Source organism: Haliotis cracherodii, unplaced genomic scaffold (genome assembly GCF_022045235.1).
Source record: "Haliotis cracherodii isolate W230 unplaced genomic scaffold, xgHalCrac1.p SCAF_10, whole genome shotgun sequence".
NCBI lineage: Eukaryota > Metazoa > Mollusca > Gastropoda > Lepetellida > Haliotidae > Haliotis > Haliotis cracherodii.
The window spans coordinates 40,317,791-40,445,365 of record NW_027266265.1 but is presented as its reverse complement, the minus strand read 5'-3'; the positions used below and the strand labels follow the sequence as shown (position 1 = coordinate 40,445,365).

Sequence of the window (127,575 nt, the reverse complement as noted above, 5' to 3'; positions counted from 1 at the left end):
GGAACAAACTACCTTTTGCTCTCCTGGATGACGCTCTATCTGCTACACCAAGGATGCGGTCTATTGGATCTAATAGGTTGTCTGTATCGATAATATGTCTTTTTCAGATACAAATCTGAATCAAATGTGATGTTATCTGCTTCTGTGGTAGATTTTTCTGCTTCTGTAGTAGATTTTTACGTAATTTAGTGGTACAGTGATGTTTAACAGATCGCCATGGCGTTCACACCTATCCACTCACCCATCGGGACGGGCACCATTCATGCGAGGATGTGTGTCACCGACCCTTTATCGCCACTGACAGCTATGCCCAACTCTCCCTCACAGTCAGGCAGATAACTGCACGTCGTGACGCCACTGTGACACACAGCATGGCGAGTTGTAACGCCATCAGCAGGCTTGGCCTACTCCCTCAAGCTCCCCACATGTTTGTTTGGTCTACTCGTGTCTGTACAACCGGCTGTAGCTCCTCCCCACCACTGGGGAAGTACTCCCACCCTGCCTGCTTCCCAGCTGCTCGGCCACAGTAGCGGATCTCAGCCTTCAGGGCAGGTTGGTGTGACCTGGAATACAGGGAAAGAGGGGGGGGTGGGGGGTGGGGGGTGAGGAATTAACCAGGCCACAGCGCTAGACTTGCTGTACGCACAGTCTCCCAGGTTCTTCTAGAAAAGAACATATTCCGACCGAAGTGTCGGACGAGTGGTCGGATTCTGTAACTGTAGTTACCGGCATCGCTAGCGTGACGAAATGGGAATGTGAGTTACTGCCCTCGGCTATCACTGCCCACGAGGCTCAAGATGATTAATATCCGGAGGATGTGGTGTCATTGCCCGCAGATATGTGTTTGTGTACATGCGTGCGTTAGTGCGTGCGTGTGTGTGTGTGTCACTGCCTAAAGTCATGGAATGGCCCGATTTGGTACAGGACTGGTGGCTGGCATTACCGGCTGTTCGTGTTTCTCAGCAGAAAGGTAACTCTGCAAGGAGACAGTTGTTTCCCGTGACAAGAGAGACAGCTGCTGCTGTGCATGTGTCCATTAGTTGCTGTTTCTGTTTATCGCACGACCACAGAACAAAGCAAATAAAACAGAGTGAGTGAGTGAGTTGGGTTTAACGCCGCTTTTAACAGTATTCCAGTTATATCACGGCGTGTCAGCTTAATGTGGGAGGAAAGCCCGAAGTGATGCAGGTGTCAGACGTTTACCACTTCGGTGAAACCCACGAGCACGGGTATGGTGCTGACAAATCTAGAAACATAATCTGGGCGAACCGGGATTCGAACCCACAATCATAGGTTTCTGGCGTGCCCAAGAGACGCAACTCTGCACAGCAAATCGCGGCGCCTTAGACGACTGGGCCACCCGTGCCCCCTTGTAAGAAGCAACCAACAACTGAAGTGTCAGTGATGTTGACTTCTTAGATATCCGAAAAATATCAACCTATCACACTTGGTTAGCAAAAAAACAATAATTCGGTCATTACATGTCTAGAGGGTACACTGCGGGAAGTACATTATTAACAGCAGTAAGGCAGGAACAGCGCCTCATCTGTAGTGTATGGGACATCTGGTTGTAAGGGAGTAACGCTCGACTGATCATGGTGGTGTGTAATGTCCCAGGCAAGGCGGTGACACAGGGAGTATATCCATATCTACAGCTGGTTGAGCGGTCCGGCTTTCCATGTATATGTGCGGGGGTTTTCCGTGAACGAGGAACGTTCAGAGGAGAAAGAATACAATAAACGACACGAGTGCATTTCCTGTTAGCCCAACCTGCAGTGAACGAATTCCTAGGTTGTGTTAACAAATTTAAAGAGACCTGCAAATCGTTAAGCTTTATAGGCTAGACACAGCAGTTACGGATATTGTGAGCGCCGATGCTGGCCTCTGGGTTAAGAAAACAAACTAAATCAACCTTCTGTAGTGGTGTAAGAAAATATCCAATCTTGTATGTGTGATCGTGCGTGCGTGCGTGCGTGCGTACGTGCGTGCGTGCGTGTGTGCGTGTGACTGCTTGCACTAGTACGGAGTAATCCACCAGTGCCATCCTTTAACATCTTATGGTATGACGCAGCCGGGGCTCGAACCATCCACCAAACTATCTATTAGAACTCGTGGGCGGTCTGTAGACAGACCTATTGGACCATGTGAGTTCTGTAGACAGACCTAGTGGACCATATGAGTTCTGTAGACAGACCTAGTGGACCATGTGAGTTCTGTAGACAGACCTAGTGGACCATATGAGTTCTGTAGACAGACCTAGTGGACCATGTGTGTTCTGTAGACAGGGCTAGTTGACCGTGCGTGTTCTGTAGACACTCCCAGTGGACCACGTGTATTCTTTAGGCAGGCCTAATGGACCATGTGTGTTCTGTAGACGCTCCTAGTGGACCATGTGTGTCCTGTTGACACTCCCAGTGGACCACGTGTATTCTTTAGACAGGCCTAGTGGACCATGTGCGTTCTGTAGACAGACCTAGTGGACCATGTGAGTTCTGTAGACAGGGCTAGTGGACCATGTGAGTTCTGTAAACACTCCCAGTGGACCACGTGTATTCTTTAGGCAGGCCTAATGGAGCATGTGTGTTCTGTAGACGCTCCTAGTGGACCACGTGTATTCTTTAGACAGGCCTAGTGGACCATGTGAGTTCTGTAGACAGACCTAGTGGACCATGTGAGTTCTGTAGACAGGCCTAGTGGACCATGTGAGTTCTGTAGACAGGGCTAGTGGACCATGTGTGTTCTGTAAACACTCCCAGTGGACCACGTGTATTCTTTAGGCAGGCCTAATGGACCATGTGTGTTCTGTAGACGCTCCTAGTGGACCATGTGAGTTTTGTAGACAGACCTAGTGGACCACGTGAGTTCTGTAGGCAGACATAGTGGACCATGTGATTTCTGAAGGCAGGGCTAGTGCCCCGTCTGAGTTCTGTAGACAGACCTAGTGGACCACGTGTGTTCTGTAGACAGACCTATTGGACCACGTAATTTCTGTAGATACTGCTATTGGACCGCCTAATGGACCATTTGTGTTCGGTAGACGCTCCTAGTGGACCATGTGAGCTCTGTAGACACTCCTAGTGGACCATGTCTGTTCTATAGATAAGCCAAGTGGACCGTGTGTGTTCTGTAAAACAATACTCACTCACTCATTCACTCACTCACTCGTGTATGTACGGCACTGGGATTCATGGTCAAGACATGGCTGTCACCTTTGATAGTTGCATTCCTCTGCTGTCAGGATTTGCTGATGGTGAGGATTCAAGTTCAGATTCAATTCAGATCTGCTGATTCTGGCTTCACCAAAGATTTGTGCCAGATACGCTGGCAAACCTTGAATCATAATCAGGGAGAATTTTCGATTCATACTGGCGATGTAACTCTGCACGTCGAATTGTGGCGCCTAAGACAACTTGCACACCTGGCCCGCAGTATCGAAGACCAGGGCTCTTGGTGGTTTGCACATCACATACATATTCAATCTGGGTCAAATCATTCTCTGAATATGTTATGAGTCATGAATAAAGAACGACAGAACCCGCTGAGTTTAACTTACGTGATTGTACAGAGGATGTCCCGTACTGTGCCCTACATGGGTTACTAAACTGTGTCATACATGGTGTACTAAACTATGACATACATGGTGTACTAATCTGTGTCATACATGGTGTACTAAACTGTGTCATACATGGGTTACTAAACTGTGTCATACATGGTGTACTAAACTGTGTCATACATGGTGTACTAAACTGTGTCATACATGGGTTACTAAACTGTGTCATACATGGTGTACTAAACTGTGTCATACATGGTGTACTAAACTGTGTCATACATGGGTTACTAAACTGTGTCATACATGGTGTACTAAACTGTGTCATACATGGTGTACTAAACTGTGTCATACATGGTGTACTAAACTGTGTCATACATGGTGTACTAAACTGTGTCATACATGGTGTACTAAACTATGTCATACATGGTGTACTAAACTATGTCATACATGGTGTACTAAACTGTGTCAACCATGGTGTACTAAACTATGACATACATGGTGTACCAAACTGTGTCATACATGGTGTACTAAACTATGTCATACATGGTGTACTAAACTGTGTCATGCATGGTGTACTAAACTGTGTCATGCATAGTGTACTAAACTGTGTCATACATGGTGTACTTAACTGTGTCATAAGTGGTAAACTAAACTGTGTCATACATGGGTTACTAAACTGTGTCATACATTTTGCACTAAACTGTGTCATACATGGTGTACTAAACTGTGTCATACATGGTGTACTAAACTGTGTTATACATGGTGTACTTAACTTTGTCATAAGTGGTGAACTAAACTGTGTCATACATGGTGTACTAAACTGTGTCATACATGGTGTACTAAACTGTGTCATACATGGTGTACCAAACTGTGTCATACATGGTGTACTTAACTGTGTCATAGGTGGGGAACTAAACTGTGTCATACATGGGTTACTAAACTGTGTCATACATGGTGTACTAAACTGTGTCATACATGGGTTACTAAACTGTGTCATACATGGTGTACTAAACTGTGTCATACATGGTGTACTAAACTGTGTCATACATGGGTTACTAAACTGTGTCATACATGGTGTACTAAACTGTGTCATACATGGTGTACTAAACTGTGTCATACATGGGTTACTAAACTGTGTCATACATGGTGTACTAAACTGTGTCATACATGGTGTACTAAACTGTGTCATACATGGTGTACTAAACTGTGTCATACATGGTGTACTAAACTGTGTCATACATGGTGTACTAAACTATGTCATACATGGTGTACTAAACTATGTCATACATGGTGTACTAAACTGTGTCAACCATGGTGTACTAAACTATGACATACATGGTGTACCAAACTGTGTCATACATGGTGTACTAAACTATGTCATACATGGTGTACTAAACTGTGTCATGCATGGTGTACTAAACTGTGTCATGCATAGTGTACTAAACTGTGTCATACATGGTGTACTTAACTGTGTCATAAGTGGTAAACTAAACTGTGTCATACATGGGTTACTAAACTGTGTCATACATTTTGCACTAAACTGTGTCATACATGGTGTACTAAACTGTGTCATACATGGTGTACTAAACTGTGTTATACATGGTGTACTTAACTTTGTCATAAGTGGTGAACTAAACTGTGTCATACATGGTGTACTAAACTGTGTCATACATGGTGTACTAAACTGTGTCATACATGGTGTACCAAACTGTGTCATACATGGTGTACTTAACTGTGTCATAGGTGGGGAACTAAACTGTGTCATACATGGGTTACTAAACTGTGTCATACATGGTGTACTAAACTGTGTCATACATGGTGTACTAAACTGTGTCATACATGGTGAACTAAACTGTGTCACAAATGATGTACTAAACTGTGTCATACATGGTGTACTAAACTGTGTCATACATGGTGTACTAAACTGTGTCATAAGTGGTGAACTAAACTGTGTCATACATGGGTTACTAAACTGTGTCATACATGGTGTACTAAACTGTGTCATACATGGTGTACTAAACTGTGTCATACATGGTGTACTAAACTATGTCATACATGGTGTACTAAACTGTGCCATACATGGTGAACTAAACTGTGTCATACATGGTGCACTAAACTGTGTCATACATGGTGTACTAAACTGTGCCATACAGTTGGTGTACTAACTGTACCATACAGTTGGTAAACTAAACTGTGCCATACATGGGTTACTTAACTGTGTCCTACATGGGTTACTAAACTGTGCCATACAGTTGGTGTACTAACTGTACCATACAGTTGGTAAACTAAACTGTGCCATACATGGGTTACTTAACTGTGTCCTACATGGGTTACTAAACTGTGTCATACAGTTGGTGAACTAAACTGTGTCATACATGGTGAACTAAACTGTGTCATACATGGGTTACTAAACTGTGCCATACATGGTGAACTAAACTGTGTCATACATCGTGTACTAAACTGTGTCATACATGGTGTACTAAACTGTACTAAAGGGCACATGGAGGAGTACATGGAAGGGTACATGTAGGGCTACATGGATGGGTATATGGAGGGGTACATGGAGGAGTACATGGAGGAGTACACAGGAGGGTTCATGGGAGGGAACATGGAGGAGTACATGGAAGGGTACATGGAGGAGTACATGGAAGGGTACATGGAGGGGTACATGGAGGAGTACATGGAAGGGTACATGGAGGAGTACATGGAAGGGTACATGGAGGAGTACATGGAGGGGTACATGGAGGGGTACATGGAGGAGAATACGGAAGGGCACATGGAGGAGTACATGGAGGAGTACATGGAGGAGTACATGGAGGAGTACATGGAGGAGTACATGGAAGGGTACATGGAGGAGTACATGGAAGGGTACATGGAGGGGTACATGGAAGGGTACATGGAGGGGTACATGGAAGGGTACATGGAGGGGTACATGGAGGGGTACATGGAAGGGTACATGGAGGGGTACATGGAAGGGCACATGGAGGGATACACGGAAGGGCACATGGAGGAGTACACGGAAGGGCACATGGAGGGATACACGGAAGGGTACATGGAGGGGTACATGGAGGGGTACATGGAAGGGTACATGGAGGGGTACATGGAAGGGTACATGGAGGGGTACATGGAAGGGTACATGGAAGGGTACACGGAAGGGCACATGGAGGGATACACGGAAGGGCACATGGAGGAGTACACGGAAGGGCACATGGAGGGATCCACGGAAGGGTACATGGAGAGGTACATGGAGGGGTACATGGAAGGGTACATGGAGGAGTACATGGAAGGGTACATGGAGGGGTACATGGAGGGGTACATGGAGGAGTACATGGAGGAGTACATGGAGGAGTACATGGAAGGGTACATGGAGGAGTACATGGAAGGGTACATGGAGGGGTACATGGAAGGGTACATGGAGGGGTACATGGAGGAGTACATGGAGGGGTACATGGAAGGGTACATGGAGGAGTGCATGGAGGGGTACATGGAGGAGTACATGGAAGGGTACATGGAGGGGTACATTGAAGGGTACATGGAGGAGTACACGGAAGGGCACATGGAGGGATACACGGAAGGGTACATGGAAGGGTACATTGAAGGGCACATGAAGTGTACATGAAGTGTACATGGAGGGGTACATGGAGGAGTACATGGAAGGGTACATGGAGGGGTACATGGAAGGGTACACGGAAGGGCACATGGAGGGATACACGGAAGGGTACATGGAGGAGTACATGGAAGGGTACATGGAAGACCACAATGATGTGTATTCAGTTGAGCACACTGTATATACCGGACATGAGCCTGGATTCTTTTCTCTCATGTGGTCAAATAACCTTAAATCTTCATGCTAGGGACCAATAAAACCCATAGACCTGTCTGACACACAGACTCATCTAACTTCAACATAGATAAGAGTCATCACATGATGCATAAGCACTGGGGATGAGCTGCATTTTCTCATGAAATGTTATTATAATAAGCACTGCCTTGATATTTCCAACAGTATTTTCATCAATGTTCGTTTGTTTGTTCACGACGCACTCATCAATATTTCCGCAATATGATGGCAGCGTGTAAATAATTGAGTCTGGACCAGACAATGCAGTGATCAATAACACGACCAACGGTCCACGCTGTTGGGGTACAAGGACTTTCTTTCACCCAAGTTACAGAGCCTGACCATGGGATCCACTCTATCCACTACACCATCCTGATAAATAACATGGACTGCAGTACATGCCATATCCCACTGCCACAATCAGTACGGGTATGTCTGCCAATAGATTTTGGATGTTAAACCTTCTCCTGAATTAGCATTCCAAAATCCATTTGCCAAATGAGCCAAATTTCAAAACCACTGAAGATTGAACAAGGCAAAACATCATATACTTCACTTGATGACAAAACTGTACATCTAAAAATACAACATACTCAATGTTATATAAACATGTCCCAGCTTGTATTCATAGTACATGCATTGATAATTGTATATTTATTTTGGTGACCAAGTATAAACGCATGGACAGATGTTGATCAAAATTATCGATATTTCAAACAACCTTTTTAATGTAGCCCTGTCCTCGGAGGATCCTGGGGTTCACACACTGGTGTTTCATCACTCTTGACCCGTGAAGGTGAATAGGTCTTCAGCAACCCATGCTTACTGTAAAAGGCGACTATGCTTCTCGTAAGAGACAACTAATGGGATCGGGTTGTTAGGCTGCTGACTTGGTTGATGCATGTCATCAGATCCCAATTGCGAGGATCGATGCTCATGATATCAATCACTGGATTGTCTGGTCCAGACTCGATTATTTACAGACTGCCATCATATAGCTGGAATATTACTGAGTGTGGCGTTAAACAACAAACAAACAAAACATCAACTCATGTTTGAAGGGAAGATAAGACTTGGGTTATTTAACAGCTAAAACATTTCATTCAGCTCACTTAAAAACCATACTCTGTGTCTGCAATTTCAAATTGTATGATGTATATTAATTTCGTCTTTGAAAGGCATTTAGAAGCGATTCACATTAGGAAGAGAAGCTATGGATGTCAGCTTCTTTATTGTGTTCCTCATAATGAAGAAGTTGACATCCATACATTCTCTTCCTTATATATCAATTTAATGTTAATAATTACCCGACTTACACCGGAGACGACGTCTCAGTTTCCATACATTCTCTTCCTTATATATCAATTTAATGTTAATAATTACCCGACTTACACCGGATACGATGTCTCAGTTTCCATACATTGTATGCAGCCATTAGCATTCAGTGACAGCCGGGGTGAAACTGATCACCTGCAGCCACACCTGTCATGAATGATTAATACAACTATTTACTTGCAACATGATCATAGGGGCTATGTGAAGTTACCCGGGGATCCAGAAATGTTCCTACATTTCATGATTGTCAACTTAAACGATCCCATTTACAAGGAATCTCTGATAAATAAAATGGATTTGAATGTAATCAATGAGAGGTTTCTTATCACAATAATCACCTCCGATTGAAACAGCTGATTTGTCTGAACCATCTTCCCGAGGCAAGGGAGTTAACTGACTGTAAAAGTCCAGTTTCCACTCTTGCTGAACTGGGCTGTTGATTTGTGGCTCAATCATAGTGCCACCAGTGGCTGTTATGAGTAATGTCCCTTCTATGTCCCTCCTACTGACCAATCAGATTCCACCTCTTATATCACTTCCATTTGCTTAACATAAAATGGCGTCATACAGTAAAGATGATCTCATCGATAATCAAGATCTATATTGTAATAAAACGGATCTTACTTCGCGAAGTGCTACAAATCACGTGAGCCCCTTGATTAAAAACATGAAAGGATTTGGAAAATATCTGTTGTCGATACACATGCTTTGCAAATTCTGCAATTGACTGAAATTATGTCAATTTTATTAGGCAGTTTTAATTGGACGATGCATAGACTCGTGAGTCCAGCCAAAATATAACTCCATAATTCCAGTCTAGTTTGTCAAGGGTGGAAACTGGACTTTATAGTTCATGATTGGTTTATAGAACGTCCCTGACAATATTGTTTGTGTTTCAAACCGAATATGAACAGAACCTTATGTGACCTGAATGTATAAACCAGTATATACTGATGTCATATGTGTTATATATAGGAAAATACTGATGTCATATGTGTTATATACAGGACAATACTGATGTCATATGTGTTATATATACAGGAGAGTACTGGTGCTGTCTGTGTTATACATAGAGGATAGTACTGATGTATTATGTGTTATATATACAGGACAGTACCGATGTTGTATGTGTTATATACAGGAAAGTACTGATGTTGTCTGTGTTATATATACAGGACAATACTGATGTCATATGTGTTATATATACAGGAGAGTACTGGTGCTGTCTGTGTTATACATAGAGGACAGTACTGATGTATTATGTGTTATATATACAGGACAGTACTGATGTCGCATGTGTTATATATACAGGACAATACTGATGTCGTGTGTTATATATATGTACAGGACAGTACCGATGTCATATGTGTTATGTATACAGGATAATACTGATGTTGAATGTGTTATATATACAGGGCAGTACTCATGTCATATGTGTTATATATACAGGACAGAACTGATGCTATCTGTGTTATATATACAGGACAGAATTGATGTTATCTGTGTTATATATACAGGACAGTACTGATACTGTCTATTTTATATATACAGGACAGAACTGAAGCTATCTGTGTTATATATACAGGACAGTACTGATGCTGTCCATTTTATATATACAGGACAGAACTGATGCTATCTGTGTTATATATACAGGACAATACTGATGTCGTATGTATTATATATACAGGACAGTACTGATGTCATGTGTGTTATATATACAGGACAATACTGATGTCATATGTGTTATATATACAGGACAGTACTGATGTCGTATGTGTTATATACAGGTCAATACTGATGTATGTGTTATATACAAGACAGTACTAATGTTGTATGTGTTATATACAGGACAATACTGACGCATGTGTTACATATACAGGAAAGTACTGATGTCGTATGTGTTATATATACAAGACAGTACTGATGTCGTATGTGTTATATATACAAGACAGTACTGATGTCGTATGTGTTATATACAAGACAGTACTGATGTCGTATGTGTTATATACAAGACAGTACTGATGTCGTATGTGTTATATATACAGGAGAGTACTGATGCCGTATGTGTTTCAAACATCAACAGCAGGGAACAAACAGTATCAAATATCCACCACACAGATTCCATTGGGTGTAAAAGGAAAACTAGCAAGGGGGGGAATTATATGAAAGGATGACACCAGGTATTAGCGAAAAGGGCAGCATGGCCTGCCCTTCCGGTAGCTAATATTTCTAGAAAAGTACTTCTTTTTCAATCTATGTCGGTAGGCATTTTGAAATAATGACATGTAAAGGTACCCTGAAAAATCCAGAGTTGCGATTCATACAATATTCAAAGTATATGAGGCAATTCATTCTGGACAGGAAACCCAATAGAAACAGAGAGAACCTAGTCCAGTTTTAGACACAACAGAGAGCTTTAAATATACAGCTTTACCCAATCTGAGTGTTACGTCATATGTTTTGCATCACAGTGAGCTGAGTGACATTATAGTTATAGGGGGTGTAGAACTCAAAGGCTTGCATCCTTTGGTTCGAGTGTTCCCACTTCATGTTTGTAAAGGATATGATACACATCTACCTTGAAAACTAAAAGTACTATTTTAAAGGGTCATGGAGAAGAGTTTGGCAAGAAAGATATATGATCTACAAACCTAAAGCAAAATAGGCCAGAACCCTCAAGCAGACTACTGTTTTCTGATTGGCTGATAATAGAATTGACATGAAATTGGGTTTAACATCGTGGCCAAGATTTTTTTTGTGTGTGTGTGTGTGTGTGTGTGTGTGTGTGTGTGTGTGTGTGTGTGTGTGTGTGTGTGTGTGTGTGTGTGTGTGTGTGTGTGTGTGTGTGTGTGTGTGTGTGTGTGTGTGTGTGTGTGTGTGTAAGCTTGTACTAGTCCGGACTGATGCCGATTATTGTACTAGCACACTTGAGATACCATGCCGCAGTTTAACATGAATACCCCACTCGGACATGGTATACTGACTCTGAGCTCGACCAGTCCTTGTTTTAGCCCCTTAATGATGAGAACCAGACAGGGTAACAACAAGTATCATCTTTTAACATTTTTTGGTATGACATGGCTGAGGATGGAAGCCCAGACCTTCCACTCTCCGGGCAGACACTCTGCCACAAGACCATGAAGACGGTCAGGCTGATACTAGAATGGGTGGGGTTTGTGTTGAATTATTGCAATGAAAGATGTCATTGATATCAGATTGCTGTCTACAGTTTGTGTGTTAAAGATTAAATAAGCAGTGTGTGATGTTTGTTATAAGAATTGACTTCAACATGTTTTTGCGCTTTATGAGTTATAAACGTAAAAACTGGTAAACATAAATCAATTTAAAATGAAAAAAATATTGACATTAATCCTTTAACTTGTTAAAAAAAAGGTGGATGTTTATGATGTTTATACAAAATGGTTGAAATGGTTAAAATGCTCACTATGCCAACACATTATCAAAAGTTTATTTTAGGCAAACTGGTTAACAGTGGCCGAAGAAACATGCACAGTGACTGAGTGTCTCATTTCTCTTTCAATCAGACAGTAAATACCAAAAAGGTTTTTCGAAAAACTATCTTACAAAACTGTAATACTTTTCATTCAGACAAGCAGACATACTTCATGTGAGTTAAAAATAACAATGATGAAATATATTTATATTTGCCATACAGAACAGAATACAAACATACAACAGAAGGGAGCTTCCTGTGGCCGTCATTGATTAGTGAAGCTTAATTTGACTCTGAACATACAGCTGTGAAGTCAAACTGCAAAGTGTCACCTTGACCTATGTAATGCAACAATCTCATCAATGCCTTGACCTAGTTTTATATAACCCAGGCACTGTCCTGTGTTGGGAAGAATACTACTGCATGGCTGGTCTCTGTATGAGCTGTAAGTGTATTGTACATAGTAGGCTGGTGCTTCTCCGGGCTGCTCCCCTAGCTGTGAGAGGAAGCTTCATCTATGATCCACACATTATATTCACAGTGCTTCACATAAATAACATAATATTCTTTAAATATTTGAAATCTCACAAATTATGAAAGTGTGTTTCAATATTTATGTGATTTCATATTCACATTTCACAGTTTGAGTGAAGATATGATGTCCATTTTTATTTTGTTTTCAAAAACACATTACTTTGTACACCATTTAAGGAAACTTCGAGTCACACTTCCTATGCTTCAACAGACCATCAAGAGTTACCTCCCTTGATAATCCTTATGTTCATTGATCAAACCTTTAACATCAAGAAAGTTTGTATGGTTTGGTTTGTTTGTTGTTTAACGCCACACTCAGCAATATTCCAGCTATGTGAAGGCAGTCTGTAAATATTCAAGTCTGGACCAGTGTTTGACATAATGAGCATCAATCCACGCAATTTGGATACGATGATGTGCATCAACCAAATCAGGGAGCCTGACCCCTGACCACCCAATCCCATTAGTCACCTCTTACGACAGCATAGTGGTCTGTTATGGCAAGCATGGGTTGCTGAAGACCCATTCTACCCAAGATCTTCATGGGTCTGTAAGGTTTGATACAGAAACTCAATATTGATCCCGTCAATAAACCTAAAGAGGAAATATGGTCTTTGATCTAGTAGCCATTTGACCCCTCGTCTAGACACTGTTCACTTACAACTTAGTACTGTTATTAGTCCTATATATAAAACTTAAACATAGTCTCTGTGCAACACAGGTAAGAATCAACTACTAGAGTGTCTAATGGATGAGCATGCAAATTTGCATTCATGTAATTGTAACTTCAGTGGTGAAGAAATGAGAAATGTTGTCCCCATTTCAGGTGAGGTTTAATAGGGATTAACATCGCGTCCAAGATTATTGCACTTATATAGCGACGTGCATGCATGTGAGTGTGTGTGGCTGTTTGTACTAGTCCGTACTGATACCGATTTATAGTACTAGCCCACTGAGATACCATGCCTCGGCTTAACAATGAATACCCCACTCAGACACAGTAAACTGACTCGAGCCAACCAGGCCTTGGTTTAGCACCTTAATGTCTAGCATCAGGCAGGGTAACAACAAGTACCATCTTTTAACGTCTTTTGGTATGACACAGCCGGGGATCAAACCCAGGACCTTCCACTCTCCAGACAGAATTTAGTTGCCTCTCACCACAAGCAATACAGTGCTGGGGACCTATCCTGACCAAGGTTCCCAGGTGATGAGCAATAGAGAGCTGGGGACCTCCTCTAACCCAGGTCCCCACAGTGTGACAAGCAATAGAGTGCTGGGGACCTATTCTAACCTGGGTTCCACAGTGTGACAAGCCATAGTTAGCTGGGGACCTATTCTAACCTGGGTCCCACAGTGTGACGAGCAATAGAGAGCTGGGGACCTATTCTATCCTGGGTCCCACAGTGTGACAAGCCATAGTTAGCTGGGGACCTATTCTAACCTGGGTCCCACAGTGTGACAAGCAATAGAGAGCTAGGGACCTATTCTATCCTGGGTCCAACAGTGTGACGAGCAATAGAGAGCTAGGGACCTATTCTAACCTGGGTCCCACAGTGTGACAAGCAACAGTGAGCTGGGGACCTATTCTAACCTGGGCTCCACAGTGTGACAAGCAATAGACAGATAGAGAGCTGGGGACCTATTCTAACCTGGGTCCCACAGTGTGACAAGCCATAGAGAGCTGGCGACCTATTCTAACCTGGGTCCCACAGTGTGACAAGCAATAGAGAGCTGGGGACCTATTCTAACCTGGGTCCCACAGTGTGACGAGCAATAGAGAGCTGGGGACCTATTCTAACCTGGGTCCCACAGTGTGACAAGCCATAGAGAGCTGGGGACCTATTCTATCCTGGGTCCCACAGTGTGACAAGCAATAGAGAGCTAGGGACCTATTCTAACCTGGGTCCCACAGTGTGACAAGCAATAGTTAGCTGGCGACCTATTCTAACCTGGGTCCCACAGTGTGACAAGCAATAGAGAGCTAGGGACCTATTCTATCCTGGGCCCCACAGTGTGACAAACAATAGTAGCTGGAGACCTTCTCTAACCTGGGCTCCACAGTGTGACAAGCAATAGACAGATAGAGAGCTGGGGACCTATTCTAACCTGGGTCCCACAGTGTGACAAGCCATAGAGAGCTGGCGACCTATTCTAACCTGGGTCCCACAGTGTGACAAGCCATAGTTAGCTGGCGACCTATTCTAACCTGGGTCCCACAGTGTGACAAGCAATAGAGAGCTGGCGACCTATTCTAACCTTGGTCCCCACAGGGTGCACGATAATAACAAACAGTAGGATTATACAATCATTGACAGGTTTATTATGAATAAGTGAGTTGTATAATCTGGTAGTTACAGAAACCAGACCAATATTTTTTCTTGTGTTACAGAAGATTCTGCCCATCAATTTGCAAAATGCTGTCTCTGAAGAAAAACATTTTTCGTTTAACATGGTTAAACATCCTTTGTTTGCACTTTTGCTTTTACTTTAATTTCAAGGTTTCTTTTTGAAAATGAACTCAAATCAACCCAAACAACAACATTTCCAATCTCATTAAAATCAGATCCTAGTTCTCGCTATCGCTAAACAAAGATCTGAGGACATCCCATTATGGGTCACATCTGATCGACCTTTCATCCAACCAATCAGAACGTCGCTTACCAGATCATGAAAGTGACAGTCGGAATGTGTCATGCAACCACGAAATATTTAACAGAGGGTATTCCGAACGACAGTTACAGGTTTAATGATTATATCCATACAATCTAGGCCATCTGTAAACCATTCCAGAATTTCTTATCACTTTTAAATTTTTTAATTGAGAATCCGTCAAAATATGTTTCGAAGCATAGTTGCCAGTTTGAAACTAGTGTCGTAAAGCTCGAGAAAGCTGCCTTCTCATTGGCTAATGTCGATTTCTTGTCAGTAATTTCATTGGTTGGTCAAAATTCATGAAAGGTCGTAATGGGTGTCCCCAGATCTTTGTTTAGCAGTAGCGAAAACTAAGATCTGATTTTATAATAAGATTGCAACATTTCTTTCTTACAATGTTCAGACATTCTGTGAAGCAAGAATAGGATTTGGTCTAGCCTGAACATGCTATTACGATGGATGATAATGTGAATACTTCACAGGTTTGTATACACTACATTCCTCCGTCACCCGTGAATACATACAGACACTATGCAGTGTAGTAGTGGTGCAAGCTTTTTTTAGTTATCTAATGAAGTGAGTGTGTACAACTCATGGAAGTCCAACGAGCCCTACTCCGTATAAGTACTTTGTGCGAACACTACTGTTGCCTCCTTTTGAAGCAATGTGTAGAGTAGCTGGGCAAAAAGCTATGGCACATGTTGCACAAGAAATAATGGCTAAAAGTAGCTCCTACACTGCAAATCAGCTGTACTTATTCACAAGTGATGGAACAACATAGTGCATAAACCCATGAAGTATTGCAAATATGATACTGCAAGTATTGACAATATGTATGATACTGCAATTCTGACAATAAGTACAATGCTGTAAGTATTGACAATGCGTATGATATCACAAGTACTGACAACATCTATGATACTGCAAGTATTGCCATGTCACAGATGTCGGATGTCAGCATGGCGGGAATAGCACATGAATTTGTCAGCAAACATAATGCTGTAGCCTGTGGTTGTCTGACAAGAACACAAAATGATCAATGTCGTTGACTTGTAAATCAACCTGAATGGACTCGACTCAAGAAACAAGTACAGATTGACAGTGTGGCTACCGTATATCACTGTCTATAACACCACCAAGCCTATAATAGGATTATACGACTCCAGTAGAAACATTCAAAATCAATGCAAATTTATATCAGTCAATACTGTGATCCGAGTGAAGAACATCAGCAGGTCATACAAAGTTGCAAATGTTTCAACAACAAAAAAATATATACGTCAATGCCAGACTGTCTTTCAAGTTAGTTTCAACACCGGTTGACATTGCCAGTGGAAAGTGGAACAGCTACAAAAAAATACTGTGAGATCTTCTCCCTCATGCATAGTACAACAGGACAACCCTGTCATATACCCCCTCAGGCCAGGTACTAAAAGTCACATCATAGACGGGGTGGTTGGGTAGCCTACTGGTTAAAGCGTTCACTCGTCACGCCGAAGACCCGGGTTCGATTCCCGACATGGGTACAATGTGTGAAGCTTATTTCTGGTGTCCCCTGCCGTGATATTGCTTGAATATTGCTAAAAGAGGCGTAAAACCATACTCACTCACTCACTCACTCACTCACATCACAGACAATGATATACGGTAGTTCTGTATGGTTCAGTGCTAGTTTACAAATGTGTTAATGAAGAGATCACTAAAAACCTTTGGCTTCTGAATTGCTTGTAATAAAAAAAGCTGGAGCCAGAAAATGATCACACAACCACATCACTGACACACACACAAGGAAACACTAACACTAAACATCAAGTTGCCAGCAACCACGTACCTGAAGCCAAGAGCAATCATAATAGTTTGTCAAATGGTTGATGGAAAACAAGACTCACAATCAGATTCAGTTTTCCACATTTGAAACTGAAAACATCAATATATTAATTTATTTATGAAGTTGTTAATTCAACAACCATAGATGTATCTGAACTGTTTCTGTAATTTTCTCATGAAAATACTGTCAACATAATTAACAGGCAGGGTCCTTTTCACAAAGCAATTATGGTGATATAAATATTGTAAGTCCATGTTGAGGTATGGGAGTAACGACAATCGTGGCATTATGACTGCTTCATAAAACACGGCCCTGGTACATTAATCTTTAAAACAAATACAAACAAAACTAATCTTAATGAGAGAAAGTGCTAAACACAACATAAACAATTTTGCAGTTCATCATGACAACTTAAGATCTTACAGTGAGTCAACTGGGATTACCCTTGCTTTGAACAGTATTTCAGTGATATCTGCTTAATGTGAGAGGAAAACCCAAAGTGACGAATAGAGTAGACATTTACGATTTTGGATAAACCCATGAGCACTAGTATGGCGTTGATATGTCAAGGGCAAAAATCAGGGAGAATCTGGGTTTCAAACCAACCCCAAGCAGATCCTGACATGGCTAAGGTACATTACTCTGCAAAACGGTCATGTCACCTTCAACCACTGGGCCACCTGAGTCCCCATGAAGAGACAATATTCTATATACAAAATATAGTTTTTGCCTACCCTGAACATGTTGTACCTAACAGTTCTTGTATTTTCATTTCCAGCTTAGACTGAAAATATGAGAGTAAGAGCTCATTATTATCGCAAGTCATCCAGAAGCCTATAAGTGAACATCACTGTCTCTTCATCTCTTAAACTCTGCAGGCATTCACTATAGCTCATATCAAGATGTTTAATAGAATATCAAATGTAGCTGCCATGCATCCTAACTGAACATCAGGAGTTTATGGACACATTTGATTCAATTTAAGCCAATACACATCAAACCAAACATTAGCTCAGCTCAGAGAAACTACAAAAAATACAAATAAGTGAAAGATTTCAGAAAGGGGATAAATTTTCATCCAGGTGATTCAGGCCAGGTGAGTCATAACAATGAGCATCATATCACATCACAAACAGCCAGCCAGGCTGGCTTAGTCCACAACACATCATCTCAATACATCTGGATCACTACCGGTACATCAAATATGTCTACATCATCCTGTAACACTGAATATACAAGATTGATTATCTGTCCAATCACAGAGCAAACATAGACCATGATCAGCAATGTCAATATACAGAGATACAAATAATCGCTATTTGTTACAAATGATTTTTTAATATATTACACACACACTGTCTTGTACCAGGAGTTTCACTTTACAAATACTGCAAGCAACAAGAAAAAACATGGCTGACAACTTCACCAACAACCCAATACACGTACTTGCTCCATACATGCTTTATAAGTGTTGGTAGCAAAATGTGGCTAAAGTGCTCAAGTTCCATCACAGAGCTAGTATCTGCACAGATATTCGACTCAAGTGTTAATGAAGAAGTTGTCCGCCATGCACTTTCTTGCTATTGCCTCCATAAACTGCTACAATGACAATCGTAGGAAAGTACAGTAAGTTGTCATCACAAGCGAGGCCGGATGTGCAGAGACGTGTCTGAAACACACAGAAAAGAACTTTGAGAAAAGGATTCCCTGTTAACACTGGTCAAGTAAACAGTAATTATTAGGGCTGGGATGAAACACCAACTGTGAGATCCGACATGTATCATGATACCTTGCTCACGATCCGATACGTATCATGATACCTTACTCACGATCCGATACGTATCATGATACCTTACTCACGATCCGATATGTATCATGATACCTCACTCACGATCCGATATGTATCATGATACCTTGCTCACGATCCGATACGTATCATGATACCTTACTCACGATCCGATATGTATCATGATACCTTACTCACGATCCGATATGTATCATGATACCTTGCTCACGATCCGATATGTATCATGATACCTTACTCACGATCCGATAAAAATCGCGATCCACCAATACATCAGTGTATCGTCCCACCACTAGTGATTATGGAGGTAAAATAATTTACAACCTGTCATCAATAGATCCATCCATACATGAAAAGAAAGTGTTTAGATAATGAGTTTGTCTTCAATATAAACATATAGACAGGGATAAAAAAAGCTTTCAAAATTCAAGCTTCTAGTCCGAGACTACTAAATTGTGCTGAGGACAAATGAAAATCTTACACGGACTAGTAGCATCTGACAGCTATTATTCTGGACCAGCTCTCAATAATTCAATTTTGCTACAAATTGGGACTGAACAAAATTGACCATGCTGACAGAAAATGAAAACATCACAAACATTTTTGTCTTGTTCAAGCAGCACAAGCCACACATTCTGAGGACTCGTGAAATATAATTTCCACTTGCCATCTGACTAGTCTTTTAAAAAACGAAATTCAATGGTTGTAAAAATGCATATTTCTTCAATCGTCACAGAGCACTCCAAAAGATGTTTAGGTTTGTTGTTTTACACCACACTCAGCAATATTCCAGCTATATGACAGCGGTCTGTAAATAATCAAGTCTGGACCACACAATCCAGTGACTGTCATCACAAGCATTGATCTACGCAATGGAATACGACTTGCATCAACCATGTCACCGAGCCTGACCGCCCGATCCCGTTGGTCACCTCTTACAACAAGCAAGGGTTGCTGAACACAAATTCTAACCTGAATCTTCACGGGGTAAAGATGTACAGATGAAAACCCTTGAAATATAATTGTGACAAGAAGAAGAATGATTAGTAACCATCTTCGAACACAGTGAGTGTTGTACCCCCTTCCAGCATCTGTCCCGTGAAGATCCGGGGTAGAATAGGTCTTCAGCAACCCATGCTTGCTGTAAAAGGCGACTATGCTTGTCATAAGAGGCGACGAACGGGATTAGGTGGTCAGGCTCACTGACTTGGTTGATACATGTCATCGATCTCAAGTGTGTGGAGAGCCCCCTATTTCTAATTTTGAGAGCGCCCTGGGCGCTTATTATGTCGAATACAGCTGGATTATTGCTGAGTGCAGCGTTAAACAAGAAAACCAACCAACCAACACTTCCCGTATCTGCAAGATTCAAACTGTTGAGGCTGCATGTAGGCTTAAGGTCATGATCCAGGGTGATGTGACAACTCACCTGTGTTGGACTGCCCCTCATCAGACTTGCTCCCAAGGTTCTCCTCACTCACACTGATGTCTGCCAGGGATATGAACGAAGGTAACTTCTCTGGAGAAAGGGAGTCTGGATCATTTGTCTGAACACAACTGTCTGCTATGGTCTTACTGTCACCTGCTACTGCACTGGCAGCCTCACCACCATCACATGTTGCTGTTTCCTCTGTCGGTGCAGTCACAGTCTTCACTTCTGATCCAGCATGCTTGGAATCATTCACAGAATCACCTTCCAACTTTTCTGCAAGATCTGACATAGCTTCAAGCACCGGCATTGTACTGGGCCCAGATTCGGAATCCATGACAGTGCCTATGGCTGTGCTTGAGCTTAAATCTGGCAAATCATCACATACCATGGTCGAGGCATCAACAGATGTCTTTTGACTAGAGTATTCTTCTGTGTCTGTGGTTCCTTCTGCCTTTACTGTCTGTCTGGCAGCAGTATCAGCAGCTGTTGAAGCTGTAGCCTCGTCAGGTGCAGCTTCTGCTTCTGTTCCCGTCACACCCTCAGATTGCCTCTTCGCGGAACCATTAGGCCTAAATAAATAGCACATTAACCATAGAAACACTGTACCAGCAAATTGCAGATAACAGACATAGAAACATTGCCACAGGTTTCAATAGCTAAGAAAGATATTCATGCCATCGACACATTATCTTAAACATTATCAGATAAACCCAAAATAAAATAATAAACATCAAACAAAACTTTATGATGGACATGTTCTGTTTGTTGTTGAACACAGCACTCAGCAATATTCCAGCTACAATGTATATAAGTCTGTAAATAATCAAGTCTGGATCAGACAGTCCAGTGATTGACATCATGAGCATCATCTACGCAATTGGGATACGATGACATGCATCAATCAACTCAGCAATATTCTACCTATATGACAGAAGTCTGTAAATAATCAATTCTGGATAAGACAATTCAGTGATTGATATCATGAGCATCGATTTACATAATTGACATATGATGACATGCATCAACCAGTCTGACCACCCAATAGTCGCCTCTAAACACCAGCATGGGTTGTTGAAGACCAATACCAACACCAATATTCCAGCTCTATCAACGCCAGCCTGTAAATAACTGGCGATGGGCCAGGCAAACCACTGGTTGACAGCATGAGCAATAATCCATGCCATCAAGGGACAATGTCACTCAATCAGACAGGTACAACCTACCCAAGGACCTCGTTCAACAAAGTGATCTTTGCACTACGACTATCGTAAGCCTATGTTGAAGTATGGGAGTGACAATCATCTTAGCGCTAAGATCGCTTTGTGGAACGAGACCCCGATGGGCAAATAAAATTCTGGGGACACAAGGGGGCACGGGTGGCCCAGTCGTCTAAGGCGCCGCGATTCGCTGTGAAGAGTTGCGTCCCTTGGGCATGCCAGAAACCTATGATTGTGGGTTCGAATCCTGTTTCGCCCCGATTATGTTTCTAGGTTTGTCAGCACCATACCCGTGCTTGTGGGTTTCACCGAAGTGGTAAACGTCTGAGACCTGCATCACTTCGGGCTTTCCTCCAACATTAAGCTGACACGCCGTGATATAACTGGAAAACTGTTAAAAACAGCGTGAAACCAAACTCACTCACTCTGGGGACACAAAGCTTAACACATTGTAGCCATTGAGGAAATCCTCAGACCGTTAACGGCATGCTTAACCACTGTGCCAGCCCATACAAGACTGCTGGTGTGTTACCTGTTCCTCTGTAGTCTCTTGGCACTTCTCTTATGCAGCATGGGACACTTCTTGCCGCGTGGACACGACCCTGATTCGGCAAATGCTGGACATCTCAGGGTGTGCTTCTTTGAACACTACAACAGGCACAAAGTTGTCAAGCATTCAATTTTATTATCATTATCTGAAGTCAATACAAAGTTTTGTATCACTGTGAAAAAGTTGACCAATGATTATGTGTAGACAATTCTTAAACACAGAAATTGGAAGCCATTTAATATAATCTTGATAGTTTTCACTGGTTTCCATATGATTGTAAAGATTTCATCTTTTCTTCCACAGGGCAAGACAACTAATGAAACAGACATTAGTGTGGCGAGTGTGGCGGACATACGTTACATGACTTAATTAACCACACACAAAATTAACATACACATTCACCTGTTTAACCATAATGAATCAATGACAGCTCACATACATCCTGAAACTATACACTGACATCTCTAAGACAGAATCCAATCCTGGCAAATCTCACCTGCTCCCCGCGTGGACAGAAGCCACGAACAAAGTCCTGGCAAACCTCTGCATCCTTGCTGACTTTGACATGCAGGTAAGGGCAGTCGTCACGGTTACACAAGCCACGTAAAAAATAGGAGCACACTGGCATCTTATCCCGTGACACTTTGTGTGAGAAGGGACAGGATTCTACCTTGCATGTGCCTCTCAGAAACCTGCAACAAGGTGTCACTCATACTGTAACTCACCTGATCCTTGATATAACACAAGCAGCCCCCATTAACTAAACACTACCCAAAACACTTGGATGACTCTAGGTTTTGATGAAATAATCTCATTTGAGTTATATTATCTCCAAAATGGCCATTCACAACCTAAAACAATTGAATATTATTTGATTATTAATTGGTAGCATATGTGACAATGGCTGTAGCGAGGTCAATATCTAGGGTAAATAACATTTGTCATATCTGGACAAATTTCGTTACATGATTCACTAAATGGTATTAGCGGAATGAAGTTCACAGTATTGTAACGACTGAAAATAATTGTAATGGTTGATATATCGTGTACTTACCGTGTACAGACAGCGACCTTGGTGGGATCATGCTTGTAAGGACATCTCGTTCCCAGCCTGCACCGGCCAAACTTGTTATAGAAGACGCAGTAGCCATTCACAGACTTGGTGTTGTCCTTATGCAGGCTGTGTGTCGCAGCAATGATAACTCGACTCTTCACACGACTAAAGTAGAGCACAGTAACACACAGATTAGTACTGAAAGCTCCACCTTGTACCTAGGTCTTACATCTTCCCAAGGCAAGGGAGTTAACTGACTGTAAAAGTCCAGTTTCCACTCTTGTCGAACAAGGTCAATTTCTGCGCCTGATTGTAGCGCCACCAGTGGTTATTACAGGTGATGTCCCTTCCATGTCCCTCCTATTGACCAATCAGATTCCACCTGACATATCACTTGCATTTGCTTTCAGCAAAATTGTGGTACCCAGTGAAGACGATCTGATCAATAATCAAGATCTAAATTGGAATAAAACGGGTCTTACTTTGCAAAGTGTATCAAATCATGTGAGCACCTTGATTAAAAACATTTGGAAGATTTGGAAAATATCTGTTGACGCTAAGTTGACGGTACACATGCTTTGCAAATCCTACAATCGACCGAAATCTGCACAGCAGTTTTACGAACCAAATGTCGATTTTGTTACGCGATCTTGATTGTACAATGCATAGACTCATTAGTCCAGCCAAAATATAACACCATAATTCCAGCCTAGTTCAGCAAGGGTGGAAACTGGAATTTTATAGTCAGATAACTCCCTTCGGAAAGATGAGGTCTTGTGATAGGAAAACCTCTTCAGGGTTAGACACAAGTACACTAGAGTAAAAAACATGAAAAGTTGTTTTCTCCCCAAGTCTTATATGTACTACTCAAAAAAAACTAACAAACACCAGAGTTATTGGTAATAATAATAAAATTATCTGAAAAAATAATAATGTGAAGTGCTGTCAACAAAATACTGGTGTTATCACGCTATATGTAACAATGGTAACTTAAGTATATTCAGCATTGTATTAATCCCATATTTCCCAGGACAACTTTACCTAGCCACAGCTCTGGTTCGGACAGTTGTAGATCGAACCAGTGTCCCAGGTTTGGTCTGTATGAATGTGACGCCTCCTATGTCCACACGCTTCACCTCAGCCCTGTGCTGCTTCCTACCTACGGACTTGGTTGGGGACAGGGCTGTAATAGATACATCGGCTTGACACAGTTTTTCACACTTAGCAGTATTTTCAGCATATTATCAAATTATGGTTGAAATAAAGAGCAGTGATATAAAGAACAACATCCAATGCTGTCACTAAGCCTGGCCAACTAATACCATTTAGTCATCTCTAGGTAAGCAAATTAGTGTGGCTAATGTTCAAGAGGGCTAGTTCATGTTCATCACAGCTAGTTCATGTTCATCAGGGTTAGTTCATGTTCAAGAGGGCTAGTTCATGTTCATTAGGGCTACTTCATGTTCATCAGGGCTAGTTCATGTTCATCAGGGTTTGTTCATGATCATCAGGGCTAGTTCATGTTCATCAGGGCTAGTTCATGTTCATCAGGGCTAGTTCACGTTAATCAGGGCTAGTTCATGTTAATCAGGGCTAGTTCATGTTAATCAAGGCTAGTTCATGGTCATCAGGGCTAGTTCACGTTGATCAGGGCTAGTTCATGTTAATCAGGGCTAGTTCATGTTCATCAGGGCTAGTTCATGTTCATCTGACTATTCGCCATTGTGGCTAATGAACCTTTATGTTTATGTCTGTGTCAGCAACATGATCAATACCATCAGATTCAAAGAGTTAAGGTATAAATACAAAAGAACATTAACATTAGCATATTCAGTTGAATAGTCAAGGGTGTTAAGCAAAGACGATGCTACTCACTCTGGTCAATACGCTGCAGACTGCGTCCTGAGGAATCCATACGGAACTTGACGCCCCTCACAGAGATGGTCTTCATGGCAGCTGCATTCAGCTCTGCAGCAAACATGAGTGGCATTTATAAGATAGCTAGGCTATATCTTCCTTACCTGAGGCGCATAAGCCATCTTTTTCATTGACAGGATGGCCAAATACCTGGCACACTGACGATTTACAGTTGGCAACTTCAAATATGGGGCAATGGATGAACATTTTCACAGTGTTTGATGTAACGTTAATTATAGCAAACATTGAAGGTATGAATCGATATTTTATACTTAGTATGCGACTGTGATCGATACTTGTATTGAGAAGTAAACAACATTGATCCACCGATGCATCAGTGTATCGAACCACCACTAGTTATATCACAGCACTTCAGTTTGATGTGGGAGGAAAGCCAAAAGTGATTCAGGTCTCAGACATTTACCACTTTGGTGAAGCAAACGAGCATGGGTATGGCGCTGACAAACCTAGAAACAAAATCGGGGCAAACTGGGATTTGATCGCACAATCATAGGTTTCTGACGTGATGCAAAACTGCTCAGCGACACCATACCTATGCATCTCTCCAAATTTTCAATGTGTAGGAACATTCTTTTCATAATGCATGAGTCCCACGGTGCTCCTCTCCCGTAGACAACCTCTAAACACACACTCACGTTTGACAACAACTGATTTCTTCTTGCTGATGAGGGGCAGGGCTGTACTCCCCTCCCCTGCTGATGGAGCCTGCTGAGGGGGTAAAGCCTTGGTCAGAGAAGTACTGGAAGACTTGTACAGTATACCATTGATGAGGACATGTCTGGAGGAGCTTGGCCTTGGGCTGTCTTCAATAGCAAGTCTTTGCACAGTGGTCTTTGGCTTTGGGCTGTCTTCAATAGCCAGTCTTCGAACATCGGCCTTTTGACGTCGATCTAACTTCAATCTGTGAAAAATAGTGAGTGAGTATGGTTTGACGCCTCTTTTAGCGATATTACAGCAATATCTCTGCAGGGGACCCTGGAAAATGGGCTTCACATATTGTACCTATGTGGGGAATGGAACCCAGGTCTTCGACATAAAGAGCCTAGGCTACCCCCACCACCCGCTAGAGAAAATTAGACTTTTTTGTTCATATTAACCACAATGAGCGAGTGAATAGAGAGGGCTTTAAGCCACTTTTAGCAATATTCCAGCAATATCACAGCGGAGACCCCAGAAATGGGCTTCACACATTGTGGGAATCGAACCCGTGTCTTCAGCGGGACAAGCAAACACTTTAACCACTAGGCTACCCCACTACCCCTCACATGGTATCAGGTTTTTATTGTTGTGGCATGGTGGTCAGAAAGAAAGTCTTCATATGACTAGGAACTGTGGAGTCTCAGGACACACTACCAGAAAAATGTGGTTGCCTGCAAACTCTTTTGAACATCATGACATTTAGACTGCCTGAATCATTTAGTTTTTGATAAGGAAGATCTGAGCAATGGAACCATACCAAAAATATAGTTCTTCTTTCTTTTGCTGTCCAAATTGCAACCCTTTGTCATGCAACAGCAAAGGTTAACAACGCGAATAGTGATAACATATATCATGAGCACACATCCTAAAACCTGAAATACTACTAGCCCTCAGAATAGCTTTAACATCAAAATGAATAGTTCTTACTGAGCATGCTGAGAGGATCTTGAACAAATTCTATTCTTCAACATAGTCACCATTAATATATCTCACTATCACCACTCTGCAATGGTGAGTTCTTACCGAGACACTCGATGCTTGTTGGATCTCTTCAATAGCTGTAACCTCTTCTGCAAAAGGTTTTTCATGGTCAAACGAGACTTGTGATTCCATGACAACCACTGGTGCTTCTTCCAGACCCGTGATGTAGACTGTGGATACCTGTCTGTGAAACCTGCAGAGTCAAAGTTCAGTATGTTTAGGGCAAAATGAGCCTGAGGTGTAAAGTTTCATAAATTCTTAAATCCCAATATTTGTTTGTTTTGTTTGTTTTGTGACAGCAGTCAGTAAATAATCAACTCTGAACCAGACAATCTAGTGATTGACATCATGAGCATCGATCTACATGAATGGGACACAAAGACATGCATCAACCAAGTCAGTGAGTCTGATCATCCAATTCGTTAGTCGTCTCTTTTGACAAACATAGCTGCTTCATATGGAAAACATGGGTTGCTGAAGACCTACTCAAACCCGGATCTCACAGGCATTAAATTCCAATAAATATGCTGCATGTGACTGGGTATTTCACTCTAAACAAATTGTGTGTATTCCCTTTCTTTAAAAAGAATACTGCTGACGCCATCCACAATGATGCAGCGTAAAGTTGAATAAAACTACTTCATCAAAAAGTTGTGTCCATCATTAAATAGGAAACACAATGTATATGAATCATATTTGTTTTTATTGTGAATGTTACCACTATCAGTGTCAATTTAAAGCTGCCAATGTGACATCATGGCAACACAGCATCACAGTATGTGTATACAGTTGCATTGTGACATCATGACAACACCGCATCACAGTATGTGTATACAGCTGCATTGTGACATCATGGCAACACCGCATCACAGTATGTGTATACAGTTGCATTGTGAGATCATGGCAACACCGCATCACCATGATCACAGTATGTGTAAACAGTTGCATTGTGACATCATGACAACACCGCATCACAGTATGTGTATACCACAGTTGCATTGTGACATCATGGCAACATATCACAGTATGTGTATACAGTTGCATTGTGACATCATGGCAACACTGCATCACAGTATGTGTATACAGTTGCATTGTGACATCATTACATAGGGACGTCATAATATAATCTGTAACATTAATTACTTCCCCCTTAAGCATGTTAAGATAAAGCTGAAACATGTAGAGAATAATCTGTGTCGTGTGACTATTTGGTGAACTTCTTCAGATATATATATGTACTGTTTTCGTATTGCTATCCTGTCTTCAGTGCTTTTGTGTTAATGATTAAATAAGCAATATGTGAAGTGTTTATTTCAGATGCATTTATTTATAAGAATTGACTTCAATATGTTTTTGCATTCGTTGATCTCTAAACGTAAAAACCAGTGTGCATTAGGGCTGTTACGATTCACTTGCGTTTTCGGTGAATCGAACCGTATCCATTCATGAATTGAATTCGTTATTCGTGGCCACTAGAATCGAATATTTATGTATATGCAAGCATGTGCATTTCCATAAAAATATCCATAAGAACATATTATATGCATAGATTTCTTCAAAACACAACACTCTTATACTATTTAATTTGACGGTATTGTGGTCACCTGGTCACTGGTCATTATCCCATTTGAGCAGATACTAGAACCTGGATAGGTGCATTATATAAATGTATAATATATTAATCATTAACAAACCATGTCAAATAATTTATGCTGTTATTGCTTCACTGAATATAACAAATAATACATCAGCTTCTGACTCTGACGAATTATTATTCGTATTCATTACCCTATATTCGTGATACAAATCGTATTCACCTCATAGTGTATTCGTTGCAGCCCTAGTGTGCACACGTTGTGTACATCCCCTACACAGATTTACAGAGTGTGCACAACATTTTTTTTTACGTTTATCATGTTTATACCTCTATAAATGCAAACTATATTGAGGTCAATTCTTAAGTAACTCTACGATATCAAAAGACACACAGCATTATTTTGATGATTCAAAGGGCTTTGAGATTTCACTGTTGTAGATATTGTTCTTTTCTCAGTGTGTTTCACTGTCCAACTTTTGATGTGCCACTTAAAGAACCTACCTCTGGCATGCTTGTATGATGAAGGTGGATGTGTGCTCCACGGTGCAGCCCTCTGCTGATAGGTCTGCCACACCCTTGGGGCTCCTCTCCACATGGAGCGCCGGGGGTCCCTGTACATGGTGGGTCGGTTGGCATACCGGGACATGTACCGGGGTGCATAGTAGTTGGGTCTATATCGAGTAGGCTGGATCATGTATTTGCTGTTGAAGAAGTTCATCTGTATGCTTCTGCTACCAAACATGTCTGACTTTTCTATCTTATACTTGCTGACAATAGTGTGAGCAGTAGCATGACCAAGGCCTGGCACTGCCTTCTGTAGCTTGTACTTGCTCATCATCACCTCTGATGTGTGCACAGACTGCTGGGTCCTGCGAGTCTGGGAAGCTCGGACTGATTGCTGGATGCTGTTACCTATCACCTGAGACCGCACACTATTCATCTCAAACCTGGTGTTGATAACTGCTGGAGAAACATGTCTACGTAACGGCTTCACTAAACCAGAACCTGTCAGAGCTGCTGTGCGATGAGAAACCTGACGTCCAGCATGGAGGTTGCTCCAAACTGGTGCTGCACTTATTGGCCTCCCAACCACCTGTTGACTGTTCATATTCCTCACAAACTGAACAGGCTGACCAGCTCCATATCTTGACCACACTTTGTTTGTCTGGGCCATTGGGTGACCCAGAGCAGGGGAGACATGCACTGCTGGAATTCCAGGAGTTGGATTCACCATCGCTGTCTGCATCCTCATTGCCATTGCCCCAGGAGTAGCAATGGACTGAATAGCAACCTGAGGCTGGAAGGCAGCTGGCTGCTGCGGATGCTGTTGCGTCTGTGTGTTCTGAGAGGTATTCAGAAGCTGATTTTGCAGGGCTTGGATCTTAGTTTGTGTCTTTTGTAATTCCTCCATTAATACTGCCATCTGCTGCATTTTAGGTTCTCCATTAGAATTGGAGGCTGATGCAGAATCCGCAGGTCTTGACGGAACCAAGGCAGATCCAAGGTAACCTGGTGTGAGTACATCCTGGGAGGTGGTGTTCGTCTGTAAAGACTGCATTTGTGAGGAAAGCATGCCAGTGCGTCCTGCTTGTGATGTCACCACACATATATCTGCGTTGTGACGAGACATCTGCATAAAATTAGCACCAATCTTTGCATCTTGTGGAATCCTCTGCCTTTGTAACACATCCTGCTGAAGCATCCGAGCATGAGACAGTAGTTGTTGCTGCTGCTGCTGCTGAACAATAGGTGGTCCTAGCACACTCCTCACATTACTTGAACTCACAGACATATTTTGATTGCTTAGCTGGTTTGAGTTTGTCTGATACACTGTCCTGGAATTGTTGATTTGTGTTGGTCTGTTAAAGAGAGAAGTCCCCACACCTCTGTGGGCCTGGGGAGAGACAACAGGTGCTGAGTTGGCTAGTGGGAACCGCACATTACCTGCTCCCATCAACACACGGGATGGTGTTGCAACAGCAGGTGTGCGGTTAGAAACACCGTACGGGTAACTTGTAGGAAATCTTGGTCCAATATTGAAAGAGTTGTTCCATTGAGGCCTTATCTGACCTCTGACCGGCCCATAGCTTGGTGAGGTTTGAGATGGATGTCTCATGGTAGGTGCAGAAGGCAGTCCTGGGGTACGAGCAGAATTTATCAGATCTGTAATAAGCAAAATTAAATATTTAGCCAGTTGATATTTCTTTCTGTCTGTGATATTTTCCATATGTTAGCATAGAAATAAGAGCATATACCTATGTTAAACATGCTTTACATAAACACTTACCACTACTTAATTTTTAAATAAAGTCCCGGGTCTAGCATTCCTAAGCCCAAATCCAATTCTTTTCAATAGGAAATGTAAAAAAAAAATATGTACACCTTACCAGTAATGAAACATAATGGTAATACAGGACCATACACAGATCATGTTGAAGTCATTGATGTTACAAAATTAATTCACTCAATGACCATGTTGACTCAGGGCCCATAAACCCTCATCAAGCTATTGCCTAATTTAGTATTTGTAAACATCAAACATAACACCAAGAACAAAAAAATCTCCCACTTTACATACCTTTGGGTTAAGAAATGTACAACATTGTACCCATGTAAATCATCCTGCCAAATGCATCAATTAAACTCCTGAATAGAATATTAAATCAGCCTTCCAAAACCTTTTTAATGCAAGAAAATTAAACGTGTCCCTATAGTAAAATGGTATGGGATTATATCATCAGATCAGACATCATATGTTTTCGGACAGCCATGTTTATCACAGTTACTCATGCTATAACATGGGGTGTAGCATCACACAGACATTGCAGACAATGCAGATACTCAGATGATGGCTTGTTTATAAGAGAAAGTTGTCATTTATAAGTGAATGAGATGTTTAATAGTTGTTCATGTGATTACTGAGAAAACTATCAATGTTTCTTAAGCATCCGAAAACCCATAACAGGGATATTCATTTTGAACAAGGTATCAGTGATAAAAATGGAAACATGTTTCCATTTAAGATAAAATTTACAACAAGTTCAACTATGCTAGTAACACATTTTGACATTTCATTATATTTTCTTGGAGGCGAGTCGGGCGTGGCGTACCCCCAGCATGTTTGCAATAAATGGCTGGACCCTAGTCGACCTACGATAAGTTGTTTCATACTAACGAAACTAAATTGGGTTTACGTTTTACAAGACAAAATCTACTGATGTGTCTGTAACTAAGAATCTAGACCAATGTAAGAGCCATGGTAATAATGAGCGTTTCTTGGCTACAGAATGCGCAGCTAATCAAGACATAGCGTAAACAATGACATTGAGGACTGTGATCAATGGTGAACACCTGCACAACCATGTGACCATGATTAACTCGTTGCAGTACAAGGACTCGTGCATGTATTAACGTAGTGTATTTACAATCAGTAATAGGAAATCGATATAATGTACTAACTTGTTAAAAATGCAATTTGTTGACGCAATTTGTCTGCTTCTGAGGGAACAGCGGCCATCTTGACATATCTTCACTTACATCAATAACAAATGCTGATAACGCTGAAATTATCATATTGTATCGTTTCTCTTCATATGCAAAATATATATCGTTTCTAAAATAAATGCTAAATATTAAAACGCATGTACAATAACTGAGACGTACTTTAGTCGAGCGGTAATATTATGTTGCATACCGTAAGCGATCTTGAGTATTTCCAAGTAATGTTGCAAGAATACCCAAAAGTTAAATTTAGAAACAGAAAGTGAGAAACTTCCTCATCAGATTCATTGTCGGACTGGAGTAGTAGTAATTGCATATACGTTGACGTTTACGTGTTGTTTTCATACCGTTATAATGGATCTTGATGCATTAAGCAAAGAGGTTAAAGATTGGAAAACCGCAAGCAAGACGCATCTGGATCTGGTTGATGTTGACAATACGTTGAGGAGACTCAATTTTCAAGTTCAGAATACGGATACAAGATTTTATATTGATGTCACAATTGATGACAATAAGACGAAATGGGTAATTACATATCTACTGAAAGGTTTATATAATGTTTGTCAACATTGATTTGCTAAATCCCTCTAATCAGATTAGAGTCATAATATTATTCTTTAGGCCCTGATTTATATCACAGTTCGATGTAGTAATGAACAACTATTGCTTTCAATGATTTGAATGTCAGTCCAGTTTCAGATTATCATTGCTGGTTAACCTATATATCCAGATCTGAGTATCAAAATCATGATCACAATCATTATTATAGTTGTTGGCATGATAGGATCATTGACATCTCAGGTACCACAGAAGTGTACAGGGGTACTGTTCTGTATACACAATGCAGTATTGTTTGTTAGTTGTTACCGCCACACTCAGCAATATTCCAGCTATATGACGGAGGTCTGTAAATAATCGAGTCTGAACCAGACAATCCAGTGATTGACATCATGAGCAGAGATCCACGCATTTGGGATACGATGACATGGATCAACCAAGTCAGCGAGCCGGACCACATAAAGCAGTAATGTACCCTAGCTTGACAGTTCGAGTCCAGCAGAATCGGGCATGTTTTTAACTCAGTGTCAGCTGCAGTATGTAGCAAGTCCGTTGTTCATGTTGTTCCCCCTACAAGAAATACTGTTTTATTTTAAAGGAAACAACACTCCAACTTTGAAAGTATTGAAATATGGATCAGCTTTTTCGTCGCGGATTCAAAGTTTGCCTGTTATGAACTGTAATCTCGACTGGTTTGACTAGTGTTTAGCATGATTCTGGCTGCGCTGCATGAAGCAACATCTATCCTATAGGATCCTTGTTGCCTTTTTGGAGGTTTGTCATACTTGTTTGATCATACACAGCATGGCTCAATCGGACAGTGATGTTAGATCACAGGTTGATCAGGTTGTGGATTTCATCCATCAGCTTGATCCCTTAGTCCGTACTAGCATACTCACCCGTCTAGCAGATGACGCTAATCCACATCCACCTCAGACCACTTATGTAGCTGATGTTTGGTCTGGAGATACGTTGTTACCATTTAAATTGTATTTTATGATCTGCCAGGCATTGTTTTATATGCAGAAATATAGATTACTGCGTGTATTTTCTCGTAATCTAAGCCAGATATAGCAATCAGCTGTACACACATTTTCTACCAATCTACCAGCACTTCGGTTAAAAAAATACCTAATAATATAACTTCAAGGAATGTTCACGTTGTTGGAACAACTGATTGCTATTGCTGGAAATGTTTTACGTAAGGAACAGTTTGATCAGTCACCACTGAGGCCTCCCATGTTCTTGCTACAGCATGTGAATGAAAAGAAAGTTTGAATATCGTAATTAGAATCAACAAAAGTTAAATGTATAATCATGATGATATAATACAGTTACCCAATCTCATTAAAATCAGATCTTAGTTCTTGCTATCGCTAAACAAAGATCTGAGGACATCCCATTAGGGGTCAGAACGACCTTTCATCCAACCAATCAGAGCGTCGCTTACCAGATCATGAAAGTGACAGTCGGAATGTGTTTTCTAATCATGCAACCACGATATATTTCGGTATTCCAAACAACAGCTACAGTTTTAAGATTATCCATACAATCTGTGCCATCTATAAGCTATTCTAGAATGTTCTTCTTATCTGTTTTAACATTTTTAATCGAGAATCCGTCAAAATATGTTTCGAAGCATAGTCGCAAGTTTTAAACTAGTGTCATAAAGCTTGAGAAAGCTGCCTTCTGATTGGCCAATGTCGATTTCTTGTCAGTCATTTCATTGGTCGGTCAAAATTCGCGAAAGGTCTTTGTTTAGTGGTAGCGAAAACTAAGATATGATTTTAATGAGATTGGGCAGTTACCTTGTTCGAGGAATGTTTTGTCAATATACGCAAAAATGAACAATATCCCATACATCTGAAGCTGTACAAAGAAACTTGTTTCGATGTCACATGTTTTTGTAACAATCTAATAGTTTAGAATATACATATACAGCATAATTGGGATATTTTAAACTGTGTTCTTGTCTCAACTGATCACGTAAGTTTGTTTCAGGTGTCATTTACATAAGTGTCATGTCTCATTGGTCAGCTGTGAGAGCACATGTAACAACTATGTTCATGATGTCCATGGTTCTTTAAGATAATCTATTGAGTTAGATAACAATGAGAAATCAAACAACATGTTATCCTTTGAACAAAGTATGTTGTTTTTACAAACTCAACTGACAGTTATTCTTTTGCTGTGCTGCCATGTTCATATTACATAATGTGGGAGGAAAGCCCGAAGTGATGCAGGTCTCAGATGTTTACCACTTCGTGAAACCCACAAGCACGGGTATGGTGCTTACAAACCTAGAAACATAATCGGGGCGAACTGAGATTCAAACCCACAATCATAGGTTTCTAGCGTGCCCAAGGGACGCAACTCTGCACAGCGAATCGCAGCACCTTAGACGACTGGGCCACCCGTGCCCCCCTGCAATTATTGAATTGACCAGAATTTGGCATAGAGGAGATCTGCATAGAAACCTGTTTGGTACACTACCAAAATAGACTTGTCCTGACCTCAGTGCCAGGCAAGAGTATATTTCTGTTCTCCAATTTTGGTTAGGGTTCATCTGTGTATACAGAAAGGTACCTGGGGTTCTGAAGTACCTGTGACACAACAACCCCAGCAGAGATTATGTACCAATCTTACATACAAATGGTTTCGCAGCATGCTGTATATCCATGCTATGAGCACCTTCATGACATTATACTTAAAACATGCTTAGATACTGTATTGTGGGAGAGGTTTATTCTCTTCCTGTGTGTTTAACATGAGTAAGATGTTCCCGGAGATTGTGATGAGCAGTGAGTTAGCCAGAAACAAAAAACTCTTAAGATAATTCTAGAACATTGTCATTATTTTATCAGTTCACAATTTTTTTTAGGACCCTCTCATCTATTATGTTTATTATACCAAAAATGAATTGGTCATTTCTGCATGGATTGGAATTGATTTGTGTGGAAAGAATGTGGTACTGCAGAAATTTGGTGAAAAGATTGAAAAATCGCAAAAACAGAAACATGTTAGATCCTGGCACCGAAATACACCAACATGACATGCACATGCAAAATCACGTGTTGGGCTATAAAAACGGTTTTCATTTGGATGCCTTAACAATTTTACAGAAAGTTAACAGAAAGTTAACAGAAAACATGCCACAACTGATGGAAGCCCAACGCAACAATGCCATTGGACGACTGCATACATGAGAATCATGTTCAGCTGTATCCAGATTTTGCACATAGCACCAAGCACCATTACAAGACTATGGAGCCGTTATCTGACATAAGGGACAACACGTGACCTTCCCACATCTGGTCGACCACGTATCACTTCTTGAGCACAGGACAGATTCATACGGCAATGTCACTTATGTGAAAGAACCACCACAGCCACCTTAGCAATTGCAGCAGTACCAGAATTGCTTAGGATATCAGCCCAGACAGTGAGGAACCATTTACACACTAAAGGTATTCGCGCTAGAATACCAATTTGAGGTGTCATTGAATGACCTGCATCATTGGCTGCGATATCAATGGTGTCAAGGTCACAGAGTATGACCACTGGCAATGGAGACAAGTTTTGTTGGTGACGAGTCCCATTTTATGCTTCACTGTGCAGATGATAGACATCTTGTTCATAGGCATCACTGGGAACGTTATCCACGAAACTGCATACAGAAAGTGGATAGATTTGGTGGTGGCAGTGTGATGATGTGGGCAGCCATCTCCTACACTGGTAGAACATACTTGGTGCAAGTTCTGGGGAATTTAACTGCACAACTTTACACAGATGAGATTCTTCGGCCACACGTCTTTCCCATTATGCGAACGTCATTTTCCAAAAAGACAACACCAACCTCACAGGGCAAGACTGACAACATCGATTTTGAGGAATCTCAACATCCAGGTCCTGCCACCAGGTCCTGCCATGGCCATCCAGGTCTCGAACATTTATGGGATACACTGGATCAACGACTGAGAGCACGTCAGCAACAGCCACAGAACATCCGTCAGTTGAATGGGTGAACAAATACCCAGGCAACAATTCAGGATCAGATTGCTCCCATGCCCGTCAGTTTTGGACTCTAATGGTGGCCAATAGATATTGAGAACAGATGACATTTTACATATGGAACCTGGTTCAATGACAATAAAGTGTGCCAATTTTGAACAATCAATTACCATGTGTTGATTATTTATGTGATATGTAAAATATACTTCTAAAATCACTTTTGCATTTTATACTTTTTCAGAGTATATATATATATTAGTAACTCTGTGTTTATTATCCAGATCTGAAATGATAATAAAGCTAAATATGAACTATTAATTAACCATCAATTCTAAGAAATTTGTATTCTCGATACGATATCAAGATGAAATATTTCCAATATACAATGACATCCCTACTATGTCCTCCATCAGCTGTGAAAACATGCCACTTTTGTCTGTGTGACACATGTCTTTTTATAGTCTGGTAATGAGAATGAAATGTGATCGTGTATAACTCACTGAAGTCAAATGAGGCCTACTCCCAGCATGAACTATGTTACACGTGAAGATCTTTAGCAATCCATGATTGTCGTAATAAGCGACTATCGGGATCGGGTGGTCAGGCTTGCTGACTTGGTTGATGCATCTCATCGTATCCCAATTGCGTTGATGCATTGAGAACTGGTTCAAAGTTATATCCCTCAAATGCTACTAGTCAATAAAGACTACCATCTTTGGATTTTGGCTTGTCCTCAGCATAATTTAGTAGTCTGGGTCTAGCACACTTGTGTGAATTTGGAAGGCCACACATGGGATAGTTCTTTTCAGTGGTCAGATTTGAAGACATATTTCCACATCAATAGTCATGACACATGACCATGAACCTTATTAACAGTGAAGTAGCCAATTGGTTCACACACTGAGAAGTTTTTCATAAATGATTACAACTGTGGCTTTATGGTTATGTTTCAGCATGTGTGGAGTGACAGCGACTCAGTCCTGTTGAAGCTGCAGCCAAGTATAGAGGATGTGACAAGTGGTAAAGCGATGTCATTGACTGATATTCTGACCAGCTGTTCTAAAGACTTGGAACAGGTAAGCTGGACTCGGCTTCAGAGTCTGGCCTTTCACTATGATGTGATACACATTCAGTTCTAACAGCTAATCACAATATGTGGCAATACGAAATTACAGGATCGGGTGGTCAGACTCGCTGACTTGGTTGATGCATGTCATCGATCACAATTGCGTGGATTGATGCTCATGATATTAATCACTAGATTGTCTGGCCCAGACTGGATTATTTACAGACCGCCGTCATATAGCTGGAATATTGCTAAGTGCGGCATTAAACAACAAACCAACCAACCATTTACAGACCGCCGTCATATAGCTGGAATATTGCTGAATGCTGCGTTAAACAACAAACAAAACTGTACCGTGATATCCCTTGTTTGGTGCCTCGCAATAATCAAGTTATCATTGTGAAACATGCCTGACTTACAAGTTGTGTACCCATTAATACCAGGCTAAGGAAGACAAAGACATTGAGGAGGAGGAGGTAGAAGGAGAGGATGAAGATGATGATGAAAACGATGATTACTACATTGAGTCTGAAGAGTTCCTGGATGACATTCAGGCTACCATCAGCACTGGTCATGAGGAGGGCAGGTGGGTGGAGCACATCCTGGTCCATGAAGGGATCACTCGGTGATCTAGTGGACTGAGCATCTGCCCAAGAGCGGAAGGTCGTGGGTTCAATCCCCGCCCGCGTCAAACCTTAAGTTGTAAAACATGTACTTGTTGTTACCCTGCCTGGCACCTATTATTAAGGCTGTAAAACAAGGACTGGTCTGCTTGGAGTCAGTATACTGTCTGAGTGATTTATTCATGTTAAATTCTTTGGATTTCTTTCAGTGATGTGGAATTGGAAGATGGACCTGGATTCTTTGGTCCAATGAACACAGCTACAAGCACTGCCATACAAAGACTTAAGAGAGGTAGGCCTTGCACACTCAAAAATTGTATGGTTGAAGCTGAAAACCGTTAAAAATGGAAATAACATAAAAATGTGGCAAAAATGAACCTGTGTCAGTGTGAAATAGTTCATCATATCCAGGGTAAAGACCATTTAAGAGCCACACTTGGCAACTTATTACGTATTCATTAAATATTATTATCAAAAGTGAGTCCAGTGGATGCAGATTCACAGAAAGAAACGTCTGTCAATCATTCATTATTTGTTTCAGATTTAAAGAATATTCTCAAAGTTGGTCCTCAGTATGGCATTGTGGCAAAACCGAGGGGAGACAACCTATTTTTGTGGGTGAGCTGAACAGTAATTTACATCTGTTATGCAAGTGCCACTAAGAGCATGATTGTTTAGAGGAGGCGGTGAGGGACTCTTCTTATTTTGTTTATTTTTAATAAATTTGGATGGTTGGCCATTTTGGCAGCGATTGGAGATAGAGAAACATGTGGCTGGGCTGTGGCTTGAGCTTGTGGAAGTGATTGAAAAATGTTGAAGTTTGGATGATTAGCATAATGCTTGGAGATTGAAGAAGGCTTGGATGATGAGACGTGAATGGATATTGCAGAAGAGGTGGATGGTTGGTAAGTCTTAGAGGTGGAGGTAGGGGTGGAGACTTGCTAGTTGTTTTATTTGTAGGAAGGAGTGGATGGTTGGTTGAAGATGGAGGTAAAGACTTGCTAGTTGTTTTAGATGGACGAAGGAGTGGATGGTTGATTGAAGACAGAGGGAGGCTTGTAGACTTGCTAGTTATTTTAGATGGAGGTTGGAGTGGATGGTTGATTGAAGATGGAGGTAGGGGTGGAGACTTGTCAGTTGTTTTATATAGAGGAAGGAGCGGATGGTTGATTGAAGATGGAGGTAAAGACTTGCTATTTGTTTTAGATGGACGAAGGAGTGGATGGTTGATTGAAGACAGAGGGAGGCTTGTAGACTTGCTAGTTATTTTAGATGAAGGTTGGAGTGGATGGTTGATTGAAGATGGAGGTAGGGGTGGAGACTTGTCAGTTGTTTTATATAGAGGAAGGAGCGGATGGTTGATTGAAGATGGAGGTAGGGGTGGAGACTTGTCAGTTGTTTTATAAAGAGGAAGGAGTGGATGGTTGGTAATGAAGATGGAGGTAGGGGTGGAGACTTGTCAGTTGTTTTATATAGAGGAAGGAGCGGATGGTTGATTGAAGATGGTGGTAGGGGTGGAGACTTGCTAGTTGTTTTATATAGAGGAAGGAGTGGACGGTTGGTAATGAAGATGGAGGTAGGGGTGGAGACTTGCTAGTTGTTTTATATAGAGGAAGGAGTGGATGGTTGATTGAAGATGGAGGTAGGGGTGGAGACTTGCTAGTTGTTTTATATAGAGGAAGGAGTGGATGGTTGATTGAAGATGGTGGTAGGGGTGGAGACTTGTCAGTTGTTTTATATAGAGGAAGGAGCGGATGGTTGATTGAAGATGGAGGTAGGGGTGGAGACTTGTCAGTTGTTTTATATAGAGGAAGGAGTGGATGGTTGGTAATGTAGATGGTGGTAGGGGTGGAAACTTGCTAGTTGTTTTAGATGGAGGAAGGAGTGGATGATTGATTGAAGATGGAGGTAGGGGTGGAGACTTGTCAGTTGTTTTAGGTGGAGGAAGGAGTGGATGGTTGGTAATGAAGATGGAGGTAGGGGTGGAGACTTGTCAGTTGTTTTAGGTGGAGGAAGGAGTGGATGGTTGGTAATGAAGATGGAGGTAGGGGTGGAGACTTGTCAGTTGTTTTATATAGAGGAAGGAGTGGATGGTTGGTAATGAAGATGGAGGTAGGGGTGGAGACTTGTCAGTTGTTTTATAAAGAGGAAGGAGTGGATGGTTGGTAATGAAGATGGTGGTAGGGGTGGAGACTTGTCAGTTGTTTTATATAGAGGAAGGGATGAAGGAGTGATGTTTCATTGTTCCAGGATGTGCAGCTGACTGATGTTCCGACTGACAGTCGGCTCGGCAAGGACCTGCAGCAGTACTCAACAAAGTACAAGCAGGAGGTAGGTGATGTTTGTCACCAACTGGAGATGAGAGACTGTTCTACAGCAAAGACTCAACTTTTAACCTATCCTGCATTACTCCTTAATGCATCTACTGCTTGTTCTTGACTGTGAGACAGAGCTGTGTGAGGTCTTGCTGAAGAAGAGGTTGTTTCACCTAGCTGAGAGCCCAGCCCTAGCGACCACGTGACCATGGATTCGATGACGTCACGGGCAGCATGTTACTGCTGTCAACCCACAGAAGGAAGACCTGTGTTGAACGCTCTCCAGTTTTTCATTGGTCCTTTGTGTATTGATATCTCTAGTGAATTGTCTTGTGACTATATTGTGCCTATGGTTTGTGTTTTCATATCTTTCATATGATTTATGCCATAGCATAACAATTTTACACCTGGTGATGATTTTCACCATGGTAATCTCAGGTGTATGGTTGTTTCAAGTAGCCATCTTGAATATTGTTTTGCATTGTGTGCGTAAACTTGTTTTACCTTAACCCACATGGCTTGGAAAAAAGATTATGACATAGATAGTGGGGCAGGGATGCATGTGGTTACACTCTGTTTCATTGCAGATAACATGCCATCTTGCAAACGGTGTCGCCATAATCAATCTGGGAGGGATCCTCATCCCTTGTGCCTAATTTGCACGTCCCTGTGCTCCCAGACTGCAATATGTAAAGACTGTCTCCCACTTTCCCCCACAGCTTTTGGCAAAATCTGCATGTTTCTGTATATCGGGCCTGTAAACTACGTGTGAGAATGTTGGTCGTTTCTGAACCTGCCTCACCCCTGTCAGCCTGCCGCGCTACGTCCATTTCCACTATGATGACGCCCGGCACCAATGGACTCATATATGCCTCTCCTCAGCCATACCAGTCAGTACCTACAACTGCTGTAGCAGTCCCTGCCAAGATACCCGCCTCCTGCCACTTCGGCCACGGTTTCGGCTCCAGCGTCTCTCCTGGAGACCTTGTCTGCGTCTATACAAGCACCTCTCAAGCCGCCTCCCAAGGCGTCTCTCACAGCGTCTCTACAAGCGGGCCCCACATACCCCACTCCTAGCATCTCTACAGGAAAGCCCCGCATACCCCACTCCTAGCATCTCTACAGGCAGGCCCCGCATACCCCACTCCTAGCATCTCTACAGGCGGGCCCCACATACCCCTCTCCTAGCGTCTCTACAGGCAAGCCCCGCATACCCCACTCCTAGCATCTCTACAGGCAGGCCCCGCATACCCCACTCCTAGCATCTCTACAAGCGGGCCCCACATACCCCACTCCTAGCATCTCTACAGGCAAGCCCCGCATACCCCACTCCTAGCATCTCTACAGGCAAGCCCCGCATACCCCGCTCCTAGCATCTCTACAGGCAAGCCCCGCATACCCCGCTCCTAGCATCTCTACAGGCAGGCCCCGCATACCCCACTCCTAGCATCTCTACAGGCAAGCCCCGCATACCCCACTCCTAGCATCTCTACAGGCAAGCCCCACATACCCCACTCCTAGCATCTCTACAAGTGGGCCCCACATACCCCACTCCTAGCATCTCTACCGGCGGGCCCCACATACCCCACTCCTAGCATCTCTACAAGTGGGCCCCACATACCCCACTCCTAGCATCCTTACAGGCAAACCCCGCATACCCCACTCCTAGCATCTCTACGGGCAAGCCCCACATACCCCACTCCTAGCATCTCTACAAGCGGGGCCCCACATACCCCACTCCTAGCATCTCTACAGGCAAGCCCCGCATACCCCACTCCTAGCATCTCTACAGGCGGGCCCCACATACCCCACTCCTAGCATCTCTACAGGCAAGCCCCGCATACCCCTCTCCTAGTGTCTCTACAGGGGCCCCCGCCAACGCCCCACCTAGTGCCTTTAAAGGCATTTCTACAGGCACCCTCACACACGCCTCACCTAGCACCTTTAAAGGCGTTTCTACAGGCACCCTCACACACGTCTAACCTGGACATCTGTGGTGTCTCTACAGCTCGGTCCACTATATCCCAGGACCCCACTTCACCTGGCACTTCTTCACAGAGCCAATTCAGCAGTCTAGTGGCTATAGGACTGACTCGTTGGAAGGCTCCTTCATTCCAGCTTACAATGTTCGGTGTCCAACGTCGACTCCTTGCCGACCAGCTGGAGGCCGTGGCTCCTTCCCTGGGGTCGGGCGTGGACAAGGAGGACACTATATGGTCGAACCCTACCTCCATTCAGGCCCACGTTCTTGATGAGGACATCCATTGCATGACGGACTCCAACCACTACACTACTATGTGCACCCCAACAACAAGCTCACGTACATTGAAACTGAACTCAAGCGCTTTCTCAAGCATCTCTCGGTCATGGCTTCCGCCTCCGGGGCTATACTCCAGAACCTGTCTGTGGACAATCCTAACCCTCTAGACCACCTCACCACCGTCTTTTCCTACCTACAGCAACAGGTGGAACACTTGCTCAAGCATATGATGGGTGTGCTGATGGAAATTACGACCATTCGCTGCCTCGCCTACTTGTCTCTCTCAGACTGGGATCCGCAGTCAAAGAGAGGCCTATGCCGTCGGCCCTGGTCGTCTCCCTCACTCTTCAACGGGCACGTGTCAAGGACCCACACTCGGGTTTCCCTCTTCGCAGGGACCTGCCCTCAAGGCTCTGGCATGTCTCTCATTCCGCCTCTTTCAAGTCATCCAGGTCAGGCACATTAGCAAAGGAGGAACACTCTTCAGTCACATGTCCGGAACTTCTTTTCCCTTTTTGGGGCAAGAACCGTGGTGAAGGAAAGTCTTCCGGATCTTACCAGCCCCGTCGAGACTGCTCGAAGGGAGGGAGTGGTGATGGCAAGGCATGGAAGTGAATCAGGAGTCACGAGCGACTTGGACCTCCCACCCCCAGTCGTTCTACTGATCGAGACCCCAGTAGGTGGGAGGCTAGGGCAATTCTGGCGGAATTTGGAAATCCTGGGGCCCCATATATCACCAACACACTGCACCTAGGGTACAGACTCACTTTGAGAGACGACCACTTCCAACATTGTCACCCATAGCAGACACCTACCCCCCTACTCAAAGGCAACTCCTCCGCTCAAACATTGACACGCTGCTTGCCAATGAGCCCATAGTGATAGTGCACTCCCCAGCCATAACACCCGGCTTCTGTTCACCAATATTCCTTGTCCCCAAGAAGGACTCGGACCAATACCGAATGATCCACAGTCTCTACACCTTCAACAAGCACTAGCTGGCTTGTCCACTGTACTTCCGGATGGCCACACTCAGGCTCCTCCAGGATACAGGCTCATGACTCTCTCATCCGCCTGTACATCCAAAACGCGTACCTCCATGTACCAATACATCCCGATGGCAGGAAATTCCTCCGCTTCCACTCCGAGTCCACTATCAATGGGCGGTGCTCCCATTTCGAATTTCCTCGACCCTGTGGCTATTTACACGCATCACCAAGCCAATAGCCTCTTCTCCACATGAGGGGTTTCCAATTCAAGGCGTACATAGCCTCCTGCACCACCAGAACACAGCCACGCTCCTTTGTCACAGGGGCTTCAAGCAACAATTCTCCTCCACCTGGGATGGTTGATCAATTTTCGGAAATCTGAACTCCTAGTTCCATCTCCTATTCATCGGAGGCCTCTTTCAATCAGACCAAGACCTCCTCTCATCGAATCCAAGGATAGGGAGTGCACCTTGAGGGTCAAGTCACCTCAGGGCTGTTGTCCGCTGCTCCACAACCTTGAACTGGATGCGCTCATACTGGCTCTCTCTCACTGGAAGCAGACCCCCTGAAGCACACAGATCGCCATCTCAACGGACAATATCACCATCGTCTGCTGCCTCCGCAATCAAGGAACGACCCATTCCCACTCGTTACACTTCTTCAGCCTTGTCAACCAATTGGAGCTCCATTTCCAGATTCAACACATTCCGGGTTGTCGCAACATTCTGGCAGACGCCCCCTCCAGGCCGGACAAAGTCGCTCCCATGGCGTGGAAGCTCCACCCATCGCAGAGCTGCCTCCCAAGGATGACTTCAGATGTTCCAGTTTTTAGCAGTAATGTGCTGATCTCTGATGTCATCGATTCCGTGGAGCTGTGTGATGGAGCGCTCTGGTAGTTGAAACAACTTCTTCTTCAGCAAGACCTCACACTGCTCTATCTTCTCTGTCAAGAACAAGCAGTAAATGCATGAAGGAGTAATGCTATAAAAACATCTAGGATTTTACTAAATTCAGACATAACCGTTTCCAGTGAAATTAACCAAATAAGCACATTTAATTGTCTTTGTTATGTTTATAAGCTAACTTCTCGCTGTTGGGATTAAGAGGTATGGAAATACAAAAACAGGTTTAGTTGTTCATGAAGTCTGTCCCAGAAACTTCCTTCCACCATTTTACGTTTAGTGATTTTATTGCCATTAACACCCACTGACTGCATATGCATGGCATGAACTTATGGCCTCTCTGTGACAGCCCGTTGTGAAACTGGAGATGCAGTTTCCCCAGGACTACCCCTTCACCCCGCCATTCATCAGAGTCATCAGTCCACGGTTCAAGTTCCTGACAGGTAGGTAATCGCCATTCATCAGTTATCAGTCCACGGTTCATGTTTCTAACAGGTAGGTCCCCGCCATTCATCAGTCCAAGGTTTAAGTTCCTGACAGGTAGGTCCCCGCCATTCATCAGTCCAAGGTTTAAGTTCCTGACAGGTAGGTACCCGCCATTCATCAGTCATCAGTCCACGGTTCAAGTTCTTGACAGGTAGGTCCCCACCATTCATCAGTCATCGGTCCACGGTTCAAGTTCCTGACAGGTAGGTACTCGCCATTCATCAGTCCACGGTTCAAGTTCCTGACAGGTAGGTCCCCGCCATTCATCAGTCATCGGTCCACGGTTCAAGTTCCTGACAGGTAGGTACTCGCCATTCATCAGTCCACGGTTCAAGTTCCTGACAGGTAGGTACTCGCCATTCATCAGTCATCAGTCCACGGTTCAAGTTCCTGACAGGTAGGTCCCTGCCATTCATCGGAATCATCAGTCCACGGTTCACGGTCTATTACTGTAAATCTTGAAATTAAAGCGAGCCTGAATTAAATTTAAAAAATGAGAGTGGTCTTTGTTCACATCAATGAAACTTTGCATTTATGTCTCAAGAACAACTATCAACAATAAGACGGCTTCACTGCACACTTAGGATAGCGGAAATACCAACTCGAATATAAACACAAACACGGTTTATTTAGCAGTAGTTGTAACAAGTATATAACAATGTCATTCAAAGAATAGGAATGGGCATCCGTTGAGTTATCACTGCTGGGGTCAAGAGTTCTACTCACTCCGATCTTTGTAATACCAGTCAACAGAATAAACATTTAAACTGTGTGTTGTTTTCTAGGAAAAGACTGTTTATTGTTTTTACGGAAGTGCTCTACTCTGCGCTAATAAGCGGAGCTATTTTGTTAGATTGGATTAATTTAAGGTTGGATCGAGGTAAAGATGTGTATCATTCCACTGGGGATGGGGTGGGGAAAGTGGCATTGATATTGAGTCACATTTTTGGCTGGGGGTCAGCATTCATATTAATTTGAAGACACATTACTTTCAAGATTTACAGTATTACTGGCCATTTCTCTGTCTATTGCAGGTCACGTGACAATTGGAGGCAGCATTTGTATGGAGATGTTGACCAAGTCGGGCTGGGTGCCAGCTAATGACATTGAGGTGAGCCATCACTGTGCCTGTAGTTAACTTCTGTTGGCAGGCGACTGTGCTTGTCGTAAGAGGCGACTGTGCTTGTCGTAAGAGGCGACTGTGCTTGTCGTAAGAGGCGACTGTGCTTGTCGTAAGAGGTGACTGTGCTTGTCGTAAGAGGCGACTGTGCTTGTCATAAAAGGCAACTGTGCTTGTTGTAAGAGGCAACTGTGCTTGTCGTAAGAGGTGACTTTGCTTGTCATAAAAGGCGACTGTGCTTGTCGTGAGAGGTGACTGTGCTTGTCGTAGAAGCGACTGTGCTTGTCATAAAAGGCAACTGTGCTTGTCGTAAGAGGTGACTGTGCTTGTCGTAAGAGGCGACTTTGCTTGTCATAAAAGGCGATTGTGCTTGTCGTAAGAGGTGACTGTGCTTGTTGAAAGAGGATGGCCAGGCTTACTGACTTGCTTTATGCATGTCATCGTATCCCAATTGCAATTGCTCTTGATGTTAATCACTGGATTGTCTGGCCCAGACTTAATTATTTACCATCATATAGCTGGACTATTGCTGAGTACAGCATTAAAAATTGAACAGAACAGAACCCCTGTTGGCTTAGATATTTAACAGTGCTCTAGTTCATTTGTTTGTTTATTGTTTAACTCTATACTCAACAATATTGCAGCTATATGACAATATGTGAATAATCAAGTCTGGACCAGACAATCTAGTGATTGCATGAGCATCAATCTACATCGCGGCATGTGGCACGTGACTTTGTTCAAAATATGCCTCTGTTCACCCAGCACTGAATGGGTACCCGGTATGATGAGTGGCTGTTAACCTTCTAGCGCCTCACAGGCAGCTTGGGTTGTATACTCCCTAGGGAGCTGAGAATGATGGTTGAGAGCGCACTGATCCATTGACCAGGGTAATACCAGTGTAGCACTTTGAGCATGTCCCTGGGGTGTGGAATAATGTTAAAAGCAACGTTAAACCCAAATCACTCACTCACTCAAACAGACCTGGAACCCTTTCAACCAGGGAATCTTATCACAAGTTAGGGCGCAGGAATGTGTACGGTCATGGCACCAAGGTCACATGTTGAATAGGACCCAGTCCTAGGAATAATTTATTAATCAAATGCTGTATTTACTGGTGCATGAAAGCACTGATATATGTTGTCTAATCTTTTTTCATTTATGACTTTTTTAAAGGTAGAAAATAAGAACAATTGATAATATGATTCCTTACCATGGTTACAGAGCATCTTGGTCCAAGTGAGAGCAGAGATCATGTCTGACCCTAATGCCAGTCTCGACTCCACCAGACCAAACGATTCCTATACAGAACGTGAAGCCCGCGACGCCTTCAACCGAATGGTCAGCCGATACGGCTGGAACAAGTGAGTTGGTCATGTGACCTGGACAGACTTTCCGTGAGGCAGGAACCTTGGACATTATGTGGTGTGATGCAGGTCAAGATCATTTCATCAGTCTTCATGACAACTTCCTGCCGTGATGTGAATAAGCCAGGTGTTTTATCCATCTCTTTACAAACTTCAGCTTTCATTTTGTTACATCGGTTGTCTGTCCAGGCCTGTGGGAGATGTTAAACTGTGATATAGACAGGGAACAAGTTCATACCACTTCATATCATGTCTACTAAGGGTGTCATCGATTCACCCAAAATTTACACCCGACAATACAATGCAAGATACACCTAACCATATATCGAGTTCTGTATCGATTTTCAATGAGTAATGTTTTCAGTAACCAGGTCTAATCACTATTCAGGCTAGCGTTGAATTACCGCCTCTCACAAAACAAAATTCTAAATCTGACTGCATGTAACAATCAGAGTACCGCGATACATATCGAGTCATGACCCAAGTATCGTGATAGATATCGATACACAAGGTAGGCGTATCTTGATACTTGTAATGCCTAAACATGTAGCCTGAAGACCCAGTATGACATCAGTAACATTGTACCATGATACATATCAAGTCATGACCCAAGTATCGTGATATGTATCGATACACAATGTAGATGTATCGTGATACTTGTAATGCCTACAACTGGAGCCTGAAGACCCAGTATGACATCAGTAACATTGTACCATGATACATATCGAGTCATGACCCAAGTATCGTGACATGTATCGATACACAATGTAGACGTATCGTGATACTAGTAATGCCTACAACTGGAGCCTGCAGACCCAGTATGACATCAGTCATGATAGTTTTCAAGGAGTTGCTATATCGGAACATACACTTAACCTTACCCATTGTGTCCGTTCAGAAGGTATGAATATTCATTCCAGGCTATGGATGTTCCTGCTGGGCGGGATGTTTTCTTGGCACATATGTCTCTCCTACTCAGTTTACAGATTCTGTGACCCCATGATAGTAACTGAAGGTTAATCACCTTCACAATAACCAAATAAATTATAACCATTTTTTATATGTAATACTTGTACATGACAAAAAGATAAAACCACCCCAGGTTTTATGACTCAATATCAAGACACACAACTGGGCTCACATTGAAAATGTCATAGTTATACAATATCAGTTGTCAAGCATCAATAACAGTCTTCTGAAGGACTAGACCCTTATTATCAACCATTTAATTATTAAATCTCTATTTACGGACCAGGACGTTTTGTGTCAACTTGCTGACCGGACAGTTATTATTGACCAATTAGGTATTATAAGTCAACTTACTGACCAGACAGTTATTATTGACCAATTAGGTATTATGTGTCAACTTACTGACCAGACAGTTATTATTGACCTATTAGGTATTATGTGACAACTTACTGACCTGATAGTTATTATGTCTCTATTTACGAACCAGACAGTTATTCTTGTTGGGTTAGATATTTTACCAGGTTGGACTATGGGATCAGAAATTTCTTTGATTAAGAACACAACCTCAAATAGGTTTGGCTTAAGAGATTTATTATTTCAGAAAAAGGGGGACTGATTTTACAGCTAAAATTTCAATAATGTTTGTATAATTTTCAAGTTAAAACAACTTTAAGTTGATACCACACAAAGTGTCATGATTAAAACTAACAAGCAGTAGGAAAGGGAATACCAGAAATGTTGTATGTGAGGGGTGCTCATATTTTTTCATATTCCAGCATGTGTCAAATAAATATAATATATGACTAGTCTCTGGGGCTGCATAAAGAAATAGTGTTTCTCAGCCCCAATTTTTATCAAAAGTAAGGAGTTAGGTACAATATTTGTTTTCCCACCATAATACCACGTTGATCCATAATTTGGCTTCAAAGCCCCTGCCCCCCATTACTTAATCTGTCTGTGTGGAGCATTGATTTCACACTTACAACACTTAGAAGGAAGCAGTATCTACATTCGTGTCATAGACGAGGCTCACACACATCCTGGTACCACAGTGGTATCCATCGGAGGAAGAACTGGGTACATGAAATAAATCTATTTCTGCTCTTGGACAATACAAGTGTTACACTTCTTGACATCAACAAATATAGGTTTGCTTTATGTATTTTTGTGACTAGTTTTACATTGTGTAAACAGGATAAAACATTTTTTTGCTTGATTTGTACTTGCACAATGTTAAAGATTACCTCCCTTGTTTAGAGTTACCTCCCTTGCTCTGAATGGCTCAATGTGGGTGTTTAGAAGTCTAAGTAAAAAGAATTCCATTATAGTGGATATTAGAAGTAATACATGATTATAACCATTACTGATTACACATTATTGATTATTTCTCCATTCTATTGTAATATTAAGTACCAGGACACATTTGCCACCATAGTTTCGTTCCAGAAGTGACATCAACGTTCTCATCTCTCCATCCTCATCTCTCCATCCTATCCAAGCAGAGACCATATATTAGTCTTTGGTCTCTGTTTTAGCAAGAATTTCCTCGCTAATGTGTGTTATTTGTCTGGACAACTTTTAGCCTTGTGCCAATTGAATTGGGTTCAGAACATAGCTATGGTAACAAATAGATTCAGGGTATGTATCATGATAGAATGGAGATTATAGTACTGGATGTATTGTCTCAAAAGAGAAACCTTGTCTTTGGGTGTTCTCTCTGTTCATTTCAGTTAATGATTTAAACATGGATCGGGTGGTCAGCCTCGCTGACTTGGTTGATGCATGTCATCATATCCAAACTGCGTGAATCGATGCTCATGATGTCAATCACTGGATTATCTGGTCCAGACTTGATTATTGACCGCCATCATATAGCTGCGGTGTTAAATAACAAACAAACAAACAAAAAACAACTCAGAGAATGTATATTTATATTGAAAATAACTTTGATGTGTTGATATTTCATCTCATAAAGCCTGCCTTGTAAATAGCTACACACATGCAGTCAACTGTTCATGACTCACTCAGGCTGCTTGTATTTATTAGCACACTATGACATCATCAGTGTGAAGTTACCTATTGTCATCGGCTTTGTCTGTCAAAGTATGTCCATTCACCTGTTAAACAACCATCCTAAAAAGTGTTATGTTAGAATGAATAACCAAATAGAGAACCACTTTTCTATGGGAAAATGAGATTTAATGACTGCAGAAAGCCTTCCTGTTGGTTAACTTGACAATGTAGTGTCAGTAATATCCTCCATTCAATGAACAGTACATATATCCTTAGGCTTATACTACTGATTCATAACTATGCTGGTCGTAAGAGGCTAACGGGATCGGGTGGTCAGACTCGCTGACTTGGTTCATGCATGTCATGGTATCCCAATTGCGTTGATCGATGCTCATGATATCAATCACTGGATTGTCTGGACTCGATTATTTACAGACCACCATATAGCTGGAATATTGATGAGTGCCGCGTTAAACAACAAACCAACCAAACAATCTTATCCCTGACATAGCACCTAATGTCTCTCTCATTGAGTACTTTGTTTCGACTGTGGAGCGATGCTCATGATGTCAATCACTGTATTGTCTGGTCCTGACTTGATTATTTTCAGACCACTGTCATATAGCTGGAATATTGCTGAGTGAGACGTTAAACAACAAACAAGCAAACATAAAGATAAAATTTGTTAATCCCATTACCATGGTTTTCTGCAGTTTTCTCCAATAGAAAAGCTTTGAACTCTAGTTCAGAAGGCTTAAGCACAATTTATTCTTTTAAGGTCAGTGACTTTGAGTTTTTGAAATATGCCTCTGTTCACCCAGCATTGAATGGGTACCTGGTAGAATGAAATTGGAATGGTGACTGTTAACCTCACAGGTAGGTTGTGTTGTATACACCCCAGGGAGTTGAGAATGAAAAATCTTCTAGACTGGGGTAACAATGTATCACTTTGAGCAGGTTGTGGAGTTGATGCATTACCAATATATAAAATATGCACTACAACTACACTTTTTAATGTGGTTGTTTCCTACCTCATTTTAGCTTCTTTGTTCTAACATAACAAATATCCATTCCATGTGTTACTTTATCATCCCTTTGAAAGGGGCTTGTCCACAAATCCACGCTAACAATATCTGTATGTCCCTGGCAAACAAAATGAATAAAATCTCTTCGACCAAAGGTGGGGTGTACCTTTGGTCTGGAAGTTTGTTAAATGCAGTAAACTACGTTTATAACGAACACTATAACCAACTGACTGATATAACAAACTTATTTTTTAGTCCCGGACATGGGTTGAATATATATGTATATATATATGCTTATAATGACCTACGGTTATTACGAACTAAAATTAGTGGATCCTTTGAGTTTGTTATAAGGGTAGTTTACTGTATGTATTCTCTCTTGCAAGATCTGGAAATCCAGCCTATTGTTTCATACACAGTTTGTGATCATTTGTTACAGAATATTGTTGAACCAGGTTGACAGTCATTGTATACCAGGTAGCTGCTGTAAGTCTTACCAGTTTTATGCTTTTTGTTTGTCATTACTTGCTGAAGTGCTTTTTTAGGTCCAAATGAATTAATTATTAGAAGTTCAATCTCGCCTGATCAACTTCAGAATTCCTTCACTCTATTGAGATTTGTTTTGAGTCATAAATGACAACACTGTAAGGAGTAATTCAAATCTGTGTTGTAGTCATTGTGAAGTCAGTCAGAGATCAATATCCCTCCATGTACAGTCGGCAAGAAACTCTGTCATGTGAAGCTTGTCCGCTGGTGTATCTTTGTCTGCACTCGTAACTGTCAACAATCCGGCGTCCTTCATGCACCAGTGAACTTCCCAATAGGAAATCTGAAATTACGTCCTGAAGGGAAATATGATGAGAAGAATAATTATTTCCAGCTTTGCAAGAAGAAACTATTTGGATTTAAATCTAATTATTGATTTATTGCGGCCTAAATATGAAGTTTCAGTGAGAGATGAGAGATGAAATTGTCCATGGCAGCTGTGATTTATCAAAGGTTGTTCTACAAAGGGATCAGGAGTAGAATAGGTCTTCAGCTACCAATTCTTGCCGTAAAAGGCAAATATGCTTGTGGTAAGAGGCGACTAACAGGATCGGGTGGTCAGGCTCGCTGGCTTGGTTCATGCATGTCATCGTATCCCAATGGCGTGGATCGATGCGCATGATATCAATCACTGGATTGTCTTGACTCGATTATTTACAGACCGCCATATAGCTGGAATAATGCTGAGTGCCGCGTTAAACAACAAACCAACCAACCGACCAATCTTATCGCTGACATAGCACCTAATGTCTCTCATTGAGTACTTTGTTTGGACTGTTGTTAGCGTGGAGTCATTCGAATCAGGCTCAAAATGAAAACATGGCAAGGAATGGGTATTCAGCATAACAGAATGGAGATACCTGGATAACCAAAGAAGCACTGTCTAAAGAGCCTTCCTTGTACGTCCATATTGATTGAAGTCCCCTGCAGTCTATGTACACGGGCGATTTATTTATTTTCTTCATCGGTTACATGGCTTTGTAATGTATTACCTAATATAATTACATACATTGTAATAAAATACGTTTTTTACCAGTAAGTGTTGTCACATGTTTAGCCCCGTGGGGATTCCTGGTTTGAATTAGTCCCTAGCAACCTATGCTGGGCTTAAAGAGGCGACCAAGTGGATTGAGTGGTCCGACTCAGTGGCTTGATTGAAGACTGTCATCACACCACGACGGCGTGTGTCGTTCATCAAAATACCAATCAATCAATTATTTACAGGCTGCCGTCCTATAATAGCTGGGATATTGCTAAGAGCGGCATTAAACAATACACGCGCGCGCGCACGCACACGCACACACACGCACGCGCAGTTCTCATGGAGGGGGAAAGTGTTACCTGTAAGAAATTTTAATTTTGTACATAATTAAACTGCTTGTAAAACCATCAAGTCAAGGCTGTCGGGGCCTGATTGATTCAAGAAGTGTCTGGATATTTTTTATAGTGAGTGAGTATGGGTTTTCGCCGCTTTTCGCAATATTCCAGCAGCATCACGGCGGGGGACACCAGAAATAGACTTTACACATTGTACCCATGTCGGAAATCGAACCCGTGTCTTCGGGGTGACGATCGAACACTTGAACCACTAGGCTACCCGACCGACCCGACAATTTCTAGAAGGCTGGCTGTACCTATGTAACAGTGACAAGACGGCGATTCGAGGCCTTTTTCGACTTGACTTGTTTGTTATCTTCTTGCTAAGTGCCGGCTGGATACGTTGAAACACCTAAGTCCTGTCAGCTTCCAACACAGGTCTGGATTTAAAAACTGAGACATGCGTCTTTCTTGACATTCGACACAGACAATATTCTAAACATTCGTGAGTGCACTACCATTAATTCTAGGGCCTGTTACTTCTTGCTACTGCCACTCATTTGACTCATTGTATTGTGTTTTTATTGTAAGCCTAATAATGCATATAAATACAACTTAATGATTATTCATTGAGCTTGCGTGGTTATTTTAGTGATTTCACAACTGTGTTAGATACGTACCTAGGTCTGGGTTAATCTCTGCGTTTCAATTTGAAGATCAACTTGTAATAACACGCACGAACGAACGAACGAACGCGCACACATCCATCAAAGTATTCCCCATATACAGCAGTCAGTGTAACCAACCATTGCCAACTAAACAGCCTCATAATGAACCGAGGAAAGGAAAGACGGCGCCAGTGGTCAAGTGGACGGAACGTCTGGTCGGAATACGAAAAGGTTCGTGGTTCGATCCCCCAGCCATATCACATTAAAATACTTTAAAGCATGGTACTCGTTGTTACCCTGTCTAGGGCACGACAATATAGGGATAAAACAAAGTCTGGTCGGCTGGGAGTCAGTATATTGTGTCTGAGTGGAGTATCCTTGTTAAACTGCGGCATGGTATGTCAGTAGGCTAGCGTACACTAACATATACGCACATACGTACAACGTGGACACGCACACATTCGTGCATGCACGTCCCTATCCACTATTCAGTAAGAACATGCCGTGTTCCTGTAGAGTTACCAGAAGAACAGGGCGTCTTGAGAGGGCGACCTGCATCTCGTTCCATGTGTTCGATAGGGTTGAGGTCTGGTGACCGGGCTGGCAACTCCATACGGACATTGGTCTCCTGCTCTAAGTAGGCATCAATGGCCCTGGCACGATGAGGCCGTGCTTTATCGTCCATGAGCATGAAGTCCGATCAGATTGCATCAGCATACGGTCTCACGTCCTATCCAGAATGTCAGCCCTGAAGCGCACACCTGTCATCTTGGATATGACATCTTATACCTCCCCAAATCATGATTGAGTCCCACCACGGACCTATTTAACCAAGTCCGTGGTCCCGCCATAGCGGTCATGTTAGGCAACGTTGGAATCCTGAACGATCTGTAAAGTCTAGACAAGATCTCCATTCATCAGTGAAAAGTACTGGCGGTCTGTCCAACTGACGTGATCTTCAGTCTATTCCAAACGCCCCTGCCTGTGATGCCGGATCAGGGGGATGCGAATGCTTGTCCTCCATGACCAGAGACCAGCCCCATGGAGACGATTCCACACTGAGTAGAAACGTTAACGCCACTGGTGTTCCGCAGGTCATTTCTGAGTGTGGTGGCAGTTTGCAACGTGACAATGTGTTGACACAGTTGCAAGCATGCCTACGCATCTGGCTATTCGTCGCTCGTCAAACGACGTCTTGGACGCTGAGGGGGCATAAGTGCATTCAATTGTTGCAATCCTCAGTAGAAAATGTTGTGCTCTCTCAATGTTGTGTTGTCAACCCAGTACTCTGTTAATGGCAAGGGAAGATAATCGTGATCCTTTGTTGCAGTCAGTATATCTGCCTTGGGATAAATGTTCCTGAGAGCCAGATCCTGTCCTGTGTTTGCACAGAAGTTTAATACCAGGTTTCTAACATGGTCCTGATAGCCTGGGAGGTTTCGACACTGCATCGGTCGTGGATCAGACATTGATGGCTTTTGCTTAGTTGGGAGATCTTCAGCTCTGATGGGAGATCCTAAACAATCAAGTGGAGTAAAGTGAAAATGATATCTGTTAAATCATTGTTAAGGTCATATTGTGTCAAATGGTATACTGCAGTGAAAAACAGTTGTTAATTCATAGTCATACAATATAAACCAAAAGGAGCCAAGAGACTCTTCATTTCAAATACTGTAGTAATCTAGACTTCAGTCTTGCCAAGTATTATGGACTAGCATGGGCTGTATTTAAGAGATTTGTCTCATTGTGTGTGTGACAGACTAATTAAAACAGTCTTATTTTATAATATATGATTACCATCATGTGTACATCTAGGCTTGTGGAAGGTCTGTAAGTTTTCTGTGCAAGTGTTGTTGACTGTTAGTGCATCTGAACCTTCTGCGAAGGATTGTAGCACGAGCAGCACACAAGCTAGATGTTTGCAGGTTCCATGTGGCCCTTTCCCCGCAGGACATTCACAGTGTGAGTTGATCACCTCACCACTTCTTCTACTTATCCGAAGCTTGAAGTTGTAAGACACCTGTAGGATGAAAACTTGTCGTATAAAATATATGCATTGATATATATATCAAATCATACAATAGGATTATCACCCACACTTCATGCACATTTCATAAATAGTGGTCACTAAACTTCATATGCATTTCCACATTAATTATGAAAGTGAAGCAAATATCTGCGCATTTTATGTTGTATTCATTGGGATGAAAAGTCTGTAGTGACATCATTAATGATATGACTTTAAAAATATTGGATACATGGTTTTATTAAGTGGGTGACAAAAATTGTACTTGAGAAAACCAACCTTTTTCTTCATAGCTGCTTTGACAATGCCAGTGAAGTACAGATCATCCTGCGATATGTGAACGCTGCAGGCATCTATCCGCTTGGATTCAAACATCAACTTCCCTGTCTCCAATGCTTTGAGGTCTGACATGCACAGCCTGTCAACAGCTGCACGGTGGTTCAGATACACTTCTATTTGTCCTTCAGATAGCTTCGGAAGCAGATGTCTGTGTTCTGGTACCTACTGTCGAAAACCAGAACTTGGCCAGTCTGGGATGATCTGCATGGGCTTTGACACCAATTCTCCTCTAAAGTCATCATTTCTGTCATATGCCTCTAATCTGAAAAAAATAAATAATTTTTATTGATGATCTCCCAAGTACAAATTGAAATATTCTCTTGTTATTAGTAGTATTAATTAGTGTTACCGCTACTCTAAGTATAGGCCCTTCACGTTTTTATGATTGTTTCTGGAAAAAAATTTATGGGGAATAACCCGTACCTCCATTCGAAATTGATTAGAAAAGAATCCATTTGTTTGAACGAAGTCCCTTGACCCACCTTGGTCGAATGAATACTGATTTTGCGTAACCCAAAAGAGGAAGTGATGTAAACGACATATTTCACGCATATCACACCACACAATAGCCCTATCGCCATAATATAGAGTTACCCGCCCTTGAGTGGCTAATGACAGGTATTTTGTTTACCGAAATCAGCATCTATCAGTGATGTGTCATAAAAGTTGAAAAAGAAACAATGACACATTTAGGGCCCAATAGGTAAGTAATCGCGCGTATTCACGATCCATTATAAATTAACGAGGCGTACCGCGAGAGCATATCGTGAAATTTTCATTTAGATTGTAAAGTTTCTATAATTTAAGTTTAATAGCGGAGAATATTAGACGTTTAAAGTATGATACGTTTTCGATACAACTGATCAAAATGTGAATATTCACTGAAAAACTAGCCGATCGGACCATCAACAAAACAACATGATGAATGAACATGGGGATCGTCACTCACCTGTTTATCAAATATTTTCTACCCTTTGTATGTGCCCCTCTTCTATTAAGCTCTGTTTTTAACTTCTCTACTCTCCATTTGCCGTTACTAGACATGTTAGAGGCAAATAACATCAAGGATGCCTTACAGGTTTATAAAATTGCAACGGTTTGACAGCTAGCAGACGACGCGCACTCGTTGAACTTAGCACGGCCGGAAGTAGGGAAGGACTGATAGAGCGGTCACGCCACCTGGCGTCAAATCGGCCGACTCGCCCCATTGTTATGCCATCATCTGTTATGGACCCATTGTAAGGCATAACCGTTATAATCGGCCAATGCGATGTGTGTTCATGTCTAGGACCTGTTGTACGTGTTTAAAAGTGTAAGTGGAAACTAGGTTTTGTAGTCAGAGATGATACAGTATTCCAATACTGCCGAATTGTTTTCTTCACTGTGACGTCTATTGTACGCCATCTTACCTGTCGTAAGCTCGTAAGACTGGTGCGATTATGTCTTAATTTTGTCGTAAATTTGAGATAACGTACGATTGCTTCGAGAATAGCCTAACTTTGCTAAGCTCTTTTTCGGCACGACACCTTAACAACAATCTTAATGCTAAGACAGCCCGGTAAAAACGTTGCTAGGTTAACCTGGTGTTCATCACCCCGAACTTCCGGGTTCGAGACCCCTCATATATATATATATATATATATATTATAATGTGTGGAGCCCATAACAGGTGTCCCCCGGTCGTGATATGAATTTAATAACGCTAAAACAGCGTACAATCCTGTTGTGTTATCGATCTGTTCTCGTCTCGAAAAGAACGCACTCGAACAGTCCGCGGCAATACGCCGTTACAAATACTAATATCTCTCTCTATTTAAATTCATCAGCGGAGAGCTCGCCAAGAGGTGACCCGCCATGTCGTCAATGACTGTGTTCCAGTGCCTGGCCTATGTCGTTGCAGTCAACGCCGTAACAACAGTATGGGTGTATATAGGCCATGTGAAATGGTTGAGTTTCCAGACGTTGGCACTGGCGATGTTCCTGCCGACTGCCATGGCGCTGTGTTTCACTGACGATCTGTGGTCCCTCGTTGTCCGTGTCCTGGGCTTTAAGCAGGTAGGTTTCACCGTCACCTGACGCCAGGTTATCTATGTGGGTCAACCCTTCGACACGTTAACCTCTCTCTCTCTCTCTCTCTCTCTCTCTCTCTCTCTCTCTCTCTCTCTCTCTCTCTCTCTCTCTCTCTCTCAGGTTTAATTCCCCATCCTAGATATGGAAGAGCTGTTGCTAAAAAGAGTAGCGTTAAACGATATTCACGGGGCGGTCGGGTAGCCTAGTGGTTAAAGCGTTCGATCGTCACGCCAAAGACCCGGGTTCGATTCCCGACATGGGTACAATGTGTGAAGCCCATTTGTGGTGTCCCCCGCCGTGATATTGCTGGAATATTGCTAAAAGCGGCGTAAAACCTCACTCACTCACTCACTCACTCACTTTTCAAGTGTTTCATGAGTAGAAATATTTCGGTTTGATATCTCCTTTGCTGTTTTACTATATGTACGTGTACTCTGAGTGACCCTTCCATGCCTGTACCAGCCCCTGGACGCTGTGGCCTTCTCGGGGGTAGCGGTATACTCTGTCGCCGCCATGGTCGGAGCTTGCGTCGTCATCGACCTTCTCATGGGCTGGGCAAAACTCAGTGAGTATCAACGTTAAGTGAAGGTGGCGTTTAAACGATAACATTTGCGCGAGTGTGTGCTTGCGTTTGTGCGTGGGTGTTTGTGTGTGGTTGTTGGTACTGTCTGGACGTATGCCGGTTTTCTAGTGCTTATCAAGTCCACACTGTCTCTCTGTATAATATAATAGGACAAGGTTTGGTACAAAATAGAACGGCTTAATGATCTAAATATTCCACATAATACTTGTTTAGCCTGCAAACATTTTCTATATGCTTGGTCTATACTAATAACCAGCTGAATCAAATACCCTGATATTTATACAAGGAATGATATTTATACACAATCTATTTTTATGCCATTTTTGAGCCAGTCTTCATATTTCCACAATCATCTCCAGGCATTATTGAAAACTATTACCTATTTCGAACAGTTCGAGTTCATAAGCTAATTAGTTGATAAGAATGGATAAGAGAAGAGTGCTTAAGATACACCCTTGTCGTAAACCCAATTGACAAGCAAAGCGTGTTGAAAAAATATCATTATTATACTTGACACATGCTTTCACACTTGAGAGCTTGGTTTGATTTTAACATCTTACTGCTCAACCATCTCATTGCTCTAAAATAGAGCCCAATTTTGTCCTGTTCAAAAGCTTTTGAAAACTCTGTGACACATGCATACAATTTACCTCTGTTTTCAAAGATCAATAACAGACTGCAGGATAAAACGTTATATCAATAGAACCGTAACCTTTAGGAAAACCCGCTTGAGATTCAACACTGTTTGTCAAAGTAAGAACACCAAAATGCCAATCTCTTGTTCAGGATGTGTATGTACAACTTGCTTAAAATACTTGTTATTAACACACCTCTATAACTTTTGGCTACACTAGTATCCCCTTTCTTATGTTTAGGTACGGGGACACGGGTGGCCGAGTCGTCTAAGGCGCCGCGATTCGCTGTGCAGAGTTGCGTCCCTTGGGCACGCCAGAAACCTATGATTGTGGGTTCGAATCCCGGTTCGCCCCGATTATGTTTCTAGGTTTGTCAGCACCATACCCGTGCTCGTGGGTTTCACCGAAGTGGTAAACGTCTAAGACCTGCATCACTTCGGGCTTTCCTCCCACATGAAGCTGACGCGCTGCGATATAACTGGAATACTGTTAAAAGCGGCGTTAAACCCAACTCACTCACTCACTATGTATAGGTACACTTAGGCCCTTCCATCACGATTCTGGAAAACATGATCGATCAAACAGAACATTGGATTACCTTTGAGTAAAGGGAACTAAACTACTCTGAGAGAACGTATGATCTGGGTGTCGTTGTACAAAGCGATATTAGCGTATAGGTGATCACAACTCCCATACCTTAACATAGACTTACAGTAGTCTTAGGTCTAAGGTTGTTTTGTACAACGGCACCCTGCTATATGATCTTAGATGATTTTAGTTCTGTGATGTGCACTCTTCATCAAACCAAGATTGTGCACAAAAACTATCAAGCAAGCTTGATGTATCAGGTGAAGGTAAATTCTCCCTGTATACACTGATCATGACCACGTCCAACATAAATCTAAACTATAGTATGACCCTTGCCGCGTGCGTCGTGTGCTTCGTAACCATCCTCGCGTGGCGTGGCGTGTAGGTCACGTGACTGAAATGAACGTCGCACACGGAAATGATCGGACTTTGACCTCGTAACGATATCGAACTCATGGAACAATGTGACCAAAGGGCTTGAAGTAAGAATGTGAACAATGACACTTGTACGCACTGGTGAAATAGATGTAAAATCACCATCACCTGCATCTGAACCACATCTTCCATTCATGATATTGAGATTAAAGTAAATGCAAAGCTGTAGTAATAAACGCTCATATCTGTTTCGTAACAGTCATGGTGTCGTATGTCGTGATGTATAACGGGTATCATGTTAATATGATCAACGTGACTTGAAATATCATGTAAAATGTAATCAAACGGTCTCGTGGCTTTGTACCAAACATTGTTCAGATTCTACAGAAGTACAACATGTTTGAGCATCTAACAGCATTCATGGACACAGGGCAGTTTTGCAAACAATCAGCCTGGAAGAAAAAGGTCAAGAAGCAAATCGAAGAACATCATGACTCGGAGAGGCATCAGCGTCTACAAACAGACCCGGACCTACACCATTTTTAAAAAATACACAACAAAATCAAACCTCACAAGCATGGAAAGTTGCTAAGCATTGGCCCTTACTAAAAGACTCCTGCAAATTTGTTGTGGACATGTGCGCACTCTGGCGGCCAGGCAAAGTACATGGTCACTGCGAACGTTGCGACAAAGGTTATAATGATCTTCTGGTCCATATGATATGCCACTGCAGAACATCAGAATTCATCAGGGATCGTATGTGGTGTGAAATTGTCAACTGTTGTCCAGTAGAATTGAGCGTTACCTTACACTCCATGTGTGACGTTGACCTAGTGTGCAGTCTGCTGTCATGCACACCTCCTGTACAAGCGAGTGAAGAAGACAATGAGCTGTTTGCGAGAACTGTGATCCATAACATACACCAACTGTGTTTGACACTATATCCTGACCCTTAACCTAATCTTGTTATTTCTCTTGTTAATATCTGTATAACCGTAAAGAATTGCATGTAACTCTCCTATGGAGGAATAAAGATGATAATGATACAGGTTCTTGCATTTAAACTCCTAGACGACCAGTCCTCGTTATATCCCTTCAATGTCGAGCGCCAGGCAGGGTAACAACAGACGGGGTTTTGTATGAAGCAGCCAGGGGACCGAAATTTCGCTCTCCGGGCAGACTCTCTGTATCCTATAAACGCACATCTCTCCGAGGCAAGAGAGTTAACTGACCATAGAAGTCCAGTTTCCACCCTTGCCGAACTAGGCTGGTATTATTGGAGTTACATTTTGGCTGGACCAACGAGTCTATGCATAGTCCAATCAAAATTTCGCAACGAAATCGAAATCCGGTTCGTAAACCGGTCGATTGCAGGATTTACAAAGCATGTACACCGCCAACTCGATGTCAACTGAAATTTTAAAAATCTTTTCATGTTTTTAATCAAGGTGCTCGCGTGATTTGATTCACTTCGGGATGTAAGACCCGTTTTATCACAATACAGACATTGATTATCGATCAGATCGTCTTGGCTCGGCGCCGCCATTTTGTTTGAAGTAAAGGCAAGTGATACGAGAGGTTGAATTTGATTGATCCATAGGAGAGGAATAGAAGAGACATAATTCGTAATAGCCACCGGTGGCGCTACGATCGAGCCCAGGAATTCCAGCCTTGTTCGGCAAGGGTGGAAACTGGACTTTTATGGTCAGTTAACTGTATTGGTACACATGTATAGATGAAGAGAAATCAGCTGGATTAATCTCTAACTCTCCCCCAATTCTGTGCGCCAGATCTCCAGCCTGACTACCAAGTGGACGTGTTGAACGGCACGCTCTTCAACGGCACCTTCTTCAGCAGCTTTCTTCGGGCAGCGGGGGAGGAGGTGGGGTGGAGATGTTTCTTGCTGCCGTCATTGATGTCCCACTTCTCACCAGGTGTAGCTCTCTTTCTTGGGTACGTCATATTGCAAGTTGGAAACGTTGCTATGTTGGACCTCCCCCCCCCCCAACACACACACACCCATGCCACCTAGGTTCGTCATTGTGTTCCCATGCCACTTAGGTACGTCATTGTGTTCCAATGTCACCTAGGTACGTCATTATGTTCCCATGCCACCTAGGTACGTCATTGTGTTCCCATGCCACCTAGGTACGTCATTGTGTTCCCATGCCACATAGGTACGTCATTGTGATCCCATGCCACCTATGTACGTCATTGTGTTCCCATGCCACCTAGGTACGTCATTGTGTTCCCATGCCACCTAGGTACGTCATTGTGTTCCCATGCCACCTAGGTACGTCATTGTGTTCCCATGCCATCTAGACACGTCATTAAGTTCCCATGCCACCTAGGTACGTCAGTGTGTTCCCATGCCACCTAGACACGTCATTGTGTTCCCATGCCACCTAGGTACGTCAGTGTGTTCCCATGCCACCTAGACACGTCATTGTGTTCCCATGCCACCTAGGTACGTCAGTGTGTTCCCATGCCACCTAGGTACGTCACTGTGTTCCCATGCCACCTAGACACGTCAGTGTGTTCCCATGCCACCTACACACGTCAGTGTGTTCCAATGTCACCTAGGTACGTCATTGTGTTCCCATGCCACCTATGTACGTCATTGTGTTCCCATGCCACCTAGACACGTCATTATGTTCCCATGCCACCGAGGTACGTCATTATGTTCCCATGCCACCTAGGTACGTCATTGTGTTCCCATGCCACCTAGACGCATCATTGTGTTCCCATGCCACCTAGACGCATCATTGTGTTCCCATGCCACCTAGACACGTCAGTGTGTTCCAATGTCACCTAGGTACGTCATTGTGTTCCCATGCCACCTAGACGCATCATTGTGTTCCCATGCCACCTAGGTACGTCATTGTGTTCCCATGCCACCTAGACGTGTCATTATGTTCCCATGCCACCAAGGCACGTGATTGTGTTCTCTGCTACGATAGGTCACTGTATTTCCCCGCTACTCAGGTATATCAATGCGTTGCCCCTGTACTTGGCACGCCACTGTGTGCCCCATACTACCTAGGTACATGACTGTTTCATGACCATTTCATGACCAATATGGATTCATATATATGCATATGTTTAACATTTGAAGCTTCCCACTACACACATGTGTACTAACATTTTGCAATCTTCAACTTTTCCAGCGGTGTCGCATGGGGACTGTTTCACGTGCCCGTGTTGATACTGATGACGTCACGACTGTCAACCCCTATGCCACGCATTACCGTGCTGGTGCAGTGTTTATCTGTCATGCTGTCGGCTTTCCCCCATGGCTGGGTGGCGATCAAGTCAGGGTAGGTCTGTCTCTGTACAAACAATGCTGGATGTAGATGAGGACACAATCTCATTAAAATCAGATCTTAGTTCTCGCTATCTTTAGCGGCAGCGAGAACTTAGATCTGATTTTAATGAGATTGATGAGGACAAAGCGTGATGGCGTCGTGTGCATGGTTGTCACCTTGAAGTGTGTGGGGAGCGCTAGCGCAGCATACCCAGGGAACCAGGCTGGGTGGGAGTTGGTAAGTGTGTGACTGACACGAGGGGGGAATGATAAGTTCATAGCCCCTCATAGAAAGACCTGTCCTAGAGACATTAAAATGATTTATTTTTCAACACCACCCCTTACACATTGAAACGCTTTTGCAAACGATGTTGGGGGGATTTTCCCCAGTTTTGTAGAAGTCCTTCTCTTGGCTTTCCAAAAGGTTTTCACTGCTGCTATGGCGTCACCAGTCGAAATTGGCTCCGGATGGAGCCTCTTCTCATGTTTGGGCACAGGGATGTCGGAGCCAGATCAGGAGAATTAGGTTAATGCTGAAGGAGTTCGAAGCCACAGTCGTGGGTTGTAACCATTACTAATTTGTGCACTGTCTTTTCTGATGGAACAAGACACCTTTCCTCTGCTTCCCACGTCTCTTTGTCTTAGTTTCATCCCGCAATTGCCTCAAAAGAGCAGCATATTTTTCTCCGTTTATTGTCTGGCCTTTTTGAAGACAATCGATGATAATGACGCCCTTGTCATCCAAGAACCCGGAGGCCATAACCTATCAAGCTGATGGGACGGCTGTTGCCTGGTGCGTTTTTGATCAGATGTCAGCAGCTGTGAAACCCAACGGGTTGATACAATGCTCAGCAACAAAAGTTCCTATGACACCCCTTTCCATCCTTCTTGATGTGTGCGTGCCTGACCCTTGTGTTTAAGATACTCAGTGTGGGCGTGTCCCTTGCTACTTTACTCCCCAACACTCGTTTCAAGTACTAGGTGTGGGCGTGTCTATGTATACTTTACTCCCAACCCTTTGTTTCAGGTACTAGGTGTGGGTGTGTTTGTGTATACTTTACCCTCAACCCTGTGTTTCAGGTACTCGGTGTGGGCGTGTCTGTGTATACTTTACTCCCAACCCTGTGTTTCAGGTACTCGGTGTGGGCGTGTCTGTGTATACTTTACCCCCAACCCTGTGTTTCAGGTACTCGGTGTGGGCGTGTCTGTGTATACTTTACCCTCAACCCTGTGTTTCAGGTACTCGGCGTGGGCGTGTCTGTGTATACTTTACTCCCAACCCTGTGTTTCAGGTACTCGGTGTGGGCGTGTCAATGTACACTTTATCCCCAACCCTGTGTTTCAAGTACTCGGTGTGGGCGTGTCTACGTTTACTTTACTCCCCAACCCTCATGTTTCAAGTACTCGGTGTGGGTGTGTCTGTGTATACTTTACCCCCAACCCTGTGTTTCAGGTACTCGGTGTGGGCGTGTCAATGTACACTTTATCCCCAACCCTGTGTTTCAAGTACTCGGAGTGGGCGTGTCTACGTTTACTTTACTCCCCAACCCTCATGTTTCAGGTACTCGGTGTGGGCGTGTCTGTGTATACTTTATCCCCATCCCTGTGTTTCAGGTACTCGGTGTGGGCGTGTCTGTGTATACTTTACCCCCAACCCTGTGTTTCAGGTACTCGGTGTGGGCGTGTCTGTGTATACTTTACCCTCAACCCTGTGTTTCAAGTACTCGGTGTGGGTGTGTTTGTGTATACTTTACCCCCAACCCTGTGTTTCAAGTACTCGGTGTGGGCGTGTCTACGTTTACTTTACTCCCCAACCCTCATGTTTCAGGTACTCGGTGTGGGCGTGTTTGTGTATACTTTACCCTCAACCCTGTGTTTCAGGTACTCGGTGTGGGTGTGTTTGTGTATACTTTACCCTCAACCCTGTGTTTCAGGTACTCGGTGTGGGTGTGTCTGTGTATACTTTACCCCCAACCCTGTGTTTCAAGTACTCGGTGTGGGTGTGTTTGTGTATACTTTACCCTCAACCCTGTGTTTCAGGTACTCGGTGTGGGCGTGTTTGTGTATACTTTATCCCCAACCCTGTGTTTCAAGTACTCGGTGTGGGTGTGTTTGTGTATACTTTACCCCCAACCCTGTGTTTCAGGTACTCGGTGTGGGCGTGTCTACGTTTACTTTACTCCCCAACCCTCATGTTTCAAGTACTCGGTGTTGGTGTGTCTGTGTATACTTTACCCCCAACCCTGTGTTTCAGGTACTCGGTGTGGGCGTGGGCGTGTCTGTGTATACTTTACCCCCATCCCTGTGTTTCAGGTACTCGGTGTGGGCGTGTCTGTGTATACTTTACCCCCATCCCTGTGTTTCAGGTACTCGGTGTGGGCGTGTCTGTGTATACTTTACCCCCATCCCTGTGTTTCAAGTACTCGGTGTTGGTGTGTTTGTGTATACTTTACCCTCAACCCTGTGTTTCAAGTACTCGGTGTGGGCGTGTCTGTGTATACTTTACCCCCAACCCTGTGTTTCAAGTACTCGGTGTGGGCGTGTCTACGTTTACTTTACTCCCCAACCCTCATGTTTCAGGTACTCGGTGTGGGCGTGTTTGTGTATACTTTACCCTCAACCCTGTGTTTCAAGTACTCGGTGTGGGCGTGTCTGTGTATACTTTACCCTCAACCCTGTGTTTCAGGTACTCGGTGTGGGCGTGTCTACGTTTACTTTACTCCCCAACCCTGTGTTTCAGGTACTCGGTGTGGGCGTGTCTGTGTATACTTTACCCCCAACCCTGTGTTTCAGGTACTCGGTGTGGGTGTGTCTGTGTATACTTTACCCTCAACCCTGTGTTTCAGGTACTCGGTGTGGGTGTGTCTATGTATACTTTACCCCCAACCCTGTGTTTCAGGTACTCGGTGTGGGCGTGTCTACGTTTACTTTACTCCCCAACCCTCATGTTTCAGGTACTCGGTGTGGGTGTGTCTATGTATACTTTATCCCCAACCCTGTGTTTCAGGTACTCGGTGTGGGCGTGGGTGTGTCTGTGTATACTTTACCCCCAACCCTGTGTTTCAGGTACTCGGTGTGGGTGTGTCTGTGTATACTTTACCCCCAACCCTGTGTTTCAGGTACTCGGTGTGGGCGTGGGCGTGTCTATGTATACTTTATCCCCAACCCTGTGTTTCAGGTACTTGGTGTGGGCGTGGGCGTGTCTATGTATACTTTATCCCCAACCCTGTGTTTCAGGTACTCGGTGTGGGCGAGTGGCTTGATGCACGCATTGTGGAACCAGGTGAATCCCGTCATGTTGGGCAGCATCTACACTCAGGCCCCGGGCATCGTAGTCGGTCCCCAGTGGCTCATCAACGGCGAGGGGCTGGCGGGATGTATCGTCCTCCTTCCCCTCGCCATTTGGCTGTCAGTAACAATGTGAGAAGTTGATATGTCGTCAAGGGGAGCAAGGCGCTATTCGGTAGGCGGAAACTGCTTAATGATTGGAGTTTTCATACGAGGGTGCTTTTTTGGTGTAGAATCAACAACCTGTGACAACAATATTTTTTTTACATAATACGTTCATGAGGAGTTTTAATATATTTATATATTGAAATAACTTGTGTAAAAGAGCGGAATATATTTTATGTGTCACGTTATGTTTCCGCATTGAATAATGTACACAGAGGAAAATAAATTTATTAATATATCTATTGACCGCCGTTTTTATTTTCTTATTTCAAGCCTACCAACTTTAAGAAGAAATTAGAAAATTAAGAAGAAATAATAATGTAATTCAGTAATATGAGTAATGTCTCTTTTAAAGGCATGGCTTCTACTGGCGCATTCTTTGCATGAGTATCGCTTGTTGTAGCCTTCATTTCTGACGTGTATGCGTGTGTGAACAAAATGTTGCCTTTACGTGCATGTGTGTGTGAACAAAGTGACGCCCTAACGTGCATGTGCGTGTGAACAAAATGTTGCCCTTACGTGCATGTGTGTGTGAACAAAGTGACGCCCTAACGTGCATGTGTGTGTGAACAAAGCGTTGCCCTAACGTGCATGTGTGTGTGAACAAAGTGACGCCCTAACGTGCATGGGTGTGTGAACAAAATGTTGCCCTTACGTGCATGTGTGTGTGAACAAAGTGACGCCCTAACGTGCATGTGTGTGTGTGAACAAAGCGTTGCCCTAACGTGCATTTGTGTGTGAACAAAGTGACGCCCTAACGTGCATGCGCTTGTGAACAAAGTGACGCCCTAACGTGCATGTGTGTATGAACAAAGTGTTGCTCTTACGTGCATGCGTGTGTGAACAAAGTGTTGCCCTAAGGTGCATGTGTGTGTGAACAAAATGTTGACCTTACGTGCATGCGTGTGTGAACATAATGTTGCCCTAACGTGCATGCGTGTGTGAACAAAGTGACGCCCTAACGTGCATGTGTGTGTGAACAAAATGTTGACCTTACGTGCATGCATGTGTGAACAAAGTGTTGCTCTAACGTGCATTTGTGTGTGAACAAAGTGTTGCTCTAACGTGCATGCGTGTGTGAACAAAGTGATGCCCTAACGTGCATGCGTGTGTGAACAAAGTGATGCCCTAACATGCATGCGTGTGTGATCAAAGTGACGCCCTAACGTGCATGCGTGTGTGAACAAAGTGTTGCTCTAACGTGCATGCGTGTGTGATCAAAGTGACGCTCTAACGTGCATGCGTGTGTGAACAAAGTGATGCCCTAACGTGCATGCGTGTGTGAACAAAGTGATGCCCTAACGTGCATGCGTGTGTGATCAAAGTGACGGTCTAACGTGCACGCGTGTGTGATCAAAGTGACGCTCTAACGTGCATGCGTGTATGAACAAAGTGTTGCTCTAACGTGCATGCGTGTGTGAACATAATGTTGCCCTAACGTGCATGCGTGTGTGAACAAAGTGTTGCCCTTACGTGCACGCGTGTGTGAACAAAATGTTGCCCTAACGTGCACGTTGGTTCGAACTACACGTTGTGCTCACGTGCTCATGTTCCATCAATATGATGCCCATACACATACATATGTTCCAGTTATTCTCTTCGGTCGGAGAAGGCTTTGTGCTCTTATCGAGTGTTTCCATTGGTCACATACAAACTGCATCATTAACACTTTGTTGCATTTCTATGTTGTGTGATATATTTCTGACCCAGAAGTACATTAGTTTTTTGGGTTTTTTTATGGTAGTGGTTCTCAGCTCTGTAACGGCGAATCAAACAATGGGAACTACTCTAATTTTGTAACGCGACCTACCATCACTGTAATATATTGGTACCACGAAACCAACATTTCAGCGACTTCATATCCTGTCTCTCCCGTTACGTCACGAAACTCCATGGGGAGAGTAGTGCGTTTTGTCTGAAGGTTCGGGGGCACCAAGCTTGGTGAGAGTGGTTATGGTTTTACGCTGCTTTTAGCAACATTCCTGTAATAAACTATAGAAGACACCAGAAATGGGATCACAAAATGTGCCCATGTGGGAAATCGAACCCGGGCCTTCGGCGAGACGGGCAAGCGCTTTAACCACCAGGCTACCGCCCCGCATCAACTTCAAGTGTTGCATGCTCAAGGCATGTTCAAGACTTGTGACACCACCCCACTCCCTTTTTCTGTGCTGCTTCTTAGATTAGGGGTCGATACACTGAAGCCCCGTAGGGTCATAGATTTTTCATTATGTGAATGTATATATGGGGAGAGCCACAAGAGCCTCTAACTGTGCTTCAGGTTGTAAACAGATTTCGCCGATATTTCTTTTGATAACCCAGCTTTGATAAACCGACTGCGTATCCCTATTGCTTACTTTACTGGGGAACATAACAAGTTTTCTTTAGTACGTAATGGGAATCGAACCAAAGACTGCATTGGGATAAACGAATGCTGTAACCATTGAGCTAACCCTGCATAATGACTGTGGAATATAGTTAATGCCAGCTCTTGCTAGCTCTATTCCACAGCATCAGGAATAATATTTGATTAACTTTAGAGGTGCGAAGAGTATTGTGTGATATAAGATTTCATAGACTGAATTTTAGTCTACCATTGAGTCAACTATCGGCTTTGTCAGGGCGCCACGAGGACGCGCAAAGAAGGTAGTGAGTGAGTTGGGTTTAACGCCGCTTTTAACATTATTCCAATTATCGCGGCGTGTCAGCTTCATGTGGGAGGAAAGCCCGAAGTCATGCGGGTCTCAGACGCTTACCACTTTGGTGAAACCCACGAGCACGGGTATGGTGCTGACAAACCTAGAAACATAATCGGGGCGAACCGGGATTCGAACCCACAATCATAGGTTTCTGGCGTGGCCAAGGGACGCAAATCTGCACAGCGAATCGCGGCGCCTTAGACGACTGGGTCACCCGTGCCCCCCATACAAGGTAGGAGCTTATAATGTATGTCCGAGAACAGCATTTGAAAATGATACCGAGGGCTGAGGAGTGATCTTAAAATTGCCTAAAATAGATGGAAATCGTAATCCCTGGGTGGTGTTACGAGGCTTGCTTTCTCATTGATACATCGTCATATCGTCAGATGGGCCCCCAAATATATACAACATTAATTCAATATGATTTCTCAAAAATAATCCCCGTGGTGATCCCGGATTTGAAATGGTCCCCATTAATCTATGATGGTCTATGAGATAGGCTAATGGATGGGATGGTAAGGCTCGGCGACTTGGTTGGATAGCGTGTCATTGTACCCATCGTTGCTCACAATATCGATCACTGGATTGTCTGGTCCCGGCCCGTTTATTTACAGGCCGCCGTCATAGGAGCTAGAATATTGCTAAATGAGGCGTTAAACAAGAAAGCGTCAACACAGAAAATGGAGAGTGAGTTTGGTTTTACGCCGCTTTTAGCAATATCACGGCGGGGGACACCAGAATTGGGCTTCACACATTGTACCCATGACGGGATTCGAACCCACGAGCGAACGCTTTAACCACTAGGCTACCTGACCGCCCCCAGAAAATGGAGTGAAAGAGCGAGTCTTGTTTATCCACGCATCCACTTTTGGCAAAATTACTTCCCAAACCTTTCAGGTGCAGTATGCCTATAAATATACTCATCCCTATTTTTGCACCACCCTCAATATTATACCACAACCCTTTAATGCTGTAACAGTAATGGGATTCCATTTATTCCGTTGTCCGTTTTACTGGCACATTTTTCACCCTCGAAGCGCGGATTTGATTGGTCAGCTACCAGGGTTACAGTTGCCGTTCTAAAGAATCCGATTGATTAAAGTGGATGGATACAGGTTCGTGAAATAAGCAAAACCAATACACTGTTGTATTCAATATTTTAACTAACGATCGATACGTTTATTTCACGAAATAAATTAAAAGGGCAATACTTACACGAATAGAATACATTATAACTGCCAAATGTGGCGACTTCTAAATAAATCTATGAAAATAGGAGACAAGATAAAAATCTTGACATGAGTGATGGCGTATAATGGCGGCCATGTCACCAGGACACGTGGCCTGAGCTCCAAGCAGGGCACGGAGGCATCGCTTAAAAATATTAAGATCAGATAAATATGACTAGTTTCTCTGGCACGTATCTCTCTCCTCTTTTCTGAAAGAGAAGCACTGACCAGCCCAGGTCAAATCGTCACATGATCATGACGTGATCTTGACGTGATCTTGACGGGGCTGCTAGGGGCGAGTGATTAAAAGTATGGAGACCTGTGAATGGGACGGACATAGCACAAATATAAGCAAACCAGTGATCTATTGGAATTTTACGTGAGGGGTTTGCGTAACTCACACCTCGGCAATGTTGAAACTGAAACACAAGGCCCGTTTACCGCAGAAAGCTGCGTGCGCATCCCACCACCATTGGATTAGGTGAAAATTGGGAGAGATACGCTGCTATAGCAACCATCACTACAGCAACCGTTAAGGTTAATACATGATATTGCGACACTCATAACTTACGTTTCCCTCGTTGATTGATAAAATAAATTTGTATTTAGCTTGATCAAAACGGATTATTGTGTTACATAGTTAAAGCAACGTCACGTTGTCACGAAAGAGTATCATACAATCGCTTTCCAGTCCCGCGCATGAGCAAAGGGGTTTAGGGGAGACAGTTAGTAGGAGGAGGGGCTGGATAAACGGGTTTATTGGCTTCGTCCCGGTATAGGAAGTGTTGACAACGACATACTCGTTGACGAGTCAGCAGTAAAGATAGTTTCGAACCATCACCATGATAAAAGCATCAGCACCACCACCAAGTGTATGAAGGGAGTTTATTCAGGAGTATGAGCTTACTAGCTACACTTAGTACAATCAGATGGACAGGTGCCCGCAAAAAATACAATAATAGACGTAAATCTAGGTGACGACTCAACGACGTCATGATTCGTGATTGCTGTCAGAAATAAAGCACAGATCTACAAAACCCAAGTAAATATACAATGCGCAGCAACCTGCACATTTTGCATGCACTGTTGACAAATGATGATATTGCACATTAAAATAATGTAGATCAACTAGACAAGGACCGCACCCTATGGGTGCCAGCATAGCTAACATCTACCTGCACGACTGTGCCATAACATTATACTTCTTTCTCCATAATATCGCCATTTAGTTGGTGTTTTAACACCCGCAACGACGTCAGACAGTAAAATGAGATTGCTTCAAAAATGCATCACAGTGCCCATACCCTACGAACCGTGACCCGGAACTGCTTCCTCGGCAGACGCATGGCAAGATCGCACTTCCGGTGAGACAGGCTAGACAATGGCGTTAACAATTTGCCATTACATGTACTTAATTTCGTATTTCTTCCGAGTACGATACGTGTACAAATTTCAAATAATCAAATATTGAGCAAATTGGAATCAAATATTTGAGTTTTGCACGCTAACCGAGGAAGCAATCACTGACGACATAACCTCAAGCTTTGCTCACCACAATCATTGAAGGCTCAGGGAATATGTCTGGGACAGATCCAGCATAGAAAGTTTCGTTGCACTGTTAATGTGGGCGTTATAATACTGACAATATCTAGAACCCAAGTTTCAGAATGATGTACAGGTATACCTCAAACGTTACCTTCATATGTATATTAATAAATAAAAATGATAGAAATAGCATGCGAAAGAAACTGCAGTATCCATACTTATGGCAAAGAAAGTGTACAGATCCCTGATGGTAATTGGGTTCCTTCATACCTTTCAATAACTGCGGTGAGCACCGGCATTTCGACCCCACGTCATCTACACGACACACGACATCACTACTACAATATTCAGCTGTCAGCCATAGATATAACATGCACTCAATATGTTTGCAATATTGCAAAAAAAATAAAATATGATATAAAGGCACATATTCATTGTCGTGATTAAATACATCACAAATAACTAGAAGGTAATTGCAGCTGTTAAGTTTGATTTCGAGTGTAGCCATGAATTTCTATACACGTCTATGACTCAAAGGAGAACACGTTTCCTTGTCTTTGGTCCAAGTGGAAGTCAAGATTGAGGGAGGCTCGACCAATGTGGTTTTTTTTATCCAATTCAAAGGTTCTTATTGCAAAGTCGTACCATAAACTCCATCCTTAAAAAATAATTTGGTTCAATCACAGATATTTTGGCGTTTCGTAAGTAAGGCACATTTCCAAAATAGGGCAATACCTTTGGAAGGGAATTTAATATGGCAAAAATGATCAAGATCGGTAATAGCCATCAGACATGTACAACATTCGGTCAAATGCAGGACAAAAAGATCAAATTATTTCATCACGGAAATACGATTATCATGAGTCCGTGGTTGGGGCCAGAGCGAGGCTTCAGCAGCCAGGGTGTGGTAACGTGTAAGTGACTAGATTACCAGTTGCGCAGAGGGCTTATACACAAAATGACGCGACGTCATCAACAGACATAACAAATAACAATGACGTCATCAAAATATGTACACAACAAATCCTATACAAGTCTCTATGTACAACACTGGAGTGGTCTGTAGAAGACCGCTCGTTAAAATATTCTAAATTAATGTATATGTATATATAATTCATCTATTCAGTAACAAGATAAAACACGTTATTTTACAAATACAACAGTAATATCGACATCCAATAAATAGTTACAATTTTCATTGTCTACACGTCGACATGATGAGGAATGCATGGTTGATAGTGTATATAAATATGAAAGTGGTTTTAATATTTTACAACTAGAAAAATATGTGTTAAAATTTCAACACAAAATAAATAAGATCTGGTTTAGCTTATTCTCCAACATTGCGACAGTCGACACTGTACAGAAAGCACAATAAATCTCTCAAATTACACAATAAAAGTACCCTTTTTAGTCTGGTAAACTAAAAGCTGGCGTTTTTCCTTCCAGATCGGCCGTATTGGCATGTGGAGGGGACGTAAAATATAATAAAACAACGTCAGGCAGCACGTATGCCGGGCCGGGCAGAATTGATGTGTCACCATTTTCAGTCATAATGCGCAGGTCTGTTGTCATGGACTCCCATCACGTGATCATCACGTGATCATGCCATGAAAAGCTCTATGAAGCGGTTGCCCAAATGGCGTCTGTTTTTCTCGATGATAGCTCTCTCGCCTTCAGCACGTGACGAGAACGTGATCAAAGCGTCGCCATTGGGCTTCCCGTCAGCGCTGTGTTGAAGTTGGACTGTGTCTGGGCTCACCTGAAAGCAAAACCCATAAATTAGAATGCTAGAGATTAACAATTTGTTTAAATCTTCTTAAGTACGTCTATGTTTACGTTCGGTTCATTTAAAATTACGCCAGGACAAATCTGAACATGATCTATTACTATTATTATTTGGTATTTATGATACTACTACAGGGTTGTGCAACATGCAAAAAGAACTTTTACAGGAAACAAAAAATAATGCAAGGAAATAGGGAGCAACTGAATAAAAACGTTGAAATTAAAACAAAACTGAAGCAATCTGTTGACAAAAAAAACCATACACGGCTTTAACCCCATACCCAACACACGCAACAAGGCTTGCCAGTGCAAGTCTGCGATGTCCAACTTTAAATTATCCAATCTCGCGAGACCTGTGGGTGACGCGAGATCATATGACTATCACATGACACGCAGAGTAGCCATGTGGTGTGTTGAGACCACCTCGGGTAATGAGAGGCGCAGGCAGAGGGGACAGGAATGCCCAGTATAGGCAGAACCATTACCAACACAAACGGAGGCAAGCGAAAGATAGGCGGACTGGGATATCACTACGACACGTGGTCCAAAGCTGCAGGAACTCGGAGGCACTTGCTGCTGACAATATCCCGATGTGCCGAACACAGACAATCTGGGCCTACCCGGAATCAAAAGAACCCCGTCTTTTGAGTCACAAAGGATAGTGGGTGGCTAGCCATTACCTTCGCGACCACCATCATCCAGGCAGTTACTAAAAACACATAAATGTAACCAGACTAAATCTTCAGAATGTAAAGCGCAAAGAGATCTTTCTGTAGAACATTGCTGCTTGTTTCAGGGTGGTCGTGAAGCAACAGTTTGTCAGTGTTCGGCAGAAGGCAGTGTAAGAGAGTTTAAATACCTCTGGAAATCCTTGGAAGTAATTGATAATGTCCTGGACGGTTACATTATAGGGCAGGCCTCTCATTACGATGACCGAGGGGCCAGTATGGGTGAGATAAGTCTGAGGGGAGACAGGGGGGCTGGGGTACCAGTAGAGGATGGGAGGGTAGAAGGATGTCGCCGGACGCTGGGGGATGTGAGTCATCGTCGGGGGAAAGGCGGCTGGCAGTGGCTGTGGCAACTGGGCGTATGGCAACGTCCCCAATGACGGCATGATGGTCGGTGCTGTTACTAGAAAAGAGGAAAATACCGAGTTAACAACGGGGAGAGACAAAGGATACATTTATTGTATGCATGAAACGAATACTTGCAATATGCTCTAATGTGTGAAAATTTCTATTTAACGTATCGTTAACATTCAAATATACCCAACAGATTCTTTTAAAAGAATGTGCTTTAATATAACTTTAATACCATGGTAAAACAAATTCTCATTTTTAAGTCTTTATGATACATCATCTCGACAGCCATTGGCGGCTGCGTTTTTGTTTAATTATTTCACGGAATCTTGAGATGCAGTACTTCTGATTTCGTATGCGTTTGGGGCTCTGCATTCAATCCGTTTGTCATAATTACATGTTATCACATTTGCCATTATCATTAATTAACTATCGGGATTTGTTTCAGGCTTTCATTTTTCATCATACTTTTGGCTTGGTTTTTTTTCAGATATGTCTATTTGTATTGCGATTGTATGTCTTTTTTCCCCTGTTTTTAATGTTTTTAATGTTGCACAAAAAAATCAACAATATACAGGAACTTCGCTCATAAATACTCCAAACAGTTGTTTATGTCAACCGGAACTGTTCACAACAGGGTCGGAACACTGCAATTCTATGTATTTTAATCCTGCTAGTAAACATGCACCCAGGTTAATACAGACACAATTTGAAGCAGGGATTACGGGTGGAAATGTGTCGATTATTTTATTAAAAAATTCGTTACAGAAAATAGTGGATAATTGGAATGTTGTCTCGGGTTCCTGGAACACTCACCAGGTGTTAAGATCTGTCTCTGTATCATCTGTGCAGGTGCTTGGGGAATGGTGGCCATTGGCATGCCATTTGTCAGAACGAGGCTCATGTCATCGCCAGAGCACTGTATGACGTCAATCAAGCGCTTCTTGTTGGCAAATGTCATCGGTCGCCGGTGTCGGTTGATTGCGGTCATGCTGGAGGCTTCTTCCGAGTCCATCTGTATGAACGCCTCTCCTGAAGGCTCACCCTAAACACGAATACACAGAGTTAGGTCAAAGTTAACACAAGGGGCACTGACAGTATTGAGGCTGCCATCCCCTTTTCGTACGGGGTATTCGAGACTTAATAGTGTCGTTTGAGGGACGCAAATAAAATCATATTTTGAACGCAGATTAAACATGTAAAAACAAATAATGGTGTATGGAAAGAGTTTCTTTATATATTTTATTTTTTCGATGTTTTTTTCAGCAATTGAACTTCAAATTGCACCAGTTATGACCTGGGAACGTGTATCAAAAGATGTTTATCTTTTAATTAGAACACCGCTTTTAACAGTATCACAGTTATATCACGGCGTGTCAGCTTAATGTGGGAGGAAAGCCCTCAGACGTTTACCACTTCGGTGAAACCCACGAGCACGGGTATGGTGCTGACAAACCTAGAAACATACCGTAATCGGGGCGAACCGGGATTCGAACCCACAATCATAGGTTTCTGGCGTGCCCAAGGGACGCAACTCTGCACAGCGAATCGCGGCGCCTCAGACGACTGGGCCACCCGTGTCCCCGTTCAGGGGTGAGAAACTCAGAGCGAAAACTTAGATGGTATTCAGGATTCAAGGGAGGGGGTTGGCGCTCTCAGTATTCAGAAACTATGCTATGTAATGATGAATCCTTTCTTTTCGAGGTATATACATTGGCCTGGATTAATCGTTTAAAATAGCCACGAGGGGCAGGATTTTTTTACAGATCAATGATGGATTATATTAATCACTGAAGTCCATGCAAAACTAAAGACGATCAAAATAAAATGCATTTCCAGAGAAGGTTTTAGATGTGATGTGTGACACTGCAATGTGTGACATGCACAATTTACAAAGTGTAAACAACCACCAAAGACGCGGTATTGACGGATTATCTCCCCTGCAGGAAGTGCACCAACCTGAGCTGTATAGACCATGTGAACTCCTTGATACACGATAAACTGAGAATATTCGCCTAGGAATGTCAGAATATCTGTCACTTGTGCTATGGTAGGCAAGTTGCGCAGGCGCACACAGTCTTTCCTTGTCCCAGCAGTGATTAGGTTTTGAGGAATGATGGTAGGCACTGTTGTTGCTTGCGCCGGAAGTTGCGCAATGAGTGGCGGAAGTTGTCCATCCTGCTGTTCGGGGTTGCGAGGATCCATGCTCCTATTGAGAACCTGTAGAGCACATTACACAGCTACAGTTACCGCAAAGGGTTAGTGACGTAGAACTCCTCCAACCAAATAAACAGACAAATTTCGTTACAAGAACACAAACAAATGTTACCAACAAAACCATATTAGTTGTCTTGTGTAATTTGAATTAGAATTGTTAAATTGTTTCACGAAAAAAAATAAGGAAAACGATTCAATTTAGCTTTTATCATAAACAAATTATACGAAATGAAAGCATAATTAATATTTACAATTAAAAGAGGATATTCTTCATGGAAAGAGTGGAAAGAAAGACAGATATTTGCCAAGAGACCAAAAGCTGAGCGCGTATTTGGTGCATGGATCGTCACGTGACGAGCACCTTGTCACGTGGTGTCACTAAGTGCGGTATGTTATGCTATACCCTCGTCTATATGTACGTTATATAACAGTACTGCTAGACATGTGGTTCAAGTGTTTACCCAACTTAACTATCTCTCAAATGTCATCAGCATATCTTCCAAATTTCATTTACCATTTTTTGTTATTTTTGGAGAATTTCTCAAATAAAATTATGACAAATCATGAATGCTGTCTGAACATTGAAAAGAATATGCGTTGTTAGACAATAAAAATTATTTCATCTCATTATGGTAACACTTCAAACCAAATTGTAAACAAACAGTCCCAAAACCACATTGCGAGCAGACGCCCTCTCACCACCTTTGAACCAAATATTCTAAAATACCTCAAACCACAAAATATACAAAATGCTGCTGAAGGGTTAACTGACATATAAAGGGTAAGTAGGAAGCAGATGTTCGGTGTTGGGGGCTGACCCTAGGGTTGTTGCCGGTTCCTCCTCCTCAAATTAACATATCCTCCACGGGTCTTCTCTCGCGTGTCTACATTACTATGACGGTTACTCCACGAGTTATGTGTATTGGGCGACGCGAACTATCCGGAAGTGACGCAACTTTGGGTCTCTTTAGCAGGAGAGCTACCTGCTGGACTTCCGCTGTCGTGCTCTTAAACAGCTCGATGTATCGTGTGCCCATGATCTCCCGGTGCTTCTTCAGGGCTTTGTTTGACTCGTCCTCGGAGGTAAACAGAACAAACGCATCTCCGGTAGAGCGCCCGTCAGGGTAGTGGACGAACAGGATACCGTCCTCTCCGTCCAATACTTGACATGGATTCGGCTCTCTCGCGAAGAACTCCAGCTGCAAGCGCAAACACAGGAAATAGCATGGCTAGTAGATCACATGGACATTACACCGACATGCAGCACCCCCACCCGACCCTGCCCACTACTCGTAGACACGCCCACATCCACGCCCAAAAGGCACCACCAGTGAGGAATGGACGTCGGAAGTGAGAAAGGTAATTGAAAGTAGCCAGCAACCGCCCCGCACCGTCCAAATCCAAAACACCTGCAATTCGACTGGACCATTAACACCGTGGATGCGACCAACCAAACAAGAATCACCACACGCCAGGTCTGTTACTAGCCTTTCCCAGCACTTACCTCTAGGGGGAGCCACTAGTCACGTGATCATACACAGCACTGCTGAAAATAACACAGACAGAATGATGTGGCGTGCAGCCTGTACTCTGTTACACCATCCCAGTCACCACGACTACAGTTTATACGTCTACACAGTAATATGTCGTCATATGTGCATTTGTAAGTCTGTTTCACAGATAACTAATGCATTTTTTCTACACCGCAAACAAATCCAAAGTGTTCGTACTCACCACTTGTTGTGAAGTCGCCGTGAAGGGAAGTCCGCGCATGCGTATTATAACTTGACCTCCACGTGAAAGAAAAGCTTGTGCCTCTGAATTACTCCCTGTTGAAGAAAAGGTTCTACTGATTAGATTCCACACAAAAACTCCACTGAAGTTTTAATTTGGTAACACTATTGTACAGATTGTTGGTAGTGCATGGTTTGTTTGTTTGTTTAACGCCGCACTCAGCAATATTCCAGCTGTATGGCGGCGACCTGTAACCAATCTGGATCTGACAATCCAGTGATTGATCTTATGAACATCCATCTACGCAAATGGGATACGATGACATGCATCTCCCAAAACAGCGAACTTGACCACAAGATCCGTAGGTCGCCTCGTTGGACAAGCATGGGTTGTGGAAGATCAATTCTAACCTAGGTCTTTACGGTAGTGTATTGGGTCATTTAAAAACAGCTTCTATTTCATTGATGTAACAAATTATTGTCAAATGTAACTAGATTGTAAAATTGAGTGAGAGTGTTTTATGATTGATCTCAACACGTCTTGGATATATCCTTACGACCTCGGTTATAAATCCACACAGGGGAGGCAACTCGTGAAACACAAACGATCTTACCTCCTGCCACGTTGACGAAGTCTTTGCCTGTGGCCTTGTACACCTCGATATAACGCTGCCCTATATGATGTTTGTGACGCTTTAGCGCTAAATCGCGGTGAACCTCCCCATCAAACCTCACGAGGGCCTCACCATTCCGACGTCCCTGAGGGCTCAAACACAGCGCCACACCTCCCCTGTAAATACACAGTTTCTCTAAAGAGGCTGACTGGATAATACTCCTTGTTGTACCCCACTGTTGAGCACAGTCCACTGACAGTGTCACTGAGGAAATTCAGTGGTACGTGCTTATAATATTAATGTACGAGAAGATGGGTATTTTCGTTTATTTTTACCGTAATGTTAGCGGTTGAGTGAGTTTGTTTGGGTTTAACGCTACTGTAAGTAATATTCTAACCACATTTAAGCGATATATGTGCTATTGTTAAGCAACATTTTAGCAATATTCCAGCAGAAAGAAATGGGCTTCATACCTTGTACCCTTGTGGGAATGGAACCACTTGTGCTAATAGTAGGATTTGTTTTTAGCCAGTACCAAAACATATCAGCTACTCCATACTTCATGTCTTTTTTTAAAACTATTTTCAATTCAATAGGAGAAGAAAAACAGCCTTGCTTATTCAATGATATTTAATATTAATTATGGAATTCACGTAAATAAGAAACAGCTTCATGTATGAAAACTTACTTTGCTATATTCAAGCCCTTGAAGAAACGTGCGATGTCCTGGTCTGATGATTGCCATGGCAACCCACGTGCCCGGACAACCGTATTGTCGTCGACGATGTCAGTCTTGCTGCTGTGGACAGAGAGAGATGTGGTGCGAGAATCCAACATGATAAGACGTCGAACAACGCGACTAGTGGACTGGTTTTAATATTGTCATTCAGGAAGAAGAAGAATGTCGTTACTTTAGCAAACAATGGTAATTCTATTACGCCTTATCGCTAATTCCATCTTTTATTAATTCTGGCAGAATTTCCGATGCCATATCTCCTGGAAACAGGAGCGCGCGCTCTGACAGAGACAATTAAAAAGCCACAAGTGTCTCCCCGCAAATACCGGAAGTTGATCTATGGAAAACCACCGCATCTTTAGAGCCCGGATATCAAACGTTGGGTAAATGCGGCAATGAGAATTCACAGCTGATTTAAAAATAATAATTGGAAATCTATGAATGTTATGCTTACCATATCCCTGGTTCCAGGCGCTCACTGATGATTTCTGGCTCGACTAGCACGTGACCTACAAAGAAATGACGTCATGAGAACTCATTGTTGAACACCCACCACTGGACTGGTCATTGTTTAACTTCTACGTAAGTAAAATAAGCGATAACAAAGTAATCGACCAAAACATCGAGTGACCTGTCACCACTTGTCTTATAAAACAGACCCAGTCTTCGTGACACCACACGCGTGCCCACGTGTCGCTCTATTGGTCGTTCTGATAAAACGTACAATATTATCATGTTCCAGATGAGACGACGTCCAGCTCGAGTTACCAATGGGATATGCGTATCAGCAGTTGGCTCATCAAATATAACCCGTTTTTCACCTTGCAGAAACAATGTCATGGTTCGGCAAAGCCGCAGCGCCAAGACGGTTGGCATCAGAAGGAGAAAAAGGAAGAATGGATCTGATATGTGTTGCTCGTCGATTTCGTGTTCTTGTGAAGTACGACAGTCGTAGTCTTTCATCGCAAGAAGTAACTTTAAACATAATTTGATTCATATATACTGAACATAAATGTTACGGATCATGCGTATTTTGAGAGATAATTTTGGTAGTGGAGACTTAGCACATAATGTCATTAAAATATCCCCCAAAATATTCATGATCCCATCTTTTTTTGTTCAGTGTACGAAAAGGTTCTCCCTGGAACCCAGGTGTCACTACACAATAGAAAAGATTGGGCGAGTATATATGTAAAGTTAGGTGATAACATAGCGCATTGTGAACTATGCTACTCAAAAGATTTTTTTTTTCATATGACTATAGTTAATCAGTCATGGCTGGTGGATATTGCAACACAAAGCCTCCTAATTGTGGGCGCTCTTTAACTTGTTTCCAGTAGTATACATTCTTTGATATAGCTTTCTGGCAATGCAGGGCAATGCAGGTCAATGCAGGTCAATGCGTTTTTCCGAATGGTTTAAAAACGGTATACGATAAGTATAATGGCCAAAATATGTCATTCACCCCTGACACTGCCCTTTCTGTAAAACCCTGTCAGTTCCAGCGTGCCCTTTCTGACACACCCAGATAGTCATTATCTGCGAATTGTCGGACGACATCAAGCAGAACTAACGGTTTTTGTCAGGTGGGTAAATGGCGGTGTAAATGCGATGCGGGGAAACACGATGCGCTGCGACTGCATTCCCTGTGTGAGCAAGTACGCGGTCGGTGCGGTTGGTGCACCGACTGCACCGTTGCTGCACTTCACAGGTGTGTCTGAACGCTCAGGTGAACGCCGGGACGCGGAAGGGGTGTGATGTTGGATTAGCGACAGGGACGATGTAGGTCTCGGCTGGGAAGGGACGGGGTAACTACTTGCTGACTTTAACTGTGAGATAACACTTATATTTACCCACACCTGCGCGGAGTCGCATGATGGTGCACGAAACAGCGTTTGTCATTTGCTACCAATTAAATGTACACCCTGAAAGGTTACGAGATATGGCGACTGTTGACGGCGATCACGCTAACGGGCGTAGCCACAGATCTAGCGGGGCAACATGGCATGTGGCACTTTAACGCCGAAACCGTGACCCACAACGCTGTGGCACAACCGGAAGTCTTCTACACACAAGCATGCGCAAACCAAGCAAGGTCGTGCGATGACAGACGCTTGAGGAAGCACAGGATTAAATCCTCTCAGTGGATCATGTCTGTGTCGACTCATGACCATGCTTCTCCATATTACCTGAATATTTTCATATCGTTATCACGACACAACTTCTAACAGCATATTGGCGTCAAGGGGAAGCGTCATATATCAATGTTCATCTTTTAAACATGTACGTACATGTAGATAGACGCCTACGTGGCACCGCACATGCCGTTGATGTGGAGTCGTTGCCGTCTAAGGCTGTGATTTTATCAGGTAATTACACCAACAATTCTATAGCTCAATGACGTGATAGTCGTCGAATGGAGTAATGCGATACCATACTCTCGTCAACTCTCTACCGTGACCCCTTGTAACCATCCACGATAAAAAATACCTTGCATTAAATATGTATACAAAAATATTATATATGAATAAATACGGTTATTATTTCGTTACCATGGTAACTTAATCAAATGTATTCTGACATTGATACACTTTTCTAACAGGCCGAAACACGTGGCAACATACATGATAAACAAATTATGCATATTCGCATACTAGAATTCAGGCAGAGTCGATTAACAACTCAACAGCTGGTATGATATTAGTCACGTGATCGATTCCCAATAATGAGTGTATATCATGGAGAATTTTCAGAGACGGAGCTGGGAACAAGAGACGAACTCGAGTTGGCTCCCCATCTGTGACGACAGGTCGGACAGCACAGCGCCATCTGCTGCTCAACTATCAGCTCGCAATGAGATCAATATGCGCAGCGCCATCTTGTTGTTGAATATTAATAGATAAGCAAGTTTTATATGGCAACATGATATTTGTAGAGTCACAGTCACCCTATCGCAATCTCCCTGACAACATGTGTTTGTTTCCCAAAGATATCAAGCTGACAACCTACGTTGTATCTATCTGTGTCATGTTAATGAGGTCTACAAAAATATGGTTGAAGATTTTCAATATCAAATATATTGCATAGGTTGAAATAGTCCCGGCTTACTTTTAATCTCAAGTCGATCGATATTTTCAAGTCCATATGATATAGCTTTTTATCATAAGTTCATAAACGATAATCTTTTAATGGTTCCCACTACCGCCAGTTAAGTGCATCAAGTTGGATCGGTACATGAATAGCATTTCTAAAGTACAGAGTAGAGAGATATTAAAGCTGAAGCGTAAATTTATGTGTAATTAAACTTTAAATGTTATTGCTTTTCCGTGATAAGGCCTCTGCAGTGTTACCATGACAACTCATGTCGAGCAGCAGGGGGTCAACCGAATGGGGTCGAAGGTGAAAGCAGACGACAAGCTAAGAAGATGGGAGCCAGGGATTGCGGCAGAAATAAATATTTGACTAAGACTCCCTGAATTCCCCCCCTGTGGCTACTCCATCGGCAAACACACGCGCAGCCCGAACCAATGTACACCTTCAACGCCAGTCGCCCCAACGTGACTTACGCTCAAGGTCACAAGGTCTCGCGCATGCGCAAAGATGTCGCAGAGGGTAAAGCTGCATTCTTTTTCGAAGTTGGAACATCACCTCAGAATATTGTAAATCTACATTTCCCATTTCTTGTATTACTTTCAGTTGAAGCACACACAAAATTAAAAAGTATCGACAAACATGTACTACTAATAACACAACTAATTATCATACTCACCATCGTTGATGAGTCTGTGTAGGATGCTGGCCATTTCCTGGCATTGTCTGACGCCATACTCCACGGACTGGTCCTCTTGGAGACCCAGGTCTGAACATGTCGTTAAGGAAATAGTATGTGGGATAGTGAGGTCGTAACGTTCCTCATGTCCAGCGGATCAATTCGTTACTAGATAACGCGTCGATAAAATGAGTTACATGACAACTTATAACATTTTGTTCTGACAATGTTGTTAAAATATCAACTGAAATAAAAACGGCTGTCATGCCATAAGTTGTAATTCATAACTACTATCATTTCTGATCGTTCCATTTCTGATGACTGTAGTCTTGTCAGATTGAATCATCGTGTTTCAATTGCACTCCAAGGGTCGAGATGACCTCGAGTGCAACCTGCATCACAAAGGACAGCTATGTTACAAGTGTGTGTTCTTTTAGCGTTAATATAACACCTTCGTTCAAGAGGTTTTACTCTGGGTAGACGAAAGTGAATGATGGGCGATTATATCAGTCTGCAGCGTTTAAACAATCACCAAAGACCAAGTCTTGTAAAAAAAACTAGACAGTGAAAGTGATGGAGAAACGGAACAGGAATGAAGACTAAGAAACGTTATAACGCGACCTAGGCCTCGACTATAATCTGTGTCTGTTCAGTGTTTGTGAAAGATCCATATCTCGAGTTTGCTCTAACGCGTCAATTTCCTGCACACAAACAATAGGACGGAGAAAACAAGAAACAGTAGTGAGTACCAGTTGTAGATTGACCAGCCTCTGAATGCAGCCTTAGCTAGATCAAGAATTGCATGTTTGATCAAACTTGGCCATGCTCAACTCAAACAATCGCAAAGCCCGTCAAACACTACCCCGAGACATTAAGAGACAGACTTAGCCTCCAAGGTCACGTTGCCTCCTGATCACAGCACGCTCCAATCACGGACTTTTTGAAGCAAATGAAAGGAATCCCTTCAGATTCAGTTTATGACAGAAAGCATACCGTTAAATACCCAGATTGGTGAACATTTCTATTTCAGTCGTTTGAAAGGGACGACAATAGCATCCTCTTAACGTGATATAATCTAAAGTGTTAAACACACGGCTGGGTGGGACAGGCAATGGAATCTGAGCCGATTCATCTCTACAAAAGTAGCACATATAAACAGAATGACGTCAGCGAGTCAGTGCCTATTGGAACGTTATTTCATATATTGTTTGGTTATATCACGGAATGTCATCTTCATGCGGAATATGTGTTTTATACTTCTTTGGTGAAAAAAAAAGAACGGCGTGAAAAGTCAGTTTTCTTAACGCTAGTCATGATATTCAAGAATATCAAGTCATACCAGTGTGATCAACGCCCGAGCCATCGGGGTACGATCATACGCAATCAACCAGGTCAACAAGCCTGACCATCCGATCCATTTTACTCCTATTTGAGGACTAGTGAGTGAGTACGGTTTTACGCCGCTGATAGCAATATTCCAGCAATGTCACGACGGGGAACACCAGAAATGGCCTTCACACATTGTCCCCATGTGGGGAATCGAACCCATTCCTCGGCGTGACGAGCGAACGCTTTAACCAGTAGCCTGGGACATGGTCTAGCATGCCCACGGGACACAACTATGAACAACAATTCCGACGACAAAAAACTAAGTCCCCCGTGCCCCCCAGAAACTAAATACCGCTGGCGCACACGTCAGTACTACCCACAGGTGGAGGAGGGGGGCAAGGGATAATACGCTGTTGTGGATATCTTACATCAAATTCTCATTTCAAGATTATCGCATGCTGCCCGGTTACTTGGTAATACAGAGAGTAAATACACTTAGTAAATATCTCACTTAAGCAGATACTCATATTTGCCCACAAACTACGAGGATTAACAAGAGGCAGTATGATATTTCTAATCGGATTAACAGGTTATAGAGACTGGGCGTTGAGGGCAGATAAGTGCTGGGGGCGTATTGACAGAATGTAGATGATTGTTGACATTCATTTCAGCTTTATCAGCCACCAAATTTGATTGCTCTGCACTTTATCTCTCATCATCACAGATCAGAAGAGACAGAACTGCTTCTTTTACAGATTGTATGCACCAGATCCACCAAACGTGCCACATCGTTGCATAGTCGTTAATCTCCATTACACGCACTGCTATTATTCACGTCAATGCTAGTCACATGTATGTCGTTATTGTGAAGGGCGACGTCTATAGAAGCACACTGTATGTTGTACATATGGATATACCACTGCAGGAGTTGCCCACACCTCTAATCCGGCACTACGGCTAATTGATACACTGCTGTACATTGGGGAGTGTATTGTCGGCTATTCAGTGGCGTTCGCAACACAGGAGGTGCCATGGTTTGCGAACGACCCTCAAGTGTGCGAGTCATACCTCGCTGAATCGCTGTGTTGTGTTCCCTCGTCCGGGTAGATCGCCAAGCTCGGGTGTGTATGGAGTTCATCACTTGATGGTGGTGACCGGTTTTGTGCCGAACGATTTTGTTTGTTGTTTAACGCCGCACTCAGCAATATTCCAGCTATAGGACGGCGGTCTTTAAATAATCGAGGCCAGACCAGTCAGTCCAGTGATTGATAGCATGAGCATCGATCCACGCAACTGGGATACGATGACATGCATCACCCATGTCAGCGAGTCAGACCACCCGATCCCGTTAGCCATCTCTTACGACAAGCATAGGCGCATTTTACAGCTAGCAAGGGTTGCTGATGACGAATTCTAACCCGGATCTTCAAAGGTATTTGCCTATAGACAATCCTTATTGGTGTAGTATGGTGTTTATACTATACCCAACGGCGTGGGGATTCGGTGTCAGTATGGATTGCTAGCAGTCTATGCTGGTCGTATAAGAGGCAACTTAATGGATGGGGTGGTCAGGCTCAACTTGGTTGATAGCGTGTCATTATACCCCAACGGCGTGGATGGTTGCTCATGACATCAATCAGTGGGTTTTCTGGTCCACACTCGGATCACTTGGCCGCCGCCAATTTGCTGGAAGACCGATCGCATCTTACGATCATCATAGAATGATGGGGACCTATTCACCCCGAAATGTCCCTGTAATTTGGGTGCTTCAGGTTCCTGGTGAGCAGTCTATCCAGTGAATAGGGAGTATCCACCCCAAAACATAATTACACAGCGATGATGCCATTGCTGTTAGACACGGGACATGCATGTGAGAAAACGGTTTTCCATATTGAAAGTATTTCATGAGTCTCCATGGTGGAGTAAGGTTATCATCCTCAAGAGTTTGCAAGTGCAATCCATACTCAGCTCGTGTACGCATGCGCATATAAAATACCACGTGTTACCATGACACGTCCCTGCATTATGGCCTCGTTGGTTTGATGCTCGACCTAACGTTTTCACGACATCAATATCTCCCTGCGTGCAATTAGTAAAACAGTCCATTTATCATGGTTCTGTTGCCATGACAACAAACCCTCGCCCCCACCTGTGACATACATTGTATATAGGCTTAATATATAGTTGTACAACTCAAGCATGAAACGTGTCCTTACTAATGATATGTAAACGATATGCAAATATTATGCAACGTGAAAATAAACTCAGCGACAGTGACGTAAGGTTTATACTGTCGTAAAATGCTTGAATGCGCTGTGGATTGTGACCCGACATTTGCATGACAGCGTGTCATATTTAGGAATTCTAGACTGCAGCACCCTGCCTTGGATAGCAAATAAAACATGCCGATATCGCTGCATGCCGTAAATAGGCACGACGGGTGGTGCCGCAATGTGGTCTTAGGTTATGCCGTAAAGGTGCCAACCCGCATTCATTTGAGACTTTTCAGGAAACTGTAACAACCTATGTCAAATTTACACCGGCAAATGTTACTGTGCAACAAGACAAGATAAACATCTGATATCCAAGCATGCATAAAATTGTTCATTAAAACGTTTTTCTAAAGATTGGCGATTCAGTTTGGCCGGCGGATAGAATACGGTTATTGTGTGGGACGAGCCTGGAGGGATGGCAATGCGTTGACAATAGAATTATATATAACAATCACACGTCATTGAAATCGCGCACCTGTTGTACTCCTTAATCTTCTATCTATAGCCCAGCAGACACCGAGATAACGGTATATTGTACAAATACCGGTACTGACTGCTCGTGCCATTATGACGCAACCACTTCAGGGAATATGTGCAATTTCGACATTCGTAGCAACATAGCATCTTTAACGTCCAACAGTTAGATTGTTTGCGAGGCGATGCAAGTGTCTGAACGATTTATGCGGATCATTGAGACACTACATTGCTCATTTGTTGCTGCGGAAAAACCATAAACATTAACAAGAAAGAAAACGGCTGCTCTCTCATCCGTCATATTCAAGACAGCTATTAACCCCGAATACCTTGGACGTCGAACACCACACCAACAAAAACAACACGTCTAAACGTTATGCATGGCTATCTCGCCAGCACCCCGAGGGGGTACGATGTCACGTGACCTAGATGTGACCTAGCCTGAGGCGAGGGAGACACGCATCATCCATCACCCACAGCAATAGGAGTCTCCGTACCCCGGAGTCAAACACATCGCAAATCAGTCCAATGTGACAACCGTTACCTTTAACTGGGGAAGACGTTGATCTGTCATAATCTCCTGCTGGCGAGATAACTCGCCCGGATCAATCACATCGGTCACCCTAAAAGTGTCACTTAAGGTACGTCTACATCTACTTCCTCCTTGCAACGACTACCGCTACTTGAAGTGCGAGGATGAATGGGATGCAGGGTGTATCATGCATCTACAGCAGGTGTGGACTGCCTATGGATTCCCTTCCTGTCGCGCTTAGCCTCCAGCTCTCAAAAATAATCAACAATTAGAATCATAGTTGACTTAGCCCAAATTTGAGTGAGTGAAATAGGTTGAATGCCCCCACAATCCCGCAATCCATATATCACGTCGGTGAGCATTCGCCCCAACAGCACCAAGTGAGACCGTGGTGATATGATGGTGTTCATGCGTCGTGCATGGTCTCTGAAGAAAACCTCTTCACCGCTGCATAATCTGGATACCGTATAAACCAAAACAATGACCCGAGGCCCCGGCATACCCATCCCAACGCCTGCCGTGTTCTCAGCATCCATTATGTCAGTATCCGTGTCACGAATCTAATGCACCTATAAATTGTTAACACGATTAATATGCGACTTGATCCCCGCACCCGTTTCGCACACTGCGGGTGCTGTCATATTAGCATAACCGACTGTCGGCATCCAAGAGTGAAACGGCGCGTGTTGACACGAGCCGCATTCTCCCACATATCGTCACGGTCTTACTCGGGAGTCTGACGCTGTGACGCTGTGGCTCCGTGCTGTGGTAGACGTACGTGGACATCGTTAGTAGGACGAGAAAGACCAACCATGGGAACTCGGGGGCCTAATGGCGGCGTCCTGTGAGCTCTTTTGTCACAAAAGTCTTGTATTTTTACAATGTACTGTTATCCTAACAACAGACCACGTAACTGAATCTGGCAGGCCGTCATCTGGCTACTGAACCGTGTCCTCTCGTTCACGCACTCTTTGTCCCCGGCGCAGATCGGGTAATAGTAATTAGGGAGGCAAACAAGTTGGCTCGACTTCAGGTCGGAATCATAAGTTGGACAAAACTTTACTACTCCAATAACAACTGAAGATTATTTCTATGTGGTTGAACTGATGGGCGTGGGTTCGACGTTCGTGCTCCTTGGTACAATGACCTATATATCTACACTACCCCCTTGCCCCTCTCACACCCCTCCCCCTCCCTGCAGAGGCCTGTCAGCTGATCGATAAAGCTGACGTGGGATGGAGATTAATTATACACAGGGATTGTAACCTCATTTTAAACAGTTATATTACAGTCACTCCAAAATCCGAACGCTATCTAATAATCTTTCGTCAGTCCCTCAAAGAAGAATCCCCCTCACCGCTCCCTCCATATCACTGGTGCTCTCGTCTCAGTCGAGCAACATGTTAATGTAATATCTACCCAACAATGGCCTTTCCATGCTAGGCATCGCACATATGGATTTCTATAGGAATATGATAAATTTACTAAATAACGCCGTTATTGAACACACGACGGGGCCCAATTTATTGATAAACAGCACACAGACCGTTAAGCTGACAATCTCCGTGAAGCATAATAAATGCGGGCAGATTATCAGCAAACATATATTAGTGAATACCCGCATGCACTCTAAACGACTGGAGGGGGTTGGGGGTAATGAAACATGACAAGATAAAACATGGCCGTAAAGTGATGACATTTGTTATCAACTTCAACGGGGGTGATAAATTCAAGTTACACAACACTGTACTAGCTCAGGCACTTTATGTCTCTTAACCTACACCACGTGTCTGTACCGTGCACAGTCGCTTCATATAACTCTATACACCCGGACTTGAATCATATTTATCATCATATTCCACGTATCGGTAGGACATCACAGGCGTTGTTGCATTCACGAGAGGCCTATTTACCAGAACTGATTTATTTTTGGTTCCGACATATCGATGAATTACTTCCCAGAACTGTTCTCCGACACCTCAGTGTCAACTCCGACCTCCGTTCGGTTCTCAGTATAATTATGGGGACAAGTTGATTACGATACCAGTTTGTGGTTAAATATCGGGGAGAAAATACAGAGTGTAAATATGTACACAAACTTAACCCCTGACACGACAAAACGTATACAAATATGTAAATTTCTTTTATATACGCGATCTGTGCATCGTCGCTGTCAAACGTGACAGAAGGGTGTTGGCTGAACATGTCGTGTACACACAAACACGCTATCTCCCTACTGCCGATCCCAGACCGGGTATAAGGGGCCACAGTGTATCAATGTGGGTAATACGGGTGGATATGCACCCACGCATACCCTACGACTCACTACGCTCTGCGTTATAGAGGGGAAGGTCACGCTACATCCTTCATCCTGAGACAGAGGGTTAAATCAACACTTGTACGGACTGATCAGTAATATCAACACCACGACAAAAACAGCCCCATCAACAAACACGGTCGCCATGTTGAAGAAAGCTGGAGGGTCACTTAGTGGATGGAAGAACACAAAGATAGATAAAATAAGGAGAGGGAACGTCAGGGGAGGTGGGACGTCTGTACATATTGTGGGAGATAGTCCGCCTGCATTTAACAGCACTCGGCAACATGCGGTAGATCGTCTGCATATGAATGGGCTCAAAAACGTGAGATAAATCGTCTGCTTCTGACTGAGAAAGCTCAGCAAAAGGTGTGAGATAGATCGTCTGCTTCTGGGAGCTTAAGAAGGAATGTGTATAAGATAGATCAGCACTGCTTCCCACTGAGCAAGCTCAGTAATGTGTGTGAGATAGATCGTCTGCTTCCCACTGAGCAAGTTCAGTAATATGTTCGAGATAGATCGTCTGCTTTTAACAGGGACATAAGCCCGCCTTGAAGAAGGACCCAGCGTGAGAAAGTCAAATTCATTCAAACGTTGGTATTTTGGAGAACCAGTTTGCCAAACTCACTTGATCATACAGATACTCAACCGGGGAAACCGGGTCTCAGCGTAATCACTGAGAGGGTTTTTGTTTTAAGACTTCTGCCAAACATATCGACGTCTGGGTGTCACATTATAGAGGTGTGAAGCTGTTCACTGCCATGTTTAAACTTGGTTTGGAAAGCATCTGTGAAATTTAAGACTTCAGATAAAGCGAAACATGCAAATTGTGTTCGTGATACATGCCATGATTGACCATTGTAGGAGAAATCTAGAGTCAATGCATTGGCATTGTAAAGGTAGCCGACATTGTAGATATATCGTGTAGACTTGGCATTACGGTTGATACGCCAATGTAGAAAGGCTCTGATTTGATCAGTCGGGTGCACGGCTAACTCAAGATGGGAATAGTGATAGAAAGTCAAGCTGTGGAACCTGATCGGACCTTCAAGGAAAGTGGATTCGCTAATCTCGGGTAGATCAGCAGTCTGAGCGTGTACACCAACAACTCCACCCGGGGTACAGGTAGCCACATATCTCAACCAGTCCACTGGGTCGAGAGCCAGTCACTGATCTCACACATACCAAAACCCTAGCGTGGTTGGAACCTTTAACCCAAGAATGCCCCTTGAACCAAACTGGGTCCCAGCAAGCCCTGCAAGCCCGGCCAGCCGTTACCAGAGTCCAAGCAACCACGTCTCGGGACAGCCGTCACCAGCGTCCCAGCAACCACGTCTCCGGCCAGCCGTCACCAACGTCCCAGCAACCACGTCTCCGGCCAGCTGACACCAGAGTGAGGCTGTACCGGACAACGCAGACCCGGCTTTACACGGATCCCTGATTGCCTGTAACACCCGCCACGGGCAACAGGGGGCATTATGACTACGGCGCACTGGGCCACACCGACCAAATCACGTTTATTGTCCTCCGGTCTCACTCCCAATTGTCCCATACTGTAAACAATGGCAAACAAGTTGATGAAAGACGCGAAGTTGATCCCCCCTGTATAACCACCAGAAACTTGAATTTACGCTTATCGTGAACATGACGTCATGTCGAATAATACGTTATATCACAAGAGAATCCGGTGGTGAACCTTGACCTCAGGTAGTTAACCCTTAACCCCTGGACATCAAACGGCCCTGGCTACCTGTCTCCATATGTTCTCCGCACAGGTAGATCATATTGGTTGACTAAATGTGTGCTATGAAGGTTTCGTTTGCTTGTTTGTTTTAACGCCGCTTTCAACATTATTCCAGATATGACGGCGGCTAAATAGTCGAGTATTGACCATGATTGATATTATGAACAACGATCCACACCGTCAGGGTACGATGACACGCTATCAACCAAGTCACCGAGCCTGACCATAGATCCATTTGGTCGCCTCTTACGACCAGCATAGGTTGCTGTGGACCTATTGTAACCCGGAATCCCCACGAGGTAGAATATCTAGGTAGACCACATAGATGGACCTTTTAGGTTGACACATACGCAGGTCCATACAGACTGCCGAGGAGCGAGCCACGGCGCACTGCTAACAAACGATGCATACATATTAATGTATACATGTCTTCATTCTGAATCGAGCACCTGTTCTTGCCACAACATATAGTCTCACACTTCGTATACCTAAAGTGGACAGCAAGGCTCTACACGTACATGCATTCAGCATTAGACTCCTGTTGCTGTCAGTCCAGCGTATGCAGTGTACCGAACATGACATGTGTATTGGAAATCTAGTCGATGTGAGCCAGATATAACCGCTGTTTTGCTCGTCAGGGACAATTTGAGCATATATTTTCCCTGATTTCCTAGGTGTATAAAGGACAAATTATGTGTCTTTTACACATCATTGAGTCTGGCAGCAGTAGATATCACTGAATCGGACATTAACACAGGTAATTCAGTCGGGCGTTAATACTTATTATAGGACGGGAATATGGACATATCACAGTTGGGCATATAGGACATATCACACGGTCGGGCATTTAGGACATATCACACAGTCGGGCATTAAGGACATATCACACGGTTGGGCATTTAGGACATATCACACGGTCGGGCATTTAGGACATATCACACGGTCGGGCATTTAGGACATATCACACAGTGGGACATATCACACAGTTGGGCATTGAGGACACAGAGCTGCATGATGGGGGCGCTGTAAGGACGACACAGCGCTATTTCAGTGTGCTATATATATATATAGGGTCAGGTCTGTTGTTTACCCAGTGGCTGAAGGGGTCAGGGCAGTATCATTCGTAAACAAGATGTATCTAAGCTGGCCATAACTGTGGTGTACCTATCGGTCTGATGGACTAATGTGTAACTTTATTGGTCGAAAATATATAAATATGGCGTACACTTATAGGCGAAGAAACATGAGGTGTCACGGTATTTTATCTCTTACCCCCTCCCTCACCATCTCTCCATCACTCACAACCCCCCCACCCCCCCCCCACCCCCCAACCCCACACACACCCCACCCCACACACCCTCTCTCTCACACTCACTTTCACACTCACCTTAAAGCTTAATTCTACAACTTATAAGCTTAATTCAACAGTAACTTCGTGATGTAAATAAAGTTTGATCACGTGACCTGGTTCACCGCTGTTTCAGCTACTGGTGATATCATCACGATATATCCCCAGTCACTCAAGCAGTTCATATTTAGCAACTCTGGCCCAGAGCCCCGGTATACCGCGAAACAGCCCCTTAAACAACCTGTTCCGTTTTAAAAACGTGATAAGTTCCCGTCACTTAATTGACTTCCGTCGCTTCATCATTTCAGGGAGTGTTAAGACTAAGTCCCCGTTTTACCACATACTCAGTATACCAAATACCCCCGTTATATGCATGAACATTCGACACACCATTCCTGCATTTCTGTATCTTAAATAACCGCAGATCAAGGATGAGATTGTTTCAAATGAAGAGGGAAAAGAGATCCCCAGGGCCTGCCCCTCCAGTGTTACACACAACGCTGGCTGTGAGAATGTTTAGCGCCACGCCTTTGGAGGCGCGCTATGGTCCGTTGCATGTGAATACTGGTGGATGTATATGACACTACACCCGAGTGCATGGGGCCTGGCCCTGTGACGCTCCGTAACTCACGACACACAGACCTACCAGGCATGGAGAATGCATTATCTCGTGTATGGCATCTCAGACCTGACACATCACCCGGCAATGCTGGTGGCAGTTCACTCAGGACACTATATTGTCAGACATACATCTTATTTAGTCACCAAACAATTAGCTAGCACAGATACCCTGGCTAAAGGTGAGCTAGGACTTCGGGTACGTTCACGTGTCAAGTTGTTTCTGACCACTATCCAGGTTAGATACATTGCCAACAGCAATATCACCAACAGCAACAGCAACGTCACCTACATCAACATCATCCACATCTACATCACCTACAGCAACATCATCTACATCAGCTACATCTACATTACGAACAGATTCATCTACATCACTAACAGCTACAAACATCACCCACAGCTACATCACCAACTGCAACATCATCTACATCACCCAAACACCACCCACAGCTACAAACATCAGCTACAAACATCACCCACAGCTACATCATCCACATATACATCACCAACAGCAACATCATCTACATCACCCAAACATCACCCACAGCTACAAACATCCCCCACAGCTACATCATCCACATATACATCACCAACAGCAACATCACCTACATCTTCATCACCCAAACATCACCCACAGCTACAAACATCACCCACAGCTACATCACCTACATCTACATCACCAACAGCAACATCATCTGCATCTACATCACCCAAACATCACCCACAGCTACAAACATCAGACACTACAGTCATCACAACTTTCACCTAAGCATCACCTACAGCACAATGACCCACAGCAACATCTAAGTCTACATGACCAACATCTGTTTCACCTACAACTGCATCCCTTAAACTCCATCACATCCACCTACAGCCAACTTCAACCGTCACAAGACTTCGTCAACATACACATGCTCGAGGACCCAAGACGAGTATGTCAAGCCATAAAGCTGCACCAGGTCCCTCCGAGCTGGCGGGCTGACCAGTAGCTCCAGCCCAACGCCTGCATGAGCTGGTCCGCATGTCAACACGAGACATTCCGAGACGTCCAGTAGCCCAGAGACTGTCGGGACACTCCACACACAGACTGGAAAGACTTTAATACGCTGCCTCGTGTAATACCACATCCTGTCTGGTAGTCTTTTCCACATTGCCCCGTGAAAATCTATATGCCTTGAAACCTATTTGATATTGCCAGTTAAATCATACGATACTGCGCGGGGATCTATTCGATATTGCTGGGCGAAAAATTCGACATTTCACTGTAATCTATTCGATATTGCCTCGTGAAAATCTATATTCCTTGAAACATATTTGATATTGCCCAGTCAAATATTATATATTGACCGGTTAACCATTCGACATCGTCAGAGGATATAGTCCATATTGATGGGAGAAATATTCGACATTGCCTGTGCCGCTCACGAAATACACACATTTCCCAAAGAGTTAGAGACCAGGGCCCACTTGCACAAAGCGATCTTAGTGCTAAGATGATCGTAACTCCCATACTTTAACATAGGCTTACAATAGTTGTAGTGCTAATATCGCTTTGTGCAAGTGGGCCCAGATGGAGAATGACGATGCTTCTTACTAGCCAATCAGCAACACTACAACAATTTCTCGGTAGCCTTTAGAAAAACCAGTGACTGAGCTTGAGCCCCCAAATCCAACAACTGATATCCAAACTTGACCGACAAGGAAACAAGGAGACTCGTGTGGAATTTGTACAGCGAAGAATATAATAGGACGAATACTGATGTAACCAGCGTCTGTGTGTTGGATTACAGCAAGGGCTAAAGCCTTCTACGGTCATGTTGTGGTAATAATTATAATGCCACACCGCTTAAACACAAAAAGAAATAACTCACCCATGTACTCCAACAGAATCACACATTGTCACATTCAATGTAAAAGGATACATTCCAACATTTCTTTGATATTTTTTATAGTGTCCGTTTTGTAGAATCTCTTGAATTCCCTCCTGAGATCGTAGAAGGAGCCACAATAGGACTGAAGGGAGATGTTCTTGGTACATGCTTCCGGGTGCAGCAGCTGACGTAGATGGTTCTGACCATCCGTCACAAAACAGAATGTCCTTGACCCGTGGTCAGGGTGGGCACCTTTAGCACACAGGAACCGGTCAAACTGGAACAGGGAAACCATGTCATGATTGGGTTTGCAGGATTTCTGCCATTCTGTGTGCGCAAAGTTAGTCATTACATTTAACAAGGATATATAGGTCACGTGATAAACTAACCGATAACGTGAACAGTTGACCTGTGAGAGGGAAACATTTTCTTATATTCAAACACTAACTTGTCTGTCATTAAGATAGGTGATAATTTGTTTGCATATTTAAAATAAATAACCCTTTATAAAAATTATTAGGGGAGCGTAACCAAGATTTTGGTACATAATCCTCAAGTCTTCAGGAATGCGCATGAAAGAAAAGCTGCATGACTTACGAGAAGTAACTATTATGAAAACAAATTACCCGAACTAGTACCAATACAGAAATAATAAAATATTACCTACACTAGTACCAATACAGAAATAATGAAATATTACCTGAACTAGTACCAATACACAAATAATAAAATATTACCTACACTAGTACCAATACACAAATAATAAAATATTACCTACACTAGTACCAATACACAAATAATAAAATATTACCTACACTAGTACCAATACACAAATAATAAAATATTACCTACACTAGTACCAATACACAAATAATAAAATATTACCTATACTAGTACCAATACACAAATAATAAAATATTACCTGAACTAGTACCAATACAGAAATAATAAAATATTACCTACACTAGTACCAATACAGAAATAATAAAATATTACCTACACTAGTACCAATACACAAATAATAAAATATTACCTGAACTAGTACCAATACACAAATAATAAAATATTACCTACACTAGTACCAATACACAAATAATAAAATATTACCTACACTAGTACCAATACACAAATAATAAAATATTACCTGAACTAGTACCAATACACAAATAATAAAATATTACCTACACTAGTACCAATACACAAATAATAAAATATTACCTACACTAGTATCAATACACAAATAATAAAATATTACCTGAACTAGTACCAAAACACAAATAATAAAATATTACCCTGAATAATTTAGCCTACCCTTTTATGAATATACACAAATTATCACCACCTGTGTAGTAGTTATGACCTGACACAACATGAATGCAAATAAAAAGTGCAAAATATTTTTTTTGCATTTTGTAACAAATTATACAGAAACTATAATGCTCGAATATTGCGAGCCTGTAAACGAAACAAAGACACTTTTTAGACTTTTGTTGAAAACAGTTTGCGAGTGTGTCTAGTGGTCCGTGCAGGTAGAGCCATATATTAACGCTAACTCCCACTATGACATATATTTACGACCACACAGGATTTGTCATGTACGTTGTGACATAATTACTTCATATGTATTATCTAGCCTGTTACTGTGGATGTGTCTGTTTGTTTATATCTACAATAAAGTGTCACAACCTATACACCAACAACATACGGTGTGTCAATCGTATCGTGTACATTACTGTAAATGTTTACCCTGCGAATTAGGGTAAGCCGTATAGCGAGGCACAGTATAGCGAGGGCATGTTTTAGTGATCGTATGCAGGTCTCGTTCATGTGGAATAAACATTGTATACTACCAGGTACCAGGTGCCTATATGTTCCCATACATCGGGTCCGTGTGCATGTCAATTAGAAGATAAAATCGAGAGACCAATATGGATTAAAGTGATAATATAGACGACTTGAATTTATGACCGGCTAAAAAACCTACATATATTTATTTACACAAGCCAAGGAGTATACGCCGATTCTAGTGGAATGTGTGTCACTGTTGAATTGCTAATGTTTCAATATTCTCCCTTGAATGAAAGTTCAACGAGCAAGTCACGTGACACCTACACATGGCCGTGTGTGCGATATTCTCACAAGTATCAACAATCCTACTACACACAAAAAATTATCTTGAAAAGTGAATGTTTTTGATTAAAATTATTTCAGACTCGTAATTATAACGTTCACATATGCAATTTCATGAAAGTAATTTGTAAATCGATAAGCTGAGGCCATTGAATTATAAGTTAAGAATCTACCATATGGTAGCTCAGTTTAGTTTCTCTCTAAATGAATACAGATTTGCTTAGTATATGATTAAATTACAGTATGGTCACGTTTCTACATCAAGGGGATTGTTTACACTTTAGTTAAATACTCTCATTACCTGTAATACATACTCGACACAGAGCAAAATGACTAATTTGTAGATTGACGATCAAACATTTATCAAGGTTGTAAATAATGGAGTTAGTTTCTAGGTAGGTTTGGGTTGGATGTCGAGAAGAAATCAGATCCTTGGCTACAGTGAAAACATCCCTGATACTGGGAAAGTTTCAGAGACTTATTGGTGTACAATAGGAGACAGGTGAACGTGAATGTAGGTAGGTAGGTAGATAGTGTTATCAGTGGGAGGTGTTGATGTTATATTTGTGGGGGCATGAGAAACTTGCGTCTGGAGTTGTGATAACGACCTCCCCTCCTGTGTCCCCCTTCATGTGCCCCCCTCCCTTTCAACGACTACTACACACTTCCACTGCAACGTCGCAGGCTGGAGCCTAGCGCGATCGATATCCGTGCAACAGGTTGCATGGCGAGATACTCGGGGCTCTTATAATTAATCGCAGCACAATGTGTCCCCAAAACAGTGTCAGGCATGCTAAGGCTAGTTTTTCCTTCTGTCCCATCCACGCATCTTTCACCTGAGCGTCGGTAAGATCAAAAAGAATACCTGTAATCAACAGGTAGGGCTAGCGCTGTGAACGTACCTCCTCCAATACATGGTCCAGTGACTGTCCGTTTTTAACAGCGTTTTCATCTATCCCAGTTTCTGTCTTGCAGTCTTCAGTCAACAAAGTTTCCGACAGTTCGTTAGGCTGTGGTTTCACATAGTGATGTTGAACTGCAATCACCTGAAACAAACGATAGAGGTAGTAATGGGGCCCGAGCAAGGGGGGCTGGGTGTTACGGAGATGGTCCCAGATGGAGGTGAGTGACACTGACAGACTTCCTACTGACTCACCTTGTTATTAGTGACATCAAACAACAGGTAGACGAATAACACAATCTGTTCCTCATCCGAACCCAGTTCTTCTCCATTCTTCCCAGCTGAGGCGCAAAACAACGCTACCAGATATGGGGCCATGTCCCTTGCGTCTTGCTAACTGACTAGAACTCGAGGCAAGACCACCACCAAATGTTTTGTTATACTTCTAGACCATGTGCCGACACTCAACTTTACTGGCCACCCTCTCGCTGATTGGTGCAACACATTGAACGTGGCGCTGAATACCCAATGCGCGCGCACCTCTGTCAACTTGTACCTGACAGGTATGTGGACAGGTCCCAGCTGTTACCGTAGATAAACTCGGGGATTTCACTTTCTCTAACCGTAAACTTTCCACAATTCAATATGGCGACGTGTTTCGTCTGTCCCGAATGTCGTATGTGAGATGCTTCTCCTACCTCCGCACTCAGGTAACTGATCTACCTGTTGCGTCGCACAGCGCCTTATAACGAGCGCCCGTCATTTCCTGGACCGGTTGGGTTAGTTCGTGACCTCAAAAGTGTCGTCTGCTACACAATAAACCCTTCCCGGCAGACGACATCCGTCGCAGTCTGGGTTCAGATCTAACAAGTAGCCTAACCCCAGGCAGAAAACTTTCACACCTCTTAAGTAGTGAGGAAGATTAGTTTTAACGTGTGTGAAGTTTATTTAGTGTTTGCCATGGTTTGTTATTAAGTTAGCAGTGCTCTATGGCTGAGAGCGTTCATATCACACCTCGGCCGACAGAAGACAAAACACAACTCGAGGTGATGTCTCCTTACCATGTGGTATTGTCTTGCACTCCATTACACAGTCTAATGTAAGTGATAAACAAATAACAAACTACAGTTAGAAACACTTTTTGCATGCCTTTTATTAATTTAACTCAGATTGGACGCAACGAGCGTCAAATAAACACAGAGCGGAGGGCGAGTCATAAATCTCACTTCAGCAATACAATGAAAAGCGTTTGCCAATGCAGTTTTTTAGTTCACATACATGTAAAAAGCAATGATTAGATATGTTGATTCTAATCTCGATTGTAAGTTCAAGTAATGTAAATGTAACAAAGTCACTGACTTGACGCTAGTCGTGGTGTGGTCGTCCACCGTTTGGCTGGTGCAATAGGGAGGACGTTTAGACTTGTTGCTCCTTGAAACCTTCTCATGTATAAGATTTGTGTTCTCATAAACCCAAATCCAACTTTTAACCCAACCTGTGATGTCACTATACGTCACAAACACATGTCGGAACACATGCAGTCTCCGGTTTTACGTGTAGAGATTTATATGTGCATCTACTGTTAACAACTTCAAGAAATACCTTGCTATCGTTTCATATGTTATTACGTATATGTATGCATACAGAGGACATTTTTCTGTGTCTAACTAAAGACATCTTTTATGTCTCGGATTTCTTGTTTAATGCTGTGCTCTACAACCGTGTTTATATGTTTAACCTCCTTAGAAGACAAGTCGATACATAATTAAGTAAAACTTATTTGCATGAAGTATCTTTATGCGACGATATTGATAGAGATCGTTGAGATATATAAAATATCACAGACATAAGGTGGACGGAATGTAGAAATCCACATGCACATGTTGGTAACCACACCACAGCTACATATTTTGTATAATCTGTACATCTCTATTTCTTATACTAATATATTATTAATATATCTAATACTCGGTTCTTGAAAATGTATGCACACTGAATACTATCTACAAGTCACAACTTAAATGTATCTTTATAGTACATGTACTATGTCCAACAATGTAGAACATCACACGCCAACACGAAGGCGATGTTTTAACTACATATCGACGGAAAAAACGCTTGGCACGTACTGACACAAAGATGCAAGAGCCACTAGCATGACGATGTCTTTGATGCGGGATATGTCATCATGTTAATTTACTAGTAAATACTTCGTCTTCGGCAATTCCGTTAGATGATATATTGTGTTTCAAATGTAAGAGTTTCCGACCGAACAGACCAAAGCAAGTTCTCACTCATGCGCACTAATCTAGTTAAGACAGTTTAGTACACAACCGGTAGAGGTCACACTATACAAACTTAGTCTACGTATGTGTTAGTTTTTTTCTTTCTAATCCGTTTTGCCCGAGGAAAGAGCTTATACTGCTATAATTCAGTATCGCTAAGCCCCGATAATGCCACGACCAATAAAATGTTTTTAGAATAACATTAATTGCTATTCATAGTCGGTCACGTGACAGCCCAAGGGGCGTGGCCATAAAGCTAAATGTCAGCTTTTACTCGCTACAACTGACAGCTTTATTGAGCGATAATAATTCAGACAAATAGCAGCAATCTATTTTATTGGATAAGTAAATGAAATTTAATGTAAAAACCGGCTTGCTTGAAATGTCATTATGCGGTTATATGTGTAGATGTATTTGTAAGACAATAATTATCATAAACAAAAGGCAGACAGAGTCTGGGGCCCCGGGGGTACGTTAAATATGCGTCCCTGTCAAACTTCAGAAGCTAGGTATTTCAAGTTGATTTAATATGTTTCTTTATAGACTGCGCAGCACTAATAACAGTTTCAGTAAACAGATCGTCGTATGACTGCATGACAAAAGGTCACATTAACCTCAAGTTTATACTTTGAAAATTAACATCGAATCAGATATCTTTTTTATTAAGTGTAACAAGTTGAATTTTTTTTTTGAAATATTATATTTTTGTATCAACGAAAAACAACACTGAGTGTAGAACCTTACATTTCATATAATCTGATAAAAACACAATTACTTAACACTGGCGCATTTCCAAAGTTCATTAGTCTGCTAACTTATAAACTGCCGGGGAAAAGAAAATATACATTCATGTATAAAAACACTCACGGAAAAAAGAACGAAGAAAGAAATGGTTATTCAATGGTGATGCATTTGATACGGGTATCACAGGCGATATGACATGCATCATATCAATGAGTATGGCACAACAGGTCAGTCTAGTAATGTGTTGATAATGTTCGTATTTTTGGGGGTCAAATCCAATGTTCATGTTTTTACTTTCTTTTGCAGTTTAGTATAAACATTTTTATTTAAACCCTTTTATTCTTCCGTTGATGTATCTTGTATTCTCAGATGCTATCCTTTGCTCATTCGTGACCAACTCGTGGTATTCCGGGACAAGCCGAATAGCGTCTTCTTGCAGGTTATACGGAAAGGGGCGAGTGGTGACGGATGCATTTTGTTATTTTGACATATGGGTAGCCTAAATACTACTGATATATACTCAGACAAGTAAAGCCAAAGGGTTATCTAGTTTAAACGTTTGTCCTCTTATATTTCGGAAAGACACGTTTGCATGATTAAGATATATACTTCACCCGTTTCACTTAGCTGAACAAACTATAAATTAAACTGCATTAGTACGAACCACATCTATGGGTATAGGGCTCCGGGCGATATTATTCGCCAAACTGTTTTCATATTCGTCACTATGTTCAGTGATTCTAGACCTGAAATATTCTCGGTCAGTGGTCCGTATATTATTATGCTTCATTTAGGAGAGCGAAGACTTAAAAGCACTATACCCTGCCTGTGTATTCTAAACCCATCCTCATAAACAACAAAACCGCCGCGAAAACCTGTTATGGAAATGGTGCTGCATTGCGCCGGGAAACCTTGAGCCCGGATTACACCTCGAGTAAAATAAGTAATTTCACCACGTCATTAAACGTTAATTTCTATACTACTTATTACAGCACAGCCGTGACTCTGATAACTACATGCGCAGACGACAGATTGGACGATGATGAATGCTCTGCCTGAGACCGATCATCCTACTCGTTATAAGTAGTTTCGCCTTTTGTCGTAGCAAATCACCAAGACGCAGACATGCGCAGTAGCTACGTGACACTCGACCGAGTACTGAGCTAAGATGTATTTTTCAATTCTTTTTATTAACAATTTCACTAATATAAAGAAGTTGAATCGTGTAATCATTCAAACTTGATAAACCTTAATGACAGAGATATATTACGTGTGTCATACCGAGGTGACGGCTATGACTTGTAGTTTTTAGCACACCTTGGAATGCTCGTAAATACTTTAAAGTGAGTGAGTGAGTTAATATTTAAAGTCACATCGGCATTGTTTCAGCCATATCGTGACTTGAGCAAGTTATGCATTTATATAATATCTTAAGACCTGTCGTCGAAGGACAGTATAACAACTAGCAAAATATCACAGATTCTAATTGTAAAACTAGTTTCAGAACAATAAAATAATCAGATTATAACAGACGACACAATATAAAAACGGGCTATAGATCATCAGCAACTGAAGGCAGACCACCATGCTGGCGACCATGGGGACTTACAGGTAAATACTTTAAAACCATATATAATTAAAATATGTCTTGGAATGTATTACTGGCTTCTAATATCTGTTCCAAAAAGGTGTTTTGAATAATAATGATGATGATGAAAATAATAATAATAACGATAACAATGATAGTTCTATATAGTGTCACGTGCTATATACGTGCTGTAAATCAATACTCATCCACAATATTCAAAATATGCGACACTTTTATAACATGACATGGCATTTAAAATAAACTGATTATGCTAACCATAACACATGCTAGAATACATTATAACAAGATACACTCGGATTTATACAATACATCCATGCAACAACACCGCACCGCACCGCACCGCACCGCACCGGACCGCACCACACGACACCTCACCGAACCGAACCACACAGCACCACCCAGCACCACCCAACACAACACCGCACCGCAAATCACCTCACTGCACCACACCATCGCACCGCACCGCACCACACCGCACCGATATACCACATGGGTACAATGGATGCTGTCCAGTGTTGCTGCCTGTGCTGTGATATTGCTAGAATAGTGCTAATACCGTGTAAAACAATACTCACTCACCGAAATAGGTGCTACTTATTGGTTTATCCGCCTGTAGAGACCGCATGTTCTTGACAAATAGAGATAGTGAGTGAGTGAGTGAGATTTTCACGGCTTCCAGCAATATACCAGCTATGTCACGGCGAGGGCACAGTGCATCCATGCTGGAAATCGAGCCCGAAATGTTAACGAAACGCTTTAACAACTGGGCTGACCCCACCGCCCAACTGGATCAATGTTAATAAAAATGTATTTCAAATATGTGTGTCATAAATTTACTTGGCATGAGAAATGTCCGCGTTGCTTTCAAGCATAAGTTTTTTCTTTGTGAGTGAATGAGTGAGTGAATTTGGTTTAACGCCTCTTTTAACAATATTCCAGTTATATCGCGGCGTGTCAGCTTAATATGGGAGGAAAGCCCGAAGTGATGCAGGTCTCAGACGTTTACCACTTCGGTGAAACCCCCTAGCACGGGTATGGTGCTGACAAACCTAGAAACATAATTGGGGCGAACCGGGATTCGAACCCACAATCATAGGTTTCTGGCATGCCCAAATGACGCAACTCTGCACACCGAATAGCGGCGCCTTAGACGACTGGACCACCCGTGCCCCCCTTTTCTTTGTGATATACTTGTGGTTTTCACGAGAACTGTTTTATGCAATAAACACGAGGACTGGATGAGATCATGTTCTATGCGATGCATGCGTGGCTTGTGAGGGTATGGGTGAGCCAGTCGTCTAAGACGCCGTAATTTGCAGTGCAGAGTTGCGTCCCTTGGGTACGCCAGAAACCTATGATCGTGGGTTCGCATTCCGGTTCGCCCCGATTATGCGTCTAGGTTTGTCAGCTCAATACCCGTGCTCGTGGTAAACGTCTGAAACCTGCATCATTTCGGGATTCCCTCCCACATTAAGCTGACACGCCGTGATATAACTGATGAATTTCTAATGCGGCGTTAAACCAAACTCACTCACTCACTCACCCACACGTGGCTTGAACGGGAGCTTGTTCTATAAAACACGTGTTGGTTGCACGATACCTTGTTCTATGAAAAACATGCGTGGTGGGCAGGAGGCTGTGTGCTGTTCGCATGAACCCTTACTCTACGCTTTATACTCGTAGTTTGCACACGAGACGTTAGTCAATGAAACACGCGTATGAGAGTGGGTGAGTGAAAATTTAACACCAGTCAGCATTATTCCAGCCTTATCACGACGGCATATGAATGATGGAGTCTGGACCAGACAAACCGGTGACTGAACACATGAGCAACGATCCACGACATCGGAGCCAATGATGTCTTTGACGACAAGCCACGGATACACGAGATCTATCCTTCCCCAGAATCCCCATGTGGGAAAATGCGTGTGATTTGACAAGGACATTGCTGTGTGTGCTATGCGCGTGATTTGCTTTCCATGCCACCTGTATCCTTGTCTACCTGTAATTAATCGAGTCTGTAACAGGCGAAACCATCAATGGTATGTACATGCATATACAAAATAGAGGGGTATATTGGTTCTTTGAATTAGATCTGTAGGTTCAGACATAATAGATATTAGTTCTTTGAATTAGATACATGTATCTAGGTTCAGACATAATAGATATTAGTTCTTTGAATTAGATCTGTAGGTTCAGAAATAATAGATATTTGTTCTTTGAATTAGATCTGTAGGTTCAGACATAATAGATAATAGTTCTTTGAATTAGATTTGTAGGTTCAGACATAATAGATATTTGTTCTTTGAATTAGATCTGTAGGTTCAGACATAATAGATAATAGTTCTTTGAATTAGATCTGTAGGTTCAGACATAATAGATATTAATTCTTTGAATTATATCTGTAGGTTCAGACATAACATATATTGGTTCTTTAAATTAGATTTGTAGGTTCAGACATAATATATATTTGTTCTTTGAATTAGATCTGTAGATTCAGACAGAACAGATATTAGTTCTTTGAATTAGATACATGTATCTAGGTTAAGAAATAATATATATTGGTCTTTGAATGTTCAGACAAGATAGATATTAGTATGGTGAAATAAATTGGTTCTTTGAATGTTCAGAAAAGATAAATATTAGTATGGTGAAATAAATTAGATCTGTAGTTCAGACATCATCAATTTTAGTCCTATGTATTATAGCTGTACGTTCAGACATAATACATATTAGCCCAGATGACTTGTGTATAACAACAAGCCCATATCTGAGGGTACACTAGAACTCAATACTCATGAAAACAATGTTTATTCAACACTTCAGTGAAACGACATATGTTTAACATATTATTCCATGCATGATGTATGTTCAGTATTCGGAACGCGTTCTGCATCCTGAGTTTATGGCTGTGAGGATATTTATGTCATTCATCAATGTATTTTCTTTCACCCTCAGTGTCACGTGTGCATGTTCAGGGTTGTACAGAGCGAACTTGGTGGTCGTAACTCCAATAGCTTAACCCAGACTTACGACAGTCGTAGCGCTAGGGTTGTTTTGTACAACGGCACCCTGGTTTACAACCCATAGCTCTTGTAGTTTCAGCACACCTGGGTCCACTTGCACAAAACAATGTTAGCGCTACGATGATCATAACTCTCATACTTTAACATAGACTGAAGATAGTCGTAGCGCTAAGATCGCTTTGTGCGAATGGGCCCTGATCCGTTTACTTTGTCACTACTACAGAGATACCGTGCTTAGCGCTATGATGACCATAACACTCAAACTTTAACATAGTGAGTGAGTTGGGTTTAACGCCGCTTTTTAACAGTATTTTAGTTATATCACGACGTGTCAGCTTAATGTGGGAGAAAAGCCCGAGGTGATGCAGGTCTAAGACGTTTACCACTTCGGTGAAACCCACGAGCACGGGTATGGTGCTGACAAACCTAGAAACATAATCGGGGCGAACCGGGATTCGAATCCACAATCATAGGCGTGTCTGGCGTGGCCAAGGGACGCAACTCTGCACAGCGAATCGTGGTGTCTTAGACGACTGGGCCACCCGTGCCCCTTACTTTACCATAGACTTAAGATAGTCGAAGCGCTAAGATCGCTTTGTGCGACTGGGCCCTGATCCGTTTACTTTGTCACTACTACAGAGACACCGTGCTTAGCGCTATTATGATCATAACACCAATACTTTAACATAGCCTTACGACAGTCGTAGTGCTCAGATCGCTTTGTGCGAATGAGCCCTAGGCCGTTTATGTGATGTAACGATTAAAGATTCCGACCAGCACTATAGAAAGCTGTCTGGTACATTCAGGTTTCGCGTTTACAAACATGTTCTAGCACCGTATATACATATACCGGTGTCTGTCAACACAATTCCGTGCAATCTTCGTCTGACGTTTAACGTGCGGGTGATCAGGGTCGCTATCGGTCCGCATCAGTATCTATGACCTTGTATCAGGGGAGATAATCTTGAGAAAGTTTGGGGCATCCACACGCCGTTTGTCTCCAGTTTCCGTCTTGATCTACCACGAGATGGTGTAACGGTTGTCAATGTCGTCGGTGCAAAGTTAGACAAGGTTGTAAGACAGTTGTGATAAATTAAGGAACGTGGTTAAACTGCAACGTGAACTTGATTCTTAGTATTTACACAATCCGATGAAAACCCAAGGTAGAACACGAAATTCACAACTTGCCATCGTCCATTAGATAATGGGTTCTCAACACAGGCTCGCATTGATTGTTTCCAGGTTTGTCCAAAGTAGTAAACGTCTAAGACCTGCATGGGCTTTTCCCCCACATTAACCTGACGTTCCCTGTTATAACTGTTCACACCCGTGGAGATCCCGGGTAGACTAGGTCTTCAGCAACCCATACTTGCCGTAAAAGGCGACTATGCTTGTCGTAAGAGGCGACTAACGAGATGGGGTTCGCTGACTTGGTTAAAGCATGTCATCGTATCCCAGTTGCGTGGATCGATGCTCATGATGTCAATCACAGAATAGTTTGGTCAAGACTCGATTATTTATAGACCGCCGTCATATAGCTGGAAGATTGCTGAGTGCGGCGTTAAACAAAAAACAAACAAACAAACTATAACTGCTCAAAGCGGCGTTAAACTCAACTACCCACGCACGCACGCACGCACGCACGCACTCACTCACTCGCCAGTCGGTGAGACGCTCATGCTGAAGTCTTGAGTTTGATTCCCAAAATAGATTCACTTGCTTGTATTCCTGGTATGCACCGCAATGCTATGGCAGAAATTCTGGAGAGAAACCCTGCATCCCCACTTACGTCACTGCAGGAGATACACAACCTATAGAATACATAGAATGCTTATCCGTTGGTGTTCAGTCGTATAATCACCGAGGGCCCGTCTCATACTCATCACCGCGAGGGCCACATTAGGTGACACAGGTTAAACTCCAGGTTTAAGTCGGTCGTGATGAATGCCCTCTGATTGAGATCTCAGCCGATGGAATAAAGATGTTTTCTCCCCATCATAACACGCTCGTTTGACCTCAAGGTCACGTGAAGGTCACCAAAGTGTCCAGTTTTAGGGAATGTTTCCCTCCCCACTGACTGGGAGTCGGTCCGTGAGGCGGTTCCACACCGAGGCTTTGTCGCTGTTAAACAGTTACAGTGACTTGAGTCGTGTGGTAGACAGTATTATGTCAACATACTGAAGAGATATGTTTTCATCAGTGAACCTCATAGTCAACAACCACTATATACACAGTATTTGTTGGGTAAAAAACGGACATTTTGGGGGTTTCTGTTCGGCAATGTTACAACTACACTACCGGGCAAAAGTATACACTTGAAAATTGGATTTGACCTAAAAAAAATCAAACATTATCAAAACGTTACTAGGCTGAAAACACTGAAAACAGAAGGTCCAAAACACAAATATGATACCCGTATCAAATACATCACCGTCGAATAATCATTTTTTGTTTGTTTAGTGTTTAGCCACCATCCTCGAATATGAGAAAATACTTTCATTGACAGTTGTTGTTTTTTATCAGGGCGGCTAAATTTGGGCCAGGGGACCAGTGGGTGATGGCATGTACAACAATCTACGTCGTTGGGGTTCCATAGCGCTCAGTCAAGTCACAAAATGTAACCTTCAGATCCGTATTTCAGTTGACGTTAACCACAGTCATGGGGTACTTAGGATATATATTTCCCAGGAATCTCATGATGTTGGCGATACACCATGTATGTACTTACAGCAAGACACAAAGCAGTACTCACATTGCTGCACGGCGTGTATTGTAAGCATTCGAGACTTATATTCAGTATAATCAGTGTCCGTGTGATGTTTTTAAATGTTTCTGGTTAAAACGTTAAGGGAGCGAATGATATGTGGTCCATGCAGGCAGAAATTATGTATTTTAGTCACTATCAAAGTTCAAAGGCTCAAACAAATGACCAGACTGACTTTTCAGATGAAACAAATGCAAAATGATTAACTCTCTCATAACGTTTATTGTAAAATATGTATACTTAACCCCACCTAATCACCAAGCACTACACTGTGGTCATAAGTCCCACACTATGTACTGACATTAGCTATACACCCTATATACTGATATTAGCTATACACCCTATGTACTGACATTAGCTATACACCCTATGTACTGATATTAGCTATACACACTATGTACTGATATTAGCTATACACCCTATATACTGATATTAGCTATACACACTATGTACTGATATTAGCTATACACACTATGTACTGACATTAGCTATACACACTATGTACTGATATTAGCTATACACCCTATATACTGATATTAGCTATACACCCTATGTACTGATATTAGCTATACACACTATGTACTGATATTAGCTCTACACACTATGTACTGATATTAGCTATACACACTATGTACTGATATTAGCTCTACACACTATGTACTGAAATTAGCTATACACCCTATGTACTGATATTAGCTATACACACTATGTACTGATATTAGCTATACACCCTATATACTGATATTAGCTATACACACTATGTACTGATATTAGCTATACACACTATGTACTGATATTAGCTATACACACTATGTACTGATATTAGCTATACACCCTATATACTGATATTAGCTATACACCCTATGTACTGATATTAGCTATACACACTATGTACTGATATTAGCTCTACACACTATGTACTGATATTAGCTATACACACTATGTACTGATATTAGCTATACACACTATGTACTGATATTAGCTATACACACTGTGTACTGATATTAGCTATACACACTATGTACTGACATTAGCTATACACCCTATGTACTGATATTAGCTATACACACTATGTACTGATATTAGCTATACATCCTATGTACTGACATTAGCTATACACACTATGTACTGACATTAGCTATACACACTATGTACTGACATTAGCTATACACCCTATGTACTGATATTAGCTATACACACTATGTACTGATATTAGCTATACACAATGTGTACTGATATCAGCTATATACACTGCGTACTGATATTAGCTATACACACTGTGTACTGATATTAGCTATACACCCTATGTACTGACATTAGCTATACACCCTATGTACTGATATTAGCTATACACACTAGCTTGTTCTCGGTTCTAAAATCCCTTTCATCACTTAAACCTATTCCACTGAAACTATTTTTTAAAATATTCGATACAAAAATTGCTCCAATTATGTTATATGGGGCTGAAATGTTGAGTTTTGAAAACTGCAAAGAAATAGAAAGTATCCATGTACTTGCTTGTAAACGTCTGCTAGGTGTTAAAACGTCTACTCCCAATCATGTTGTGCGAGGAGAGTGTGGAAGATACCCACTGTACATTTCTGCGTATAAACGCTGTATAAAATATTGGTGTAAACTTATGTCCCTACCAAATTCACGATATCCTAAGAAAAGTTATGATATGTTATTTCAGCTAGCCACACATGGTAACACTAATTGGGCTACAAAAGTCAAAACTCTTTTATACAGCCTTGGATTTGGATATATATGGGAGAACCAATATGTTATTTGCCCCGAATCATTTATTTCCGAATGTGAAGATCGGTTAAAATTTGATTACGAACAGGACTGGCATTGGTCTTTAGCAAATAGTTCTAAAATGTTCCATTATACACTTTTCAAAAATTCATTCAGTCTAGAGTTGTATTTGTCTGCTATCACTATCAACAAATTTCGTGTTGCACTAGCCCAGTTTCGCTGTAGCTCCCACACTCTCCATATTGAGACTGGTAGATACGTTAATACTCCACGAGAGCAGAGATTGTGCAATAGTTGCAACCAAAGATATGTCGAGAATGAATATCATTTTTTATTAATTTGTAACGCTTATGATGAACTTCGTCTTCAGTATTTACCACAGAAGTATTTTGTACATCCTACTCTTGCTAAATTCAATATGCTTATGTCGGTAAACAATGAAACTGTAATTAGAAATGTTGCAACTTTTATATACCATGCTATGAATGTTAGACTCCAAACACTAACCCTATAAATGTTAATGATGGACCGAATATTGTACCATGGGCCGCTGGCCTACACATGTACATGAATGAATAAAGAAAGACTATGTTCTGACATTAGCTATACACCCTATGTACTGATATTAGCTATACACACTATGTACTGATATTAGCTATACACACTATGTACTGATATTAGCTATACACACTATGTACTGATATTAGCTATACACCCTATGTACTGATATTAGCTATACACACTATGTACTGATATCAGCTCTACACACTTTGTACTGATATCAGCCATACACAATGTGTGTACTAAAATATTGACAAACGTTCCATGTACCGACACGACCAAACCATGGAGTGCCCATATAACAATACACGTTGATACTCTTGTAAACGCTGTGAGGAAAACACACAAGGTCTCAAGACAAGTAGAAACAGAAAGAGAGGTTGTAGAGCTCAAGACGACATTGTCAAAACCTGTCGGATTGAATGTAAACCTATCAGCGTAAGTGGATTTCCCTGTCATAGACAAATATTGATAGACACAAGGTAATAAATACACCTCTCACTATCTGCCTCACGCCCCTAGTGTGATGTTCTCGTATTCCTTGACTGGTGTATATCTATCTATATCTCCCTATCTGCCGGCCTCCACACGTCGCCCTACTCTCACACGCATGGTTGTATATACACGTCTAGTTTAACTGAATCGTGTTTCAGATATAGACAGTTATATCATACATTCACATAAGAGACGTCAGAGTATGCGACATCATGCTGCATATGCCTAACACTACCTACTGCAGGGGGAATGCTTTGGTTATGTAGACGTGAGCATTACTCATGACACCACGATCGAGTTGCATCATCTCACAACCTTGACTTATTGTAAAAAATCGAAGGCACGGTCACATGAAATGTTACAGCTTTTATTCATTTTTATATACTTACTACTCAACTTTTAACAGGGATATTTCATATACTTTACATCTATTCACATATTATAGTTAATCTTTATGCTGTGACATGGGGGACAGGGAATATTCCTATCATATTTTGAGTAGTATAATGCAATATGTTTATTAACTGGTCTGAGTTGCTATGGTATTTTTACTTCTCTATGTGCATTCCTTGCAGATAATTTCCAGCATTCTCCTTAACTCAACATTCAAAAGATTATATACTTCGGATATGACGAATCATGGGTAGCGTGACATCGGCTGTTACGAAACTAATGTATCCCCTAGACGGAGGAAAATCTCATCTCTATGCGAGTAGCCGTACTCGGTTATAACACACCTAGATTTTTCTGGGGCTTTGACGTGGTTGCACCCAATTGTAACCGACGTTTGACTTTATTTCTAAAACCTGGGTATGCGTATCCCAAAATATTACACGGAACTGAACCCAGACCGCTAGTTGAAGGAAATGCTCTGATTGTTGAGTTTAGGAGTTTGAATGATATATAAGAAAACAGTTAGTGAGTGAGTATGTATGGACGCCGCTTTCAGCAATTTTCCATCAATATCACGGCGGGGACACCAGAAATGGGCTTCACACAATGTGCCCATGTCGGAAATCGAACCCGGTTCTTCGGCATGACGAGCGAACGCTTTAACCGCTAGGCTACCCGACCGCCCCTGTATGAAAAGAAGCAACGTACACATAAATATATTACATCTTCTACAGTACAACTGATATGTTTAATTACAAGGTTACATGAGCTAATGTAATGAATGAACCTGTAATCAGTCTTCATTGCAGTGTTTGTTTGTTTGTTTGTTTGTTTGTTTGTTTGTTGTGTAAGGCCGCACTCAGCAATATTCGAAGTATATGACGGAGGATTGCAGTGAAGCATTTTTAGCAATATTCCAGAAATATCACGGCGGGGGACACCGAGTGTGACTTCATACAATGAACCCATGTGAGGAATCAAACCCAGATCCTTGGCGTGACGAGCGAACGCCTAACCACTTGGCTAACCAACCGCCCCCTTAACAACGTACATGTAGCAGCTGTGATACCCTGGATCTGGGATACGTATTACCGCTGATGCGCAGACACCGCGAAAGCTCTTGTCTAATGAGGTAAACTTTGCACTTTGCGGGACAATTTGTCTCTGTAAGAATGCTGATCAAAAAAGAGTTAGCGTGAGTCATACCCCATTCGACTGTATACCTAGGTCTCAACCATCTCATAGCCTTAAGCTATCTTGATTGAACTTTCACCTCTGACCCCGCCCGACTTGCTGATCTCATACTGAAAAATTATGATGATATGGCGTTCATAATAAGAATTTAACAAATTAGTCGATAGACGGTTACAACGATGAGGTCCTAACGCGGAAGTCGTCATGCTGACGCATTGTCAATCACGTCGCCGAGAAGATGCCGTTAAGTCGTGACACCCCTCTGCTACCCAGCCTCTCCCGTCTGCCCGGGGGTAGTAATCTCTATCCCGCCCCGGGGCTCGCTTGTCAGTTTGAAGGAAGAGAAGCTGATTTAAGATACGACTACCTGTTTCACACACGAGTGACTTCCCCTTGCCATAATCTGAAGGTGGCGACATATTGGATCCTTCGTGGTTGAGGACACCCTACCACCCCTCCCCCCACCCCTCGGGACGCTCATTAAGGAGACCTGCCGGGGGCAAACTCTCCAAGACGTCCCCATCCCAAGACGTCGTCAGTGACGGCGCGTTGTGTCGTATGTTTGTAGTAAACAAAGAGAGGATTATTCGGTGATTTGGAAAAAGCGGCACGGCGACCCCCAGGGTATTTATATATTAATGAAGATGATAAAAGTAGCCAGTTAATGTTTGTTTCAACGGGACCTCGCAGGGAGCTTGCGGGTGGGGTATTGAGGGTGGGGCGGACGGCAGGGGGGGTGGGGGCGGACAGCAGGGGTTATACTGCAACGCAACATGAAAGGAGAGTAGAGTTTATTGTCATCATTAACTAAAGTTCAATACGTTTATGTAAGGAATTTTATCAGGAAACATGCACCAGCTCTTGTGCATTGTCCATCAGATGCACTGGCCTCTGTCATGCAATGCGTGGTAGTCATAGCGTTTATACAGTTTCCAGAATATGTGTAGATGATGTTCAAAGTAATTGCACAGGGCCCGTCCTCAATATAAATGCAAGTCATGAAATATGACTCATTTACAATCTGTACAACTGGAAAGACGGGGAACACCACTTTCTGTATATTTTCCTATTAAAATCTTGTATATTTATTTAAATGACATCAATGTTATGTGTTGATATTCCCACCCACGCGGTTAATAGGGGCATATGAAAATATATGGTGGTTTTCCAGGTGTATGGATCCATGTTCTTGCAACATTCTATCATAAAATGCCAGGCATTTAGTATGTAGAAAATATACATGTACCCTTGAAAAATGGAATGACCAACCAATTACAAACGTTATTAAAAAGTTACTATTCTGAAACCAGTCGCCGAAACACTGCCAACTTTTATGGCCCAAAATACAACTATGATACCCGTAGCAAATACAGTAAACTACGGTTATAACGAACTCAAAGGGACCACTAATTTAAATTCGTAATAACCGTAGTTCGTTATAAGCATGTAACAACATATATACAACAAATGGCCGGGACTACAAAATAAGTTCGTTATATCGGTCAGTTCGTTATAAGCGTGTTCGTTATAAACGTAGTTAACTGTACATCACCATCGAATTACCATTTCTTGTATGTTTCATTTTTAGCCACCATCCAACATGGGTTTATACACATGTACTTTCGTTTGCCTGGCACTCTAGGCCTCAACCAAAGTAGTTATTGGAGGCGTGAATAAACCCCTTCTCATATTCAAATAATGTTTAGTCATTTCACTTATCAAATACGAATATGAAGCTCATGAAAAGTAGCAAGAGATACGATGTCACAAAAATACGGATTTGAATTTAAGAAAAGAAAACTCACTTTATACAAAATCGTTCTAATTCTCTGAATCCAGAAGTAGATGTTACACACTCTATTCATACTAAGCGTAGAGCATCCTTTGCCAAGGGCTGTTTCCGACACACTACAGGCATTAACTACACTATACATACAGGTGTGTTATTGAATTTGTAGTGAAGGTGATATAGATATATTCACCAGGAAAGCATAAAGGCAGTTAACATCCAATACATTGCTACAATCTGTTCACATAGATCTCGTTAACATTTCCAAATAAATTCTTGATTTTTTAAAGTTTTGTCTCAGGTTTAAAAATAATATTCACTGGAGACGCTTGGTGTCCTGAAAACAATGTTCGACTTTTTATTTCAGAAAATGAAAAAAACATATTCTGTTTCAATATAAATCGCAATCTCGTTCACGACAACGGAAGCCTTTTGGGGCCATTTGTTTGTTTTTTTCTCGAAAATTCAAGATACCAACTTGAAATTTCAAGACACTTACTTGAAATTTCAAGATATCAACTTACAATTTCAAGATAATGAGCAACCTCGGAATGAGTTAGAATCTTGAAATTATTCTCTGGAAATTTCAACTCATTATCTTAATCTCAAGTTATAATCCTAAAATTTCAACTTATTATCTTAAATATTTCAAGATCATTATCTAAAAAATTCAACTTGGTATGTATCTTGAAATTTCAACTTTGTATCTTGAAATTTCAAGATCAAAAGCCAAAAAACCAAGGTTTCCGTACAAGACCACTGGACCATGCAGGTAAAAAAACAACCCTGGGTCACAGCCGTCTGAATAGAAAAATTGGGTTTAAGTAACTACCATTAGTTACAGTACATTGGCTATTACGTTTATAGTCCGACGCGTGCGTTCGTTGAACAAAGTGCGTTTTTTTTGGCATGGCAACATCAGTTGGGGAAAGCAATCCATAATTCCGGACGGATTTTATGCATAAGCATAGTTTTCAGATATTTCTGTAATATTGTCTTTATGACAGAACCAGCTGGTGACAAAACCGAGTTTCCATAGCAACTATAGAATGTTGTCACAGTGTAGGAGTCGAGGGAAGGATACTGACGTCTCGTATACGTGGTCGTGTTAGTGGTTTTAACAAAATAACACATAAAGAAAAATCAATGTTTACGTCGAGGCACGTGTCACGTGACAGTGGCTATGTAGACTATGGCCAAGCGTATATTTGTATACATGTGTGAGAATCCCTAAGCTATCGACGTGTGGAGTGTTATATATATGTGAGGCTCGCAGCTGTGCACGTCTCCAAACCGAGATAGGTGTTCGCCTATAGTCCTTTACAGCTGGGTTGTCCATCTGTTTGCCTGAGTCAACTGCCGAAATTATGCGGAGGGAAGCGGGCGGCTCTTGTCTCACGTGTAGAGCCCCACCTGTTTGTGCACACGTATTTCTAGCCGCAGTAGTATTGTTTCATCACGCCTGCTCGATATAAGAGTTAAACCTACCCCACGAGATCTTGTCAGCTGTCAGCTGTTAGTTCATATCGCTATTCCTTGCAGTGAACGTCTGTTTATACACGGGGACTGGGAGTGGGATGTTGGACGCACTCCTGGGAGATATACGACGGCAACAAGGGGAATGGTTGGGGCCTCGAAAACAAAACGTTTACCAGTTTAAACCCTTTTTTTTTTAACCGGGGCCACGTCATATGATAAGGCTCATCTCACTCAGTCTCTCACTCGCACTCACTCCTTCCCCCAGCCATTTACTCACCCGCTATCTCAGTCAGTATAAAATCACTCACTCACTCATCCACTCACTCTCTCACTCACTCATCCACTCACTCACTCATCCACTCACTCTCTCACCCACTCTCCCACTCATCCACTCACTCTTCCACTCATCCACTCACTCACTCATCCACTCTCCCACTCATCCACTCACTCACTCATCCACTCACTCTCTCACCCACTCTCCCACTCATCCACTCACTCACTCATCCACTCACTCACTCATCCAATCTCCCACTCATCCACTCACTCACTCATCCACTCACTCTCTCACCCACTCTCCCACTCATCCGCTCACTCTCTCACCCACTCTCCCACTCATCCACTCACTCACTCATCCACTCTCATCCACTCACTCACTCATCCACTCTCATCCACTCACTCACTCATCCACTCACTCATCCACTCACTCACTCATCCACTCACTCTCTAACCCACTCTCCCACTCATCCACTCACTCTCCCACTCATCCACTCACTCACTCATCCACTCTCCCACTCACTCACTCATCCACTCACTCACTCATCCACTCACTCACTCACTCATCCACTCACTCTCTCATCCACTCACTCACTCATCCACTCACTCACTCATCCACTCACTTTCTCACCCACTCTCCCACTAACCCATGCAGCTACTCTTAGATACCAGTCGTTTCCTGTAAAATGGATATGAGTCTGTATACAAGGTTTCATGAATTGCACGGTAACATTACTCTGCAGATGTGTATCGTCTCGTGACAACTTTTATCGTTGCAGACTTGCAGGCACAGACAAGAAGCATAAATATTAGGACCGTATTCATTGTAATTAGCACCCTGGGCATTTAGATAATTAACAAAATGCGGCACTTACTTAAACCACACACAAGAAGTTGCATTTTTGGGAGATCGAGCGGTTCAAATATTGATGAACCCCAAATTTACTATTTCCGAAAATCTCTCTCTCTCTCTCTCTCTCTCTCTCTCTCTCTCTCTCTCTCTCTCTCTCTCTCTCTCTCTCTCTCTCTCTCTCTCTCTCTCTCTCTCTCTCTCTCTGTGCATACATTAAGATTAGATCAAACGTATATATTGAAGCATGTGCATAGTATCAGACATGCTGACGTTGTCTTAGTGACGTAACATCCGGCGGGTGACTGGATGGTGGTAGTACGCCATATTTACCCAGGGAGTCTGGACAAAGGTCGAACCAGTCTGAGGGTCTGGTTTTATTCCACGAAGTGCAACACGCGTTGCCGACACTGAAACTCATTAATTCAATCTCCACGTCCATCTGTAAGTTAGGTCCGCCATGGTGGCCTGAACTCGCGGCCATGACAGCTGTTGCTGGGTGCCAGCGGAGGTGGGGGACGGTGTCACAGTAGGGCTAGATCAATCTACATTGATGGTCGGGATTCTGAGTAATAGGCAGAGGTGGCGGGGTCATTGAACTAGCCTCTACCCTCACTATAACAACCACGACCTTCATCTCTTCTCCATACCAACTGTAAGCGTCAAAACCTCTATATATCAACTCTGCGCCATCCCCTCCAAATCACGTGTCTATAGCAACCTTGTCTTTCATCACTGGTTTATATCAACCCTGTATGACGTCACGTGTCAATAGCAACCATGTCTGTCGTCACTCGTCTATAGCAACCCTATCCGTCATCACGTGTCTATAGCATACCAATCTGTCATCACTGGTCTATAGCAACCCTATCTGTCGTCACGTGTCTATAGCAACCCTATCTGTCGTCACGTGTCCATAGCAACCCTACCTGTCATCACTTGTATATAGCAACCCTATCTGTCGTCACGTGTCTATAGCAACCCTACCTGTCATCACTTGTATATAGCAACCCTATCTGTCGTCACGTGTCTATAGCAACCTTACCTGTCATCACTTGTCTGTAGCAACCCTATCTGTCGTCATGTGTCTATAACAACCCATTTTGTCGTCACTTGTCTATAACGCCGCGATATAACTGGAATACTGTTAAAAGCGGCGTTAAACCAAACTCACTCTCTTGTCTATAGCAACCCTGTCTATCGCCACGTGTCTATAGCAACCCAATCTGTCATAACGTGTCTATAGCAACCCATTTTGTCGTCACTTGTCTATAGCAACCCCGTCCGTCGTCATCTCACTGTGATGTGAAGCCCACACTTGATGCATCTCGTCGTGATATTGCTGGATTGTTGCTTAAACGACTTGAAATTGTATTCATTCACTCACTCACTCACTAATTCACTCACCCTTGTCATCACCTCACTATACCGACGCTTCTCATCGTAACCCCTCACAACCGACCCGAACGCAGTGTGGAGATATATGTCTTTATTACTGCATGCAGAATACCAAACCTTTCATCGGAGATATATTCCCTTTTCGTCCAAAACGTGTTTGTGTTTGGGCACGATTTTTTTGTTTTGCTGTCAAAGCCATCAGTGCTGGAATATATTCCATTTATCCCCGGTACCATGCACCCCTTCTGACTCCGAGTACCATGACGTGATATCCCTCCAAACCCTTCTCCCGTTTAACCGGAAATGTGTACTCTCAGACTTTGTACTCCCTAGGGAGCGAAGAATGAATAACGAGTGCACACAGATCCACTGACCGGTGTAATAATAAGTGATTTGGGCATCGATGTGGAGCATTATAAATATATATCTATGTCAATGGGAACGGAATTCCGGAAAAGCGAGGTTTTACTACATTGCTCATCTACACTTTTCACAAATTTCGGTGAAATACTAGTATCCTGTCATTCCCCAAAATGTTTGAAGTCTCATTTTGGGGGTACACTGACGTTCGTTTAGGGACTCAGCATTCATCACATTGTTGTAATACATTAATCACTTGGTTACCTACTTAAAATGCAATTTAACTTGAATCTCATTTCATTATACCATTAATTCATTTTTTACCAAATATCATGGCTCATTGTTTCATTTATTTTTTAATATCTGGTTTTGCAGCTGCAGCTGAAATAAATATCTTGTCTCCACACAAATATCCCAGATCCCTCCGCCATGTATACCAAATAGTGGAACAATAAAACTTGTCACATGTCAGTGGTACGTTTAATTCTACAGCCTTCAAACTTGGGACTAAAAACTTCAGTGAACGATTACACATCTCCCGGGCGTGTTATATATTTTATTATTATAAATATTCCTTGATAAATTACTATTTATCAAAATAGTAACATGCATGGCTTGTTACAGCTCTTAATATTTTCATAGTAATTACAAGTAACACCTAAGTAAACGTTGACTTTAATCATAAAAGTAAATACATATACGTGTACTGTTGATTATATATTATTAGTCTGAGCAGCTGCTGCCTGGTAATATAGGAGGCAGGGACGGTGACAGCTGCACCTCCATCAGATCGACATCTACTGCATCGTGCAGAGCGCCATCGACCACCGTGTTCTCAAGTTTCTGACTGAAGTTAAAAAGGCAATATCCAATATACTTTGTTTAATACGAAGGACAACCTTATACACCTACCTATTTGTTAGTTAAAAACAAATCTGTAATCCTACGGGAGACAGTTAAAATCTCATCTCAGGGAATTTCGTGCAATTTGAACCAACGAGCACAACAAATGTTACCTCGGATTAGGTTTGAAACGGAGATTCAACTCGGTCCATTAAACACGATTTATTTGTTTTATCATGAAGCTACAAATAAACGTTTGGGTCTTTAACCACCATATCGTTCTACACGTATGCTTCTATATATGAAGTCGGCTCCAGCTGTTGGAAGCAAGCTACCCATAGAATTGTGCGCATAAATACAGAAAACGTATTATAATTGATATTTTCCTATGATCGAACGACCACGGCATATAAATCAAATTAACACCACCGCCTGCAAAATGGTATGTGTCGCGAGGGGAATTTTGTCATGTTTCCGTTCACCAGAACAAGCGATACATATTACTATGGTTTTATTCAAGCCTCGGAGAATATCTGTGTTAACGCAAGCACCGTGATGCTCATTATATCCCCTCCGTTTCCTTTAGATCCACCCGACTCTGCCACCTGCTATAGCCCGACCCTCACAACACCCCCATCCCCACTTCCCGATCCCCCCACCACGCTACCCCAAACCCCTTTTTTACCAGCCTCCCCCATCCCGACCCCCTCACCCAGCTCACTCCCCCACCACGATCTCCTCGCGCGCACCTGTGCAGAGCACAATAACTGCTCGTGCCTTACAAGAAGACTCGCTTTTATGATCACATTGCACCAGAGCTACCACGGGACCAAGTGAAAAGAATATCAATGAAATATTTTTCGGAATTGGAGTTATAATACCTGTTAGAATTGGAACGATCGCACGTGTTCCGGACAATCCATTGTATAGTCTCGAACACGCCGAGAAATGGTACTTATGATCATGGATCTAAATGAGATGCCCGGGGATGATTAGATGGATGGAAATTGTCTAGCGGTACAATCTAGATTTTGCCGTGTCACATTGTAACTAAACGATAATAATGTCCCTGTGTAGGACGAATGCAAGTCCTCTGCACTCCATTGTCCTGCGATGGAAGATGGCAACGGCTGGTGTTACTGGCAGCATGACTGTAACATCTGCGTCAAGGGCATACATCAGCTTTTTTGTATATCTTTTTGTTGTACATACATGTCACTTGTAATTCATATCCGTTAGAATTGTGTATCGTTATTTGTTTGTTATGATGTCATGGCACAATAAAGATGTAAAAATGCTGATGCTGGATAACCCCATATTCCTTCACACACCCACCGCCATCAAATAACCCCATCCCCTCCCCTCCCCTCCCCTCCCCTCCCCTCCCCTCCCCTCCGCTCCCCTCGCCCAAGCTAAGTACGTGTATACCTGCTATGGTGTGGGTTGTGCAGTCTTGTTAACTGAAGGCGAAGTGCACCATTCATCCCACGAAGGTGCCTATCCACCATGCGGAAGCATTCTATTCTTCGGGCTAAGGTGCCTATTTATCACGTGGAAGCCTATTCTATCCCCTACGATAAGATGCCGATTCACTGCATGGAAAGATATATATTTCATATCCCAAGATGCATATTCACTACCTGGAAGTATTCTATTCCCTACGCTAAGATGCCCATTCGCTACGTGGAAGTATTCTGTTCCCTACGCTAAGATGCCCATTCACTATATGGAAATATTCTGTTCCCTACGCTAAGATGCCCACGCACTACATGGAAGTATTCTAGCTGTTCCCTGCGCTAAGATGCCCATGCACTGCATGGAAGTATTCTGTTCCCTGCGCTAAGAAGCCCATTCACTACGTGGAAGTATTCTATTCCCTACGCTAAGATGACCATTCGCTACGTGGAAGTATTCTGTTCCCTACGCTAAGATGCCCATTCACTATATGGAAATATTCTGTTCCCTACGCTAAGATCTCCTTTACCTACGTTGAAGTATTCTATTCCCTACGCTAAGATGCCCATTCGCTACGTGGAAGAATTATTTTCCCTATACTAATATACCCATTCACTACGTGGATGTATTCTGTTCCCTATGCTAAGATGCCCACTCACTACGTGGAATCATTCTATTCTTCGGGCTAAGATGCCTATTAATCACGTGGAAGCCTATTCTATCCGCTACGATAAGAGGCCTATTCACTGCATGGAAAGATATATATTTCCTATCCCAAGATGCATATTCACTACATGAAAGTATTCTGTTCCCTACGCTAAGATGCCCATTCACTATATGGAAATATTATGTTCCCTACGCTAAGATGCCCTTTCACTACGTGGAAGTATTCTATTCCCTACGCTAAGATGCCCACTCGCCACGTGGAAGAATTATAATCTCTATGCTAATATACCCATTCACTACGTGGATGTATTCTGTTCCCTATGCTAAGATGCCCACTCACTACGTGGAATCATTCTATTCTTCGGGCTAAGATGCCTATTTATCACGTGGAAGCCTATTCTATCCCCTACGATAAGATGCCTATTCACTGCATGGAAAGATATATATTTCCTATCCCAAGATGCATATTCACTACATGAAAGTATTCTGTTCCCTACGCTAAGATGCCCATTCACTATATGGAAATATTCTATTCCCTACGCTAAGATGCCAATTCGCCACGTGGAAGAATTATAATCTCTATGCTAATATACCCATTCACTACGTGGAAGTATTCTGTTCCCTATGCTAAGATGCCCATTCACTACGTGGAAATATTCTATTCCCTACGCTAAGATACCAATTCACTACGTGGAAGTATTCTATTCCCTACGCTAAGATGCCTATTCACTACGTGGTAGTAGCCTATTTTGTCTGCCATACAGATCCTGAAACATATATAGCCAATACAGTTCATGCATGTCTATAACAATCGGCAAGTCTAGATTACCACCGTTTCAGGAAAATGAAAATAATATCTGGGTTCCTTTTTATTACATTTCATTTAGATGATTCAACAACTATTTTATTCTGTAAAATATTTCATTGAGAGACTAGATGTTAGTCTAGTGCCTATTCACTACGTGGAAGTATTCTATTTTTAGGTGACTCCCCCTGCAATGAGGCGTGCATGACACGTCTTATATTTGTGATCAATGAGGAGACCATGCCTGCCAGGGTATCAGTATTCCCCAACTATACGTAGACATGTCTATTAATGTCATTAAGTAACGAATAATTGCTTCGGCCGCGCTATATCGAGGACAGGTGGTAGTGCGGAACCAGGCATTCAAATCCCGCACCCTCCCACCAGTAGAGTATGTCTCTTCAATCCAGATAATAATTAGCTGGAAACGAACCCTCCCCGCCACGTTGTGGGTGAAGCCTACAGACAGCAGTAACACTACCGGTGGGTGCTCACCCGACAAGGCTCGCTTTACTCGAGTCGCTGCCTGCTTTAACGTCTCACAACCTGTGACGGATTATTATTATCTGTCCCGGGACTTTGATAATATTGTCGAAACAATTTTCTGTTGGTAGCTGTTAATATTGTGATATATTGTCGTTGCAGCATTGCCTTAAAACTATTTATCTTGTGTGTAGTTTGTGGTATGGTGATAATGTCATGTTATGACATTAGGAACTTGTTCAACCCAGTGCCGTAGACAGCCGGGGGTGGCTGGGCAGTCTCCCACACACACCACCCACCCTGCCCCCCCCCCCCCACCCCCCCCCACCCCACCCCACACACACACACACACCCCACACACCCACCCACCCCAACCCCCAACCCGAATTTATTTTATAGAAAACAGTTCTATTTGACTAATGAAAATACAAGTTGGGGACAAGTGATACGGCCTTGCTACCCCTTGAAACTTGTAAAATCACTATATTGCCGTTAAGTGGTTGACGTGTATATGTTATATACAATACCGTCACCTAAAACAAATCCCCTGTTTGCCGTATGCTATAAGGTGAGGGGTCGATATGAGGTGGAGGTAGGGAGACTGGATGTTTTTTTCAGCTACAGATGCAAAAACATATTTTTAATTGAAACTAAGAGCCTGTGACATATATACGGTTTTTATCCCGATATAGCCTTACATCTATAAACCACCGACCAGTCTACCCCTGTGGCAGCTGATGCCTTGTCCCCGAAACACCGACCCCAGATCTACGTACCCGCTTACCCCTCAAGTTTCTACACGTTGCTGTTATATATATATATATCCAGATATGCTGTTTATATGTTGTCTTTGTGCCACATAAACCGATTTAATTACACCTGATCCCAAAGCCGCGTAACGGGAAACCACGACACGCCGACTTGAGGGGCGCTGGACGGTTCAAAATACTCGGTATGAGCGCCGATCTATGTGCGACACTCCGCACATTTTGGCGCATGGGTTTGAATCCCTATTTCGCCCTGACAGCACCATACCCGTGCTCGTGGATTTCACCAAAGTGGTAAACGTCTAAGACCTGCATCGCGCCGGGTTTTTGTCCCACATCTAGCTGATACGCTTTGGTACAACTGAAACAATGCTGTCAAATAAAACTGTAAAGCATGGTAGTAGTGTTGCTTAATGAGACGGAGCCCAGTATTAGATGCATTTTGTACATCCCCGCAGAACTTCTGCCGACCATAGCTGCAGAAGTTCGTATGCATACGTACCACTCCCAGATGGGGCACGGGTGACCCAGTCATTTGAGGCGCCGCAATTCGTTGTGCAGAGTAAAGTCCCTTGGGCAAGCCAGATACCTATGGTCTCTTAAAAGACGATCGGAATTAAAATTTCCTTTGTAGTTTTTACATACCTATACTCCTTGAGATCCTTGAGACAATGACGTAACATACATGGAATACAATGGAAATATCACAACATCACGTGTGTAGTATCTATACAAGGACGCTGAAAATCTGTAAATACTGTATAACTTTAAAATTAAACCATATCATTATTACATGTCTACTTTATTGAATTCAATATGCGCTATATTTTCCTATACGGACATTGTTTTAGAGAGTTGAATGTTAAATTTTATGTCAACCACCCCAGGGTTGAAGTTAATAATTAATGCAAATTTTCAATGTACATTAGAATAGGTCTTCAGCAAACGGCGACTATGCTTGTCGTATGAGGCGACAAACGGGATCAGGTGGTCAGGCTCGCTGGCTTGGTTGATGCATGTCATCGAATCTCAATTGCGTAGATCGATGTTC

The 127,575-nt window shown here is 42.6% G+C and overlaps 4 protein-coding genes and 1 pseudogene across 5 annotated transcripts; 2 read left to right on the top strand and 3 right to left on the bottom strand.

Moving 5' to 3' along the window:
- Positions 1-15,035: 15,035 nt before the first annotated feature.
- LOC139454383 (uncharacterized) lies at positions 15,036-31,995 on the bottom strand. Its single transcript, XM_071236048.1, has 11 exons — positions 31,929-31,995; positions 28,971-30,632; positions 26,915-27,065; positions 25,828-26,093; positions 25,130-25,222; positions 24,296-24,437; positions 23,255-23,419; positions 22,697-22,892; positions 22,183-22,298; positions 20,431-21,002; positions 15,036-18,866 (listed from the first exon to the last, which is right to left on the bottom strand). Exons 1-11 carry the CDS (start codon positions 31,984-31,986, stop codon positions 18,835-18,837), a joined length of 3,453 nt encoding a protein of 1,150 aa, XP_071092149.1. The 5' UTR covers positions 31,987-31,995; the 3' UTR covers positions 15,036-18,834.
- A 193-nt stretch (positions 31,996-32,188) lies between these two features.
- LOC139454382 (ubiquitin-conjugating enzyme E2 Q2-like) lies at positions 32,189-50,108 on the top strand. Its single transcript, XM_071236047.1, has 9 exons — positions 32,189-32,495; positions 37,493-37,615; positions 38,049-38,191; positions 38,438-38,520; positions 38,770-38,846; positions 40,479-40,559; positions 45,044-45,137; positions 46,215-46,291; positions 47,525-50,108. Exons 1-9 carry the CDS (start codon positions 32,325-32,327, stop codon positions 47,666-47,668), a joined length of 993 nt encoding a protein of 330 aa, XP_071092148.1. The 5' UTR covers positions 32,189-32,324; the 3' UTR covers positions 47,669-50,108.
- A 4,581-nt stretch (positions 50,109-54,689) lies between these two features.
- LOC139453814 (uncharacterized) lies at positions 54,690-57,632 on the bottom strand (annotated as a pseudogene).
- A 777-nt stretch (positions 57,633-58,409) lies between these two features.
- Positions 58,410-67,561, top strand: LOC139450550 (uncharacterized). The gene is made up of 5 exons (XM_071232301.1): positions 58,410-58,625; positions 59,103-59,205; positions 62,612-62,774; positions 63,989-64,138; positions 67,363-67,561. The coding sequence occupies exons 1-5, from the start codon at positions 58,425-58,427 to the stop codon at positions 67,547-67,549; spliced, it is 804 nt and encodes a 267-aa protein (XP_071088402.1). The 5' UTR covers positions 58,410-58,424; the 3' UTR covers positions 67,550-67,561.
- A 3,891-nt stretch (positions 67,562-71,452) lies between these two features.
- On the bottom strand, positions 71,453-101,197 carry LOC139454380 (RNA-binding protein fusilli-like). 2 transcript variants are annotated; one of them, XM_071236045.1, is made up of 13 exons: positions 100,783-101,197; positions 100,529-100,672; positions 97,548-97,773; positions 84,988-85,077; positions 81,673-81,727; positions 81,171-81,281; positions 80,483-80,658; positions 79,870-79,964; positions 79,119-79,334; positions 77,878-78,138; positions 76,735-76,963; positions 75,699-75,970; positions 71,453-74,813 (listed from the first exon to the last, which is right to left on the bottom strand). In XM_071236045.1, the coding sequence occupies exons 1-13, from the start codon at positions 100,903-100,905 to the stop codon at positions 74,655-74,657; spliced, it is 2,157 nt and encodes a 718-aa protein (XP_071092146.1). In that variant the 5' UTR covers positions 100,906-101,197; the 3' UTR covers positions 71,453-74,654. The 2 variants fall into 2 exon arrangements, with proteins under 2 accessions (XP_071092146.1, XP_071092147.1); XM_071236046.1 differs by having other exon boundaries at positions 74,729-74,813; positions 75,829-75,970; positions 100,783-101,194.
- Positions 101,198-127,575: the final 26,378 nt, after the last annotated feature.

What these genes read in the sequence shown, in the direction of transcription:
- LOC139454383 (XM_071236048.1), bottom strand. Translation starts at nt 31,986, where the DNA reads ATGGCCGCTGTTCCCTCAGAAGCAGACAAATTGCGTCAACAAATTGCA. An exon ending in ATCATACAAGCATGCCAGAG is followed by an intron (nt 27,066 to 28,970) that starts GTAGGTTCTTTA and finishes TTGACTCTGCAG; the next exon opens with GTTTCACAGACAGGTATCCA. An exon ending in AAGAGACTACAGAGGAACAG is followed by an intron (nt 21,003 to 22,182) that starts GTAACACACCAG and finishes CTATTTATTTAG; the next exon opens with GCCTAATGGTTCCGCGAAGA.
- LOC139454382 (XM_071236047.1), top strand. Translation starts at nt 32,325, where the DNA reads ATGGATCTTGATGCATTAAGCAAAGAGGTTAAAGATTGGAAAACCGCA. An exon ending in ATGACAATAAGACGAAATGG is followed by an intron (nt 32,496 to 37,492) that starts GTAATTACATAT and finishes GTTATGTTTCAG; the next exon opens with CATGTGTGGAGTGACAGCGA. An exon ending in TGCCAGCTAATGACATTGAG is followed by an intron (nt 46,292 to 47,524) that starts GTGAGCCATCAC and finishes CCATGGTTACAG; the next exon opens with AGCATCTTGGTCCAAGTGAG.
- LOC139450550 (XM_071232301.1), top strand. Translation starts at nt 58,425, where the DNA reads ATGTCGTCAATGACTGTGTTCCAGTGCCTGGCCTATGTCGTTGCAGTC. An exon ending in GTGTCCTGGGCTTTAAGCAG is followed by an intron (nt 58,626 to 59,102) that starts GTAGGTTTCACC and finishes TGCCTGTACCAG; the next exon opens with CCCCTGGACGCTGTGGCCTT. An exon ending in TGGGTGGCGATCAAGTCAGG is followed by an intron (nt 64,139 to 67,362) that starts GTAGGTCTGTCT and finishes CCTGTGTTTCAG; the next exon opens with GTACTCGGTGTGGGCGAGTG.
- LOC139454380 (XM_071236045.1), bottom strand. Translation starts at nt 100,905, where the DNA reads ATGGCCCCATATCTGGTAGCGTTGTTTTGCGCCTCAGCTGGGAAGAAT. An exon ending in TTGATGTCACTAATAACAAG is followed by an intron (nt 100,673 to 100,782) that starts GTGAGTCAGTAG and finishes CGTTTGTTTCAG; the next exon opens with GTGATTGCAGTTCAACATCA. An exon ending in GAGACAGATCTTAACACCTG is followed by an intron (nt 75,971 to 76,734) that starts GTGAGTGTTCCA and finishes CCTCTTTTCTAG; the next exon opens with TAACAGCACCGACCATCATG.